At 41.2% G+C, this 122,863-nt stretch overlaps 3 protein-coding genes across 5 annotated transcripts; 2 read left to right on the top strand and 1 right to left on the bottom strand.

Annotated features, from left to right (window-relative positions):
- Positions 1 to 19,639: 19,639 nt before the first annotated feature.
- On the top strand, positions 19,640 to 52,517 carry SLC9A2 (solute carrier family 9 member A2; the record flags this gene model as incomplete). The annotated part of the gene is made up of 12 exons (XM_082334416.1): positions 19,640 to 19,922; positions 25,489 to 25,952; positions 31,464 to 31,714; positions 38,510 to 38,727; positions 39,967 to 40,169; positions 42,973 to 43,062; positions 44,352 to 44,422; positions 45,905 to 46,066; positions 46,656 to 46,752; positions 47,669 to 47,800; positions 49,699 to 49,789; positions 51,916 to 52,517. The coding sequence occupies 12 exons, from the start codon at positions 19,640 to 19,642 to the stop codon at positions 52,284 to 52,286; spliced, it is 2,433 nt and encodes an 810-aa protein (XP_082190542.1). The 3' UTR covers positions 52,287 to 52,517.
- A 6,222-nt stretch (positions 52,518 to 58,739) lies between these two features.
- Positions 58,740 to 68,528, bottom strand: MFSD9 (major facilitator superfamily domain containing 9). 3 transcript variants are annotated; one of them, XM_082303919.1, is made up of 6 exons: positions 68,399 to 68,528; positions 65,988 to 66,075; positions 64,628 to 64,671; positions 63,192 to 63,321; positions 61,709 to 61,918; positions 58,740 to 61,164 (listed from the first exon to the last, which is right to left on the bottom strand). In XM_082303919.1, exons 1-6 carry the CDS (start codon positions 68,498 to 68,500, stop codon positions 60,374 to 60,376), a joined length of 1,365 nt encoding a protein of 454 aa, XP_082160045.1. In that variant the 5' UTR covers positions 68,501 to 68,528; the 3' UTR covers positions 58,740 to 60,373. The 3 variants fall into 3 exon arrangements, with proteins under 3 accessions (XP_082160045.1, XP_082160043.1, XP_082160044.1); XM_082303917.1 differs by lacking the exon at positions 65,988 to 66,075 and having other exon boundaries at positions 68,399 to 68,483; XM_082303918.1 differs by lacking the exons at positions 63,192 to 63,321; positions 65,988 to 66,075 and having other exon boundaries at positions 68,399 to 68,515.
- A 10,388-nt stretch (positions 68,529 to 78,916) lies between these two features.
- On the top strand, positions 78,917 to 101,914 carry TMEM182 (transmembrane protein 182; the record flags this gene model as incomplete). The annotated part of the gene is made up of 5 exons (XM_082337848.1): positions 78,917 to 79,057; positions 79,447 to 79,546; positions 80,933 to 81,031; positions 90,559 to 90,696; positions 100,458 to 101,914. The coding sequence occupies 5 exons, from the start codon at positions 78,917 to 78,919 to the stop codon at positions 100,679 to 100,681; spliced, it is 702 nt and encodes a 233-aa protein (XP_082193974.1). The 3' UTR covers positions 100,682 to 101,914.
- Positions 101,915 to 122,863: the final 20,949 nt, after the last annotated feature.

Genomic DNA, 122,863 nt, shown 5'->3' with positions numbered 1-122,863 from the left:
TTGAAAGGCATGCTTAAAATTGACTCCCAAAATCTTTACTAAACATGATAAAAGTCGTGGAGCATTTATGTAATTACCCATTGTAAGCAGGGAGCAAAGCATTCAATTTCTAATGACCTTCTATATTAGAACTAGAGAAAAATTATTAACGCTTTCTAAAATACAAATAAAACTAGTGCATAGCTGGAGTCAAATCTCCCTCTTTTGGTTCATTCCTAATCTTTCCTCTGACGAAATCAGTGAGCCAGATCATCAGAGAGCGTAAAGCCATAGAGCATCTCAAAGTTAACAGAGCTCTCCAGCTTTTGCAGTCTGGCCCCCAAACTTGTAAAGTCTATATTTAGTTTTCTTTCCTAGCAATTAGAAAATAGGACTGGAAGAAAATTTCCTTCTGTGCCATTAGTTGCTGTTAATGGTTTTGCTGGCCATTAGCCAAGAAGTGATGCTGCAGATGCCAGTATAAAATATGTTCTAATATATGAAGTTGCACTGTGTTTTGTTTTTTTTTTTTTCACGGGTGTTTCATACTTGTGGACAAAAGAGTTCTCCTTAAAGAAGCATATTGCTTATGTTTTAAATAGCAATAACTACAGCAATTTTTCACTACAAGTAACTTACTCTGTGTTTATAGGCTCTCAGGCTTGGTCCGTAAAGAAAACTGAAGTGGTTTAGGGCATGAATTTAAATCCACTGCTGGTGGATTTAAGTCCTCATGTGTGGGGGTTTTCTTAAACTCCTTAACCTGGGTCACATCCAGGAAACTTGTGCTGATAATTTGCAAAGGTACGTCAATTCAAGATCTCCTTTGTTTAGACTGGTACAGTGTTATTTACTAGGGAATTTAAATTGTATTCTGATTTAAGGTGAACTGGCACAGGAAACTCATGCCCAGAAGGTGAAAAATTATTATTCAAAATCCAGAGAGGAAATAGGAACTCAGGGAATTAAGACTATTTCCTTGGGGCAGGAGGATAGTGCAGGACAGGTAAGTTTCAGGAAGGAATAATAATGAATAGCTGGTACCTTCAACAGTAGAGAAAACAGGAGATACACTTGAACAGAACATGCTGACCAATGAGAAAAATAAGACAATAAGAAGAACATTCATAATGGGAAAATATTTTAATAGTAAAAGCAACAATTGTCAAACAGAATATTGCAGAAAAAAGGAAGGTGTTATCAAGGTCAGTAGTACATTGTGAGCAACCGGCAATACTTTCATATGTATTGCATGGTGTGATTAACTGTTAGATCCTGTTGTTCTTGCTGCAGCTGTTACTCTTCGACTAATATCCCAGGCAAGTAGGAACACATAGTAAAAGGAGAATCTCTTCCTCAGAAAGCTTACCATCAAGGACACATCAGCGAGGGGAGCGCCGGCAATCAGGACACGATAGCAGCTAGCGCAGGGAGCGCCCAAGCTGCGACCTCCAGAAATACCGTTTGACAGAGTGCACTGAAAGGAGGCATTGCCATGGTCCCTCTTCCAGGGGGAATGGTGTCCACTGGGAATGTCTGCAACCGTGCAGTCAGGGCTGCCGCTGCTGTCTGCATGGTACCCAGGGAAACAACATGCTGGCTACGTGATAACACCAGCGAGCAGGACTGGGAAGGATGCTATGAAGGACCTAAAAGCAGTTTATGTGTCACACCAGGGGAGGACATCAGCAAAGGAGTGCAGAAGCAGGGGGATAATTCGCCTCATAGCGTGGCTCGAAACTCAAGTGAGTGGACCAGGCGTGTGTCTATCAAAGCCAGAGAGGAGAAGCTGTAACAGTTGGAAAAGAATGAACGCCCTGGCAGGAGCTCTAGATGGATTGATTTACCACTGTGCGTGTGAGCCAAGAAAGTAGGCCAACTTCAAAGACAAAAGTTAGTTCAGATGTGTTTAGAGCAATTAAGGAAGGTTATATGAGATTCAGAAAAGTAGGCCAGGGTTTCAGGCTGGAGAGACTGGTAGAGAAGTAACCATGACCTTCTTCAGCATGAGAAGGATAGCTTAATCCATATTTACGAGCGAGGTAGTCAGAGAAGGAGGACTGGTGATATCTGCAGGGGAAATTATCAAATTACTATGGATGAAAAACTTGACTTTTACATAACAGAAGATGAAAATAATTGTGAAATGATTCTTATTTTCTTGCTGGTATGTTGGTTTTGAGAACTGACACTTTCAAGGTTTTTCCTGCAGCCATTAGACCCTGAAAACTCACATTTTATTCTCATGTATGAATGGAAACTACTATTTAAAAGCCTGTGGGAGAATCTGGAAAATATAACAAATATTTCCAAGCTTCCTTTCTCATAGGTACTTTTTCTAATTTTCTATCTACGTATATGGACAAAACACAAACATTAAGACTGGAAAAACAGATTACCTTATCTTTATATTTTGTTTGCTTTTTAGGTAGGACAATTACGTTTATTGTTTTGCCAAACTGACTGTACTTAAGAACCTTAAAATTAGAGGTGTAAGGTAACATGAGTAATATTCTTAACCAGTTAAGAGGACTGGAAATCTATTGAGCTAAGTTGCCTAATTTGTTTCCTTTTGAGAATCTGTCTCAATGTTAATCACAAGTGAAACTCCTTTTTCTATCCTGCTTTGGTTTCACAGGTGTGAAATTTCAAAAGGTAATATTGGATCTTGTTTATTTCTAGTCCACCCTTCCTCCCGGAAAAATTCAAGTTTCTACTACCTTTCAATTATAAGAAAGGAGACATGGACTGAAGAAAACAATGCCAAGCTCTGATTTTCAGAGTTTTCTTTCTTTGGCAAGGTAGATTGCAGCCACAGACGCCCAAACTGAACATCAAATTTGCCTTCACAGAAGCTTGTACTCAGTGAGAAAATAATATATAAATGAAAGCCACCTATATATGGCCATATATATTCAGCTTCAATATTACATGATGATGGATATTGGTAATACTTGCAGTGGTGCATAGTGTCTTCCAGGTGCTGTGTGCATGCAAGGCACAGACAGTTCAGAGGCAGGGCATCCTGAGAATTATGCCAGTGTTAAAACCCCGTGCGAAAGATGGAGAAAATTGCACAAAGCAAACGTGTGTACACATAACACAGGAACAGTGCCAGGAACTGAACGTGAGACCCTGGTCGCTTGACCCCACGTCTACCTTTACTTCCCTTAGGCTTTCAGGTGACTGAAACCTACAGAAAGGAACAAAAGAACAGGCTGAAACTGCTCCTCTAGCTCTCACCACAAAAAAGGAACAATCTGCACAGAAATTACATTGTTTGTGCACTGCTTCAAGCCACGCATCAGGACCTGCTGTTTACAAACACTCAGTGTCCTAAAAGACATCATAAAATGTTGGCATATTTAAGATATATGTATAAAATATATGTAACGGAAAAAAGATGAAATTCTTCACTCATTTCTCCCTAGTACATTCACTGTTGTTCCTTTCAAAAAACTACGTATGTTCCGCATGTTTTGCATAGTTACAAAAACTTGGTAACATTGCAGGGGCTTGTAAGAAGTGAATATGCTATGGTAAATAGACTTCTTCCTTGGAACCTGCAATGAAAACTGTTGGAATCTGCTTCTCCTCCATTTTGGTCTGGTGAGGAAAGGAGGCTATACGTGTTTGGCACAGGTGTTAGACCTAGAACAAATCTCTTCAGCTTTCTATGCCTCTGTTTTCTCACACGTACAATAGGGATAAAGGCACTGAGGGCTAAGTCATAGTCATGTGACTCAAAGGCACTCAGGGCTAAGTCATAGTCATGGTGCTTCAAGCCATCCGAGTTGCCAGATTTGGCACAGGAGCCACAGGAGCCCTTTGCTCCCTGGATCAGCAGCCAGAGGCCAGGGAAGTCCTGTGGGGCACCTTTACGGCAGCTGGACTGCACCCCTAGGGGTGGAGTCGGTGGAGATCTGCACAAGGCGGCCAATGGCACGAATCAGTTGAACGCATGTGGATTGCAACCTTGCAGTGATCTGACGAACAGTTTGGACTCCACTGACTCCAGCGGGAGCTCAGACACCGGCCCCACATGTACACATCTTCATGGTGAACATCCAAACGCAGCTTAGAGACTGAAGTGGAGTTCCACTGTCCTCATCCTTTAAGTGATTTTGGCACCTGTGAATGAAAAGCATCTTTTCAAAGCTAGGCAGCAGGACTGCTTTAGCTTTGAGATGAATCTTCCTTTCCTCCTCAATAAACTAAGCTATTTCTGCATGTACACATAAAAAGGTAATATATAGATTTTTACCAGTGTCTCACTGTGTACAACTCCTATATTCTGTTTATTTCTAAAGGACTCTGTCTGCAAGCGTATTTGGCTCAATCTGCTGTAATGGGTTTAGCAATAGAAAATTGCAAGGCTTACATTACTGCTGGCTCAAATGGACCCTTTGGCTTGAATTCCTCTTAATAATAAAAATACCAAAATCTTTCCCCATCGTTTTCATAAGTATGCAAATATAGATTCAAATGAAAGTGATGACTGCTGACAAATTGGTTAATCAAGTCTTAGCAATTTGAAGGAGCTCTTTCAGGAGCTTTTTTCTTATTTTTTCCCTAATGCAAAAATGCCTGATACTAATTTACCAAGCACTGCAGAGCAGATATAACAGCTGGTGCCAAGACCAGATTTACAGGTCTTGTTCCTAGGCAATGAAAAGAAAGATAGATGTAGCAACAAAGCTCAAAACATCACTATAAACAAGTTTGCATGAATTAGGTTAAGTTCCAAAGCTCAAAAGAGCTCTCATTATTATTATTATTATTATTATTATTATTATTATTATTATTATTATTAATTGTTTGGTTGGGTTTTTTTTTCCCAGCCTCCCACTATGTGTAAATTTTCCTGTACCAGTCTCTAATGGATAAACTAAAACTCCTTTAGATGAGAGCATTAATTCTGCTTTATCTGCTGGAAAAGGCATACTTTCACCAAAGAGGAAAAGAGCTGCAGTGACCTCTGTTGATGGAATTAAGCAATGTATTTATAGAGCCAAAAAGGAAAGGTGACACATTCAAATCCTCTGCTAGGATTAAACAGGTCCAAAAGAGGGTGCAAAGAGGGAATGGCTTTCAGCATGCATATGAATACGACTATTTCCCAACACACGCTGAAGTAAGATTCCTCATCAGGATAGGTGCCTTTTAAAAATGATTTTTAGAAAATTTGTTCCTTTTTAGTGTAGAATTAAAAACCATTGGCGTGAAGATAGAGGACGTAACACACTAGGGCACATGTGGTTTTTTGAAGTGCTATACTGCATTCCAGGAGTTTATATCACCAAAGGAAAACATCATGCCTGTATGTATTACGTGATCTGAATTTAGTGACCAGTTCCCTGTGCCAGCCTGACACACGGTATTCTCGAAGTTTTGAGGCAAAGAAGCTTTCCAGTTGGCGGGCTGCCTGTGGCAGAGAGAAGTATCTAGGAACTGTCATGCCTTCATGACCAAGAATTTGGAACATGTCTTTGTGGGCTAGTTCTGATCCAGGAAAATAATTAAACACGTAAATACCCACAAGGATCTGGACCTTAATACTTAACTTCAAGGTTGGGAGTAGTTTAAGTAAAGCCAAGCATTTAAGGATTGATCCTCTATGATTAAAGTTATTGAAATCAATAAGAAAACTTCCATTACGAGCTAAGTAGCTTGTGGAAATTGAGGTATTATGTCCTTACTTTTTTCAGACTTGTGCCTTTGCTAAGGACTACTCAGTATTAAACAGAGGCATAAATGAGGGTCAGGGCTTCGTATTGTTAAAGTTATTTTATGTGTCCAAGCTGTTCAGTAAACAACTGGTACCCACACTTTTTGGCTTTTCAAGGAGCCACAGCAATACAGATTGGTATCTTTTTTCTTCTATGTCCAGTGTTACAGCAGGTCTGATCACGATCACAAAGGTGGGAGTTTTCCCAGTTCAGGTATTTTAATTTGTTAATATCTCCACCAGAGCCTGAGAAGTTTTATTTTTAGTATACTTCCGAGAACCACTGCTATCCCTCTGATCCTAAAACATCCTTCTCACAAGAAACAAATGGATAGTGGTAATGACACTTCACTAGTATCCGCTATGGTATCCTCGTTCAGGCTTTGCAGAGAATAATTTCTGCAAGTGTAAGGAGGGAAAAAGCCCAGTTTCATTCTCTTTTTAATAAAAGGTATGAAAACCTGTACATAAAGTAATATCTTATTTTGATATAGATAAAATCAGAAAATGAAATAATAGATCAGTTCACTATTATATCATTAACTGGACATTAGAGGTGTACTTGCTCTGCCAGTTTAAGAACATCAAGATACACAAAATGTAACGGATTAAAATAAATCCTAGTTTGCATATGTTACAGATGCCATAAACGTTATGGCATCTTATAGAAATTTCACAATAAAGCCAAATATTATAGCTACGTATTTGAGAACTTCATGTTGTCAGGCATGAAGGAAGTATTGATGTATCATCCATATATAATTAATGATCCTGGCAAAGATCTTCATTGACTTCTGGGAAATTATGTCTGGTTTTTTTCACTCTGCATGAGTGACAAATTTTTGTGGAGAGTGGTCAGGATGGGAAGTACAGCTGGGTCGTAGGTTGGATCAAAGATTTCTTTGCCTCAATATATTTAGCATCCTACGAAGGCCTCTACATGTTAAAGGATTCCAGTTACCCCCTCACTTTTCTAAAGATACCCCAAGAAAAGGCTCTATTCCTGGAAGAGTTTATACATTAAGTAAATTAATTCTATGTTAGAATAGCACATAGAACCATTCTATATAAGGAATAAGTATTTTCTGCCAAGCTTACCTTGTGATAGGACAATTAGGCTTTTTTTAGGTTGCTTGACACAATTCTAAAATGAACATTCGTAATATTGTATATAGCTACAACTTTTGCACTGAAGGCTGAAATCGCCCATACTCTGACACCTGTGCTAAAGCTGAGCCCCAGTTCCATGTGTGTTAGCTTTGCTGCCTCAGGTATGGTTTAGGAAGCAGGTTGTGACTCAAAAAGGAATCAAAATATCTTATTGTCATTTTTCTACTGTGCATTCTTATTACCCAGCATTCAGGCTTTATAATTTAGTTCTTTTCCAGTTTAATTTTACAGTGCATTTATGAACAACTTCCTGAGTGGTTATTTATGTACGAGTCTTCAGAGGTCAGTTCTTTTGGCTTATCTTATAGAAGAGAAAGGAAAAAGTCAGCAGTCATCTTTTTTTATATCTGGAAAAGTATCTTTTTTCATACAATTATAACTGTTTGACAGGAATTTGCTCAAAGTTAAAGAATATCTTTGGATGAAGATTAAAAATGGAAAATTACATCTTCAGAGATGTACTTTTCTTTAAATTACTAGTATGTGAAAACTGTTTTGGAACTTTAATTGCTGCTACAGACTTACTACAAAATAAACTTTGCAATAAACCCTGGCTGATCCTTATCTATAACCAAAAATCTCCACACTGGCAGAAGTATAATATAGGGTGAAATCATATTTGGATTTGGATTTTTTTGCAACTGAGTTCAGCAAGGCAGGATTTCCTCTTTCAAACAGCCCCAAACTTCCCCTCCTCTGCGTATGTGGAGATTATCTGGATCCTGCAATAATTGCTGGTTGGGTTAACTGCTTGATTTTTTACAGTGAGGAGACTTACATACTTTCTGGTTTTGGCCTCACACAGAAGCATTCGGGCATGATTTCTCAGGGTAAACTGGACAGTCCAAACCCAGAGTTTGAGTGACCTCCTGAGTTAGAAGCCAACTTCTCTGCTCAGTGCCAGCTCTGAACCCTAACAATTATGCCTGTTTCCAAAAACTGCATCTGAACCTGCCATTCTTTCAACCATTATGATTTTGGCAATTTGCATCTCTCTGCTCATCCTGTTTTAGCATGCTGCAGGTGGAACAAACCTGAGGCTCAACCCCACGAGAGAAGGCTTCGTCAAAAGCTCCCAGGCTACCAACCACTGCAAAGCTGATAGGTAAAAACCCTTCTCATCACAGAATCACAGAATGGTTGAGAAGGGACCTCTGGAGGTCGTCTAGTCCAACCCCTCATCCATGGCTCCTTTCCCCTCTAGTGAGTAGTCACTTGGAGAAGACCTGGACAATGCACACAGCTGCAAGTCTTTTAGCAATGGCCAAAGCTCATATTCCATCCCAGCACTGTAAGAAAAAATCATGAAAAGAGGTACATGCAGTGAACAACGAGGGAGGAGGCACCTTGCTCAGCTTGGCCTGTGATTTTAATAGCAGCAGCAGGACAAATAAGGGACTGGAATCCACATCTGGCTTCAGACATGGGTGCCAGCCTGTCAGCCCTGGGCTCCTTTCATACTCAGCTGTAAGAGTCAGGATCTACAGGCAGTGATTGATGGTCCTGTCCTGGGAAGCAACAAGCAGGCCCTTTTGAAGTGCCTGCTGCTTTCCAGGAGCGCTAAATAGAGCCCAGGGTGATAAGCTGGGACATAGATGCTATTGCTAAAGGACAGATGAGCCACACTGAAAATAAAATTATGACTACCTTTTACTGAGGAGTTGAAGGCGTTTCAATAGATTTTGATCTTTCTATGAGCGGCATCTGTACACATTTTATGTGATGCTAGGGCTGAACTTGTGAGCAGTTGTTAAAAGCATACTGATACTTTTTACTGTAGTTCTGTACCCAGATACTTGCATTAGCTCTAAAAAAGCAATTTCCAGAACCAGAACAGCTGTATCAACATCTGTATCATGAGCCCTGTGCCCATGTTCATCTAAGAAACCCAGCTATTTTGCCCTAAGAACGTATCTGCCCACATGTGTATTGTCCTGAGCTAGCCTGGGAATCCCTCTGCCAGGGCTGTACTACATGTAGGAACAAAAATTTGTTAGTCCCCTGCTGCTGGACTTCATGCAGCTTCAAGTTTTAAGGCATTTGACTTCTACAACAGAAAACACAGGTCAGACTGATTTCTCTTTTTTCTCTGAGGTTTTTCAGATAACTAGCTGCTTTGGTTTATTTCAAACACTGTGGGATGGTTTTTGCTGCCATTACAGGACTGGCACCAACATGTTGGTCTAGCTGAGATGGGAACCAAACTGCTTACGGGACAAACTTACTGCGCCACAAGACAAGCAGAGGTTGACTGCACAGGACAGATATGCAGCCTCTGCTCCTCTCCTCCAAACTGGCATTGTTATTTTCCTGGCATTTTCCAAGGTACCTGCAAATGGAGAAGGGGATTTATTTATCTCTGTGTGTCAAGAGATGATAACCCCTTTTGCCAATTCTGTCTGACATTTTGCTAATTCCATTTTTTTGGCAGTACATTCCTTCCTCAGGAGGTATAATAAAGTGTCATGCAGGAGGAGTTAAAAAAAAATACCGGTAGTTAATGACTATGAACATAATTGCTCCACCTTTTTTTTCCGTGATGTAATGTTCCAAGAAAGACGGTTGCACAATAAAGCAGAGGCAGGTTAAAACACAAGGAAATGGATATAATCTTCTCAATAAAGTAATGCTATCCTGACATGGCTTCTGTGAGTAGATTTGTTTGTTGTAGGCACTTTACCATTCCTCCACACTTTCCTGCTATACTTATTAAAATGGTTTTCTTGAGGGTTTTTTTGTTTGTTTGTTGTTTTTTTTCCCTGTGCAGCGTTTTCTCTGATTAAAAGGTATGCTCACATTTTGATCCCCATATGTAATTGTGGGATCAAATCCTACTGCTTTTTTTTATAACTTGCAAATGCTTGGGATTAAGTTGGGAACTCTAACATTTAAGTATCCATGCCTAGCTGAAATGATTTAAAAATACAGGAGCAGATTTCAGTTGCAATATCTGCATTCATGAAGAAAGGGAGAAATAATTTAAAATGTAGGACTGTTGATCAAAGCTAATTACATGGAGGATATATAAAATATAAATAAAATTATACACATGTATGTGTATGTGTGTTTGTGTGTAAATGTATATAGCCAGCCTCTATGTAGAGGCTATACAGCCAGCTCTATAGCCAGCTCTATGCAGCCAGCCTGTATGTAGCCAGCCTTTTTTCCTTTTATATATAGATACAGGATATTTAATATCTATATAAGACAGATAATATCTATACAAGATATTAAGATATATATAGATATAGATATTTAATATCTATGTCTATATATAAAAGGAAAAGAGGCTGGCTGTTAGACCATGCAGAAGCAGTAAATTTGTTCTGTACTGAACTATTAGTATTCCAGTATAATCAAACCCAGAATATAGGTAGATACAGAAGGTATGGGAGTCAAAGTGGTACTGATGATCACCAAAGGATTGTGACCACTGAAAAGGTTCATTGGATCTTTCCAGTGGTATAAGTTACGTGTGTCTTGCATTTAAAAAGTTTATCAAAGGCTGTTAAAGTTAACTGAAGTCATTTCACTGAGACAAAGAAAATTTGCCATCTTCCTTATGATGCCAATGTGTCCAGTTTGTTTCTATAGTAGCCAGCAACCATTAGTTTGTTAACAGAAGTTTCCACTCATCTGGAAGCTTTCCAATGAAGTGGCCACGTTTTCCATTCCTGAAAGCTTCTGTATCCAACTTCCCAACTAAAAATGCCATTAAAAGTCTTCGAAAAGTTTTACAATATTAGTAATTCATCCTATTACTTTCCATTTTTATTTGGAAAACTCTGATAATGAAAATATTGTACATTTTTCTTTACACTCTTTTGGAAGGTTAAATGAGGCATGGGGTTCAACCGTATCATCTCTGAGATCAAGAGAAAGCTCCTTCTGTAAAACAAAGGATTTTAATGCTTGGCTGCTGCTCGCTCTAACCACTGCAACATTGAATATTTTAGGCAGAGACTCCGTTAACCCCACGTACTGGTGCTATTCCACCTAGAACAGAAGGAAGTGCCAAAGACGGGGCTGAAGGTTAGGGAGGGTTTCGTGTGCAGCTGAATGCCGTACCCTTTATCTCCAGAGCGGAGAGGCAGAGTTTAACAGCCGTGGTCCTTTTGACTCTGTGTTTACGGTGCCTACAGGGAACTTCAAACCAAAGGCTTTCTTTTACCTCTCACAGCCTCACTGACCATATTCTCCCTAACACACTTTATCCTTATGCAGCGATGGGGAGGTGGACTTTCCCATGCTATTTCTTCTTGAATGAACGAATGATTTTCATTTATTTCTTACCTGATTGTTCTGTGCTAACTTTCCCAAGGACGGGATTATGTGAAGAGGTGAGGAAGACTTATTTTTACACATGACTTTGGAACAACAATGAACTGGACTAATTTTTATTGAAAATAAGCCATATATAACATTCTGTGCAAAATTTAAAGGCAAACTTCCACCAAGTCAAGTGGAAAACCTATGTTCACACCACCTGTCTACTGTTCATTAAGCCAAGCAGCTGAGATCAACAGTTAAAGATTCATTAACCTTCTGCAATGGAAATATGGTGACATAAGAGATGCAAGCAATGGCTAATTAACTTCAGTGGGTAGGCTGGATAAAGAGACATAAGAAATAAGGAAAATTGGGGAGAGAGAAGCACAACATAAACTCAAGCCACTGAAAAGAAGTAAGAGTTCATCAGCTCCTACAATGTGTACTTCTGAACCCTAATAGAAAGTTGTACATAGTGTATAGAAGATATCACCTACTCTAGGATTCTTCTCTTTCTACATAACATATGCTCACTATTTAACCCCACGTACACAGTGTTAGTATACAGGCAGTTAATTCTTTGGCTGACCGCTGCAGCAATTAACAAACTACCTTTTAGTGCAACTCGAAATGCAAAACGCCTTCTTCGTATTGGGGCTGCTTCTGCTTTGGCTGTCAGGAACACTTCCCTGGCTTCAGTGGGATACGTATAGCATCACCCAAGACAGAAAGTCACCTCTGAGGATCGTGGAGGATCTAAAGTAATTTTTTATGCCATTGCTAAAGGATGGTTCCTCTTGGTTCAGTGATGACCAGTGCTGGTCAGTCCAGACTGAGCAACCACATGGTGCATGTATTCGTATTTTGCAGGTGGGTTCTTGGTGTAAAGGGGAGAGACAAGAGGGTGTCAGAAACAAAGGGTCAGGTGAGAAAGGGGCCATGGGGCGAACAGCTCCCTATACTACCCACATATGCATAGCAATTCCAGCTACTGGTTATAAACTGACCTGCGTCACTGACTGCAGGATGATGTTCTGTAAGGCACCCCAGTAGACATTCTAGATGCCTCCTGATAGAAAAGCCCTTATCAAGGGCCTAAATCTAACCTGCTATGCCTATATAAACCAGCTCGTGTCGGTGAAGGGGGAAGCAGACTTTAGGTTGTGCTTATGAGCTGAGTGCAAGCACAGAGAAGAGTTTTCTTGCTCCTGGGCCAGAGGAACTGGGCACGGCAGGAGAGTCTGAGAATAAGGTGGCAGTTGATTCGATTCAAGACAGAACACACACAGAGCCTGGACACATTTTTTTGCTTGCTTCAGAAGTGCTTGAAAAACATTGTAACATTTATTTTTAAATGAAATTTTCTTCAGGGAAAAAAACCAACCCCTCAGCATTTTTGAAAGCAACATTTGTTCAGCATGCTTGTGCCATTAATCTACTGACAAAGAGCAAGTTGGAAATGTAGGTTAGCAGAAGGCCTCCCAGGACTCTAGGACTGGGTCATCCTTTCCCTTGCCCTTTGCAAACAGAGGTTACGCCTCTATGCTTTAAAGGTTGCCAGAGTTGTAAATATAGGCTATCGCACTAAAGGAATCACTTCAGTCACCAACTCCAACACTTGAACTCATGGGAATGCATTTAAAAATATGTTTATAAACCTACCAAACTCTGCTTTCAAAGGAAAATTCTCGTTGTCGGTTATGATGCAATTGTAAGGCTGAAACTGGAGGCATTCTTTTAGTCATTAACTTTTTCCCCCCAAAAGTTAAACATTTAAATTAGTATTTCTGTATTCATGGCAGTGACAGGTGCTAGGCTTGAGAACAGTGGCTACTTTTGACGGCCAGCGTGGGGACATAGCCTCAGAAATCATTCAATGACTAAGTGTCCTGGTGCAGAATGAGCTAAAGAGGGAATTTACAGTTTAAACATTAAACATGTTGCTTAGGTATTAAGCAATTAGATTGTTCTAATCTTTAAGAGATGGAGACCAGTCTGTCATCTCTGCTTCTGGGTTTCCAGCAAATGTGCCCAACGATGGCATTTTCCAGTGATACCCAGATCACCTGGAACACAAATAATGAAAGAAAGGAAAAACAGCACAAACCCCCTCTGGGCAGGTCCTCTCGATTTTGCCTGTCTTACGAACAGAAGAAGTGCGCTTTGCTTTAAAGTAACGGCAAAAATTAACTTCATGGGTTATTAGCCTTCCTGGGTTATAAGTGTCCCTCTGGAGCTAGAAACATCACTTAGCCCTCCTGCAGTAGCTGATGGTGGGTCCCTTTTGTGTTCTTCGGGATGATATTTAATGCTGATGCCCTGCAGCACTGCAAAAACCTCTCTGTTATTTGGTATGAGCCACAAAATGCTCTCCCAGAGCTTCCTGGCTGAACCTGCTGGAGGTGCTTACTCATGGTGAGCAGAAGTGCCCGTGTACACACCACCCGGCTGGGGAAGGCCTTAGGAGAAGTTTTCAGGAGAGTGTTCACATGGGTGCAATTACTCTGATAGCCAGATTAACTCTGGCTCTGGGGAAGTGGTTGCCCATAATCCGCAGAAGCAGCAGCACGTTGCTCCCTCAGGGCTTCACGCTGGAATAACCGCGACCGGTGCTGCGGTGCAGCAGCCTCTGCGTGCAGCCTCAGGGGACCCCAAAAAAGCAGAGTTTATCACTCCGGATTCAGCGCTGGCCGTCTCCCCTCTGCATCACAGACTCATGCTCAGCTTCACTGCTGCTCAATTCATGGGGCTGCTTTGAAGATTAAAAAAACCAGCTATGCTCCTTCCTTTGTGCTCCGCGCCTGTAGTCGTGTAGGCTGCTACTGCTGCCACTCCTCCATTTCTGGAAAATTAGGCGGGTGCTGGTACCTGTGCCCTTTCTCAACTCTTTCCAATTTAAAAACTGAGTTGTGCAGACACAAGAGTTAACATCCTAAGGGCCTTACAATGGCTTACTGAAGTTCAGACCTGCACAAGTAAATTGCTGCCATTAACGTGCCCATATTAGAAAGGTATAATGCCTCTGGTAGACCTGGTTTATGGGGACAGTTGCTAAGCAGCCCTGGAAAAGGCTGTGGAAAAACACATCCTCAATGTACTATTGATTTCATATAATAAATCATTTGATAGCTGAGATATTCTTTCACTAATTAATGGATTTAGAGACAGAGTTACATGGTCAAAGCCCTGATGACATAGCCCTCATGAAAAGAGTCTAACCCCTAATGGAAGAGAGACTTTGAGAAATGTTTTTTAACATAATGCATGCAGGTGAGCGACCAGCTCCCCTCCCAAAGAAAACAACTCTCAGTCAAGCAAGTTTGTATTTTATAATCCTTAAATCTCCACTGAAGCTATTTCTAAATAAGTAAAAGAGATCTATGTCACCTCTCTGGTGTCTGTTCTACCTTAACTCTTTGAACATCCCGGTGACATGTACCACAGGCACAGGTTTTCCCTGCATTACTGTGATTCCCATGCAGCTGCAAATGTCAAGAAGAACCGCCTTTTTACCTGAGGTAGCCTCAAAACTCCCTTCTTTGTTCTAATGGAAATACCATCATTTTTAACAAATTTATTTCAGTAACACGCTGATGTATTTCAGTAAGATGGTCTGTGTTTAAGTCTCCTGTACTATACTTTTGGGGAAAATTGGAGAAAATCTTTCTGTTTTAGAGCAGTGGCTAGCAAGAAGGGTGAAATTTATACTTTTCTTCTGAACCAGGAATACAGATTTTACAATACCGTGATCTGGACTGTGTCAGGGAAAATTTAAGAAGTACGCAACCTAAAAGCTCCTCTGCACAGAGTTAATTTCCATCCAAATAAAATATCAGCAGTAGACTATAGCATTTTTTTTTATCTGCTGAAAATGTCTGTCAAACTAAAACAGCAATGAAAATTATGGACAGATATTTATTAATATATTTATGATTTTTCCCCCCACCATTTTGATTTTTTGATCACATTTACTAGAGAATACCTATAACATTGCTCATAGGAGATCCAGTTATTGAAATAATCACAGTGACATTTTCCAGAAAAGCTTCCTTGATATCAAAGAGAGGTCAGAAAATTAAGTATGAAAATATGACCCCATGATTTTTAGGGAATCCCTAAAAATTGAGCTAAATTTACAACACAGTGAAAATTCTCAGTTGTTCAAATCAAGCATATTTTTTTTCATTGTGAAAGCAGAGTTTTGATAAGAGCAATAAAGATAGATCTTTTCCTACTATATATATAAAGCTAGATTAATATTAATGGATGACGTACAACCCTGTAACTCAAGGCCGTGCCTACAATGAAAAAGTCCCAATGCCTACTACAGCAAAAGTAAAACTAAAATGTTATAACACCTGTATCAACCACCTGAAGTCTTGCAAATCTGTGTGGTGTGACTACCAATGCCTCTTTCCCAAACAGCACGCTGTGGGTAGCCTGAGCAGTTCCTTGCTCTGGTAGTAATTTCCAGTAGTAATCAATAAATGGATTAAAAGGTAAACAAACTGAATTATATGAGTTACCATCTTGATGTATAAAATAGCATGCACTTTGTCACGTGAAATGCTGTTAGCACTGTATCTGGTAAAACAGACAATGCCTGTGAGCAGAATTAAAGAGATGAAAGTACACCCAGGTGCAGATGGCACGGCACAGCGCGGGCAATGAGGCATTGGCGGGGGCATTGCGGGAAGGTCCTCTATGGATCAGTTGCAATCAGGCAAGTGCGGCGTACGTGCTTTCTGTTTGTGCTATCATTGAAATGGTGCGGAGTGACCCGACAGAAAATTGTTCTGAAGTGGGAGCAGATGCATTGAGCTGTCAGGGGCAGAGCCATGACGAGACACCGCGGCGCCAGGGACACACCTTCACGTCTCCTCTATTGCTCTCCCTGGCTGAGGGGACCCCCCCCCCTCCCCTCCCTGGGCAGCTTTGAGACTCAGCAATATTTTTATCCATATGGCCATGTCCCCGGCCATGCCCTTGGGAGGAGCTGCTTATTGTGCAGATACCAGCAGGGCTGGGCGCAGTGGGAGCGGTGGCGGTAGGGAGTGAAGCTGTTGCTGCTGTCTCATACAGCCTGGCTGAAGCAGAGATAATGGGAGTATCAAACCCCACTCTGCTGTCTCAGGCAAACCTCTGCCTGGATTTCAAGACCTTCCACTGGTGGTGAAGCCCTTCAGCATCTGTGGGACCAGCTGCACAGAGCTGGTGGCAAAGAAAAGCAGCACGTGCTGCAAATACTGAGAGAAACTCCTCAAGACCTTCAGCATCTTATACTGTATTGAGCTTCACTGCATCTATTGCAACAAGATCCAAAATCAAATACGGTCCACTGCTGTATCATGCTATCCTGTAAAGGCAATTCCTATCCAAATGTTGGATATTCTCATCTATGCAATCCATCCATAAAATAGATTATTTTGGTGTAACAATAGACAGTATCAACTCTAGTAATTAATCTCAGCTCCAGTTTTCTTAGCTCTCCCAGTTTTTTGGGGTCTGTGTCAATGTATTCTTTCCATTTTTATTACTGGCATACAAGTTACCAGCCTCAGGATTAATGATGTCTTTCCCTAATTTTTTTTCTTCCCATTTACCAGCTTCTCATTTTCATAATATTATTAAAAAAAAAAATCAGCCTAGTACCCAGACCCACAGCAGTGTCAGAGCTGGAAGGATTTCTGTTGTGTGTGCCCTACTATTTTTGGAGAGAAGCTAAGAAAGAGGACAAATAAAGACAAATATGTGGATGGTGCCCGAAGGAAGGGTCCATATTCCTGTGTCTGGGAGAAAGTTTGTGACTGTAAAGGCATGACCTGGGTGCCCAAGCATCGCTCTGTCTCTGCCAGTCTGCAGCAGGGGGCTGTCATCCCTCACTGCCTGTAAAGAAAAGGGCAGCAATGAAGAACATTTTCCATGAGAAGGCACCTTCCTTCACCTTCTCATGCCTCAGCACTTTCCCACCCAAAGTCTCCCTTCTCCTCTTGTGCCAAACTGAAAATCCTCAGCCAGTCATTCACAATTTCCAAACGCCTGTGGGGCTATCGTACGGTCCGGTTCCCTGCTCTACAGCATATTTCTGCTGTGACTACTGAATATGAATTGCAGCATAGAGGGGGATTATGAGGTGATATTAGAGAAAAGGGTCGATGGGACGGTACTTAAATAACCATGCTTCCAATAGCCTTGGCCAGCTTGCTCTTGCCAATGCTTTTTCATTGACATTACTGAAGATAATTCTCAGTCCAGTGCAATATCCTGAAGGCACAGGTCAGATACCTCGAGAGGCTCAGTAACACTGCTCTTAGGAGAGCAGGTATTGACACTTTCATAACCGTATTTTTCAGAAAGGCTTTCTTCATCTGCAGGAAAGGTCATAAAATGAGACATGCAAGTACAATTACAGACCTTATGATTTTAGACTGAATTAAATTTCTGACTTACAGTCTGATTTGCATGTGAGACAGAATGCTATCTCCTTCACCTGAGAGTTAGACTTCTCTTCTTATGGATGGTCTTCTGACAGGGACCAGGAGATTCAGGAATGATGGAGCATTTTCTTTTTGTTTGTTTGTTTGTTTGTTTGTTTGTTTGTTTGTTTGTTTGTTTTCCCATAAAAAGGAAATGTTCTCAGAAGTGGCAATATTTATGTTTCTTTTATTTCAGAGGATGTAATATAACAAATAAAAGGACCTATGAAAATATCACATGCAGCTAGATGGTTAGATGGTGCATACAGTGGTTTGATATTCAAATGTGTTGTCCTGACTGCCTTGTAGATAGAATAAAGAAAACCCTTTTATTAGTGTCATGTTTTTAAATTTTTCATTAAAACCATAGGCTTAGTGCCTTGTTTTCAGGTTCTGGGGGTAAATGACAGCTACAGATATTCAGCTAATTGATTCTGAGCTTTAACTCCCTACAGAAATGGTAGCCAGTGGTTACTTTTTGCCATTTGGGGAAAAGAAGGAGCACACTTACTACCTGCTTTTGTTTTATTGGAAGTCCAGACAGACATGCTTTGCTATAAAGGCATGCAGAACGGTGCTCTATAAAGATTTTATGAGTTTGAGCTTTGGAATACTGTCTTACTCACAAGTGGTGAAGTCATGAGCACATCGTGGCTGAGATGCCATTCTTTCAGAAATACAGAAAGCCAGTGCTCAGCAGTGTCTGACGGAATTCCGGCCGTGCTGAAGCTCATGGCGAACTCCCAGTCCCTTCAGGAACAGGATTTTGCCAGTCACATGTTCAATAATGGCAACGCACACTCACACACACACGTAAATACATTATTAGCTATATATTTATAGACACATATATGAGAATATATGTATGAACACTCATATATGCTTATACAGTGTGTTCTTTTAACTCTCTGAATTGACAGAATGCAAATCTTTTAATTAACAGGATTGTGCCTATCACATGTTTGATTGGGGGCAACATATAGACAATATGTATTCATATATACTATTTTATATATTAAATGTATTCTATAATATATTACTACATAATTATATATCATGTATTATACAATCTATATTATATAATACCTATTATATCGTACGTATATACAGATATATGATCCTACATACATATATATGTATACAGAGTGTGTTCTTTTAACTCTCTAACTGAACAGAATTTAACTCTTAATTAGCAGGAGCAGAATGTTGTCTTTCATATATTCGGTGGAAGCACCTTTCCTGTATTTGGTAACGACAACATATATATGTACAGATACATATATACATATATATGTACGCACGTGTATAAAAAATATTTTGTTAAAATCTGTATACGTACACACATCCATATGTATATACACACGTTTGGTCTAAATTGCTTTTAGATGCATGTATATAGAGGCTATGCACGGGTACGTATATATAGGCGTGCACATATCCATATAGAGTGCGTTAACTCTCTAGATTAGTTTCTATAAATAGACAAATGTACGTGCACTTCTGTGACTGCCTACAAATCTCCTTTGAGGCAATTCAGAGCCGAAAGCACACGCTCGGGCTACGCCGACACCTTTGCAGGCCCGTTCGTTTCGGGACGCACCGCGGGGCAGGAGCCGGTGCCGGGGCCCGGCCGCCCTCCCTGGCCGGAGCCCCGCGGGCCGGTGGCCGGCTGGCCCGCGCCCAGCCCCAGCACCTGCCGCCGCCGGGATCCGGCCCCCGCCCGGGCGCTCCCGCGGCCTCTGACAGCGGCCGGGCGGCCGCCCGGGCCCGGGGGCGGCGGGGGCGGCGGGGGCCGGCCCGCGGCTTTGCCCCGCGGGGGCGGCCCCGGGGGCGGCCCGGGGGGGAGCGGGGCGCCGCGGCCGGCCGGCGGCGCCGGGCCGGGACTCGCCCAGTCACCGGGGAGGAGGCGGAGCCGGCGGGGCCGCGGCGGCGGCAGGTGCCCGCGGCGGCGGGATGGTGGCGGCGGCCGGCGCGGGGCCGTAGGGCAGCGGCGCGCCGGGCCGGGAGCGGGGACGCCATGGGCAGCCGCGGCGGCCCCCCGCGCCCTGCCGCGCCTCTGCGGCCGGTGCTGGTGCTGGTGCCGGTGCTGGCGGTGCTGGCGGCCGGGGCGGCGGAGGCGCGGGCCACCTCGGAGAGCCAGCCGCCCGGCGCCGCGGCGATGGGCACCGGCACCCCGCCGAGCCCCAGCGGCACCGCCTTCGAGGAGACGCGGCTCCACGTCTTCACCCTGGACTACCCCCACGTGCAAATCCCCTTCGAGATCACCCTCTGGATCCTGCTGGCCTCCCTCGCCAAGATCGGTGAGCGGGGCCGCCGGGCGACCTCCCCCCCTCCCTCCCGCTGCCCTGCCGGGCCGCCCGCCCCCCGGGGCCGCCGGGCCGGGGCCGTCCGCGCCCGGCGGCGGGGGGCGCGGGTGCCGGGGCGGCCGGGGGCTGATGCTGCTCCGCGGGGCGGGATGCCCGGGCGTGATGGGGCTGGCAGGAGATGGGGCTTTCGCGGTTGGGAAAGGTGCGGAGGAGAAAAGAGGTTCCCTCCAGCCCGCTGCAGCAACGCGTAAACCCCGGGCTATGAGCGAGGACTGTGAAACCCAGGGTTCACCCAGTGCGCCACCGACTTTTCCTTGATCGCCCTGCTGTCATTTGAGCACTATCCTCGTCGTCTTAAAATAACGCCGGGTAGAACGACAGTTTCAGAACAGAACAACGGATCGATGGAAAGCAAATATTCATGAGGGTAGAGTAAGCCGCCTCGTTGTACTTTCCCACCATTCACTTATGTCCCGAGAAAGACAAAAAAGAAAGACGGCACTGAATGAGTAAGAAAGGCCACCTCTTCCCTCATGTGGAAAATATTTGTATTGCATTGTTTCACTGTGTTTTGTGCAGCTTATACATAATGTTTTTAATTAGCTTTCTGTGTCTCAAACAGAAAACTGAGTACGCTAATCTAAAGAATGTCAGGTAAAGGAGTACAAGAGAGCTATTTAAAAATCAGTAAATCGCTATAAATTATGAACTTTGTATCTTCTTATGTAGAAGATAATGTAAGGAATAATGCCGTGGGAACAAAAAAAAGGGTTTACTCGTACTCGACTTGTTTGATTCAGAACTCTGATTTTTCTGCGCATTATTTCCATAAAAAAACTATGTTCATACTCATTCTGGTGAAACGCTTTGCTAAAACTTATAACTTTGACTTCTGCTTGTGACATTTAAATAGACTGTGTCACATTCTGGTTAGTGATCAGGTAATTAGGATTCTGCAAAACCAAAAATTTGTACTCACCTCCTGCCACGGCTAGCGTTGTAGTTGGGGGCCTGATCCTCTACCCAAGCAACTTGGTATGGCTTCATTACCTTCTGCAGAAACACTGTATGTTGAATCCGTAAAGGATGCCTGTATCTTGATGCATGTATCTTAACGCGTTAAAGAGACATGCTTCATCTTGAGTATGTATTTAGGTGTTTGCAGAATCAGGACAGAGTTCAAATATGATACACTCAAGTATATAATGAACTGTAATAGCCAGAAAATATGGAGTTTGGTAAAGAACTTAGCTAGTTGAGTATTGCAAAATTGCTCTGGCTTCTGAGTTTAGATACAGCAAGAACTCTTGAATAAGCTAAGACTAGTGAAAAAGGTTCTGTTTTATTAAAGATTACAGGGAAGCCATTTGAAAGATGTAAACACACATACATACACAATAATATATAATTCCTGTAGGACTGTACATTCTGACTATCATGATATTTTACTAGTGCATAGGCATCTAAAAAGTAAAAAAAACAAAAAGTGACTTGACTGATTTTCTAAGCTGACAGGAAACAAGCAAACAGCATAGGTGAGGAAAAATGCATATAATCTGTAAATCCCTTCAGTTATACCCAACGAAAGCTACTGTGGCTAATCTAGGGCATTCCCTCTGCTGTTCTAAGTGTGCGGGCACTACGCAATGAGTGCTGGATCTAGGAGAGGCCCTAGGTGTGGCAATGCTCAGCTTCACCACACCTATCTGCAGGCACCCTGACTCCAGTACTGGAATTAGGAACATCCAGTTCTTGCTCCTGGAGCTCCGTCTGTGCTTCCTTACCCAGTGAGTGCATCAGGTAAACCTTCCCAGGACAGACTCCCATCGCTCCTAAGTCACAATCCCTCAGCATCAATTTTTCACTCGCTTGTGCCTTCTTTTATATTGAAGGTAGCCCAGATGGGCAGAGTTTAACCACAGAGATACAGAAATGTCGGCTCTGCCACATCCTACTGCGGTACTAAGAGTGGGCCATGTGTCTCAGTTCAAAGGGATGGAGAGGGGTTTTCCAGCCCGTCTCACTGCCTGTAGCCCTGACAGCAGTCCTGTGAGAGAGGAGGCTCTGCGGTGCATTCCTCTCCCCAGCATTTCTTTCTGGGCAGCGTAGGCATCTCGCCCATGTCATGCCAGGCAGCATGAAATCCACCTCGAGACTCCTGCACTGCCCAGGAAACTTTGGTGCTTAATCTGGCATCGCAAATTCCTTTCTGGGGCTAGGCACTGAATGCTTACACTTGGCACTGCTGAGTAGCAAATGTCTATGAACGGAGCCCTAAGGTCTTTTCAGCTGCAAGGAGCTCAGAAGATAGGGGCTCTCACAGTCTGTGAAGGATCCCAAAAAAACCCTCTGTTGCAGCACCTGCTTATCACCTGATGAGTCTTTTTGAACAAACGTGTTTTCGCAGAAGTGCAGTTTCACTGGAGCTGAAATGTTCCAGCATTTGCTAATTTTTATAGGGGATTTACCTGAAAGGTTTCTCAGATCCTGGCTGTGATCGTGTCATTGTAGGCTAGGTTTAGAGGGAGCAAGAAAGACAGCATGAGAAAGGAAAACCTGAAGTTGTCAAGCAGAACTTGAACATTACAACAAGGTACATTTTCACAAAGACATTAGAAACATGGTGCTTTTTATTCCAGCATAGAACCAGGGCACATTTTGAAGTCTAAGAAATTGCCTTGAACGGAATTGTTATTTTCTGGCTACCTCTACTTATTTATTATCTTGTGTGGTGATACCACATAGGAGGTACGTTACTCACATGCTGATGGACTGCATGAGTATATTAGGTGGGACCCAGTGCACCCGAAGTATGCTACAGTCTCTAGGCAGTGAGACTTGTCTACTTACCTCCCAGTTTTGCTTAATTCTTATGCTACTAACCCTAGAAAATGTTGCCTAACTGATCCAGATTCCCATTACTTCTACGTTCAATCACAAATGCATGATTAGAAGTGTTTCTTCTGGGAACTGAGCTGATACCCTTCCAACACTTCTCTCCTGAAAAAAGGTTTAAGCTGTTCAGAGGGCCCTTGGAAAACTCATGTATAATCAGAAGTACACATCTCAGTGGCATTTCCAGCATCAGAGTGCACTGGATTTCACCCAAGAAGTAGAAAACCAGGACTCTAAGGACTTTTAGCTTGAAGAATACTGAACTTGCACTTTAGGCGAGTGTCCTAATGCCCAATGGCCTGAGGGTAAACATCTTCTGTGCTATTGAGGTTGGGTCACTGCATAGTCAGGAGCCCAAGAACAGGGTCAGAGAAGGATAAAGTAGCTGTGGTCCTGGGTTCAGGATAAAAGTCCGAGTACTCGTGTACCGCAGGGGATCCGCTCCCAGGGCACTCCTGACCACGTGGCTGTGGAGCCGTCAGAGTGGGGAAGATGTCCCTCATCCTGCAGGGCACCTGTGCCTAACTTGATGTGTACTGGATCCTAAATCCTAGCTCTATGCCCTTAAATGGGGAAGCACAGCCTTTCCCTGATCCCCTTAGAATGCCTTTCATGGAGGTAGGCAGGCTTTTAGGAGTTTTGATGCTGTTTACATGGATAAAAAGCACATTTCTCTTAGTTGGAGTCTTTCCATTACCTCTAAGGATGACGTGGAGTCCCAAAAGCTCCGAGAGGGTATGAAATTTCCAGAGTGGCTTGTAAAGAAGAAAAGAAAAAGATTTTTATTTTTATATTCACAATAGACATTTCATTGCCATTGCATTACAACTGGTTGGGATGGATTTGTTTTCATTAAAAGCTGCATTTACAAAAATTTTCTCCTCTTCATTTTTTATTGAGAATATTATTTAAGATACTTTTGAAGGGCTTACAAAAACCTTTTCTTTTAGCAAAATCTACTTACTCAGGGGAAGCTTCAATCACTGTGTTGGAAATTTTGGCATCCTGCCACCGCAGAAACTAAGACAAACCATAAAATGTTTATGTGGAAGTGGCTGAAAGGTGAAGAGTCAAGTCTTCAACCACAAATTCTTGTGTTTCCAGGGTCATTACCTGTTCTGCCAATATAGGATATTGGCGATTCCAGTTTTCAATAACGACAGTGAATTTGGCCGTCCTTCTAACGAGTCACATAGGCTATGTTTCTGAATATTAAAAAGCAGTCTGTGTTCATCCAGAAAGGAAAAAATGCAGCTTGAGCTGCTTTGTTTAAAAAGTAGCGTTAATAGTTATAGAATATGTAAGTAAAAAATCTGTAGATTAAAACAGCTTTCCCCTTGGTCCTTCTTAACCATTTGTTTTTCCTAATGATGAGTTCAGGCTTTCTTTTACCTGGAAAAAATCTCTAATGAAAGGAGAATTAACAAAATAGGTGGTACAAGATACAGAAGCCTGAAATTGGGAAACTGGATGTGACCTATACCAAACTTGCACTAGTTTAACTGTTTCGACTACAGGTGTGATTTTTACTGGAATAGTTTTACTGAAATAGACGCCCGTTATTACCACACCCAGTGTTTCCATGCAGCTCTCATTTAAAATAATTTAAATGCTTTTTAGTTAGGCAGGAATTGTGGGATCTTGTGGGTGTGGATAGTTTTCTATATAATTACGTGGGCCAAATATAGATAAGGAGGAGCCTGGAAGAGATTGGCATCGCCAGGACCTGGAATGTGACCTTGGTGCATAAGGTTGATCGTTCCATTAGATTGGCCAGAGTAAGTTCCTTCAAAACTTTTCCTATTCGTTACCAAAATCATCCTTAAAACAGTCAACTTATGCAAGTAATGGGAATCTTTTAATCAAAACTGCATGGAGTTTTAGTAGGCTAAGGAACATTCAACCATTAAGTCCTCATTCAGAGCCTTTTTTTATTTGTTTTTTCAGTACTTTGCACAGATCTTTACGGGAGACTCCTGACACTACCGCAATTCATATCATACAGAAGAATGAGCATAATAATACAGGCTACAACTTCCTGTCACTTTATGGAAAACACATTGGTTATTGCAAAATTAATTTGGAGGCTCTGCTAAAATTGAATAATAATGTGTCTGTAAATGCTTCCTCATGGTGGCTGAGGAAGTGACCATGGGTGACTGGGAGCAGGTTACTTGAGCTCGTTCCCCTCCCTACCTTTGAGACTCTAAAAGACTTCTAAAAATGAAATGAATGTACTCCTTAAACTCCTTTGTGAAGCTGTGCATGGAGGAAGGGGTGATTAGTATGATTTTTTTTTCCTCTATCCAGATATAGTTTGCCCTAGAAAAGTGTTTGTATTGTGTTTCTGGAGGATTCCACATTACAAAAGTCCCCACACTTTCACAGACAGAACCCTTGCACACAGTTGCTCCAGCCAGCCTAGCTATTAACTGGAACATCTAGCTATTAAATTGACTCTCCACCAACTTAACTGAATTAACTACCCTAGCTGACAAATTTGCCTTGGCCTGTTGTGGTGATCCAGTTCAGTCTTTGCAAAATGAAATTGCCCTGCAATTGCTGTTTGTTTACTATAGAAACTAAGAGAACAGAATCCAGAATAATCTTTTGGATTCTGTACAAATAACCATTTTACTTTCTTTTGTTTGGATTTCCTTTGAAGGCTTTCATCTCTATCACAAGTTGCCCTCAATAGTACCTGAAAGCTGTCTCCTCATTCTGGTTGGATTGCTTCTTGGTGGGATTATTTTTGGAGCAGAGGAGAAGTCCCCACCTGTAATGAACAGTGATGTTTTTTTCTTGTATCTTTTACCACCCATTGTACTCGACGCTGGATATTTTATGCCAACTCGTCTTTTCTTTGAGAACTTTGGTACCATATTCTGGTATGCCGTGGTGGGCACGCTCTGGAACGCCATCGGCATTGGAATTTCACTTTATGGAATTTGCCAGATCAGTGCATTTGGTTTGACTGATATCACATTGCTGCAGAATTTGCTCTTTGGCAGCCTCATTTCAGCTGTGGATCCTGTGGCGGTGTTAGCCGTTTTTGAAAATATTCATGTCAATGAGCAGCTTTACATCCTGGTGTTTGGAGAGTCTTTGCTGAATGATGCTATAACTGTGGTAAGTTACCTGATAAATGATTAGTTGATAAAAATGATAAGTGGTTGTTTGCATGACACTCCATTATCTCTCTTTGTATCTGGTTATTACAGTTTGCTAGTAGATGGAAATCAAGGAGTGCTAACATGTTTATGTAATACTCTAAACTTTAGATTTAGAAACTACAATAGTCTTACTACACCAGAGTAACGTGTAATGGTAGCATATTTGCTCTAGGGATTTTGCTACCTGATCTCTTTAGTTTCTGTATCTTTGAATTCTGTTACTTCTGTAATCTGAAGCAGGAGATTTTCCTCACCTGCAGAAAAGTCGTTGGACAGGGGAGGAAAAAGGGCCAATGTGGGGTGTCCCAGCGTGTTCCCAGGGAGAATGGGCAAATCATTGAGATGGCACAGGACCCGGTTGATACTCGCCTTTTGCACATGCCCATCCACTTGGAACTGCCCTGAGACCACCGATACATTTCTCCAGAGCTACAGATGAGATAGGACAGCCATCTGGAGGCAGTAATTTCTAATCATTAACTAGCTGAACTGGGTTTGTGGTGCTGACCTGAGGACAGCAATCTGCAAATTCCATTAACACCCCCAGTGCCCTTCGTTTGTACCTGATGACACCATGTCTGGGACATTACTCCCATTTATCCATGCCTTAATTTGAAATCCTGCCCGTGCCGACTATGTCCTGGCATGCTTTCTGTTTTGTGAGACATGAACGTCCAGTTTTTCATATGCCAGAAGCATCAGAAAGATTCATTAATTGGGTCCTCACCTTCCCTGTCTCTGTCAATGGCTTCTTATTCCTGTCCCATTCTATGCACAATTGTCCTTCAGTTTTCCCCTTTTCTAGGACTTTGCCTCACCTGCTTAACACATGTATCTCTCATCATTTCGTCTGAGCCTTCGTACTGATAATTTCTTGTGTGTCCGTGGGAGCACCGGGGTTTTTTTGCTTATGCTTTATGCTTTACCTGATTCTGTTGCTGTCCAGCCAGCTGAATCGCATCATCTCTCTTAAACCTAGCTTTTCTCATTAGCTCACAGGTGAAAGTGCCTGCCGTTAACTACTGGTACCTAAGCCAGTCCTGAAAATAAGTGGGTGTAAATACTGAGTTTCAAAAGGCTTAGCAGTTCAGCCATGGCTGTGTCTGTCTCTATGCACTCTTAATGGCCACTCATGCAGTGGGATTCTTTTCATACAAGTTTTTCTGGGGGAAAAAGGTCTGGGTTTATGTTAATGTAAAGGTTTGGGTTTTTTTTTTTGGTGGATTTTCCCAACCAAAATCACTTTTTCCAGTCACAAAATCAATCACCTTTCCGCTGGAGCGGCAGTTAATCCAGCAAGATTTGTTAGGAAAACACTGCATCCTGATGATGGAAGTATTCATGCGTGCCATTGCCCAGTGGCAAATTACTCTAAAACACCATTTTTATAGGCTCTGGCATGGCAATTTAATAACCGTGATGCATGGCTTTCCTGTAGGCATCGTTATTGCTTTCTTTGGAGGTAGTCCTTTCTCAGGGCATGCCTGCCCATGTGCCCTAACTCAGGGGGAGATACTCTGAGGAGCCTGCAGGGCCAGCCCAGCACACACACTGGCCATACATATATTCATGAGGGAGTGAAAGGAATTTAGAGTACATTTGGTCTTATTTCCCAGCTATCGCTTAAAGGTAGCACTTGGCAGGAGATCAAGTGGTTTCCACAAGCTAAGCGTTGGTCTGCTAATAGTTGCTTTTTATGATTTTGCACACCTGCAGTCGTGTGATTATACTTAAGACGTGACCCAGGCCGTCACACAGATCCCCAGTGGGGTGCCCTTAGAGGACCTCGCCTCTCCTACCCGTAGCAGTGCCGCCGGACCAGTCCTCACTGTGGTGCTGCCAGGGTTACTCAGCTATGCACTCAAAGGAGATGATGTTTTGTAAATACTGTCTCTTCCTCTGCCCTTATTGTGTTACTGGGAGAGCAGATAAAACCAGCTAGCCAGCAGAGCTCAGCCCCTTTCAGCTTTTGCCTGCTGGAGCCCTCGAGTCCCACCTGCCCTGGCAGGTGCCTCCGGTGGGATGTGGGGACGAAGCAGGAGGGGAGCTGAAGGCAGGCTGGCCGTCCACAGAAGCTGCCTAATTCTTACGGCCACTGCAGTTTCAAAAAAGCCGGGGGCTACACAGATGGGCCGTGCAGAACGGCGTGGCTTTAGTAAACATGCTTTCTAAATACTTTAAGCCCTTCTTCCAGCTATCCCACTTACACTGCCTGGCCGCTCCTAATAAAAGCTTTTATTAGGATAGCAGTGTCATTATGCTTTCTCTTTTCAGAAAACATGCTACCACACCTTCATTTTAGATAGAAAGTGAGGTGGGCTTTCTCAGGAATCTCAGCTCTGCTGCATTTCTCAGATAGTCTTTCATGCCTGATGGTTTTAACAATATGCCCATGCATTTGGATGATCTCTTTCCCCCACTGATGGAATTTTGGAGCTTGAATTTGGCTAAGGACAATGTTTGCCACTCAGCTTCTTCTTCAGAGTTGGTCCTTTACCGAAAGACTGGGTCAGTGATAACTAGCACAGTGATATTAAATGGCAAGACCACGGTTGAAGTTGAGTGTTAACAGTTCAAATTCCAATTCTGGGTTTAAAATCACAAAGAAGGAGCCAGTGTCATTGCAATAATATTATTCCCATGTTAGAAAACATTACAGCAGTGCTCCGTATTCCGCCACTACTGAAAACATTACTTTAGAGTGCTTTAAAGTAATTTCAGAATTAAAAACTAATAACTGAGAACTGATGAAAATAAGCAATTAGTGTCTAGGAAGAGCAGAGATACTCTTGAGACAAGATTAAAAAGTGATTGGTGACTAATATTCCCTGGTGTAACCTTCAGTGAGTTCAGCTGAAGGATGCTGAGTAAATGCAAATCTTGAACTTGAAAAAAACCCTGTTCTCATACCAAAAGCATTATAAAATGTGACCAGAGTTGATGATGTTTAACTTACCTGAAAGCTTGGAGAGAGCTGTAAAACTGAACTGCTGTAGAGTAAAAGGGAAGTGAACCGAATTTTGATCTCATTTACAGCAGTGTAAATAAAGAACAGTAGGAACAAGATTAAAATCGTGTTCATGACATTCCATAATCCTAGCTGCTGCTTCTAGCACGGCGGTCTGGTTTTGATCTGAGGTACAAAGGAGAACATTGCTTTTCTTCTTTCAAATAACTTACAGCAACAAGCTTGAGATTTATGGGGGTATCTGTATGTGGAAACAACAGGCTCCATTCTATTTGCAGGGTGACCACTGTGAGGATGAGGTGATTTTATGGAAAGGCTATTGCTTGGGTAGATCAAAATTCTATGCTTCTTTACAAGCAGCTCTCAGTGGCCTTACTTTGGAGACTTGCCTTGTATATATTTATATAGTTACTTTTTGAAATATAAAAAAGGCTACTTAAAAGTCCAATTAAAGAAAATAATCATGTGCCCTAGTACATACCAAGGGAGTATTCTGCCAGGTCGAATTCTGTATGTGTCTTGAAGAATAACACAACCCTGGGGTAGTCCCAAGTTTCAACAAGTGACTCAGGGGAACTCCTCTCTTTGCAGGCAACACAAATCAACAATATTTTTTCTTTAGCCTGTCATTCATGGAGACTCCTGGGAGTCTGTGGACTGAGAGGTCCTTGTAAAGTGACCAACAAAGGGACACCTATTGTCAATAAGCTTAATTCTGGTATACTTGTCTTCATGCACATCCATAAGGTTCACAAATCAAAACAGGATGAAAACCAGTGAAGCCTATGACATTACTTTCCTGTCCTGCACAGGACATAGTAACAAGGAACAGGGCAAAAAAGCTGGGAATCTGCCTCAGAACAACAAGATGAAGGGGTTTGTCCAGGTGAAAAAGGATGCTTCTCCCAGGTGGACTCATCCTGAGGGCATCATTCTTATCAAATAAATAGTTCACGCTCCTGTTCTTGCCCTGTTAGTTGCTTTGTAATGAAAATTGGGAATGACTGGTGACCATGCTAGGTTTGATTTAACCATCTTTTTTCATGCTTGCTCTGGAATATATTTTTTCTTTTCTTTTTCAGTTCTTTCCTTTCACTTAGCCCAAAGGACCCATAATAGGCCATGTCTTTGCATTAGTCTATAGTGAGAACTTTTACCTCCGTAAGACCTATCAAATTTTGGCCAAGGAAACCTGTACAACTTTCTGTCGTGTGAGAGAGAACAAGATTGTGAACATGACAAATCCCTCCCAGTCACTATTCAAACACCTACATTGTTGGCACAATGCAAGTACTGATAAAACGTTGTTCTCTCAAATAGCATTCCTGATAGAGAAGGTTGTTTGGTGTACTAAGGAGTCCAGAAAGAAAGCAGAGGTTTAGCTCCTGCAAACTGTCCAAGATAGTCAGATGTTTATTATGACCAGGGTGGCTTAGCCTGTGAACCCGCTTTACACTTCTGGCTTAGATCCTTTTTGTGATAGGAGTAGGTCCCTATGACCAAGCTTAGATCTGCACAAGGGGACTATGTAGCCATCATGGTATCGCATGGCTGGGAGCATACATGGAGCACCAGGCAATGCTTAAATCTCCCAAGTAAGTCTACAAATGGGGAGACCCTTTAAGGTTTCTTTAAGAATAACTAATTCCATTTGTTGTCTGTTTTGTAGTAACTAAAATACTGGATATTAGAGGAATGTGAAGTTTACATTGTTCTGTTTCCTGTGTAAAACAAAAAGGCTCTCTACCTAAGAAAATGTGATAATCCCATTGACCCAGTTTGTTTTGGAGGATGGTTATAAACTCTTTGAAAATTAAACTGAACAAATACATGGTAACGGGTCTTTTAATGGGAATTAAATCCAAATCTCTAGAAATTATCAACAGTTTGAGACGTCTTTAAACCATTGGATTCTTAATGGTCAATATATCAGAGAAAGAGCACTCCATGGATGCCGTGTTTCCTGTAGTCCTTGAGGTGGTCACTGTCGATCCCCTTTCCCCCTCCACCCCATGCCAGATGGATCTATGGTCTAATTCAGTACTGCAGCTCTCGGTGTCATGTAGATTTTTGAACACATTTGAAAATAACCTGATTTTTCACTGATTATGAAACTGTATTTTTTCCTCCTCCTTTTTTATTTCTTTGATTCTGGGGAAAATCTGAAATGGCCATTTGTGGAAAAATTAGAAGCTCTGCAAATAAATGAATTTAAAGAAAGATTAGATAAATCTATGCTCCTGGCCTGCAGAATGGCGTGTGTTAAGAAACCTTTCCCATTTGCAAAATGGGAATAATGATATTTACCCTTCTTTGTATATCTCCCTGATATTTATGGATGACAAGTAATATGCCAGAGGTAAACAACAGCATATCTCAAAAGTGAGTTCAAGGTAGATAGAGAAAGTCAAAGTTCAACATTGAAGCAGAGGAACATAATGACACAAAGGGAAATTAAGAAGAGTTCAGAAACATAACATGCTTTCTTTTTCCTCATAGGTCCTGTACAATTTGTTCAAGTCTTTCTGCCAGATGCGCACAATTAAGGTTATTGACATATTCGCTGGGATTGCTAACTTCTTTATAGTGGGGATCGGTGGAGTATTGATTGGAATCCTTTTGGGATTTGTAGCAGCCTTTACCACCCGTTTCACCCATAAAATCCGAGTGATTGAGCCACTCTTTGTCTTCCTGTACAGTTACTTGTCATACATTACAGCTGAAATGTTTCATCTCTCGGGCATCATGGCGTAAGTACCCCAAACTTCAGTAATAATAGCACCCAAGTAAGAATGCCAAAGGAAATTGCAGAGAGGACCGGATTTTGCAAACTTTGCCATATGGCATCGTTCCAGCGTGCATGGCAGCGATGCTGGCTTGAGGATTTCCGGCCTCTCCCCTCCCGCTTCCATCCCATTCTCTCAGCTTGCCACCACACCAGCTGTGTCACTAAAACTGTTTGTGGCATCACACCATAAACCATATCTTTGAAATGTTCCAAGTTAAAAATAATCCCTTGTATTTTCAGTGGGGTTATTTTTAACCCAGATCAGTTTGGTGACCTGTGTCCTCATGTGACCCTACAACTAGGCATGAGGGCTGAGGGGTGGCCCACAGTGATGTGGGGGCAGCGGTAGCCGGGAGGGCGTGGGAGTGGTAGCTGGGAACTTCATGAACTGGCTTCACTTCCGATATTGTGAAACTACATCTTACACTTAGTTATGTGAGCAGCCAGTAAGTACCGTTCAGTGAAGACAATGTATATATCATTAAGGCAAACTCCTGCTGGGTTACAAGCACAGTAAGGATTGGGTGAATGTGAAATTTGCAGAATCTAGTCCTATGGTAATATAAGCCTTTATTTTAGTATCTTGATACATGTGCCCGTGTGTTACAATGCTCTCTGTATACATCATTATGTATAAAATAATATTATTCTTCCCACTTCCGTCAGATAAAAATTTCACTCCTGGTTTTTCACTCCTGGGCTTCAGTAAAGAGCGAGCACAGCCTCTCGCTTGATGCTGTTTATGCGGTAACAACCTCAACTTTAGAAAGAGCCTATATGACATTTGATATACTTAAATGGTTTGCACTGGTTCCAAATAATATTTTTAAAGGCCAGCCTTCTTTAATGACTCTGTATTGTTCTAGTGGCAAATATGAGTCATTCAGGCATTAGGAGCATAGCTTTTTATGAAAGCTCAGATGTTACTTCTGAGTATCACTAATACTTGATAATACCTCATCTGATGATTATCTTTTAGGAAAGTGAAGATAGGTTTGATATCATAGTCATGCAGTGTAAGGTTTTCTGGGGCTGGGAAGCAATTTACATGGAAACTTACAGCTGATGATTTCAGTAGCGTAAAAATAGAAATATGCCATGAAACAGGAGGGGTTAGTACTTTAATGTAAGTAAAGAGCTAAAGATTGCATGGGTTTCTTTCTCTGATATGAGCCTAAATAAAGTAACATATGCATCCGCTTTGACCAAGTTCATAAATGTGCCATCTCTTTCCCTAGCTTCTATTCATAGCATTTGTGTGGTTTCTAGTTTCCTCCACTTCTTAAGTCAAATGTCCTTGACATCCTATGATCAAATACTTAAAGGGCTTCTAAATCAAAAACGTGTGGCTAAACTCTACGTGGAAAAAATTGTGTCAGTGTGCTTGAAAATATTGATTTGGATATGCTGCATCCAGGATAGGATGGAAAGGGCACGGCGGGTCTGCTGGTGGGTCCATGGACCCACCGCCTGCTAGTGCCTGCAACCAGCACACCGGTGCTTCCCGTGGCACCAACATCCTATTCCTTTCCATGTGTAACAGCGGCCCCTGAGTGAGTGCAAAACACAAGACGAAACACAAAGTATTTTTTCACTCCAGCAGCACAATAGAAAATAAGTTATATCTTTAAAATGTTCTGTATTTTTTTTTACTCTAAACATATTTTGTAATAGCTAACAGAGCTAGATACATCAGTAACACCCAGGTGGAGCAGGAAGGGCTCTCTGCAGCCGTGTAGCATCTCAGCTGTCATGAGACGTAAAGCGTGCCCCCTCCCAGCAGTGCTGCTGAGGGCCTTAGAGCTCCTGTAATCTCCACATCCCCTTGGAGTAAATCCAATGCTTTTCACGTTTCATTGGGCTTCGAGCTGCAGAGAGTATTTTGCTCTGTGTCACAGTGCAACATGCACTGGTATTGAGTTCCCTGTCGTTTTCTGCAGCGAGTGACTCATGGCAGGATTGCTTGGGTCCGACTTCAAAGTCAGCCCTCCTTTGAGCATGTAGTTGGACCGAATGACCTTGGAATGTCCCTTACAACTGGGATTGTTTATTCATTATATGCTTCTCTGGCCATTTATAGTTCAGCCTATAGGGAATAATTGCCTGATCTCCCTTTTCTGACCCATGTCCATGTGAGTCTGTTATGCTATTGATTCTCAGTTCCTTCATAACCAGGTTTGTAAAGATGCTCAGCGAGACCTTGTGGTTACATGCTGTACCATACTTTAGGTGAAGGACATGAGCAGGAACATGCAGTGTTACCAAATAAATAAGATAGATACGTACACAGAGTGCCTCATTTCTGTGCAAGTATGAATTCACTGGCAGAAGAATAGAGGGGAATGAAAGGTGCATGTCCCTCTTCTGATAACTCTGTGTACTCATTCTGGGGACAAACGATTCTTGAAGCATCCGTGTATAACCCCTGCACCGGGTTACCTGGCTGAGATAGCAGAGGGACTGAACCGTGTCCCTGTGAGCTGCAGAGAGAAAGTCCTTTCCAGAAGGAGAGGAAAGAGCTTCTACTGTAATTAGAGCCGGGCTTGAATCAAGAGCATGGCTGTAAAACATACAGATGTGAATCTGAACTTTATTTGCTTTGTTCCATTTCTAATTATAATGCTGCATTTTCTGCTTACTAATTTCTCATAAAGGCTGTGGAGCAGCAGAACTATTAATATGTGTTTCTTTTTTTTGCAACAGTGAGTTAGCAGGCTGAAGGGAACAAACATTGAAACTACTGTAAATTTAGTAGGTCAAGGAAACTTGAGGATTGAACCCAGTGGCCTAGTTTATTGCAGTCATGACAGAAACCGTGCTGTTTGTACAGGAGGACTTTTCTTCTTCAGAAGCACAGAAAGTTGCAGGTTAATTGCAATTAACTGTTTTTTTTCCTCCCGTTCTTGACCAAGGCAACTACCTCAGGTCACAGAAGTGGAAGCCAGAATCAATGTTTGTGGATAAGAAATGTAAAATAAAACACACCTAAGCTTTTGCTTAGATTATGGTGACAGTAAAAATTTAGTTTGGGAAGAACATATTATAATAATGTACATAAAATCTTGCATATTTAAAGAAATTGATTTTATATTAAATTCTAACACTGTATTGTCATATCATTTTCAAATTAAAGAGACTTCAACAGTTTTTTTTCTAATATAGATAAGTACTCTGAAGAGATATCAGATTCATAAAGTGAGCAGTGATTAGCTGTGGAATATTACTTACCTGAAGAGTAACAAGAAATGTAGAGCACTATTTGTTGTACTGGTGAACCAACTCATCAATTAGTTGACACTAATTGAATGAATGCAAAATGTGACTCAAAATAGTCTTATATATATGTGTGTGTCGTCCCTTTAAATTCTAGTGGTTAAGCATGGTAGGTGTTTTAAGTTACAGCTTGCAAAGATCCTGATTAATCCAGTGACAGATTCTTATCAGACATCTATTTACAGTGTCTCCATTACCTCAGGATCCAAAAACAAACCATGTCCAGAACATGCTTTCCCCACTCCGCAAGCTATAGGGCTTTCCTAAATGACTATAATCATGAAAACTATTTATTTTAAGAGGGTAGTAAATAGTACCAAGTGGGTTTTTGTGTCTTTGATCCAGACCTGACAGTCCTAATGCTTTGGGCAGTAAGCTGCAGCTTTGAGATTCTGAAATGACCACAGGTCTGGAAATGGCTGTTTTGCAGCCTGCCCACTGCGTTCTTGCTATATTGCATTTGTTACCCCTGCACTTGCCCACTCCACTGTATGCAATCGGCTGGAAGTAGCTGGGATGCATCAGGCTTGTTATACTTGTACAGATAAGCTGTGCATGCACAGGAGAGCTGTCACAACCCGTGACATAACCTGAGATAATTGTAGCTCTGTCAGTGCAGCCTGTGGGTTATGAAGAGCTGGCTTTCCACTGAGTATGACAGTTCTGGAGGGTAAAAGACTTCAGTAGATTTGAGACCCTTCTTCACGTATACTTTTGAGGTTGGTCACCAGAACTATGTGTAAACTGAAGAACCTGGGAATGTTTGACAGCTTCCGGGCTTGGGTGTATGTCCTGGCCACGTCATCACTCCTTGTCAGGACAAAATCCATGCATGGCCCAGGTGCTCTCCCACTTTCCTCTTGAGATAGGCAGGCACATATGTTTGTGGGATCTATGGTGGGATCTATGACAAGTCCCCAGTCTGGGCAACTGTAAGATCAGAACAAGGAGGAGAGCTGTGAAGAGCGTTGGCAGTCTGTCAGTATTGGCAAAAATGTAGGACCTCTGTTGTCCCAACCGCATGCTCAAACTAGAAATGTTACCTAAACCACTGAGTGTTGCAGGGGAGAAGCTTGCAGGCTGATGAAATTTGCATCATTTCTTCCATGGTGGATCCCACATAAGCATGATGAGCTCTGCTTCCCAGACAGCATGCTACTCTTGGGCCACAGAGGATCTTTCTGTTCAAGACCATGGTGAAATCAGCTGACAATGAGGAGAGAGCTGACAATTATGTCAGTACTAAATGCAGATGGGGGTCTGGGGTAGTTTTAGTCAAGCTTTCCTTCTTCTTAGTCTTGGAATTTGCTTAGGGTTGGAGCTGGTTTTTGCATGGCAATGGACATTTTATTTTGTGCTGACTAGATCTGCCTCTCTATCACCAAGTGTAGGTGGACGAAAATGCAGGGTGAAGGCCAGGTTAGGTGCACTGTTCTGCTAGCAAACCCTCTCCACCTGTATTTGTAAGCCACTACCTGCCCCATTGAACTGCATCTGCCTCCACATCAGACCCTCTACCCTGGGTTTTATTCATCCTGATGTGCCTGCAGTGCTGTGCTGCTTGACAGAGGTCAGCGAAGTACACTGTGCCATCTCCCAGTGTCCACGTGTCCTCCCAGATTTGTCCCTCAGAAGTAATGCTGCCCAGTCACTTTGGGGATCTGGATGTGTTGGTGGGGTCAGAGATCTACAATTATGTTTCAGATCTTGGCTGTTGTCCTCTTTGCAGGCCATGCTGGCTCCACATAAGAGAAGGAAACTTCTGGACAAAACTGACTTTAATCAATTAGGAGAAACATGTTCAGAGTCTGCCAGCGACTACAGCCTCAGCTGCTGCTATGGATACCCTCTTGCAAAATGCTAAGAAAGTTTACTATGCAAAGGTCCTTTTGAAGTCACTGCTGCTTTTGGGATTCCCCTTTCTGCTTTGCAAAAATATTTTTTAATCCCTTCTTTTAGAAGAAAGAACCTAGACATGTGTGTTCATAATGTCAGGGAGCTTTTTCTGAGCGCTCCCTCAGTCTGCCTTTCCATTTACACTCACATTCAGGGACGTTTGAGTTGTTTAGAGATGGGGCTCTTGGCTTAGAGGCAGGCCATGCTCAGCAGAGGACTTTGTGCAGTGGGATCTCCATGAGACGTGGGAGAGTCCTCTTCAGCTTTTTCCAAAGACATGCTGGCAAACCTACCATCCTCCTCGATGAGAGAGAGCAGTGTAGAGATTTCAGTAGGAAGAGATATCCTCTGTGTTGGCAAATAATTATAAACTGAAAACCTGGTGGAACCCGGATAAATAACCATAGGACAAGTCCTCATGGGCTGTTTTCAGAAAGACAACACAAATACACATTTCTTTCTCTTAGTTTTAGTTTTTAAACTTAGGTTTAGTGTACATGGTTTGACTGGTGTATATAATGGTGTATATAATTGGTGTATATAATGTTTTTAACTGGGAAATCAGAAAAGATGTGTTTTTGCCCTAGATAATAGAACCAGGAGCGATAGCTGTTTCACAATGCATCTTGCCTTAGTTGCCCACTCTGATAATTATGAGGCAATTCACACTGTGCTTCCCTACACTGAGGCACCACCTTGACGTTATCCTCCAGCCAGCTCTGCTAACTATCCTTAAACCTGTAAACTTTGTAGCTGAGTAGTCCTCAGCCATCCCTGCACCATGGGCAACCATACTGAGCAAGTGCTGTACAGCCAGTAATGTCATTCTTCGCTCTTCCTGCTGATTAAGAAACTCTGTTTACTAACACAAGTTCAGAGCATGGACATGTAGGCGTACTTACAGTAAGCTCTGTCTGTTCTCTCATGTATTAGCTGAGATGCCCATTTCATTCATTAGTAGGTGCTTTAAATGTGCAACAGCACCAGTGTGATTTCTGGGGGTGTTTTTCTCCTATTCAGCCCTATGCAGAGGCAAAGCAAGCAGTGGCCTAGAGTGGTAGAGGATGACAAATTGTCTGTAGCCTTATTGCTTACTTTGCCTCGAAAGAGGAGCTGGCTGCTGTCACTGCCATTGAGGAGGGGAATGGCTTGGTGGGACAGCTGCTGGTGGGAGGGTAGGGAAGCCCTGCCCCAAGACATGCAGTTGCCATCCTGCCTGAGGTCCCTCAGCGGCAATAGAAGGAGCAATCCCTGTTTTCCAGGGCTTTCCCTGTCTCTCCTTAGCGCTGCCTCTTTCAAAACACAGAGTTTGAGTGATCCCTGCACAGATGACTTGGATTCAGTATGTGACAAAACTCTCCATATACTGATATCTTCTCAGAAAACTCCCCAGTCTGGAAAAAAAAATCTGGTGCTCAAAACTGTAGGTTCACCAAGACTATAAATTTGAGATTGGTTATGGAATACTTATTCCATATGTTTTGTATTTTAAAGAGGACTATGGAAAAGTGAATAATATTCTGTAGAAATGAGAGATCCTAAAAAAAAAATCAAGCCAATGAAATATAAGCTAATGTTTGCCTTTCAGGATTACAGCTTGTGCCATGACCATGAATAAATACGTTGAAGAAAATGTTTCTCAAAAATCCTATACGACAATAAAGTATTTCATGAAGATGCTGAGCAGTGTCAGTGAGACTTTAATCTTCATCTTCATGGGAGTGTCTACAGTTGGGAAGAACCATGAGTGGAACTGGGCCTTTGTTAGCTTCACCCTCCTTTTCTGTTTAATCTGGAGGGCACTGGGTAAGCAAGTCTCAGGCTACGCATCAGTATTCTTTGCAAGTGAAACTTTTTACTTCTTCCCAAGTAGAAAATGCCAAAATTTAGACAGAGTCCCATCAGCTTGTAGAATGATCTTCTTATTTGTAATGTGTCCTAGATCACAGGGTCAGCTTCCACCTTCCCCCAAAATGGAACCCAAAACCGAGTTTGGTCCTGATCCTGCCCATCTAAAGTCAGAGGCAGTCTGCTTGTTAATCAGAGCACATGTATTTAAGTAAACATTTATTTACAAATAAGCAAATTTTGCTTAAAAGAATTAGCAGTTGTACAACAATTAAACAGCTTGTGGTTCTTTTTTTATTTATGTTTACTACCTTTGGGATTTTCCCAGTCATTGGCATAAATGGCATCAAAACAGGCAATGCTGTAGTTGAAGTGTTGTTCAGGTATATATTGTGAAGAAAGAAATCCTGTAAGAAACTGCTTGATCCATTCTGAGTTTGCAGTACTAGCTATACTCTGATCTGACTCTGCACCCCTACTTGCAGCTCCCAAGTCTCCCTCCAGTGCAGAAATCTGGACTATTTTCCCTCCTGTGCCTGCAACTCTGCCATTAATACCTTATGCGGAAAAACAGCCAAGCAGCCTGACTGCCCCCCAGCTCCTGGGCCCCGTGTTTGCTCCCTTCACCTGCCTTTACACCTTTACTGCAGTCTGCCACATCCCTGGAGCCTTTGCCTTCGGTACACTGGCATGCACTGGTATCTTCTCCCTCCATCCCCAGTCCTGCATCCTTCCCGTCTGTGCAAGTAAAATTAAGTGAGTGAATAGGAGTTTGCAGGATTCAAAGCACAGATTGATGGAGGTGACAAGCCAAAGTGTTCAAAAGCACCTCAAATCCTATTAAAAAAAAATTAGGAGTCTTGGTCTGTACTGACACAGAGTTATTGCTGTTCTAGAGGTGCAGAATCTAGCAGATAGCTGTCTTGTGGAGATGAATTAGCTGATGTAGGTCCTAAATCCAGCTGACCTGAGGTGGTTAGCTCACTGAATATGTTTAAGATGATGCTCCTTAGGCATTTTAGAGTTTTCTTCCATGGTGCTTTCAAGCTGCTAAGTAACATTTTGTTTCTTCAATAATATATAGGTAAGAAGCAAATAAAAGTGTTTTAAAATAAATATTAGCATTGTAGGGGGTTCTGTGTAATTTTAATTACCCTTTTTTCCCTCCTCCATGTATTTCTGTTTTTTTTTCCTCAGGTGTTTTTGTTCTGACTCAAATCATTAATGTGTTCCGGACAATTCCTCTCACTTTTAAGGACCAATTTATTATTGCGTATGGAGGCCTCCGAGGAGCTATTTGCTTTTCACTTGTATTTCTGCTTCCTCCTGCTGTGTTCCCCAGGAAGAAATTGTTCATCACTGCTGTTATCGTGGTGATATTCTTTACTGTTTTCATTCAGGTAATGCCTTTCCTCTTCTGGACTTTCTCAGACAGGTTGTAAATAAGCAGTGGGTAGAAAAACAAATGTTCTGACTTACTGGAAGGAACATACTTGAAGGTACTCTCCATGGTCATAGTTTTGAAAAAAATGCTATGCAGACCGCAGGCAGGTAGCAAAAGTATGCCAGATATTAAGTACTTATGCTAACATATAAGTAGTATTAAGCATTTAAGACCAAGTGAGGTTGGAGAAGAGATAAAAGATAATCTGGGTACAGCCCCAGCACTAATTCCTTGCTAGAATATTTAAAGTTGTGCATTTACTCAGGAGTTCGGTGTTGGATACTGTGCACAGTGAGCAGGGGATGGAAGATACTGAGGGCGCTGAGAGGTGGACTGGAGTGTGTGAGTCTGGGTGTTAGGCAGAGATGCTGCAAACCAACTGGACATCCATCCAAAAGCACCAGGTGTGTAGAAGAACATGAAGAACTTGTCTCTGGTGTCAACCTGGCCACGGAGGCCTGGTCAAGAGTGACCAAGAGAGAGGGAAGTGACTGAAACCAGCAAAAGGCAGAGGAGTCCGAGTCCCTCAAATAAACATGTCAGGCTAGTCATTATCCAGAGCGGTGAGAGAGATGTGAGAGGCTAGTACATGGAATTTCTGGTCTGTGGAAAAGAAAATATTTTTTTAGCCTGCCTTTTACATGGGTAAAGATGCCATGAGAAGTGGCAAGTATCTGTGCTCGTGCTTGGGAAAGGGGAAAAGGTGGCTGGAGCAGCTGGAAGTCAGTTGACCTTAGCATGTGAGCTCTGAAAGCTGATTTTGAAGGATAGAATAATTTAAAATATGGAGGTAAATGGAATATGTTAAGAAATGCAACATGGTTTACCAAAGGGAAACCTGGTATCATTCTTTGATAAGGCAATTTATTTTCTAGAGTAATCTCATCTAACTGGACTATTGTAAAATCTTTGGGGAGGGGGCTACATAGGAGATTGTTAGCTTAACTACTCGTTAAACTGAGGTTTAGATTGACATTAGGATGATTGTAAAGTGAATGAGGAAGGAGCTGACAGTTTCTCCTATAAAGGGAAATAGAAGCATAGGGTCCTTTGAGTCAGAAAGGACCTCTGGGGGTCTCGGGTCCGACCCCATGTCCAAAGCAAGGCCACCTTCAAAGCTAGGTCATGTTGCTCAGGGCCATGTCAAGTTGAGTTCTGAATATGAATGGAGATTCCCCACCTCTCTGGGTACCTGCTCCAGTGTTTAACCACCCTGGTCAGATAATAGGCTGACAAGATGTTATTAATGGAATTCCTCAGGGATGGTTCCTGGGGATGGTTTTGTTTAATACTGTTGTTATTGACCATGGTGCATAAATGGAGGAGTTTTCTGTTGCTGATGCTTCTTGATGACAGGCTTTGGAAGGTGTTCTCAGGGTGACAGCGAGATGGGGTGTCATGTAGAAAGAAGAGAATAACTGAGGGCTAGGGGACAGAAACAGAATGAAATTTAACAGTAATAAGTGCAAACGTGTTCTTGCTAGGACTTTCTTACTAGGGATTTCTTTTATGAAATGGGAACCATTTGTTTTGAAAAAAATAGAAAGGGAAAAAGACACAGGTATACTAGTTGATACCAGGGTGGAGTTTAAGCCACCGATGCAGTGGGGACAGAAGAAAGGCAAATCTGATCTTAAGACATAGTGAGATAAGTATTTTGTGAGAGAATAGTGTCACGTTCTAGAGTGATCATGGGACTAGTAAGCCTGTCATGTGAAAGGAGACCAGGATGCCTTGGCCTTAGCGAAATGAGGGGGAAGAGGGAATATAATTACTGTTTATATGAGGGAGTGAACACCAGAGAAGGAGGAACACTGTTTAAACTAAAAAGACAAATGTTGGCACAAGAACAAAGTGGTACAAAGTGACCATGGTGCAATTAAGAAGCAGCTTTCTAATTATCAAAACAATGAGGTTCAGGATGAGTGTTCCAGTATGAGCAATGGGGCAAAGAAACCTAACTACTTTTAAGATAAAGCTCGATTCACTTACAAAAAGAAATATGTGTCCTGGTTGTCTGGCATAGCAGGGACAGATCTCAACACCATGAGAGATTCATTCCTCTCCCCTGTGCCCGTGCGCCTATACAAATAAACTAATTATGTCAGTTCTTCCACAAATAATTGTTCAATCATGATATCATTCTGGGATAGCCAAAACTTTTTGTTCTTTCTCTGAGAATAGTCAGGCAAGGATACATATTTACAAAAAGTCGTAGTGTCACATATCGTGAATAACATACTCTTGACAGATCTTTGAGTGTGTGTTTTGGAAATAATGACCAAAAAAGAGGACTTTATATGTTTGCTTTGGAATGGCAGGGGGTTTGTTTATTAATTCAGAAAACAAGTGAGGGTTTTTCTAATACACAACAGAACTGAAAAAAAAAAAATAAAAATACTGTGGATGGGGTAATTGACGTATTCCTGATGGGGTTTGTCAGGTTGCCCCTCTTGGACCTCTTAGCTCTAGAGAGACCCTTACTTCCTTCTGTTTTGTTAGTGGAGTCTGTGTGCTGACAAGGACTTCGTAGCCAAGTGCAACACCTGCTCATCACAAGAGTGAATTCACTATTATAATTATTGTGTCTGGCTGGATTTTGGGGTTCAGAAGGTGAAAGGGTATCCAGAGCTAAAGAGGTATCCACAGCCATTTTCAGTGCTCTGACAGATGGAAAAGACTGAAAGGCTTTGTTTTTTCTTTATGTTTATGGAAAAAAACCCAGAAGTATTTGCCTTTTTTTTTTTTTTTTTCCACAGGGAATAACAATTCGCCCACTGGTGGAGTTTCTTGATGTCAAAAGGTCAAATAAAAAGCAGCCTGCTGTCAGTGAAGAAATTTATAACAGGGTATGTTGCAGCTTCAGTGTCATAGATGAAACCCTCATATAGATGAAATTCCTAGTGGCTTTCAGTAAGAAAAGGATTCAGCATACAGTATTAGAGAGACATACGCTCTTTTAAAGATTTCTTTTTGATATAGCCGTTATAAGCACAATAACTGTAAAGCTGATATTTAACCTTTGGAAATCATCAAAAATAGCATTATTTTGGAATCTTCACTTTCTCAGTTGGTCACCTCTTGAGGTAAATTAACTTTCTGTAGTTTGTTTCACATGAGATATGTGTTCTTTTAGAACTTGGCTACATTAGGATAGCTTTGGCAATTTAATTACATTACATTGCATTTGAGTTAGTCTGATTAAACAAATACAAACTCCTCCTAAACACACTCTTAAACTTACTTAACTCTCACATCATCAGCGTCTTTATGGATTTGTATTTGGTATGTGTATGTCTCCAACTATTGCAGTTTATTAGCCATGCATATTCTTGAATGTATTTCTCCTTGCAGCATACCTGTAGCAGGTGGTTTGACATTCTGAAAATGAGGAATAATAAGGGCCACATTCAGCAAAGAAGTCAATTTAGGCACCTAAAAGCCTGTCCTTTTAGAGGTTATCCTTTGGACATATCTACCAGGATTTCCCCCTGAATTTGAGACCCCTACTATGGTGCTTGAATTAAGAGCCTTTGGGGATCAAGTGAGATTTTAGGTGAACTGATTCACCCTTTCGTAATTCATAATGGACTGAGAAGACTGTGTTTCTAGTATTAGGTGCTCAGGATGCTTTGAGGTGAGTCTAGATCTCAGTCCCCTAAAACAGGAGCTCAGGACCTGATGCTGGGTATCTCAGCTCTGTCCTGCGCATCCCGAGAGGACAGTGCTGACGCAGGGAGCTGATGCCCGCTCAGGTTCTCTCCTCCACAGAGTCATACCTGGTTCACTGTCAGGCCTGGGGAAGTCCCTGGAGGAGTCCCAGGCATAGTGGTTAAGGAACTTAAAAGAAATGAAAATATCGGAAAAAATAGTTACCTCCAGATTCAGCCAGGAGCTGAGCAAGACTGACATTGAGGAAATCAGCAGCTAACTTCTGTCCTTTTGGGGCTGTGAGCTAAGGAAACTCCAGGGGAACAAACCAGAGTCTGGCTCTGGTTAGACTGCATTTAGTTAAACAGAAGCATCACCCTGAAGTCTGACTAGACTTTTCTGTTTTGAAGTTAGAAACTAATAATATCTAAGGGCAAGCCAAATGATGTCTATAAGTTTATGTAATGAACCAATGTTTCCCCTTTAGTTCTTTGACCATGTGAAGACTGGAATTGAAGATGTGTGTGGACACTGGGGTCACAACTTTTGGAGAGATAAGTAAGAATGTCATTTAAAACTTTTGTTATACAGGAGGGGCTATACTGGCTCAGTGGCAACAAATGAAGGCTGTTGGGCATCAGATTTCATTTTCAGCATTTTATTCTTGAAAGCGGGTGGTTGTTTTTAGAACGTGTGGGTTACAAAGGAAAAGCAGCAAAACAATGTCTTTTTACTAAACCACAAGCAAGTAGAACAAAATCTCCAGCTGGGAAGAAAGGCAGCTGTCTGATCCCAGGGTAAAGGATTGCACCTTTTGAGGCTGCATGTCCTCTCCCTGTTTCTGACTGTTTCAGAGCATTTCTTGTATGTCTGCTGAGCCTTTTATCCCATCCGTCTTTCCTTCTGCAAATTGTACATCTCTGTGGTGTTAAGTGAGGGGTTAGTTCTCTATTTGATGGGAAACACACAAAAGCTTTGGGACTTTCTCTAGAAAGATCAAGGCACTAGCTGGCATGAAGTGCATGAGAGATCCTAATGGCAGGCAGCTCCCCAGTTCTTGATGGTATTATTTAAGACTTAGTGTCAGTTAAGAAGGTTACCACTGGCAATACCTGAACAATTCATGTTTTCAGTTTAGCTGCTGAATCAGCATCATCATTGGTTTGGATCTAACTCCCTTTTCTCAGAAGCACACTCTTTTACACTCAAATCTGTTAGACATAAAGCATGGGCATTGCTCACCCACCTTCTACTCATTGCTCCCACAAGGATTTAAGTGTTTTCTACAAAGAGGAATAGCACCAGCAGGAAGGGCTGAGAAGAGCCCTCTCCAAATGACTTGAGGGCATGACAGTAAGGACACTCTCCTGACTGCATGACATAGGTACAGCTTTCCTTTACTCAGCCTGGTTCTCCTCCAGTCTGTGTGAGGTCTTTAATTAACAGATTATGGAGCAAAGGAGAGTCCCACCTCTTCATGACCTTCAGAAACATTTTTGACCCAAATTCAAGAATAATTTCAGAATGGCCCGAGGGAAAATATTTTCTGACAAACAAAATCACCCGAGCTGTAATCAATATTTTTTCACTAAGCATCCAAGAGGGTTGCAGTTGCTTTAGAGGAAGGGAGAACTTCCAAAATTTTACAAAAGCAGGCTAAAATTTCAAAGGAAAAGCAGCCGGTGCAAATTTAGATCTTTTATTTGTTATTACAGTAAATATTTAATGTTCTCTTTGTCATGATGAAAATGGAGAATTAAAAATAATATTGTCTAATAACATGGAATACCTAAAAGTTAAAAGTTGCTGCTAGGGACACTGTCCATTAATATATTAACCAAAACACAGGTTAAGTTTGTCTATCTGAAGAAAAGATGAACTTGACCCTTTATTATGTTACTTAGCAGTAGGCTATTAATATGAACAGACACATTCCCAGGGAATAAGCTCCTTCACAATTGCATTAGCTACAGTATATTGGCTTTCCTTAACTATGCACAGTAAAAACTAACTGGTTGGGTTGGTTTGCCTCATGTACAGGTTTAAAAAGTTTGACAATAAATACCTGCGAAGACTTCTAATACGGGAGAACCAGCCCAAATCCAGCATTGTTTCTTTATACAAGAAGCTGGAAATCAAACATGCCATTGAGATGGCAGAGAGCGGAATGATAAGCAAGGTCCCATCGTCGGTGTCGCTCAGGTAAGCAAGCGATGGCAGCGTGGCCAAGCATTTTGGTTGTGTCACATAATTTATTTCACAGCCCAGTCTGTAGGCAGGATAATCACTTTGACTCAGGGCACTTTGTGTCCAAATGTCACCGGAACAGTAGGTGTATACGAAAGAAGAGCATTTTGCTTGCAGCTCACACACGAAGCGCTCGGTGAGCTGTGCTCGTCCGGAGCGTGTAGTTTTACAAGGGCAGCTGCTCACAGGAGCATTGATTTGCCATGTAGAGCAGAGCTGGACTTGAACCAGTGCCTGCACATCTGCTGCAAGTAGCTACAAGGGAAGCCTGAGGGGCATTTTGAAAAGTACCTTAATCAAATTTACAATTTAATGTAATTTATATAAAATTTTGGAGGCTAAATTTTGAGCCTTACCAGTAACTAAAATGAGATCAAGGATTCATTCCTCCATGTTACATTTTTACCTGTTCCTCAGTTGTTTTGAAATGTTGTTTCCAACTCTAACAAAGGAAATATTTCAAATGCAATTCCCAGTCATAAAAATAAAAACATTCTTCCTCTGTCTCTCTCTCCTGTATTTTCCTTTTTTTATTCTGCCACAGTGAATATCATGAAGGAAAAATAAAGCCACTTTCTCCCACTGAAATGGAAAACATGCGAGAAATATTAACAAAGAATCTCTACCAAATACGACATCGAGTAAGGATGAAGTTTTGCATACTTAAATATCCCACTGCTCTTTGAATATACTGATTACCTTCCTAATGTATCTTTGGGCTAGTGCAGCACCTACTGTACCACTGCATAATAATTAATGCTGCTACTTACTTCTGTTGCCTATGAATCCATTTCCTATCACGTGCACAGCAACATATTCATACTCCTTTATGTAAATAGCTTACCTGATCATATACTATGGATAAAGATTAATGTTTTTGTTTTGTTATTATCTGCAATATACTTACATTACTTTAAAAGGATCATAGGTGCAAATTCAATCCAACATTGTCCCACTTATATTAGTGTTTTGTTCACTTCATGATATGGGATTAGATTTCCCATTTGCCTCCAGTCGTCAAGTTGTTTGTATTAAGAGCAGAGGTGATGAGCTGGAAAAATAGTGAAATAAAAGCAAAAGGACATTTCACATTTACCCTCCTGTGGCTAAGTAGTTTGGATGCCTGAGCCCTTGGAAAACATTCAAAAGTAGAGCAAGCTTCAGCTTGCTGGAAGTAAAAATGACTTCCCCCTAGGTGACTCATCTTATCACTTTCAAATGTGCGTCCTCTATTGATGTATTGACTGAGCTAGTACAATGTGGGGGTAAACACTGTATTAAGCCAACTTTTGCCAATTTCTCTTTCATTATGCATATCAGCAGGTTAAAAAAAAAAACAAAAAACAAACCAAACAGGTGCTTGTGAAGCAGATGACTAAAAAAATGCTGGCGTAATTACTGTTCTTGTTCTTAATCATCTGCAATATGATTTTGTTCACAACGATTTATGATGCTTATTAAAACATTCAAGCAAAAAGCCTGTTTTGCACTGTGCATATAGTTCAACACATTTGACATTATACCTTGCAGAATGTGACCACTGCTTTTATATTTCAGACAATGTCATATAACCGACATAGCCTGGCTGCAGATGCAAATGAAAAGCAGGCCAAAGAAATTCTGATCCGTCGCCGGCACAGCCTTAGGGAGAGCCTGAGGAAAACAAACAGCCTGTCAAGAGAAAGACCGGTACTTGCATTTGGGTTGTTTTATAGAAAGCAGGTCTTTGTAGCTAAATGTCATGGAGAAAAAAATCTTCTGAAATGCAGAAAAATTAAATCCTGAATTTGGAAGACGACTGCACATATAATGTCACGCTTACACCTTAAGTTGCACACATGGGCCCCTTAATTTGTGTTGACCCCTTCAGCAAAGGTTCAGTCTTGTAGAATGATATGGGAGTGGGATCTGCTGCCGTAATTTTATCTCAGAGGAGCTGAACAGGCTCCGTACACAGTGTACTTATAAGGGATGGTCAGTAATCTCTATCAGTATTTTGATGAAGCATGGATGATGAAAGTTGAAAATGACTTTGAGGTAGACAAACTACTTACAGTATGCTCCAAAATATGGGAAAGAGAACTTTTAACTGAGTCAGTCAGAGTGAGCTCTTCATTTGAAAAATGTGGGCTCTTTAGTATTCATAAAATGTAGTCAGGACTTCTGGTTTTGACACAGAACAGGAAAACCCCCTCCGCCTACAAGAAATGCTGTGGCATGATAATATGTGGCTCCCTGCGGCAATCCTGCAATACCTTCCCTGTAAACTTCAGACTCTATTTGAATGGAGCACACTGATTCAGCAGGGAAGATGATCCCCTGAATCATCTTCCCATTCTAGGTATCAGGGAAATTAACCATCCTATAGATATGTATTCCCATGTTACAGGAATACTTAGTGATGGTTGTCTTCATTGATACAGTTGTCCTTCAGCAGCTGAGGCTGGAATGATGTCTGCAATAAGTGCTACATCTCATTTGTGATCATTACCCGGGCTACTGTGGTGTTAATTGTGACAATAAGTCTGTTCCTGAATTATTTTTTTCCCTCCCAACCACAGTTACATATGTTGTCTTTGTCATACAAATAAATGATTTACTAGGTGGAAGAGACTCAGTAGGACTGAGATGTTTTTGGGGCAGGGAGAGGAAACAGGGTGCCTGACAGGTTTTTAAAATGCATGGGCTGTAATTTCAAAAATAATTATCCTTGGATAAATCCACCACAGAGGGAAGCACAGTGGTCCTGAGCAGCACAACAATATCCGAAGAGGAAAAATGTCTCACAGAAAATAAATTTCCTTTCAGGTTCCCTTTGAGTGTGCAACAATGAATGGTACAAGCAGGGGAGAGATGATAGACTGTAAAAGTTTTAAAAAATCTCTGTAACAAATGCAAGAAAGGAAGCTCTCGAGAAATTTTTTAATTTAAAAAAAGGCAACCTGTCCTGGAAAGTACCTCTCATGTTCCAGGAAGTATGAGGTGTGCTCTGCACCCAGGGCTTTAGACCTTAGTCCTGGGAAAACAAGGATTTTATGCCCTGAACTGGTAAATGATCACGCTGCTGCCTAACTTCCCCATGAACTTCAGTGTGACTAGTCAACTGTATAAAGTCATTTATATGTATAAAGCGCTTGCAGGATCAGAATACAGATTAGTTCTTGTACCTGAGCTTCAGTCTCAACCTAATTTTTGCAGCTGACTACTAAAATGTTTCAAACTGGAGTTGCATGAAGTGATGCCATGCTTGCAGTGTTTGCCTTCCTTAGGAAAACCTGTGCAGGTAAGGTTGAGGTTAGAAAGCATACATTTATAGGCTTTGATCTCAGAGGGCATATCACTAGGCTTGCCTTTGATTAAGCTGCTTGAGATTATTCAGTCTTTACCTTAGTTAGCACAGACCTCAGCCAGCAATCAGCGTTAACTTGAGTGTGTAGTAAAAGATCACATATTAGCTAATCCCAAACTACTCTCCAGCCCTTTAGCTACATAAACCTGTTCAAGCCTCAACCATGTATCTTAACGTACATTATGCGGGTACTTCAGTCTGCAGTAACTTAACATTTCTTATATTTCTTTGCACGCAGGCTGCTGCAAATACAAAAAGATTCCTTTCACTTCCTAAAAACACTAAACTCCCAGAGAAACTACGAGTGAGAAATAAAACATCTTCCAGAGGTAATGAAAAATTCTCTGCTGTCTCTTACTGTGCTGCCATCATTTTGCCTATGTAGGAGGAAAGTTTTTCCAGGGATGATGTAGAGAAATCAGCATATTAATTTTCAAATAAATATTAAATGTTTTTTTTATGTGCATGTGCTTTCATTCTGGAGTTAATACCTTCATAGCATATTCTAGGTGTTAGATATTTAGCAGTGGTCTTACAGCATTAAAAGCGATGGATCCTAAAGCGTGTGTATTTGAGTGTAGAGAAATGCCCCAGCAAGCAGAGTCTTGTGGAGCTTTCTCAGTTCAAATGCTGTAGTGGCATAGTCCTCCCAGCACATCTCCTCATGTGAGCAAGCAGCAGCCTGAAACACTTCTGCACCAGAAACACTGCCATGGCTCATTCTCCTTGTCTTTATTCCATAATGTCCAGATCTCCCTCTTGGATTATGAGCCTATTTGGTTTCTTTTCTCACTAGGGTCAGGGTAGAGGACACTGCTCTGAGAACCAAACCAGAGAGGAGAAGAAGGACATGAGGCCTGGTTTCTAGTTCTCATGAAGAACTTCTCAAAATGCTGTGGTTTACAACCAAAATGTCAATTTTTTTTTTCTGCCTAAACTCACAAATGTTTTATATTGGAGTTCTTGAATTCTAACCACAACAACAAAAAAAAAAATCTGGGCAAAGACAACCATTTGTTGTGAAAACCTTGCCCAATTCTGTATATTACTTTTGATTACTACCGGTTGCATTACCATGCTTATACCATGCTCAGGAGCATTTCCTTTCATGACAAGCAACCATCAAGATCACTTGCTGGGAAGATTAAATCTCTGTACAATCACTAAAATATCTTGATCCCCGCCCCAACTGGTTTCCCACTCTTCCAAATTAATTTAGCAATATACCATGGCTTTGTTACATGCCTGTTAATAATTACATCTTTGCTCTCCTGAATGTAGAATGCCTTTTATTCTGTAGTTGTGTCTGTAGAGGTCACCTACTGTCACCTAGCATTAAAGAGGAAATGTGCCTCCAGATTATTCAGTTGTCAAAGTATATTATTTGACATATTTCGCAGGGGAGGAAGCCTGGAAACACAGTTTGATGAAGACCTTCCTTGATATATAATTGTCTGGGTGAATGGACAATTATGTGGTGATACATTTTGTTGACCCCTTCCTCACCTTTTTAAAAGAAATAACATGTAGGCTACTAATGGAAGTTGTTCTTATGACAGTTGCACAATACACAATTCTTTGCTTTGATATATTTAAAACCTCAAAGCTGACTTAAGTCTAAAAACAAATCTGAGGCATTCATAAATGATAGTTAAAATGATTATCAAATGACCGAAGCATGCAAGTTTTGATGAAGATGTTAGTTGATTTAAAAGAACTCTTCTGGGGAAAATATATGCAGATATACGCCTCCAGAACATTTCCGGCTTGGTTTACTTGATAGTGATCATTTAAGAATATTCCCTGAATGATTATGCTAACTTTCCCTTGACCATTTTCTACCCTGCTGTGATGGGGTGAAGGAGTCTGCAGCACTTGCAACCTGTGAGATTTGTCATGTAGATTTTCTTTGATATCTTACATTCAGGCATATTAAGGATGGGATGTTTCCTCCCATCTGTACATTGACCTTGGGAGATCCTTTGCTTGGTGGACTATTGACACTCCTTTTCCAAAGTCAAGTTTCTAGAGCCCCTGTACCTGTCATGCTCTGGAAATGCCTCCCAGATTAGATTTCATGGGATGTGAGGGTGAGAAATCTCATTTCTGTATCCTGCTTGGACCCCAAGTAGCTCAGAGACAGGTTTTTCCATGTCCAGAGCCAAAACTGGGGAAATGTCAGCTGAAACAGGGGGGCACTCGGCAATTAAGGAGCAGCTGAGTGAGGGCTTTCTAAAAATCACAGTTTTGAGGGGAGGGATGTTTGTAAGTCAAATCTGTCCTCTGTCCCAGCAGAGATAAGTGTCTGTTACTGGATCTAATCAGAAAGCACTGAATTTAGGAAACACAGGGAAACTTTCTTCTTTGGCTGCTAGTGCTTAGTGTGCGGTTATTTGCATACTTTGAAACAGTAGTATTCTGCACCTAAAATTTTAATTTTGTTTTCAATCAACAGTGGGTGACAGCAGTGACTCTGAGCTGGATGCAGCTACCACAGTGCTCAATCTAAGACCCAGAGCAGGGAAAATCTTGAGAGACCAGAGACTGAGACAGCAGAGGCCACCACCTGAGTTTAGGGTGGAGTGGAAGGACGAAGTTGCTGGGAGCCAGGATGGCCGAGGAGAGCAGCAGGAGCCGAGCGCCTTGCCTCAGCCTTCCATCGGGTTCAGGCAGCCACTGCTGACGAGACCAAGATTTGGCACTTTGAGCAGGGAAGATTTGACTGCAGACCATGGGTCGGCAAGACCTGTGCCACCACCACGGTTAGTTAGGCAGGCATCACAAGGGGAAAGGCAGAGAAATAAGCCTGAGAACCAGCCGTATTGAAAATAGCAAAAAGAGAACTATTGGTAATAAACCATGGACGTATCGAATTAGGATTCTAAACTATCTGAACAGACTATGGGATCCATTAAAAAAAAAAAACAAAAACAAGCCTCAATGTGGATCTAACCACTTCCATTTGGGTAAAGTCAATGCCCTTAACTAAGTGAAAGGAATACTGGAGCAATTGCAAAGCTGAAGACATTAAAAAAATAATCTCTTTTATAAATAACTTATGGCAATGCTTTAATTACATTATTTCCACTATTAAGATAGGATGGAAATGTGCCTTATCACATCATCTCTTGTGGAACCAAGTCATGCAGGTTCAATACCCAGTTATCCATTGAAAATCATTGTTGAAAGTCCGGTGATGAATGGCTTCTTAAAAAAAATTCTGTATCATTTCAGATTTTATTTATAATCAAATAATGCTTGTTTTAACCAGAGCTTTAATATGAGTAACACTGAAAATTGCACAATGCACCTGTCATACAGACTTTGTAAGAAGAGTAAATATATTCCTGAAGCCCAGTTTTTTGAAAGAGCTGTGATTCAGAAAAAGAGGAAGAAGAGAAGGAACAAGCTGTAGGAGCAGAATTGCAAATACCATTTACAGAGAGGAGTTGCAACAGAGACAAGACCTGAATAGCTTGAATTCTTACTTTCTGAATTTTTGGCAGTATGTAACCTTTGAAAGGTACTGAGGATCGCCACGGGAAATCTGAATGACCTTGACTTTCACTAATGTCAACAAGAGCTGAGAGCACCTAGCAGGACACCAGAAGCCCTAAAAAGAGAAAACTTCAAGTGGATAAATGACGATCTTAGTCAAAATTGCTTTTTGCACCTTAGTTTCTCGGTTGCAGCGCAAACACAGCAGTAGAATAGTGGCAGAGCGCTGCACATAGAGAAAGCGAGCCGTCTCCTGTTTGAGTCAGCGACCACTGAGACTCAAGCAAGCTCGTTCACTCATGCTTGTGACCCTGGTCAACTTCTTCTACTTTTTGTTTCCTCATCTGTAAAAGGGGAAAGATAATCTTTTCTTTGTCTGAGCTATGCACTCCAAGGAACAAAAATGTTCCGTCTAATTTGTTTGTACAGAAAAGTAGCACAGCGGGGCCCTGGAATCAATTGAAGTCACTGTGCACCTTAATAACACCCATAAGAAACACAGACTTCTTCATCCTAGTGTAAATGACTGCCATTTGAGTGCATATGGGAAGGGAGGGTGCATTAAAATAAATGATACTTAACTGTAGCTCTCAGGAATTTGCACTTTCTGTCCCACTTAATCTGTCTTAAGTTTTGAGCTTGCTGTAGCACAGATACACATTTCAGCACAATGCAGAAATCATTTTCATTCTACTTGTTACAAGATTGATAACTTTCATTGAAGAATTTACACTGTGAAATCATAACTTTTCTTTTTCAATAGCACATTTCTAAACCTGTGGGCAATAAGATTCATTTTTTTAATTTAAGCTTGTTTTGAAAGAACTATTAAAAAATCGGAATTTCCTTTTCAAATCACAGGGTAGATTTCTTTCAAAGGTTCGCGGGTGGGGTTGATAAATTAGTTTTATAAATGAGGACTTAAGACTTTCCTTCTTCTAACAGCTTTTCCAAAATATTTATTTCACGTATGTATTTGAAATGTCAAGCCTTCCTAAACTCTTTTATTGGCACAGATCTTTTAGTCTTTTTCCTCTGTTCCAGCTGTGGAAGTTTCTGCTGTGTGTCAAATGCAAAGTCTAAGCTGTAGAGCAATGGCTGTATGAACCCTAGAAATCTCAGTCAAATGTTCATGGCTATTCTCAACAAATTATTTTTGTGGAAGGCAATACTTAGCTATCCTTTAATGATCATCTCCTGTTCGGAAATAAAACTGTGTTCAAACAAAGCCAGCAAGCTTTAAAAACAAATCTGAATTTGTCTTTCCATAGGAAAACATGTTTCATCAGTAAAATTGTCAGCGAGTACTCTGTCACTGCACTATTGGGATCATGTCTGAATGAGAAAGAAGCCTTGAGCTTGGATTTCAGTTTTGAAACCACGTCCTTGCAGATCAGACTGTTTAGATCAGGTGTTTTATATTAGGTCCATCTGAAATCTGACAAAATAAATAAATAAATGTGAAATGTTGCACGTCAACAGTTAGTTTACTCCCTGTGGAGCTTTCTCTTCCATGTGCTAGTAATGACCAAGCAATTGGCTTGTATCTGGGGAAAGCTGCCTTTTTTTTTTTATACAAATGGTTGTCATTTTTTTTGGCACAATTTTAAATAATGAATGCCAGTTTCAGGTACCTTACTGCTCCGCTGGTTGTCCATTTGTACAGCATATGCTTAGATCATTGGTACTTAAGCTGGGTGCCCCGTAGTACAAGCACATCAAATTGGAGGTCGTTTTTATGAAATATGGTCTTAAGCTCTTGGTGTTTCAAAACATGCTAGCACATTGTTACCTTTCCAAAGCACTTTGAGATCCACGGCAGACAGACATCTCCAGCACAGTTACACGGTGAAGCAAAATCACAAATCTCCTGGGACTCTCTCTCCTTGCAAGTGCTCTCTCCCTTCCCCACCCCTGCTCCTCCCACCCTTTTCAGGCTCTTTTCCACTACTGCTGGGTCAGACCCTTGTCACCTCTGGGAACTATCCCGGTTGGTCTCCCTTTCAGTAGCCATGACAGCAGCAGCAGGTGGCACAGGCTGTGTCCCAGGTAGCCCTTCTCATTCAACTCTTGCTCTGGTTTGGGTCAGAGCTTTGCCTTTTCCCATTTTTTTTTTTCTTTTCCTGCAAAAGGAAAACGAGTTCAATAGCGCTTTTTGATCTTTCTAAAAGGCCCATCTAACTTCAGCTTGCAGAGGAGACTTCTCCTTCATGTTGTATCAAAGAGAGTTTGTCTCCTGGAGAATGAAATGCCCAATAAATCTGTCCTCGAGCACCATCTGATGGGGAAAGTCATGTATTGACTGGGGACATGTTTTTCACTTTTTCAGGAAACCCCATCTTCAGCAGTGACTGGGAAACTTGCCAAATCCACTTACAAATTTTTTGTTTCCAGATGGACTCCCCAGTACACTCTGTAGTATTGATATTTTACTGCCCTGGTGAGGAAGCACAATGCCCAGTTGTCCAGTTTTAGGGACAGTAGGAAAATATATATGTTACACTCTGAATTAGGGTTTTCTGAGAATTGCTTTCCCTCTTCAGCTGCTGAGAGGCCTATAAATTAAAAGTAGATAGGATAAGAAAGTAGGTGTAGCAAGGGCTTGAGAGTAGATAGACATCCAGTTAAGTTCTGCCAACATCCCCCAGCTCCTGAAGAAAAGATGAAGGACTTTGAAATTGGCTGAAGGAATGGGTTTTGTACTGCGAGAGCTCTGATCCTATAAAAATATGCTTGCGAATACGCTTAAAACATGACATCTGCAACACACAGCCCCAGCCAGGCCAACAATAGATTGGAGGCTCAGCCCAGGAAGCAAAATGCAAGCAGGAGAAAGAGAAACTGCTTTAGGACACAGTAGCGAGAGAAGTCATGGGCTACCTAACTCACCTGATTCAGGGGATGTTTAAATCCGGGAGAGATATGAGGACTAACAGCCTTTTTTAATCTCTCATATTAGCAGATCATGATGTAACTTGTGCTTTCTAGATAAACCTGAAGCTGTGCTTGACACCATCAGTTGTGTGAACGGCCACGAGGGAGCTGTCTTACAACTTCCAAGTCAAAGGGTTTTATCTCCCTCTTGGCCTATTTATTAGAGCTAAATGGGGAGCTACCTGAAAAAAAAAATGCACGGCAGCTTAATTTTCTGAACATTTGAAGGAACATTTGGGAGTTATTCAATTTTGGGGCTGAAAATTGTTCTTCTTGGATATTGTGCTGAGCCACTTGAGAATCTTCTCCACCAGAAGAATTGTTCTTGCAGACGGTAGACAGATCTTCTAATAGGACAACACGATGGGAGATTTGGTTAGCATCATTCCTCTCGCAAGTAGGCAAACACTGATGCGGTTCACGACCAGCCTGACGTGCTTTGGAAGCCTTTTTATCCTGTGAGATTTGACAGAATATGAGGGCCTATGACTGCAGGAAGGAAAGCAATAGTTACACTGGCTGCTCTGGTGAGTCGCACTGTTTCATGATCTGAAATGTGCTCAGGTTTACATTTACGATTTGTGAGTTACAACAGCACCCTAATTGCCACAAGTTTTGTGTCAAAAAGTAGGGTTTTTGCCACAAAAAGGAAAAGGCATTTTAAACACCCCGGTTTACTTAATTTATGTTTCATATCTAATACCTCCTATTTATTACAAGTTTGACAGAAGAGCAGTTCCTATTGCGTAGCACATCTCAAAAATAGTCCTTTGATGCTAATTTAGGATTAAAAATAACTAGAAATTTGGCATTATTTCTTCTTGTAAGTTAACACACAAGTTTTTCAAAACTTCCCTTTAAAAAAAGCTCTACAAACTTTCATTTTTATGAGAAAGAAGTCTGAGCTCCACTCACGATCATTTGGTTCTCAGAGTTCAGGCTACAATACGCTCCCTTACAAGATTCATGATCAGCTCTTTGTGGAGTCTTCAAAATTACAGTAATAACAGCCCAGTCAGATCTTGGGTTTTCAAATCCCGAAGTATCGGGCTATAAAACATTGCTTACCCAGGGGTATTCCACAGCACCCATAACCAAATGGGGGCTGGCAGCACCTGAACGTAGCCACAGAGGTTCCCATCAGCTAGAATGCGATGGCATTACAGAGCGCTTGAAGTAACGAGCGAGCCAGTTGTAAGCAACGCTTGCCCTGTTTGGTTGCTGCATTATCTGCTCAATGATCAACCTGTTCTCAGAAAATGAGAATGGTACTGACCTCTGTGATGGTGCTGTGGTGAGTAACTTCAGAGAAAACAGGACAAGAAACTGAAATCTGCAGAACTGGTATGTTTATAAAGGATCTCTTCAAATGTATGCAGCATACACCAACGTGGGATAAATCTTACATTTGCTTCATCATTGAAAAGCAACAAAATCAGAACTTATCATATGCTACCACCTGTTTTACAGAAATAAATTACTATGTTTATACACAGCCTCTTCAACATCAGCTGATCATAAAGGTCAGAAAAGTAGTCACTGTTTAAAAAGTGAACATTTCAAAAGGTAAAAAGCAAAAAAAAACCCAAAAACCCAACCTGCCTACAAGCCTGAGAAAAACAACCCAAAACTAAAGTAACAACAAGCAAGAGAAAAGTCTTAATTTGCAGTGATTTGCAGGTAGAAACTTTTTTTTCTCTAGTCCATGTTCAGATCTGCTTTGTTACAGTCTTCAAATACCACAATTGGATTAAAGAAACTGCTGAGTAGTTCAGCAAAGCCCACTAGAGTGAAGCCAAAAATAGCTGCAACTGCTCCTCCCTCAGCTTAAAAGGGGGAGTCACATCTCCTCATCTCCAGGGATGTCATTTACTCATCACTCTCTGAACTTGCACGGTTATGGCAACTAAGAGACAACACAGGGGATCCAAACCTGGCCTCCAGCCACTAGGAGCAGTAGCTTTAGGCTCTCCATCTCAAAACTGGTAAGTTCTCTATTTTCTTTTATTTCTTCTTTTTCATTCACTGTCAAGCCACTTCTTGGTTGGATCCTCAGCTCCTGTGCCTTTTATGTGAAAAGCAGGCAGATTCAAATGATCATTCTAAGGAACAGCTTGAAGAAAAAAACCAAAACATCTGCACTTCATATTGACTTGAACACCTCTATTTCGTGCTATAGTTTCAGCAGAGGAAGAAGGGGAATAAAACACAGCAACAAAATGATAGATATGGAATGTCACTTCATTTTATTTCTGTTCCTTAAAAAAAAAAAAATTAGGGCAACTCTTCTGTAACTGAGTCTTTACAAAGAAGAAATGCTTCTGCAGCGCTTCAGAAATCATTTTGGCCTACAAGTAATAAACTTCTCTTCTGTAACTTCAGTTGCAACATGTCCCTGAGACTGCAGCCTTCCACAGGTTTCTCAATTCCATTACTTAATTTCATTTCTATTTATCATATACAGAGAACTATTTTTCAAAATAAAAAATATTTGCTGGTTGTGGAAAGCACATTTTCACTTATGTATCAACAAAAACAGTGAAGTTTTGAAGTTTTATAAGCAGAAAAGCAATACTCAGGCAGCTGTGCATGTTAGCATGTTAGCATAAAATGAATGGTGTTTACAGAATTGAGCTTTAATCAGTGCAGCAACTTAGAAGGGTAAATGTTATCTGTTACCTCATATAACCAACATGTATAGTAGAAACCACTACATTTTCAAATATATTAATTTTTGAGGGTTTTTTCCTAGCCTTTTCCTTCACCCCTTGCTATAGTTGTAAAACAGAAGTCCCTGACTTTTAGGTTTAGGTAAAAAAAAAATGAAAATAATTCTTAAAAGATGGAAAGAAAGAAAATAGGAAATTTAGGATGAGAATGTTTTGGGGCATCTATCAGGCAAGACAAGAGGAGATAAGACATTTGAAAATGCCTCAAGTTCTTAGTGAGAAATGAAAATAAGATTATTACAATAAGGAACTCTGAGGATATGTACTGGAATCACAGCAGTAATAAGACATGCACTCATGATGTCAATATATAAAACAACTCAGAGTTCTATACATATTCCTATGGTGCTGCCACTGGAATCACTGAGGTTTCAACAAGGATTTAAATGATAGCAGGCACTGGAAAAGGTAAAGAAGGAAAAAAAAAAATGCAAAACACCATCTATGATGCTCCTGAAGCAGCAACACTATTAGCATGGATGTGTTCAAGGAGATAACTAAATTGTTCTTAATAAAAAAAAACCCCACCAACAATTATACATAGATGACTTTGTACTTTCATCAAGTAATACTAGGAAAAGCATATGGCATGTTATCAGTGCAAAATACATTTTTTGTCTGTTTCATATGAAATGCAAACAGTGGTGACTGGCAAGTAATATGAGCTTGAACAGTAAATAGCACAGTAGAGTGCTACAACTCTCAGTATAGCTCTGAGAGTAACCTCACATTAGTTAAGCAGTCCAGACAAATGAAGACTAAAATACCACCAAATAAACAGTTTTTCTTGTCACTGAAACGTCACTTATGCCTCCAGAGATGAGAGAGAATGCATTAATCCAGATCCATGAACTACTGCTAGTTGCTCCAGAGTAACTTTACAGTCATTAAAAAGAATTAAGACACAAATTTATTCTTAAAATGAAGGTAGAAAAACTGCACAGGAAATATTAACAAGTAATTTATGACGAAGTTGCTCAGTAGAAGTTATCACTAAACAGAAACCACCAGGTCGAGTTTCAATAAAGCTTACATTCAGTCTCAGTCTGAATGACCCTGTATTATTCTAAAATTGTCCATTTTAGGCCTTCTAATACATGAAGCTAGCATACACCCAATTTTGTTACCTGGGAAAGACCAGGAATCAGCAGGGGTCAGATGGCTACCCTGAGGTGCGTAATCATGCTGTGCAGCAAGTTTTGTAGACAAAGTATGCTTAACAAAATCACATAAGCAAACACTCTGTTAATTAAGCTGTGTCACAGCAGACAAATGGCAGCAGACCACATCATAAGAAATGAAGGCTAACGAGCTATATTGCAAATTCTCCTTCTGATTAAACAATAAAAATTCACCTCTGATTAAATAATAAGAATCAATTTCTGTCTTTTAACAATCTATCAATCTAAACACCATTTCAAATGTGAGCTACAAGCAGGATTTGTGTATTTCATATCCTTCTTTTTTTCCCCTCCCAAAAGGTTAAAAATCCATAAAAAATCCCTGCCAGTACAATACAGCAACACCTGTCCCTCTCACAAGCGTTCTAGTGGTACCAGTTAGAATAACGTCTGTCTAGAGTTAACATCCCCGCAGCAGAAATATTTGTATATACTTGCCTCCACATGAACATAATGTGCCCTCTTAAAAGATCCTGTCACTATTGTACAAGTCTGGCAGGTGTAAGCATCACCTTTGGTTGATTCACTTTGCCTCTCCTGTAAGATAGGTCTACGCAATCCAAATTTACAGCTATTGATTTTTTAACTTAACATTTCCATGGCTACAGTATTTTTGTTTGTTTGCGTTCATTATCAGAATAGCTACTAAAGCTAGTCCAACCCCTAGACTTGGAGGGCCACAAGGACTGAACTCCTGAGCAATTCCAGAAAGGAGCGGAGCAACTATACGTCCCACTGACGTCACAGACTGTCCAACACCCAGGAGGGTCCCGCTGGCCTCATTCCCACCAATGGTCAATTCAAGATCAATGATACAAGTACGACCTATAGTAGTTGAAAAGGCTAAGAATGTGGAAGACAAAATGACCATCCATATGCTCAGTGCTGATGCATACAGGAGAATCAACGTGCAGGTAAGAGTGCTGGAGTGCAACAAAAGTCTGTAAGTGTTGTGCTGATAGAGTCTTGTTATTGGTCCAAGCAGACAACCAGCCAGGACTCCAAGTGCACTGCTATAGCTCATTAGGTATCCAGCGAACAAGGGTTTCACCCCAAATCTCTCCTCCAAGGCCAGACTAAAATTACTATAATACAGCAGTATAGCAACAGACATCAGCAACCGCACTAAAAATATATCCCACAGATCAGAGCACGCAATTCCTTTAATCCTCTTCAGCACTGTTGCAACTTGGATCCACGGAGACCGGAAAAGACTATTGCTTGCCATAGCTCCATTAGTTGCTGATTTCAAGTGCAGGTCATGATCTGCTTTTGCTGAGAAACTGTCTCTTCCTTTCTTTCCTTGTTGATGTTCTCTGTTGCCAGTGCTTTCTTCACTCCAGGGTAACATCCAGACAAGACCTATGCAGATCAAGAAATTAGTTTATTTCATTCAATTGCATTAACTTTAGGTGGAAGACATTAGTCTGATTGTAACAGTTTACTTGGTGTAAAAATTCAAAAAAGGACTTCAGCAATCATTTCACTTTAAAAAATTACAAAGATTAAGTCTAGTGTTATTCACAGTATCAGCTCAATTTTAAATGGGGGGAAAGCAAGGAAGGAAAACACTGAGGTGACACATTAGGAACATATAAACAACTCCAAAGGCTAAAGCCAAAATTCTCATTTCTAGTCTTCATCTTTGGGCACATGAAAAATTCCCATTCCTGTGTCTGAATGTAAAAGTCATATATACAATACAAAGGAGAAGCATCTGGAGGTTAACTGCTTCAAAATTCTTGCCCTTCCACATAGGTTCAAATTTAAAGGGTAGTATCAGTATACAGAACATGTATGCCATAGATGATAAACACACCATGAATTCAAGGTATTACAAATGGCATGAAAACACAAGAGTGAGGAATGAAGGGACACGAGATGCAAAATATGACATACAACTTACCAGCATTCAGAAGGAAGATAGAGGCACAGATGAAAGACGTTTGATAAAAGCCATCTTCCAACTCTGTAAGGTAGCCACCAACGACAGGCCCCAGGATGAAGCCCACACTAGAAGCTGCATTGAAGCGTCCCATTACTAAAGGGCGATCTCTCTCAGAAACCAAGTCAGAAAGCAGGGCTTTAGAGATGGAGAGTGTGTGTTTGAAAATACCTGCAACAAAATATATAACATGTATAAACAAAATAAACATGTATCGATCAGTGCAAAAGATTTAAGATGACAGAAGCGATCTGAAATATCAATGTTCAAAATCTATCTTTAAGATTCCATAACCCACAAATTCTTCAATGCTGGAGTCATGCGGCATGTCGGACCATGACCATCATCCTGGTTGTTCAAGGATTTAGGCTTAGGAATCAAAATTATTCATGCATCTGTGTTGAAGGAGTGCTCCTGCAGCCCTGCTGAAAGAAGAAGTAACTTAGCTGAGTGCTGGAGCACACTAGGAATAAAATAGCCACTAAAATAGGAAATTGTGGGTGGGTAATGGTGGAGTAGGAATGGCTTTGTCTGCTGATGAACATAGCTCTGTACCAACTTTGCTGAGTATGGGGATTTCCAGGATTGCAACATACCAAATTCATATGGGAGACTGGTGGTTGGCAAAAGAAGAGCACAGAAGGGTAAGCATACTGCAGGAATACTAATAATGCAATCTTTTATGCTCCTTCCCTCTGACCAGGGCAATGCTGTCACAGTCACAGCATTAAAAAGTATTACCTCTACTAATTAATCAAATATCAATCAAGTAATTGTCTTTCAATTAAGAAACAATATGAACAGTTCCTAAATCAAGACTATGGGCCATAAAAATGCCCATTAGTAGATGTGTTCACAGTAATAGCAATGCTTATTATATCAGAATATATGTAAAAGCTGTTCAGCTATTATAAGAACTCTGATATGAACCCTGGCGCAAACTCAGCTTCAGTGCTGCAAATGTACATGCTTTTGCACAACATAAATATTCTGCTGAAGCAGTGACCTAAAATTTCAGCCAAATTTTGTAGTATCACTTGAGGTATATTTTCAGCATAAGAAAAAACAATAATGCACATATCATTCCATTCTACATTGCAAATGCAGGCCAAGATTTCCAGCTGGTGTTGATCTGGTGTATTGTGTACCTGTTACGACTAACCTTACAATAGCCTCTTTCAAGGAATTGTTGCACTCTTATTCTCATAAAATTCAGCCACTCAAGGTGTTGTTGTGACAGTTTTTGAGGCTTTGTGTCAAATTATTTTCAGAAAAATGTCACAAGAGTGTTTGATCTGTAGAGATTTTTCCATTACTAGGGTTCAGTTGGTGCTGCTGGATGATGATGCTACGTAGGCATCCACATACCACGATTTCTCTAGTAGTAATTCTCAAGCTGAGGCTACAGGGAATTTAAACTGCAAAATGCCAAGCATTTACTCACCTACAGGGACTCTAGAAATGGCAAACAGGAACACAGTGGTGGATGTTCCAAGAAGGAAGTAGCCCAGTGCACTGAGAAGAATACAAGCGAGCAGGGAATACCGTTTTCCTACTATATCACTCCAGCAGCCCTTTCATAAAGCACAAGATTAAGATTAGCTTTTTATAACATTTAACTATGTACAGTAAACAATCAGTAGTTCTAAATTAAATTGAGAAAAAGAGATCAAAGGACTGTCAATGAAAGCTTATTAAGCTTATTGCACAACATTCCGATGTGCTCAAAATCTGGAAGCGACGAGCAGAGTTCTGCCCTGCCGGCAGTGCACCTGGTGAAACTATCATTCTATTTAATGTTATGCATACAGCTTTTTTAAAAATAATTTCTCTCTTTGAAAAATATAATCCTGCAATAAACACCATGAAATATTATTAGTAGGGGCCCTCTGAAAACATTATCACAACCGACCACAAATATTTCTTTGCAACAATGGTCGCTATATACTAGACACTTGTTGAGCATCCTAAAAGGAATGATCTTAGCTACGAGGAGTTTGTCATCTGAGTGCAGACAAGTAGGAAGTATTTATGAGAAGGGCAAACAGTAAATTTGCGTGTAGCATGCTTATAAATCAGCTTGATTCCAAACAGGAAGTTCTTTAAGAAATTAGGCAACAGTCTTGCAGTTCAAAGAAAATGCCACGAGATTATAGAAGCACATTATCCCAGGTGGCCTGCATAGCAAACGCTGAAACAATTTTTTTCATGAGATGCTCAAAATCTGCTCTCTTGAAAGCTAGGAGGTACCAGGGAAATACTAAAGGTGCTTCTGGCTAAATATAGGGATCTAAGGTATTGACAGCTAAAGCATACATTCAAGAGGTTCAGCCTCGATGTTTAGTCTTTGCACTCTTGCTTACATTAGGCTGTAAAAAAATCAAAAGCTAACAGAAAACAAAACCAAGCAAAGCTCAAAGGCATAATGCATGAATTTAGGCCATATGGCAAATTACAGGGCACTACTCATTAAGCCCGAAAAGCGAGCTCTAGATAACAGGCTTATCAAGAGCTAACTTGTCAGACTGCTTTTTGGATAGGCTACTGCATTGAAGAAAAACTGCTTTACTAGCACTAATGCTGAAGAGAACCCAGCGTGACTGAGATGTGCTCAGTAACGTATGACTGAGCCCTAATATGGATTCTAGTTTTTGTCTAAAGACTGTATTCTGTTTAGTTCTGAAAAATTTGAAAATTCCCTATAAATGAAACAAACATTTTCCACACAAGCTAAAAGCTGGAACCCCCAACCAAAAATGCTTATATGATCACTATAAACATTTTAAAAATTTCAAGAAACACTATTATTAACATCATCCATTTTTCCCCTAAAATCCATAGAAATACCAACGTACTTAGGAATGCACTGTTAAAACTCACCACAAATGTACTGGAAAACAGTTGCATTATACCATAGAGAGATCCTGAAACAAACAAGTAAAAGACCAATGTTAAATATTAAACTGAATTTTTTAAAAAAATGAAAACTGCAAAAAATGTTTCAGTGAGGAAACATGAGAGAAACTCTGGGAATAATTTACTAGAAGAATAGGAAGAGGGAGCAGGACAAACCACGGGTGAAGTTTAGCACACAACCAAGGAAATATTTTCTGCTGAAAACTTCTACCACTGTGCGACGAAGAAGGATATTGCTTTGTATGGTGTATTAAATGAAACAGATCTTGGCATTTATAGCTGCTTTCTCAGAATCAGGAAAGAATTTCATTACTGGGGGGCACTAATTACTTTCCACTTGGCACTTCAACGTGTTACAAGGCACCACAGAAGCCCGGAAGAAACCACAGACCCTACTCTTTCATTTTGGAGGCTGAGTTCAGCAGCAGTTAGTAACAGAAGAGCGGAAGCAAAGAGAAGCAGAGAGAAACATCTGCCAGCCTCTTTCATTTATAAGAATACACCTCAAAATGCAGTTTCTTTTAAAGTTAAAAATCAAAGCAGACTGTTGAAATGAAAACATATTTTTGATGAATTGCTGCTTAAAATAATACTCTGACAACTCAGAGCAGAACCAGAATTATTTCATGAAAAGTGCTTAATTTCATCCAAAATAAAAAAGCAAGGTAATAAAAAACTGAATAACGGAGCCCATGTCAACCCCACGTAGCTATAAAGAATATCATACTTGTATCATTACAAACCATAAACAGTGCCATAAGATATAAATTAGAACTTCAGAACCACGGAACTTCATCTTACCACTTCATTTTTAACATAAAATTCTAAACCTTCAGAATTTACTTGTAAACACTCCTTAAAGACGATAAATATTTTGCCAAAAGACAGCTGCAAGGAATTTAATCAAACTGTGAGCAATCATGGGCTTTGGAAAGCTCAGGAGAACCAGCTGCAGAAGTACTGTTTGCAAAGCCTGTAAATAACAATAAAACTAAAAGCAACACCTCTGGCTCCCAAAGTTGCTGAGCTGTGAATTCTTGGATGCTGGAAAAGCATCTGTACGAGTATTACTGCAAGATTTCTTTGTTCTTTCCAGGAATGCTCTTTCCCAAGCACCTGCTTTTGGCTAATGCCAGTATGCAAGTTTGGACAGGTCTTAGGGTCTAACACAGTATGGCTGCCTTTACAGTTTTACTTGGTAATTGGCCTTTTTGTTATGCTACTAGCAAGGAAGAATTATGTTACAATGTCCAATTTGCAGTAAGGCATAATCCAGTTCACATTATCTTATTCTTTGGTAAATCAGTCAAGCGGTGCAACTCACCTATTATTCCAGCAAGTGTATGACTTGCTCCTAGAGATTTGATATGAAGGTTCATTAAAGGAACAACCATGCTCACACCAAATAAATCCTGAAAAGGGGGCAGGAAAAGTTTTAATAAGTGATCACTTTTACAAAGATGATGGCAACTTGGCTTAATAACAGTCAATATTTAAAAAAAAAATATATATATATTTCCATATCAATACAAGAGTAAAAGAAAATTTTTCATGGCCAGTGTGGTATGTTGTAACCTCTACAATGCATCCAGTATGTACAAAATTACAAAACCACATAAACTGATAAACAATCTGCTTTCCCCCTCCAGATACAATCATTCTGAAGATATATATTTAAACATTAAATATTCCTTTAATATATATTAAACTTTATCTGTTTAACAAGAAAAGTACTTGGTGCCAGTATTTAAAATCAAAGTGGCCTGTAATTTCAATCACCTAAAAATACTTTTTACTTGTGCAAAGACAGTATATTTGGAAAATCTACAGTATTTTAACTCTCAACCACAATGGGGAAGAAGCTATGGTAGATCTAAACCTACATACAGACTGCCTTTGTGTATAATTTAAGAAATGTCGTGAAAAGACAGAAACATTAAAAAAAAAGAAAAAAAGCAAAGCACAAGTCAAAAACGTTTTGTAAGAGGAGGGCAAAGGACACGGCCCATCCTGAACGGTACAAGGATCTCCGACTCATTCCTTTTGATTTTTTATCTTTTGTTAAGCTAACCACATTGACCCAGTAGTTCTTTCACTACTACTATCTGGCACAGCATACAATGTCCTATATCAGAGCAGAACCTTACAGAAGCTCTGTTGGAGCAAGACCACCTTTTATCAGTGACTGCTCCAGCTGAACTAGACTAGCCCTTCACAGTATGCCCAAAGCCTGAATAACTGTAACAATGTGTATCTAAGTAAGATCTAAGTAACTAAGTAAATTCTCACAGTCTGTCATTACGTATCTTTTGATGGTTGAAATTGAGACTTAGAAGGTTAGAGTCATTATTAGATACGTTAGCATGAGCAAACAGAGCACACGACTTACGAAGCTCTTCAATAACACAGTCTTAGATGTCACCTGCAAACCTGAAGAGAGGTTCAATGACCTCATCCAGGTCACTGATAGAGACATTAAAAAGAACAAGCCTCAGAATATACCCTGGCCGTACTGGACTTGTCACAGGCATGCAGGCAGAGCAAGACCCATCAACCACTGTCCTCTGATGGGTAGTTATTTCTCATTGCACCTATAATTTCTTATGTCGAATGATAACTATGCTGTATTTGCTTGGTTACAGGAAGCTTGCGTCACAGGCAACAGCTTTTTATGATGATATGTCACCACACTCTGCACCCTCTAAAAGGACACCCGCTTCTTGGTTGATTTCCGTGTGTACTCCAGCTCTGTGGCAGCAAGGTATTACAGGGTTGGAGAAGCACAGTGTTTTAGAAGTGAGCTAAGAAGCAAAGCTTGTTCTAACACACCTTTTCCTGGAATATTTGCTCCAGGACCCAAATCAGCTAGATGGTTTCTACTGCCCAACCTAAAGGTAGGTAAGAGAACATATCTACATTTCACAGTGCAAATTTGTACTCATTTTGTGTTCATTTTCCAAGTTACCCCTTTTAACTTTAAATTAATTAAATTGCATTTTCCCAAGGCTCATCAGTCACTACAGAATACAAAAATTCTTTAAAGTCTATACACTATGTTCTTTCAGCTTGTTTCAGTTTGTTTTGGTTTGTTGTTTTTTGTTTGTTTGTTTGTTTGGGGTTTTTTTTAGAAAAAGCACAGGTTTTTTGTATGTGTGGGGTTTTTATTTGTTTATTTTTTTAGTTTACGCCACCCACTGGTATTTCAAGGAAGCAAGGAATAGCTCTCTGACAAGCATAAGGCAACACTTAGCCTTAAGGGCGCTGGGCTATCCCATTGCATTCACAGGATAAAAACCATACTTTTTTATCAGACTGCACGACCGTTTCCACGGATAAAACAATACAGCCGCTACAAAAACTTCGCACCCCAAGGAGGCATTTAAAGCCATGTACCTCAAAGCCCAGCAGCCTCATCGAGAGTGCAACGGGGCACCCCGCTACGAGCCGGGCCCGGGGGCCGGTGGGCGCCCCCGGGATCCAGCCCGGCAGCGGCAAAGGACACGGGGTGTGTGGGGGGGGTGGGGGGGCCTGCCCGACCCCGGGCTTTGCAGCATCTCCTGACAACCCTGAGGGGACCGGAGGGCTCCGGAGCCGGCTGCGGGCCGTCCCCCCTCCCCCGCCTGCAGCACGGCCCGCCGCGGGGCCGGGCGGCGGGTCCCGTGGGGCGGCGAGGGGAGGACTTCCCTTCGCAGGCGCGGCCGCCCGTCCCAGGCCGCGCCCCGCCTCCCCGCTTACCAGGAAGCCCACGGCGTAAAGGCACCGCACGAAGCGGCCGGACGCCGCCGCCGGGCTCTCCGCGGCTCCCCGGCCTTCATCCTCCTCCTCCTCCTCCTCCATCCGGCCAGCGGCGGCCGCGGGCCTGCGCCACGTAGCGGCCGGCGGCGCGGCGGCGGCACTGGGCAGGCGCATGTGCATTGGCGGCGGCGCGGCGGGAACATGGCGGCGCGGCAGGAAGCGGAGCAAATCCTGGTGCTCTCTTTGCGTTAACAAGTGTATTCTTCGTGTTTCCTCTTTTTCAGGCGAGGAGGAGGAGGAATAAGAATAAAAGGATCCCTGCAGGTTTCGGAGGCCGTCGGGATCCCTGCCTCCCCTCCACGCCCACCTGTAGGACCGTACCCTTCCTGCCTCTTCCTGCTCAGTGGAGAGTTTTGCAACCCGTCACCGCAGGGCCTGAGGCTCGAAGGAAAGCAGGAAGAGCTAGCTGGGGTGGAGGGGCTTTGGAGGCAGAAATACTCTCCAGAAGCGTGGTACCGGGTCCCCTGCACCCTTCTCTGGCTTGCTGTAGAAAGATGACTTTCGAAGCTGTGCCCCTCCGAGCCTGCCTCCTTCAAAGGGAAAAATGGCTGTGTCCCACCACTACTGCTGTTGCTTGGCCCTCGCACGGGGCTCAGCCCGGTGCCTTCATCAAGTGTTTCTGATGGCGAAGTTACATGGCTGGTGGTTGTGGTACTGAGCCAGGGAAGAAGGGCATCCCTCTTTCTGCTTAGCACCCACAGTGCTGTGCTGCGTTTCCGTTAAAGTCAGGGATAACCAGAATTGTGGACGGCTATTATGTTATAACGTATTTGCATCCAAAGAAGTAAATCATCATTCTTCACTCTCTGAGATGCACAGGTGGAAGTGACTGTCACATGCAAAATACCTTTATGTTAGAGGCAGAGGGGATTTTTTTATATAGCTGCTAGGCCAGGGATCAATGAAAGGGCTGCAGTGTTAAATACTTAAAAAAAAAAAACCAAACATAAACAAAAAGGACTAAGGGAACAGGCCATGCTTCAAATTGTTATTATGAGTAAGAAGAAGCTTGATGATGACTTTTAAATTTTAAACGTTAGAACTAGTTGATAAAGTTTTGAGAGTGATCAATCAGTAACTGGCAATAGGATAACTTCAGTTCTACCTTCATGTTTTCAGAAGAAATAAATATCACAGCATCGAGGGTCTTCAACAGATTTAGGTCACAAAAAAGCAGAAGGGAATGGGGTTTTCCTTATGGTTATGAAGTAAGCTCAGCCCCACCCCCCAAAACTGGAAGGCAAGACATATTCCTAGATATGCAGCTTATTTTTAAGATACCAGGGCAAAGCTTAGCCTAGCATATACATAGGGACAAAGATGTTATCAATCTCCAGAATAACTCAGTTGTTTAATACCCCAGTGGCTGTGATATTTTATAGTTGGCTTAACCAATACATCCTATTAATTTAGCTCTCTGAGGCCACTTTGAATAACAAATCCTCTCAGTGAGATTTTTAAAATTCCAGATGTAACATTAATGGAGATCATAGTTGCATACAGTTCCTCTGAAATGGACAAAATAGTTCAAGATACTGAAATATTAGAGCATCATGGGAATTGACACTACATTGTCTGCTCAATACAGCACTAATTTTACCCTTGGTCATTTTAACTCTGATAGAAGAAATGGAAAAGGTCTGAAGATGTATCAGAGGAAACTATTAAAGAGGTGGATGATGAAAAGATGTTGCAAGGGTATAGGTACTGTTCCTGGGGTATAAGGCAGACTGACTTTCATGCAAACACTGAGACCAAGTGAAATTTTTGAGCTTCTATGTAAATGTCAGTCTCTGCTATAAGTGTCAGAAACCAGAGTTAGCAATTCTGCATTCTTCTCAGATTCTGAAGATCAAAATGATCTAATATAATGGGGACAAAATATTGTAGGCAGGAATATTGAATTCCCTGACAATGAAAACTCTTTCTTAGTTTTGTCCATTATTTCAGGCTATCTCCATTCAGAATTGTTTTTAAGGCAGAGAATAACTGAACTTTTTGATGCTCCAATAACATTAGTGCAAACTGTTCATGGAATAAAAAAAAAAAAATTTAGAAAACATATAGGTGTCTCTTCCTTTAACACATCTCTTACTGCTTTTGTACTGGCAAACTTGATTAGATTATTAAAGAATTGTGCATATTACATGTTTACTTTTGCATAATATATAAGAAAAATGCATTAATATATAGTAACATGGCAAATATGTCTGTTGCCTTTAAACTGAAGGCAGATGGTTCCTGCTACCTTGGAGGTTCCCACTCATGTTCTGTCATTGCAATTACAAAATTTAAGATAAGGGCTCCCAAATAAATCTTAAGATAAAGGTTCCCAAATAAAGTGGTGGTATGACTGATAAGGGAATTGACTAACAATTAAACGAATGAAATACAATGAAGACCATTTATCACAGTCTTAAGGAAAGCAGAACCAGTCTAATATTTTGGGGGGCAGAATTACACACTTGGTTGATTAAAATGATACTATTGATACAGTACACTTAAATTACTTTAAGGTATTTGACTTGTTGCTACTGGAAGGTGTTTGACTTGTTGCTGGATGATTCTTAAAGACAGTAGAGCAATACGTACTCAGAAATGGCAAACAGCATGTGGATGCAGAATTGTTTGATATGTCTCCAGATTGTATTTGTGAATGGATAATCTTCCCTGAAGAAGGGGTATGTCTAAATGGTCCTCTCATTTCTAACCCTTTTTCCATGACCTGGAAGAAGAGATAGAATCAAAATTATTGATTTTATGTATAATGCTAGGACCAGGAAAATTGTGCAGACTACTGACATAGCACAATCTGAGTACTCGGCTTTCATGAGATATAAGTATTGTAAGTGTAAAGGCACAGCTAGAAACACAGCATGATGCACGCTTAGGGGGTGCACCTCTCTGTTGTGGCAGTCGGTGATTATGAGATGAACTTGGTAGTCACAGTAAATAGCCAGTGACCATAAGTTTTTATTGCTATTCTGTGGCCCAAAAAGCAAATTCCATTTTTTGATAAGAAACAGAGGAACCTGAAGTAGAAAAGCAGGAAAACTTCATTACTTTTGTATCAGGTATTTGGTCTGAATACTAATGCAACATTGTGTCTAGTTCTGCTGTCCTGATTGCAGATCAATGTTGAATAAATAGAGAGGGTTAAAAAAAACCTGAGAATTTAATAGCAGAAAAAACGTTTCTTACAGTGTCAGGCTGCTGGAGATCGGACTGTCCTCAGCCTTCCCTAGTTAGCTGTTCTTGCCTCAAATTATGAATGGGAGGAGAACTAGTCTGGGGGAAAATGTCTGAGCTTGGTTGCTCATGAGGAGAAGGGCTGAGGAATCTGCAACCGTGTACTGAAAACATCTACTGTGGCAAATGCTTGGTGTCCCCTGCCAAGCAAGGGGTTGAGGCAGTCTGCAGCTGCCCTTCCTCAGCCAGCTCTGTGGCTGTGTGTGCTCCAGGCCATGACAAAGTGAAAGCATTGATGGAAGTCATCTGAAATCTTAACAAAGTTTTGAAAAAAAGGTCCTTTCATTCCTTCAACAGGGGAGAAAATTTTAAACCTTATAAATTCTTAAATAAAGTTTGTAAAATACTTTTGTAAGACAGGTCTAAGACAACTACAGCAATTTATTGCAGTTAAATGGAACATATTCTTGGATTCCTGTGTTACAAATAGGTAAGGTCAAGACCCCCAAATGTACAATTTGTCATCAAACTTAGTGAATCTAACAATGACTTATTTCATTCTGGTTTACCACTTCAGATCATTAGGGTAACATTCAACAGTCATTTCAACTTTTCATATACAAATTGAGCCCAGTAGAAGAAGTTACAATCCAGTGGTCCAGAACATTTTAAGAGGTACTGCAAATGAACTTGAGTTTGGAAACTGCTGTTAATCTTAAAGACATTTAAAGTGTAATCTCTCTGAAAAAGATCTGCAGATTTAAGGAATGTGGAAAGAAACCTTTTAACCGACTCCACACTCAAAGCTGTAAGTGCTGGTGGGCATGACAGAGTGACTTAGAAAGCATTTCTAAAAATCTTGTTAAAGGAATTATTTCAGGCATTGGGCCTAGTTCTCTCCTTCTGGAGTTTTCCGTGGCAGCATAACTAAGATTGTGTAGCTTTCCATGTTTCTTTCAATTAATGTTTAACAGATGAAATAAATATGCCAGGGATGGTTTAGATACTATTAATCCTGCTCTAGAGCAGAGGATGGCCTGGATGACTCCTGTTGACTCCAGTCCATTCCTTGTCATACTACAGTACCCTTATTTCACACACACACCCCCAGCCTGTGCTTTTGGTTTTTTGTTTTTTTTTTTAACCTCAGGAGCTCTGTAGAAGCTGGAAGTGTACAGAAGGGACTGGAGGCTAGTTCCTTGGGCTTCCTGAATAAAATCCTAAAATATGTACTAAAGTGTCTGTGGAGTAGATGGGAGTAGTTTCTGCCTCAGAGTGAGGTTCGTCATAGCTTCCTGCTGTGAAAGGACACATGTAGAACAGCAATAGCAATGTTGAAGAAGGGTGCAGCTCTTAATTTCCGACTGTTTCTGGCGTGCAGGTGCATTAACTGCTTTCATGGGAAACTGCCTGAAACACCTCCTAAAATTAGGCAACCCGTTGATTTCTGTGCAAATTGCACACAGGGATGAGTCATTCCTTTAAAGCACTGCAGGAAACATTAATGGTATTGGCCTGGCTTTCTTAAGAATTGCAAGAAAAGTTTAGAGCACTAATCAAGGATGTGAGGAACTCGGATGCACCTTCTTGTACCTCTGATGGTTCTAGTTATCTTGCCCTGCTTGCAGGGACATGGATTCATCACAATTTGAATCAGTATCGTGACTCGATTTAAGTATGTTGTACCTTCCCATATTTTTTACCTATTTTATCCAATGTAGATTTAATGTAAAATATTGCAGAATGGAATACATGAAACAGAGTGACCCACTCACAGTCATACAGCTTTCTCTTCCTTTCTGTGATGCTTAGTAGAGCGTCAAAGTCCTGAACACAGACAGGGTATGAGGCAGGGTCCACATGGGATATACACCCTGCAGCTTTGTTCATCTGGGTGGCTGCAAGTCTACCGTGTGTTCCTGCAGATGGGTGTTGCACCAGATTGTGCTAATAGAAACGGGAGGGAGAGGCTGTAGTTTTCATTACCTCCCACACAGTAAATAAGCAGAGTGTATGATATAATCCCTGGATAGGTAAAAATGTGTAGATATAATGGCTCATAAAGAAGATTGTTCTTGTTGGTTTATTAGAGTTCCTATTCAAGCTGTTGCTGGGATATGGGCTGCTTCTGTCCTTAGGTCAGAAGGGTAGTTACCATCACCTGTCTCTTCATGAGCTTACTATAGCTCTTGTGAAATGGCTTACTTAGTGATACCTGTGTTCAGAATGGCTTGATTTCATCCATGTGTAGGGGACTTGTACTCTCTACAATCTCTGCTTGGATTTTACATGAGCCATCAATATGCCCTTGCTGCAAAGAAGGTGAATGGTATCTTGGTCTGCATTAGCCAAAGCGTTGCCAGCAAGTTGAGGGATGTGATCGTTCCTCTCTACTCAGCACTGGTGAGGCCACACTTGGAGCGCTGGGTCCAGCTCTGGGCTCTCCAGTACAAAAGAGACATGAACATACTGAAGAGAGTCCAATGAAGGGCTACTAAGATGATGAAGGGGCTAGAGCATCTCTCCTATGAGGAAAAGCTGAGAGAGTTGGGACTGTTCAGCCTGGAAAAAAGAAGGCTCAGGGGGATCTTTTAAATGTGTATAAATACCTGAAGAGAGGCTATAAAGGGGACAGAGCCAGGCTCTTTTCAGTGGTACCCAATGACAGGACCAGAGGCAATGGACACAATCTGAAACACAGGAGGTTCCCTCTGAACATCAGGAAACACTTTTTTACTGTGAGGGTGACCAAGCACTGGCATGGGTTGCCCAGAAAGGTTCTGGAGTCTCCAGCCTTGAAGATATTCAAAAGCCGCCTGGACATGGTCCTGGGCAACCGGCTCTAGGTGGCCCTGCTTGAGCAGGGGGGTTGGACAAGGTGACCTCCAGAGGTCCCTTCCAACCTCAATCATTCTGTGATTCTGTGATTTCTGGGCTGATTTACTGTAATATTAAGATTAAAGTGCTCGTATCTCAAACGAGTTATTCCAGGCCCCCTTTTAGTCAGTGGAGAAAAAAAAAAAAAGAAAAAAAGTAATTGCGCTTTTAGGGTGTGATTCATTGCACACTGAAGTAGTCATCCAAAAATAGATCAGATGGACTGTGCCATAAAAGTGCCAATATGACTGTAAAGGAAACCTGAGGTGACCAGCTTAATTGGAGACAGCTACCCTGCAGCTGTCTAGCGTTAGATAAGATGAATCCCAGCCAAAGATTTAATGGACAAGGTGTACTATATACTCTGTACGTCTGCCCAGCACGGTGCTGACAATTGATCGTTTAGGTGCAATGGATAACGTCCTGCCCAGCTGGGGAGGCTGGACAGGACGAGGATCTGAACCAGCGGGTGAGGTACTCCATTGCTGTTCAAAATGTTTTTCTTCAGCGGTAAATGGGCAGTGAGGTCTCAGAAGGACTCAGCTCTGAGGCAGCTGCTGAAATTGTTTCTTGGTGTATAGTGAGACATGCAGCCAGTTCTAAAAGGCTGTTTTTAGATCATGGACATATCTGCCAGCACAGATAAGGAGCTGCCTGCCAATTCCAAACATACACACACGACATTTACTCAATCACATACAAACATAAACAAGCAAATAAACAACATCCCCCTCCCATAAACTAATCAAGCTTTTTCTCCTTCAGATCGAAAACGAAGAAAGAAACAGCCTGCTATTGTTTTGGTTTGTTTTTTTCTTCTTTTCTATTTTTAAATACAAGGAGGAGCTCAGATACTATATTGAAGCTGGAGCTATTTAGATACATAAACCAAATATGCAGATTTAGGAGTTAGTTTAGCCCTATCTATCTGGAAGATAAATGGAAATAAACTCATACAACTTTTGCCAGCTTTGTTAAATGGGATTGGAATCCATCCATTATGTGGGGGCCTTCAATCTTCACACTGTGAATCAACAAAATCAATGAATGTTGGGCTTAATTGGCCAAATTGATTGTACATTAAAACTGATTTAATGACTCCATTGTCATTATAGTAGGGATAAATTTGGCTAAGTCACTTTGATTTTAAAATGCCAGTTTTCTATAGAAATTTAGGAGTTTTGGAAGGAGTTTGGGAATGACCTTGTTTAAGATTCAGAATAATTATTGTTTTGGCTTGATAAGCCTGGCCCTGTTTTCCCTGCCTTGAAACTTTCTGTCTTCTGTTGAGCAACCTTCAGAATTTAATTTGATTGAAGAAAAAGTTCTCTGAGACTTACTGTGAGTATTCAAGTAGTGGATAACATGAATTTTTAAGCTGACATAACAAGTCTTAACGTGGCTTCTGATTCATTCCTGACATAGCCAGGCATAATACTGGAGATGTTAGAGTATTTGAAAGATAGCACTGCTGGAGAATGTGCCATAAATATAAAAGAGAATAATTAAATTAGATCCTCTCAGGATGAACATGCTAAACTGAGACCAGAGTGCATGTACAGTATATTAAAAATAAATACTTGTACTGCACAGGCAGTTATTCAGCTGTTGTTTGAATTCAGTAAAACTTTTCATGCAAACTAATTTCAGTGAAGCTACTCATGAGAATAAGTTACTCTCATGCAGAAACGGGTTCACGGAGTCACTGACTTATTTCTGACCTGAAGCCAGGTAGGTGGAATAAGACTGACACCAGCCATTTTATTTCTTTTATTTGTGGTTCATTGGCTGAGTCGGGTGGCTGGAGTTCTCTTTTTACTTCTGATATAGCGTTGAAAAAGCCATTTCACCATTGTGTGCCACACTTTCCTTAGTTACAGGTATGAATAGGAGTGCATAACCATCTTTGAAAAGAGCTTTGAGATTTGTAGACTAAAGCATGAAAGTGAAAAGCATTTTTATTATTTTCACTGTCAGAATTCAACAAACTCAGGTTTTTCCTCTTTTGCAGTACTTATACAAAGCGCCGTCCAAGTGGTATTTTGGAGCTTATACGCACGTATCCTGTAATGCTGAAAAATAACATTATTTAAGATGAGTTAAATGGCATTATGCTCAGCAGCACATCAGAAGTAATTAAATTTTATCTAATTTTATCCCAATGGTTGGAGATGACAGTAAGACAACTGTATCCCTCTGTCCGGGCTTGATTCAGTCACTATCACATAGGCTCTTAGTGCCATTTGAGGTGAAAGAGGGTACCTAAGACGCCTGCGTGGGGCTGGCAGATATGGTTAAAACTGGGAGAGAAGTATGCCCTTCTGGAGTGGCAGCTGAGAGCCAGCAGGATATCCTGGGAACTAGCTAGAGCTAGGTGTCTGCCTGAGTGATTGCTCTCCCAGTCTAATCTGGGTTGTGTTGAACCGCTCTTCAGGCTCCATTGACTGTATTGACTAGATCGCTATTGATTATAATGGAAAAACATCTAGCTCATGTGAAGTTGTCTAAATTTGGGCATGTTAGTCCTGAACTGAATCCTACCTTTTTTTTTTTTTTTTTTTTTTTCGTTCAGTTTTGGACACATTAGAATAGAGTAGAATATTTCAATTAGTAGGGACCTACAACAATCATCTAATCCAACTGCCTGACCGCTTCAGGGCTGATCAAAAGTTAAAGCATTATTCTAACCTGCAAGTAATCCTTTTCTAAAATATACCTCGTTTTCTTTTATAGCGCATTCTACGTGTTTTTCTTTTTCTTGAAGATTTTTTTCCTTTAATAAAGAACAATTAGACATAACTTTCCAAAGTGATGTTTCCAAACATCACTTTCTGCTATAGCAAAGTGAACCACATCAGTGGCTGTCAGGGAAAGCAAATATGGCAAAAAGAATCTGTTTGACTGAAAATTCATTTACTGCTCTGCATACACTGAAACTGTGCAGTGCAAAAAGGCCACAAAATATTAGATGTACTTGTGTATGAAGTTAGTATAGTATCAGGTTTGAATAAAATATGACTTGCAACAAATGCGAATATGGCGCTAGGCAGATAATGCAGTGTTATAAAACCACTCAGGACACATCTGTGGTTCATCTGTCTGGAAATGAGGAGAGGTGGTAGAAACAGTCTTTTCTTTGCTCTCCTTCAGCACTGTCCAAATTGATACTGGGATATTGGAAGTAGGAGTCCCTCTGGAGACCTAAGTCTGTTGCAATAAAATTTTGTGACGAATGTTTTCTGGAGTAAACTGATTTCATCTTTCTCTTGGTCCCAGCACTTCCTAGCATGGAAAGTCAGTGGAATATTTTCTACTCTGGTGCTAGATAATGCCAGTGGAAATTTATTGGGTAAGGACTGCAGGATCTGGTGCATAATGAACTCAACAAATCTCTACAGGAGCATGCCCTGTAATCCACTAGAGGTGTTCAGGAAGGCCTGCTTGGCATGAAAAGAAGTTGTTGGAAAAGCCTTTTTCTTGTGCAGTGGGTCCTTGGAGTTTAAACCTGTTACCTCATCACCTTCCAAAATGGCCAAAGTACACGTATGGGAAAGTGTCGTCTTTTTTTTTTTAAAAGACTGAAGTTTCTTTATCAGGTGCTGTGCTGGGGGGAATTTTTAACTGCATGCATTTGTGATATATGCAAATAAGATGCATCTGAATAAATAAAGCAGTTAAATGCTTAGTTTAGTGTCGTTAAAGCTATTATTTTAAGGGCAAGATGTAGAATTTTATAGCTAACTGGATTTGTAATAGAAGTTAGGATTTTTCAAAGGCATCTCTGCAATTTGGCTACCATGTTTTCAAAGTTACATAAAAAAATCTCAGCCTTTATTTACCAACATGACTTACAGTAACTTCCAAAGTGTTGCCTGTGTTTCCTTCCCTGCTGGCAGCCAAGGAAACATTCACCACCAAGCCTGAACTTTGGAAGTCCGTGCTGCTACTACATGCCCTATAACGCAGTTCACATGGATGGACAGAGCCATTGCATCTCCATCACCATCTCCACTAATGTTGATGCACCAGCTGCAATAATATTTCGAGTCAATCCCTGATTAGTTAGGGGAAGGTCAGCTATTTCTGACTGGCCTTGCCCAGACAGAGAAACAGAATGAAACTCTGCCATCAGTGTCCTAAAATAGAAAGCCCTTTTCATCTGTCAGGCTTGAGTCAGCCACATGGAACACAAATTAGGAGACACAAATCGACTCACGGGGCATTGGGAAACACAGGCAGAAAGTCAAGTGAAGAGAAACTTCTTCGGATATGAGCTATATTCTCCAAACAGCTTTTTAGTCACTTTCCCAAAATTTTTATTTATTTTACTACTTCTTCTTAAGTAATTAAAAAAAGTAGTTCCTTTTTTGTTGTTGTTGAAGATAACTGATAATGAAACTGAGTGTGGGGATATTTTTTGGAGGCTTCTTTGCGGCTCTAGGGGTTTTGCTTTTTTTGGTGGCATTTGGAACTGATTATTGGCTTCTTGCTACAGAAATAGGAAGGTGTTCGAAAGCACCTGAAGATACTGGGGTTAGTATGGACATTTTTGTTTATAATGAGAATTATATATGTAGGTTTTTTGGATGTGTTTATTTTGTAAGAATTTACTTTTGTATGAACATTTGAATATACTCATTTTGACCTTCTGGAGGCTTACAAGCCTGCTTCAAAACCTCTTTTAACCAGTTGTAATCAACTCTAAAATGAATTTGTCTTTTGTTATACTACTTTTGCAATATGACATTTTTTCAAAGGAAGTATAACTGTTTAGATATGCTATAGCTAACCTATATTCAGACAGGCTGTGTTTCGTTATGATGGTAGTGTTTTTTACCTCAACATCTAATTTCAGTTGAACTTGATTCTTTCGGCCATTTAAAAATTGTATGATAATTGCTTCTTTCCCCCCCACCCCACAGGGAGAGAAGGCCACTTTCCATCATGAAGGTTTCTTCTGGAGGTGCTGGTTTAGTGGAAATGTAGGAGAGAATAATGCCAGCATGTGGAATTTCTGGTATAGTAAGTAACTTTTTACTTTTACATTATCTACAGTAGTTTGTTCTCAAAATTTTTGTGGTTTTTTTATTTTTTTTTTTCCATCTTATGAATCACTGGATTTCATATGGCTTTGGTGATCAGGTTCTTCAGCTACCCTAAAATAAATTCTTGACAAACATTTTTGTAATCTGTACTATAGGAAACCCAGAGACAAAATCATACATGTTTATCAACTTACGCTGTGAGTGTTATGGCTGTCCTGTTAACCTGAGTCCATCCTTATCAGGACAGTCTCTTGCCACTTATTGTTAAAAGTAGACTGTTTATTTCTGCAACGTAGGGAAAAAGAGGTTAGTGGTTAGGATGGTCCATGAATTTTTGCTTGGAGAGTTTCTCCAGCTAGTTCTATGAATGGGTTAAGGAGGGTATGGGCAATTCCACTGTGAAAGTGGTGTAGGACACATCATCTCCAGAAGAATCCCTCTACTAAAGTCACAGATGACCCTTTGCTTTCTTTCACTACATGCCAGGATTCTGGAAGATCAGATAGTATTTTACAACCAAAATCTCCCATGAAGAAGAGGTCAAGCAAAAATTCTTTTCCTGTCTTTGACCCTACCTCTGAGGCACAGACCTCCCTCTCCTTACTGCAAGATTTCCACAATCCTTGTGAAAAGCAGATGCCATCATACAAATTTGACTTCAATAACCCATATTTTGCTAAATATGTTGCTTGGTCTTAGGTGGCAAATATAATATTCACGGCAGTTAATTTCCCCTTGTTATTTATCTGGAGTATTCTGCGGTCAGGAATCTGAAATTTAAATGTGGTTTAAGCTATAGTCAGCCCTTCTCTTTCACAAGGAAGAAGGTGATGTTTTTATAAACATTTAATATAAAGAGTGAAATAACCCTTCTCTGGGGATATTGATTCCATAGACTAAACTCATATTTGTTGAGACAGTAAACTTTCTGAAGATGCTTGATATTTTTCATTGCTCTTTCACAAGAGAAAAAGTAATTTCCTGGGGTTTTTTTCATTTTTTTTTGGTGGGACATGCAATAATGAGACAGACATAATTAACTCTCACAAGAGAAAGGTGCATATGCATATAAAAGCATACATATGCACTGCATATAAATTGCAGTGTGCCAGATTCTTGCCTTCAGCAAGGCTGCTTTACTGTTCCCATAGTACAAATCTATGTTGCCCTTTAAGGAATATCCTTGACTGGGTAACAAGGCTGGTATCTCTTACTGAAGCAAAATCCACTGTAAAGCTATTGCCTGGGAAAGGACCTGGAATCTTGACCTACGAAACTCAGTTTGCGCATTTAAACAACAGGCTTAAAATATTTTATTGTTAAGGCAGTAAAATATTAATCTTTAGCTTTCTTTCACTTTTAGCTAACCAGTCACCTTCTAAGAATTGTACACATGCTTACCTGTCCCCATTTCCTCTTATCCGAGATGAACACAATTCAACCTCCTATGACTCTGCAATCAGTAAGTATTTTTTTGGCTGCAAATGGACACAATGCTTGTAGTTTCAAGAAAACAATTTGGATGCTTCAGTATAAAACAGTCTTATCGCTCCACACAGTTTAATTAATAGAGTTTTAGTGTTTCATACTTCTCATAATTTTACAACATGCATATTTAAGCCACTCTCTAGCAAAGCACTTAAATGAATGATTAGGTTTAAGCATGATGGCAGAATGGGAGTAGTTTCTAAAAAAGGAGACATTTGCTTTTTTAGTGCTTTTTTATCCAACATAAAAAGTATCTTGGGCTGAATGCATTAAACAAGTACTTCTTCTCATGTATTCCAATAAAACTGTTTTTTTTTTTTTTGTTAAATAAATAACCACATGTGGAAATATGTTGCATTTTTACTTTAAGAGGAGGGAGGAGAGGGGCCTTGATACTGTCTAAGTTTATTCAGCTAACTCAGTTATACTACACCAACTGGTGGATGTGCCATCTTCTCTCCATTGATACTATAGGGAACTGAGGCACTGAAATTACTCTAAACAGTGTGTGCCATACATGAATAATGTAGCCTAAGACTGTAGCAATGGGTAGTTTTGTTCTGTGAACTAAGCTCTTTTTATATATGTATATATTATCTATAATAGTTCAAAATACTTACTATGTTAAGCTGAAATATTAACACCAAGAAACTCTAGTCCAGTAAGAGACATATTTTTATATATATGGAAGATATAGAGTAATTGAAAAACTTATAACTTGAATAATGCCTGGAAAGCTGTTTTTACAACTCCATTTAAAAATATTGGTCACATTTCATCAGATCAAGGGCTTTATGCAAATGTATTTGAAGTAAATCACTTCTGATACCTATTTCATATGACTTTTCAAATAACCCATTATGTGTTGATGCTGCATGTCTCTGAGCCCAGTGGCTCAGTGACTTAAGTGATCCTGTTCTGTCCTGAAGCTGTAATTATGCCTTTGCTAACTTTGAAGTGTCTTCAGAATCCGATTTTTATGCTGCAGACATGAACAAAAAATAAGTTGGACTGATAATGGTTCTGTTAATCTTTTGAAATCATGAACTGTTTGTCCAGGCAGAATTCAGACCTCAGCATTCAGAGAGATTCTAGTCTGTAACTTCACAGCACATCTAGAACAGTTTATCTTTCCATTTGAAAGTGACAGAGTCACCAGCTCCTAATAATCTAGACAGTTTGTATTCCACCATTCACTCATACCTTCACAAAGGATCCTTAAATTATATTGCGTGATTACACAGAAGTGGACAAACAAAGAATAAGGAAAGGAGAAGGAATATCATCAAAAGTTTAATTAATTTTAGTTAATGTTTGCCAAAAGAACCACTGCTCAAATATAATTTTCCTATCTATATTTCATATTAGGAGATTAAAAATAGACAGAACTGTACTATAGATGCTGGCTCAGGTAGAGTGTATTCAGAGCCATTCCTGCTATATAAATAGATACAGTTGGATTGCTTTTGAGCTCATTAAAACTGAAGAGGATTTTTTTTTTAATGCTTCCAGTTCATTTTCAGCATCCAAGCTGAGTTATTTACTAGAGTAGGTATGCTTGTTCAAGAATCTTTCACAACTTTTTATGAAGAAGCTTATGTCATCATCTCTTCTGTTAGTTCAAAACTTCTTTCTCCTTTAGCCTAGTTTGACAGTCCTGCTGGTGATATTTGGCAATCAGGTTTTTAGAACGTCGCTGCAACTGCAGTTGCTAAATTAAGAAATACTAGAAGGTTATCCTCTTCTTGATTCGCGGTGGAGGAAATGCGTCTCTGTAAAAGCCAGTGGCAAAAGCCCTTGGTTTGATTTCAAGAAGAACAAGATTTCATCAACTATTTGTACATCCAGTTGGCTGAATCTAATACCTTACATCAATTAAACATAGAACAAAAGGCACTACCAAAAATCATAGAATCATAGAATACCAGGTTGGAAGGGACCTCGAGGATCATCTGGTCCAACCTTTCTAGCACAATCTAGACAAGATGGCCCAGCACCATGTCCAGCTGAGTCTTAAATGTGTTCAGCGTAGCGGAGTCAACCACTTCCCTGGGGAGATTATTCCAAGGATTGACTGTTCTCATTGTGAAAAATTTATCTCTCGTGTCCAATTGGAATCTCCCTGGGAGTAACTTGTACCCGTTACCCCTTGTCCTCACCATGTGACTCCTTGTAAAAAGGGAGTCTCCATCTTCTTTGTAGCTCCCCTTTAAGTACCGGTACATGGTGATGAGATCACCTCTAAGCCTCCTTTTCTCAAGGCTGAACAAACCCAGCTTTCTCAGCCTACCCTCATACGGCAGGCTTCCTAGACCCTCGATCATCTTGGTGGCCCTTCTCTGGACCCCCTCCAGCCTGTCCACGTCTTTTTTGTATAACAGGGACCAGAACTGTACACAGTATTCCAGGTGTGGCCTGACAAGCGCTGAGTAGAGTGGGATAATGACTTCTTTATCTCTGCTGGTGATGCCCTTTTTGATGTAACCCAGCATCCTGATGGCCTTCTTGGCCGCAGCAGCACACCGCTCACTCATGTTGAGCTTCCTGTCCACCAGGACCCCCAGGTCCCTTTCCATGGAGCTGCTCTCTAGCCAGGTGGATCTCAGTCTGAGCTGCACTCCTGGATTATATTTTCCCAGGTGCAAGACCTTACACTTGTCTTTGTTAAAAAGATTGAGGTTATTGTCCCTTTTTTTGGTTCTGCTACTGTTTCTTGATACAGTAGTACCATTTTCATGGCTCATAGCTTTCTCAACATATTCACTTTTGGGGATAAAAAGAAGAAATCTCCCACACAGGTTTATGACTGTGTTTTTAGTGAGTCCCTCAAGTCCGATTTTAATTAGGAGTGGATAAGAAATATTCTGTCATCTGAAAAATACTTAGTTTGCTCTTTCATAGAAAAATAAACAGCTGAATAAAAAGCTTTAAACTTCACAGAAAAATCAAACATGTATGTACAACACATTTTTCTAAAAATCTCTAACTTTCTGATACCAGAACTGTTAGTTTCTGAGCAAGCAAGGGCATGTGACTTCTTTTACAGACTGTTTGGCTTAAGAGACTTTGGGACCTTATCAGAGGAATTTGGATTTAAATGCAGCCCCTAGTGGAAACACAAGTGTGGTTTGTTGGTGGAGTGCCATGTTACCATCCAGTTAGAAGGGCTCAGGCAAAGATAAGTTTCCTGAGGAACATAAAACCTCTGATGATTTTTGAGTGCAGTGACTGGACCAAGTTCTCTGTTGATTTAACTCGTTTGGCTTTAGTATCAGTAGGAATTTAGCTCAGAGATTTTCTGGGCCAGAATTCAAAAGAGGCTCAATCTATCCCCTCTTAGCTTATTTACATCTTTTTGTGTGTTGGTTTTGTGGTGTTTGTGTGATAGTTCCCAAAAGACTCAAACACTGAAGACCTTCAAGTTTAGTGTTTTAGTACATTTTGCAAAGCTTTAGACCAAAGGCTTGGTTCATCCTGCTGTGCAAACCTAGACTATGATCTCTTGGTGTCAAGAATTATAACCTTAGATGGAAATGTAGACAGAAGAGCTTATAGTGATGCTTATATTGGGAATCTGAATGCATGTTTTAATGTCTCGGGTTTCTTTTCATCATTACTGTCAGATGCATGATCAGCTTTGAAGGATTAGATAGCAGTGCTTTGAATTGCAGCTTTCTGTATCTCTTAATCACAGTTACAATGCTTTTGTTCATTCACTGGTTTTGTTAAGTATCTTGGTGGAGTGGGGAGGACTTCACCTACCTGCAGTGTAAGGTGCAGTCCACAGCTGTGCTAACCATCATTTATGGTTAATGCACTTGGAATTTGCAGGCCATGTTATTTATCTTAACCTGAAATAGGCATCTAAATGAACTCAGGGGAAGCCTGACTCTAGTGACTTTGTGTGAGGGTACATGGTGTGGTTTATAGTGACAGCTATTATAGTGTGCAGCTAGTAAGTAGACTTAGACAGCACCTCATTGTGTTGCCACCACATTCATTTGTATGATAATTCACAAACATATGTGCAACAAACTACAAGCTAGGAATAAAAAAAAATGAAATTAGCCCATACAATAAAAGTGCCAGAGTAGTGACCTCTACATTCTAAAATAAACATACATTTGTATAATCATAATCAGCTTGGTTATCCTGTCAGGCTATTTTGAAAACATAATAATATAGTACTTAGATAATAATTCATTGCTAGCTAAATTAATGTATGGTATCATGTCATTAGATTACGTAACACTGACATTCAAGGACTATCACGCTTTTATAAAACTCTCTTTTACTACAGGCCAATGCTAGGCCTGTTTTTGAAAAATGTACAAAGTCCTTACTCGTACAAGTAGTCCCGTTGGCTATAGTGAGATTATTCCTACGAAAAAGAAGTGCAAGATCTAGCACTTAGGCAAGTCATTAATTTTATTTTTGCGGGGTTTTTTTTCAACTTGATTTGGAAATAAACAATGGTTCCTTAACTGTTGCAAATTGCCCCAGCGCCTTCTGAAGCTGAATTGGAAGGCATTTAGTGGGGCTGTGCTGACACATTAGTTTAATACTCTGATTTGTAGTTGCTAGTACTTTTTTTTCTGACCATTAGTATCTTATTTTGTCCAGTACTGGGCACATTGCCAGCATTTGAAGTAGTACCTAATATAATGTAGAATACGGAATGTTTATAGGACTGAAGCGAAATTCTCGTTCAGCAGCTGTTACATCTAAAATGGTGTGACCGAATTTATTGGCAGGTTTGTTACTAAGTTTCAACTTAAAGTAATTAACCTAAAGTAATCTAGAAAATATCAGCAATGAAATCTGAAAACAAAAATTCTACAGTGAAATGTTAGCAGTAGCCTATTTCGAGGGCAAAAAAATGCTGTTATGTAATGCAGTCACATAATTGCCCATGAGAGATTGTAATACAGTACATTTACTAAGGGAGAACTCCCCAGCCACCAAGGAGTGATAAAGCAAGGAGTATTTAAAAAAGCAATGTATTCGTACTTTGAATATTGTATTTGTTTTACTGTTAAGGTTATTGGAAAAAAAGGTTATTACTACTAAGGGATAGTAAAGGGTACTGAGTGAAACTGAGAAAAGTTTTGCAAGGTTTATTGTGTTGCCAGGTGTGTCTCCTGTGCTGCTGATGAGATGTGTGATCTCATTTACAGCTGTTTATCTGCAGAGAAGATATTCCTGATTTAGAGCAGTTCAGGCACTTCACCTTTCGTTGTATTTTATATTGTGGGTGGCATTTTGATGCCTATTGTCAAAAGCACTTTGATATCTCCTACATTAAATAGAGAAGTAAAAAAGACATATTCTAATATACAATTCACAGTGAAATCACAGGAAAGGTTCACTTTAGGATGTGAGTCTGTGGGTGAAAATTCAAGGCAACTTTTCCAAATCATTTTTACCTATCCTTAGTAACGTTTATGCAGCACTGTACTCACACATGCTTCAAAAAGTTTTCAGCTTTGTAGTGCTTAATAATTAATGTTTGATATTAATTCAATATTAAGTGGTTGGGGTTTTTTTTGATATGCCATAGAAAATGTATGGGCTGATGGCTGAGATTTTACAACACTTGAAGTCAGCAAGGGCAATAAAATATGTGGTATGGTTTCATGAGGTTGGTGTTAACGTCTCCAGTCATCAATGGGTGTTGCATTGTGTCATTAGCTAACCTGTTCTTGAGTAACCCGTTGCAGAGCTTCTGAGGCGAGCACGGCTACTACACAACAGGTGTGCATTGCAGATGACACAGCTCTGTAACTTTTTCAGATATGTTATTGCTTCTGTTTCATATCATGCACCAGTAACATCTTAAAATATGAATCTGTGGCTTCAGTTTATAATCAATGCTGGGATCTACTGTACTAGAAAAGGGGGCTTTTGATAATTTTCAGCCATTTCTCCAAAAGTCAGTCCCTTTCTCAAACCAGATACTTCTTCCCATTTTCAGATGACACAGAAGTCTCCAGAGGAATCTAAATTAGGATCCTTAGGGAGAAAAGCAAGTAGCAATGGAAAATTACAAGACATGCAATTTTGGAGGAATATACTGCAGCTATAATGTTCCCATAGTATACAGGCTGAACGATGCAGCACTCAAAGACAAGAATACCGTGTGTACTCTTGTTTTCCTCTAAGTCCTATTTTATTTTTAGGCCTGCCTGTCACTGACAAGCCAAATGTTGTACCCCAACGAAGGGGCAGCTTACCAAGGCAAGTTACAGAACCTTCTGTTTAGCACTCTTGCAACACAGAGCAATGGTATCTAAGATTAACACTGTAGATAGATAGGTTTACCTCAGACTCTGTGGTAGTGCTTGTACTTTATTTCTTCTACTGCAGGAAACACTGGGAATAATGCGTGTACTTGAGGTAGCTAACTCAAACATATCTCTGAAGTACCTTGCAGAGGCAAGGGTGCTCCTTGTCATGTGGACCAGAACATGGGCTATGTTATGAACTGCCTCAGTGAGATTTGAAATGGTGCAAATTTCTCTTAACACCTTGTATAGGTACACTGAACCATTATTTCTTGAAACAGGCTGCTTGAATCACAGTGTCATCCCTTTTCATGGGATATAAGGAAGCATAATTGAAAGCAGCATCTTCTGTTGTATTTTATCTGTCGTGGTTCACCTCAGTCTCAGAGCAGCAAAGTCTTTGACTTGAAGAATAAATTCATTCTTAGGTGGTTTTAATTTCAGCCAGCTCTTTTGTGTTCATCTATAGATGCCAGCTCAGCTAAATGACAGCAGTAGGGCTGCATTGTAATTTTGAATGATTAGCCCTGCAGGAACTGATCTTGCCCATCTAGAAGATGGGAAATGTTGTCTGAGCAAAAATGGTCTGAGTATGAAATAAGTGAAGTCGTCTGTGCAGAAAATTGGTTGCTTTTTAATTCCCTTACTAAAGAAAATGTCTAAATACTCTTAGGGTGTTTCCTGAGACCTGTGCCACAAATGACCATAATGACTTACTGTCTTGCAGATTAGAGGGGGTAGTCTTTCACTTGAAAAGTTGCTGATTTGCAAACATTGCAGACTTTTTGCCTGTCAACTCTACTCTATTTTCTAATTGACATTTAATGACAGAGTTAGCTGGCTAAACAAGTATTAGGATCATCAGAATTTATCCATGATCTCTAGAGTAAATAATTATTTCTAGAGAAATAGAATGGAAGCTTATTTCAGATGAAGCTAGGTCAAATCAGTGTTTCACGCATAATGCATAAAATAGTTATGCTGTTGGAGCAGAGAAACAGCTTTTCTCTTGTATAGTTACAGAGAAGCTTAAACAAATTTTCATCAGTTACATTTGTACTCCTTTTGTGTTCAGTTTCCAGGAATAGGTGAACAAATCAAGATTTTCTGGTAAAATTTCACTAAAAGCAGACTTCAAAGCTTCCTGTATGAGGAGTAGATAATGAAAGTGTATACTAATTTTGTAATGCTGGAGAAGCTTGTGTCCTCATCCATTCAGAAAATAGAAACACTGCTGTATGACTTAGGTGACCCACCATAATGATATCGAAGAAAGCTTTTTCAAGGTCCATTTTGGCCAATGTGTCCTATTATGTAGCATGACTTTGAAGTACCTTGGGCCATCCATGTAAAAGAGTTGGGTGGTTATAGACTGATTTAGCGGTATTAGGTTTTAAATGAGGAAGTAATGTCCCATGGACTTGGGGACTGCGATGAAGCTTAGCAAAGTAGCCCCATGAGTAAAATAATATGAAATTGCTTCAGAGACCCAAGACTGAAGGACTTGAGAGATTTACCTTTTCAGGTCTCCATTCACTGCCCATTTGCATTTAGTGAATCATTTAACTATGTGTTTAACTTTAAACAGGTGCCTAAATCCCGTAAGAGGGAGAGTACTTAAAGCAGAACACACACTTAACTGCTTTGCTGAACCACAGCCTTATTTCTTACCTACTGTTTCCATGTTTTTTTGCTTATGTGGCAAGAAGACTTGTATTGGATATGAACCAAAACACAATTTTAACCCTTCTGCCAGCTACTTTCAGAAACATTCATCCTTCCTGTGCCCAAATCTGCTGATCAGTGTGGCGGAAAATTGTGTCTCTGAATGTTTGCCTGGATTAAAAAGGATGTTATTTAAAAAGTGTGGCTAATGTGATGTGGTGAACGTGATCTAGCTAATACATTTACGAGGCTGATAGAAGCAAGATGGTGTATACTTTAACATGAGTTAAGCTGGTCAAGTTAAAAACTATAGATTTTTGGAACACATTAGTAGGAAGCACAAGCTGATAATGTCTAGTGCACCATCAGATTTCAGATGAGAGCAAACCCAAATTATTCCAGAATAGCTGGCTCTAACAAGCTGTATGAATTTGAAACTTTCAGGATATGAACCAGTATAATAGTTGCTTGGTTGTGTTTTGCCATAACAGTAAGTAGGTGCTGTCAAATGATAAGTGGCAGTTTCTTTTGTGGCTCACTTTTCCTGACTTGCCAGCTGGCTTATATGCTTTCCCTCAGTTGGGTGGAAATGTTTTTCACTGACTGAATTGTCAGTGCTTCAAGATTTTCAGATCTGACGATGGAGATCTTTGCAACTCATAATTTTACTAATGGGTTGTGTTAATGTACCAATTTTTAAATTCATGGGAGAAATTTATGTCACTCTTGTAGCATTTGTAAAATGATGACTTTGTTAAATGGATGTGCAATTAACCAGCTAAAAAATAATTGTTAGAAAGACTCTTTTGGCCAGAGTATGTCACAAAACTCTCGGCTCATTTATCACCAGCTGCATCCATTAATTCCACACTGCTTGGCACTGTCTAACAGAGACTTCTGAAACATAACATTTTAAATTTAATAAAATACAAAGAGCTTTAGAGCAGGAATAGGCTGGTTTAAAATACTTAACTGTTTTTTTAGAAACCCATGTTACTTTTTTTTTAGTTTCTCCCCCCTCCTGCTTTAGATTTCCTTCTGCTGAATATGACTATATGTAAGGAGAATTATCCAGTTGTAAATTGTGGAGAACTGACAGATTGCTATTGGTTATATGGTCTGAGCACTAAGAATGCCAAGATGTTCCAGCTCTCTGCTTCTCTCAGACAATTTTGGTAAAACAATTGTATCCTGTCAGTCCAATCATTTATCCCAAAGAATCATTGCTACAGCTTTGGTGTACTATTTTCTAAAGAGCATAAATTTGGTCAAGTTGCTATCTTACAAGTGACTGCTAAATATTAGAGAGATGGATTTCATTCACGGGAACTTACAACTTATTTTCCATGATCATCAGATAAGGACTGGCGTTCAAACCTGATTTGGTCCACATGATATATAACGTATATGCACAATAGAACGAATGTTTCATTTGTTAATAAGGCAAGTGAAAAGAGAAGGGGAAAAGAAAGATCTTTATTAGACAAATATGTCAACTTGTTTAAGTTCTAAAAAGTGTTGTATTCTTTTTTTCCTTCTTCCCTTTCTCCAGTTTATCGAGGTTTCTGGACAGTTCTTATGCTCCTGGGAGTGCTCACTATTGTGATGGCTAGTTTCTTCATCATCTGTGCAGCTCCTTTTGCCAGCCACATTCTGTACAAGGCAGGAGGAGGCTTTTTCATCATTGCTGGTGGGTATACTGTTTGCTCACTCAATTAAAGAATAGAAACGATGAGGTATTTCTTCCATTTTCCTTGACCAGAAATTATATTAATCATGGTTAAAAGAAAGAACAAGCAAATGCTTCTATCCTTTGGCCTGTGGGGTGCCTGCCTTGGAGACAATTCTTTCCTCAGTTATTTAGTCATGAAGCTATTCTATAAGCTACTTTTAGATTAAGATAAAAAAATACAGGGCAAATCATGGAATTACACTGCAATTTCAATCTACTTTTTTAGCAAGAAAAAGAATGGGTATTTAGGGATGCTGCCTTATAGGATTCTCAAGGGCTTTAGCTAACGAGAGGGTTTTTTTAATTAGTGATACAAAAGATGATTATGGTGGGCTCTAAAGAAGTTGGAAGACACAGCACATTCACATGACCAATATAGGAGAAATGTTTGGGATGTGATTGGATTACACAAAATAGTTGTCACATATGAGTAAGTGGGAGCTCTAAACCTCTGTGAATAAAAGAACAAATAACAATTTCCTCCTTCCTCATTACCCACACATACTATGGAGGATGCACCCACCCAGAATTCAGCTGATATGGGCAGCTCTCTGGGATGCTCTTCTGTTAACCTTGTAAAGTCTGGGAAGATGCCACACTGGTGTGTGACGTACAGTTGTGTAGAATGTAAATGATAGTATGTGCTCAATCACTGTTCTCCTTTGTATAAAGCCTGGTGAGAGGCAGTCCTGTGAGAGCAGGATTGTGTTATGGGGCAGAGCCACTCGTGTCAGGGCCAAAAGGCCTGGGCTCTCTTTCTGCTTCTGTTACTGACCTGCTGACCTTGCTTACCCACTTCACCTCGCAGCTCTGCATACGCAGCTAGTCATCATTATTCCCTTTTAAAGGACCCTTAGTGAAGTGTGGGAAGTATTTTATAATATTTTTGCTGAAAAATCTCCTGCGTACTTGCGTTTGATCCCTTGAGAATTACTCCTTCACTCTTTTAAAAGACGTACAAAAAATATTCATAGTCTGAAGGAAATCCTAAGATACTTCAATGTGTTTTGCCACTAGTTTGCAGGGTAAGAGCCCATGTAAGTCCTGCTTTTTTCCTGCATTTGTAATCTGTAAAAAACCTCAGTTGTCACTAGAAAGTAGCAGAGGCTGTTGGAGAGGAAACAGGCACTTGGAAGGCACCAGGAACTGACGGGCAGAGGCCCGAAGCAACGTGTGTGTTCTCCACTCTGGGCCAGTTCATCTGCCCTCATTCAGGCAGGGGAAAGTTAGATCCCCAAGTCTGTGCTAGTCTCCCTTGGCTTCCCTAGGAGGCCTGCAGGAGGCAATAACATTCATTGGCAGTCAAAATGGTAGGCGTGTAAGAAGTTCCCTCAGCTGGGGATTCATTTCTTCCTGAAAGTGGGGTCTAATATGGGTCAGATGAATGTGTTATGGAGGAACCCTAAACCTCTGTTTCCTTTACTGAGGAAATCTAGAGAGACTATGTTTTTAGGTGTGTGAGGTTAAGTGAGCTTTATTATCCCTGTGTGTGACCTTAGGCCTGTCTCTTAAGTTAATATCTTAAATCTGGGATACCTTGGGGGCAGAGCAAGATAAGGTAGAACCTGGTACCGAAGAGGAGGGTTTTAGCCTGCCTCTAGAAGGCAGGGTGGTGTGCTCTACCGTGTTCCCTGCTGCCCTGACCCCTTCCTCTGTCCATCTCCTTCAGGACTAGAGAGCTTGTTCATTTACTGCCTCCCAAAGGAAAACAGGGCATGGAAGGGGAGAGTGATGAGAAGTGGTGTATATTTACGACTCATACCAACGTGTGATCAGGATGCAGCCAGGGTGTGCATCTATTTAAACACAGACCTAACGGGAAAATGAAAAGATGTAATGTGACTTCAGTCATAGGTGAAGTTAGAGTTCTTGTAAAACAGAAACCAGCGTATTGATTTGAAGAAAAAAAGGAATTATGTACATTGTTTTGAAAGGGCCTGGATGCTGTCTTACCACAAAGTTCAAGTAGCCATTATACTGGAGAGAATAGTAAGCTTCTGAGGGAGAAGTTAGACAAGGTGGTTGTTCTGTGGAAGTTTGGAAGACAATAGGAAGATCAGTCATTTACCTACTTACATATATCTTTAAAGAAAAATATTAGACGAAGCAATTTTAATACCTGTTATGGGACTGAAGTATCTGTATCTTTTACAACCTTAACTGACAAATTACGTAGCAGATAAAAGCTCTGCCTCAACTGAAGAGAACAGCTTGTAGAATGGTCTGCTGTGCCATCGTAGGGTTCGGAAAGCAGCTAAAGAAATTATTGGGAATGGGTTTCATGCCAACTATTTAGCTATCCAAAAGCTAAGTGTTTTGTATAACCACAGCTACCCCCATCTATCTACTGTCACCACCAGGTATGGTGGCTAACCCTACCAGTTTTTCCTTATTCATGATTAGCAGGTCCAGCAAAGCACTTCCATTAGTTGGTCTGTTCCACACCTGTTTCAAAAAGTTATCCTTGATGCAGTCCAGCCACCTACCTTCTGGATTGCTTGCTCTCTGCCATGTTGCCCTTCTAGAGGATATTGGAGTGGCCGAGTCCCTGATGAGAACCAGAAATCATAGCTATTTTCCCAGTCCACTTCTTCTTCTTGATTGGGTGGCCTGTAGCAGATGCCCACCATGACCACACCTTTTTTGTCCACCTTGTTGATCTTAACCCATAAGCTCCTGTTACTTAGAAGATCTCTGTCCATTCAAGATATTTCTTTGTGCAGACTGCAGCCATCCCACCCCATCGTAAATGCCTGTTCTTAAAGAACCTGTATCCATCCAGCAAAGCATTCCAATCAAGCAAGCTGTCTCACCATGTCTGCAGCTGCAATGGCATCATCCGTCATCCAGTGACTGCATGAACATGAATTCCTCTTGTGTTATTCCAACAGAGTTCATTTATGTATATGCATTTGAGATGGGCTTTCAGTTGTGCTGCTTTCTCAGTGGAAGTGTATGAGCCTCCCTCATTGCTCTGTCCCATACATATGCTCTCCATTCCCTTCCCCCTGCTTATCTGGACGCTTTGATGTCCATCTGCCAATGGTCCTTGCTTGCATCTCTTCTCACAAGGTTACTGAGCTTGTTGCTCTTTCCCCACCCTGTCTGATGGATCTCGTCTCTCCCCAGCAGTCCTTGTATCTCAAAGAGGGTTCCACAGTCACAGAAGCCAAAGCCCTGTTTGCGATGCTAGCTACAAAGCTAGGAGCTGATGCACAGTGTATGCCAACTTTTGTACAGTTTTCATCCTTTGGGCAGCAGGTTTGAGACCATCATCACCTGGGTGCCCACGCCCTTACCTCTCACCCTCAGAGCCCTGTAATTACCCACTCAAGGACTCAAGGTCTCTCTGCCAGCATCACTGTTGCCCGTGTAGATGAACTGCAAAGGGTCTCCAAGGGCCAAAGGAGCCTCAGAAGCCTCTTTGCAGTGTCACATATCTGGGGCCCAGAATAGCAGCAAACATACCCGCAGAGCAATTCTGATGTCTGATCTGTGGCAGAGTCACACACCTGCCTTTTCTTCACCCTGATCTTTAAGAAAGGCTGCCCACTTCTCTTATTGAGTGGTGCAGCTGAACTACCACAAATGTGGAGGCACACACAATTACTAGTATTTGTGGCAGCTTATTGACTAGCAGCTTTCCCTATTAAGCTTTGTAACCACATCAACTACCTGAGGCTGCAGGGGAAGCTACAGATGCTACACCTGTGGGGAAAAAGTGCATATCAATTCAACAATACTACAGTCAGTGACTCAAACGCTGTCTTTGCAGTCTCACCTTCATGTCTACAGTATCAGAGGATGGACCAAGAGCAGCTACAGTAGTGCAAACTGTAGGAAGCCTTATAGTTGCTTCAAAGGTCATAGGAAAAGAAGGGAAAGCTGCCATAAAATAATCACTTAGAGCAGCCTTCAGTGAAGTCTGTAATTACCCTGGGCCTGTTCCTGCCTGAGTGGTGGTGAAAACTGTCCTCTTGTACTGGTGTCAAACAAGCAAGCCCCCAGGATGTGCACAGAGCATTACAGTATCACACCCTTGTGAAGAACCAAGATTTGAAGTACAAGTATGACTTCTGCTTCCTGCCAAAAGAGTGAAAAAAACTGATATTTTAATTCTAGCTTCTAGATGAGGACAAAAATCTGTCTTCAGAGCTATGTGCCAACTCCCATAACTCTTAAGTGGGATCCTCTGCACGTACTTCAGAGCAGAATGTCAGCCATACTTCTTAAATAAAGATCACAAGGGGCCAACGTAGGTAGTAGAATCTGTAATAAGGACAAGGGCAGAAAAATGCAATTGAAAAAAAAAAATATACTCACACATACAAGTTTTTCTCAAGTGATATAAAGAGTTCTAAACTTCTAGGCACAAGTAAAAAGCTCATATCATTCTTTCCAGCACCTGTTGTCTTCGTGTCTGCATAGTAAAAGATTCATGCCATAAACAGCCATTCACCATTGACAAGTGAAAGGCATTTCTACGTGGGAAGAATAAGTACTAAAGGCCAGCAAACTGCCTCTTGAATTCATAGACATTTCTAAAGGTTCTGTATTCTTTCTCCTCTGCAATATGCACAAGTATTTGTTTGAAAGAAATTCAAAAGAATAAATGCAAAAGACAGAAACGAGTGACCTCAGAGAAGTCCACGTCTTATCACACTGCACAGAGCTGTGTATCAAACATGTGTGTTCTTAAAAAAATGCAAAATGGAAAAAAAGAAAGAAAAAGGAGGGGGAGGGAAGTATTTATTTGTCTTAATCTCTTTCAGACATATTTCATGTTCTAGGAATAATTTCCCCCATCATTCCTGATTCATGCAACTGCTGTTTTATTTTATATTCACTAAAAGGCAAGGGCAAATGGACACCCGCACACTATGCAAAAGGTCTAAATGCCGAAAATGTAGAAATACATCATAGCACACATTGTTCCTAAAAATAATCGCTTCATGAAATTATGGAGGTTTTTTTTCAATGTCAGTAATTTTGCCTTGGAGCTTGGCTATGAGAGTTCATGACATTCACAACAGATAGTCACTGCAAGACTGCAGGAACAGATTTCCCAGAATAAATATATGTTCATTTTAGTATATTCTCCTCCATAATGAACAGGCATTCCTATTACGCTTGTAATGGATGCTTTCTCAACTCTTACTGGCATGACTAATATTCTGAAGGAAAGAGACAAGCTAGTGAGGTGAACTTGTGGATACAGAAGTAGGATGGAATAGCAGTAGTGTAGTTATATAAATAGAGGTATTCTCCCCATTTTCTTCCACAAGCAGCATAAAATTTATCTATCTAAGCAAATACTCTCCAGCAGTTAGAGTCTAATTCTGACCTCTCTTCCGTTTTGCATGGGCTCTGCCGATGGTTTTGAGTTACTAGTATTCCAGTGACTGTACTAGATTCTTCAGAATCAAGTCAAAATCTTGTGATTAGGGGTGATGTAAAGAAATAGGCTAATTTTAAACTTTTTGCAATATATGGTTTTTCTTGAAAAATACCATATTCCCTACATATAAATTGAGGTAGTGAGATTTTGAAGTGGTGGGAGCTAGTTTAAAACACTTAAGCAGACCAAGATAGACAATTGCTTAGTAAGATTTTGTATTGCCTTCAGTCCAATGCCTTTCCTTTTGTTTGAGTACACTCCAGTGAATGGTACTTCACTGACTGCTATAAATAACCAAAGCAGGATGTTGCAGAAATAGTGTAGATGTACGCACAAAGTAGAAGGATGGAGAGGCAGAAGACTTGTATTTATTAGCAACTCTGTTATGGTATGTGTTATGTGTTAAGCAAATATGCCTTGGCTTTGAGGACCAAAACTCCTTTGAAAGCCAGAGTCGAGAGCAAAGCTTGGATACTCAGAACTTCTGAATATCAGATTAGTTGTTTCTGTGCCTCATTTTTCTTTCTACAAAATGGAGATAAACCCAGCTTTTGATCTATATTTTTGTAAACACCATATAAAGTGCTGACTGTTATTTGACACGACTATTGCAGTTCATAATGCATAGACCAAATTTATATCTTGTGGCCTGTAAAAAATACTTCACACGTTATGTGTATCTGTATTTTACATGCTACTCAGCCCACTGAACAAATTGTTTGTACTCTGTTCTTGATACTGCTTTTTCTTCAAGCCTTTCTTGAACCATTAACATTCCACCATTTTGTTGAAATAAGACAATGAAAACAGACATGAAAGCCTATAATCTGAAAAGAAACAGTATTATTTTGGAATCTAACAACGAGATAAATATTTAAGTGCTAGTAACTATTCATTACGCTCATCACTTGCCTTTGACTTGGGTATTTTGATGCAATCACTGTGGATGCCAGGAGGAAAAACCCTTTAAGTCAAAGAGACTTGCACATGTGCTTAAATTTAAGCACAACCTGAAGTGCTTAATGCATAGGAAGGAACTAATGCCTCTGGCCCGAAACATCAAACATTTTAAGTAGATACATTAGTGATAATAGAAATACAAGATCTGCTTCCCTGCTCTCACCACTGCTTCTAATGTACTCTAACATCTTAGGAAACAAGACCAAATGGACAAAACAGAGAGTCTACCTGTTAAGAAATGCTTCTGTTTTCCTTTTTCTCTGTTACCATTTGTAACATACAGGAGCCTCAGTAAACTCCTGTGAAAGTGCTTAACTCCCATGAAATCATAACTCTGTGAAAATTAGACAAAAGGAGCACTAACAAATGAAATGCCGTTGGAGGCAACAGGACACGGGCAGTTTCTACTTAGCCTGATTCTACTGTTCAAGACATTTCTTGAACACACTAAGCAATATACCTACTAATTAGCCTCCATTAGCAGATAGTGAGAACCCTTAAATACTCCTCTAGTGCCTTAATTAACTAAGAGGGTTTACATATTCTCCCTTTCTTTTTCTTTCTTTTAAAGAAGGACATTTATCTCTGCTTGACATACATTTCTTCAGCAAATTTCCATACCCAACAATTTGCCACACACAGGTATTAGCAGCTTGCTGTGAAATCACCGGATGGATTTCAGCTTCCCTGAAGTTGTTTTACCACTGGCAGCACTGGCTTGTTATTTTGCACTTACATGGAGTTGGCTGTAGTTTAACCACCTAGAAGGTGTTGCTTCAGACTGCCTGAAGAACAAGGGGTGCCCATTTCGAGGTTAAGGCACCTCTGAATGAGTTTTGTTTCAATGGCAGATGCTTCTGAGTAACTGGGCTGTGTAGCTTTGTGTCAGCCCAGGGTGCCAGAGGTCAAAAGCATTCCAGATGTGCAAGGCCTGGTAACACTTACCTGCTGTTACAGTAAGGGAATATACATCACTACTTTCTGTAATTATTATTGTTTTGGACTAAGTTTGCCCTGATGTAGAGAATAAATAGAAGACTACAGACATTTGAAAATGCACAGGCACAGCCATCTGAAGAGGTAAATTCCAATGTTCGTATGGATTGTGCCATATTATCAATGTATCTTTCCAAATCTTTGGGCTATAATTTTCTTTTGGTTGAAGTTTTGAAACCTTGGACAAACTCCATGTCTCTAATAACTCCATTTATGAGTTTGGCCCTGAATCTTTTTGCTTTTTACATCAAAAGTTACTGCCTCTGTTTGGTTCTAATTTTCCTGTGTTGCTACATTATCTGTTATCATTAGATGTTCTGTTATAGGAATCATCTGCTCAATTTGACTTGTATTTGGAGAGTCTTCAATTTAATTTCTCATTCTTTATGTCTGGCCCTAAGGTGATCCTTCTCTCCGATTGTTTCACCAGTTGTATGTTTAATACAATTGCAGCACTAAATTCCTTCAGAATTGAGTTTTACTTAGGTAAAATACTTTCAAAATTGAATTTATGCCTTTTAGAGTTGAGTGTTGTTTTTTTTAAACTTTGTTAGTAATTTAAGCCCTAGCAAAAAATGTAATCCTGGAAGTATATTTCATAGACAGGAAATGTGTCTGTCTCCTTCTTTATTTAGTTTTTCTCCTTTCTTTCAGCCTCATAAAAATTGCAGATCCTTTGGGATTTTCAGTCACATTTTGATTATGCCTCAGGTTAACTACTTCAGCTCATTTTTTGGTGGGCTTCAAAAGGTGGTGTTCACAAACATTGAGTTGTGAGCTCTCACCTGTCAGATGTTCAGGATGTCCAGAATGTAAAAGTATTATATTTTGACAATAAAGCACCAACAAGAATGTCACCAGCTCACCAATTTAAACTGCTGCAGCTAACCTGTCTGATTTTGCCTGAAGCAAATGAGGGAGTGATGACAAGAGTTGCTCCCTGGTAAGCAGGTAGGAAGGGCAAGGAAAGGAGGTGGTGAGGCAGCATCTGAGGGTGGGGATGGGAAAAGTTAACCATGAAAGGTTACCAGGACTGGTGGGTCTGGAAGCAAGTGCCTGTCCATGGGTGCTTACAAAGTACATTTGTGGGTTTTGCCACAAGTCTCACATTTGTTCAAGGTTGCATTGCAAGTATTTAGGAGGATGGGGAAGAGACCACAAATACCTTTGACTCATACTCTGCTGCTCTACAGCCTGTAGACTCAAGTTTGGCAATAAGTATTCCCAGGAGTATGCACTGGCTTGTGGTTTTAATGAGGCATCTAAACATCCTGGGATAAAAACATGATGGGGTGGTGTCCCCCAAATATTTTAATGTTGGAATAGATAGTCCTGCTGCTGTAACTGTGCTGTGACAGCTGGAGCTCAAGGAGCAAGTGGGTACAGGCTGGAGCATGCAAAAAATTCAGACTTGTGCCCTCAGTTTTCCAGCAGATCTGCTAGAGCATCTGTGCTGCAGGCTTGCATTTCTCAAGTGTCCACATTCTTCTAAAGTGAAATGAAATATTAGGCTGCAACTGATACTTTGGAAAACACTTTCTTCTTATATCTCCTTCTGGTGCATAGTAACGAAGAGATTAACAAAGTTTGTAAGGACATGTGCTCCTATTACTATCATGTGTAAACAATCCAAAGGCCTTTTGGAGGAGTGGTTGGGAAAAGGCTGTGAATTATGTGGTGGATTAATTCCAGGAAACCGTTGTATCCAATCTGAGGTTATTACTAATAGCCTGCTTCATAGCTATTATTTAATTATTGTTGGGTTTTTTTTTCCTATACCAGAAACTTCTTTTCTAATGTGGAGGATTTTGAATTAAATACATCTGAATTTGTCTGCAAAATATTTGAGTAGAATACTCTGAAAGTAGTCCGTTTCAGACAAAGCCCTTTTCATAAGAAAAAAGAAGCAAAATATAGAGAGGTGAAGATGATATAGAAAGATTTCCCACCCCTTTCCCCTTTTCATATCTCATCCAAAACACTGTGATAGAAACACTGTCAGAGTTTGGGAAGCAAAGGTAGGTATTCTTTTCCAGGTCGTTCTGTCCCGTCCCCCCTCCTTTAGCTCCTGAATTCAAAACGGTAAATACCTGCCTGAATTTTGTCCCTAAACACACCTGTGTTTCGGCCTACCCACCAAAAATCAGATACATCCTTTGTCATGGGAGTATGCCTTTTAGTGCAAATCAGAAGCAAGATGGAGATAGTGCTTGTGAGAGGAAGTCAAAGGCAAAAAATATCCAGTGGGGGCTGACTGTGCCTTGCAGACGAGGCCTCAAGCACTGATGGGTTTCTAGGTATTACAGTAAATGCACCCAGCATTTGTCTCACACTCTGTTGTTAAAACCTGGTGTTTCTTTTTCAGGTGTCTTGTTTTCGCTGGTAGTCATGATGTATGTCATCTGGGTCCAGGCGATGGCTGATCTGGAAAACTACACAAACATGAAAAAAATGGATTGCCCAGACTTTGCTGTTTATGTACGCTATGGCTGGTCTTTTATGCTGGCTCCTATAGGAGTATTTTTTGCTTTATTAGCAGGAATGCTGTTCTTGTTGGTAGGGCGTGCCATTTATTTACACTCAGACTAGTCATACACTGCTGAAGGCAATACAGGAATCCTAGTGAAACTTCATGACAGTTGTAAACTGGAACACAATTTTATACATTATTACCATTATGGCGATCCTAAGTATGCAGGCAGACTTCTGGAAGTTCTTCTGTTACTTGTTTAAGGGTCAAGGACACAAAACTCAAACAGGAAGAAACCACCTTTAGTTCCAACTAGTTGTTTTTATAATTCTTTAGAAAGTACCTACGTGGTTCTCCATATTGTACTATTAGCAGCATTTTTTGCAGTTTTGCAAACAGCGGTAGGCAAAAATTTTCTGCAACCAAAAGCCCAACATGAAGTGGGCCAAATCAACATTTTATACATTTGTCTTTTAACATTTACTTTGTGCTTCTGCTTGTGGAGAATGGTACAAGGTGGAGGAGAAAACCAGCATTCAAACACAGTAATCCAATCTACCTCCTCTCCTGTTTTCCACTACTTGCTTTAGCTTTAGTAAAGCAAACATGTCTGCGCTTTATAAAAATAGAGTGCAGTTGTTCATGCAGCATCCATGGGAAGAGGACGAGAGAGAAGACAATTGCCATGAACAGTGACCTGGTGCTAGTCCGTCCATGTAAAAGCTTAACTCCTTCCGCTACCTGTTTCTCTTCTGTATGCATTCGAAAGCTGTATCCTTCTGTATTCTGAAATCAATGTTTGTTGCATGATTCTATAAGCCAATATGCCACAGTTAAATTACTAGCTGAAGCTATGCCAAAATTGTACGTTGAATTATAGCATTAATATTTTAATCAAGTTTTAAACCTTTTCTTTTTGAATGGAATAATTGGCTCCTCCAACAAACATTTTCCTGGTTGTGTAAAATGACTTTTTTATTAAAAAAGGTTTATTATGAAGACAATATCTAGGACATGAAAATGTGTGTTTTATGTAGCCTTCATTTTCCCAAATATTAAAAATCAGCATTATAGACCAAATCCAACTTGCCTACTAGTCATCCCAGGGAAAGCAATGAGACTAGCTAAGACAGCAGGGGAGATGGATTTGGTTCTATATTGTAGTAGTGGCTGGTTCTCTGTGTGTGTGTGTGCGCGTGCATATGTTTGGAAGATGGGTGAGGATGGGACTGTATGCATGGTATGGAAAAGACGGGTGGAGTTTTAACAATGGGGAAACTTTGTCTGGCATTGGGCCCAAGCTGAAATTAAATCCATCTGAGAGTGTGTTGGTTTTCACTTTGTAACTTAATGCAGAATAGTTTGGGACTGATGGGGAAAAATAAAGACTGCATGTTGGTTTCTTCTTGTTCATAATGCTTAATTCCACAGCTGTTATGAATACTGAAAGCATCACTAAAAGGCAGGAAAGGAGTGCCCACCTAGATGATGTGGTGGGCCAGATTGGATGTTGCTTCCATTTCGGGAGCTTTTGTGATTGGAAGCTTTCCAGCCTTCCCTGCTACTTATTTATTTTTCCATCATCAAGATTAGCTTTAGACATTATAGAACAGGAAAACAACAAGGCGGGGGGTAGGGGAGCTGGGACTATGAGGTTTGGAATAATTACCAAATCACAAAAATATTTTTATTGGCAGCTAACATGGTGTTTTTAATTACCGTGTCAGAGAGTATGATGGGTGAATTTTAACCAAATATTCATAAACATATATGTGAACTCCATATAAATGATAGCCATCCGGAGAACATTAGGGTTACACCATAATGCCCTTGGTTAGTCAGGAAATGCTGAAATTAACCCTGCCCCTTGTGCATATGGTATTATATTCCTGCCCTTAATTACACAATCACATACTGTTTCTCAAATAATACAATCTGTTGGTATTTACCCCCTTTACAGTCTAAGATACTCACTGGTAATTGTGGAGGTAAATTCAATAATCAGGAGTTATTTGACTAGGTACCCCTCCCAAACCCTGTCTGCTTCACTGCAGGGGAGAGTCCTTCTCCACAAGAGCTTAGAGGGGGCAATACGCTTGAGCCACTTTCTTGCAACTTTTAGAAGCTGGAGGAATTGAGAGGTGCCTCAGAGCTGGACTTCTTCCAGCAAGCCTAACCATGTGTGCAGCAGCAACTAATAAACTCTGCAAGGAACGAGCCAAAGGCTCCCGTGGAGCCCTTAATTCAGCCCATGTGCATCTTCAGAACTCTCTCCATTATGCAGCTAAATTAGCTACACTCTTGTGTGTGAGGCAGCCTCTCTTGGAGGCAGCCCTTCGGGTCAGGCTGCGGGCATAATGGCCGTTGAAGATTGAAGGTGTTCCTGGGGCTTTCCTTAGAAACTTCAGGAAGCCTTTCTGGCATCAGTAGAAATTGCTTGAGTACTCATAAATTCTTCACTCAAACTCATGCTTTTGGCAATAGTCTGTAGCTATATCTATTTGCTTTAATTGGATACCACCTTCTTCTCCTAATGGCAGAACTGAGAGTCAGGTTCCTTCTGAAATGGTGTGGACAGGTTGATTGCTCCCTCCAAAACATGCATGTAGCTGAGCATATCTGTAATAAGTAGCTGCTGCAGACCAGGGAATGGTGTTGAGGGTGGTGGGGAGGCATTTCTGTATGGCTATTACCTCAAAGCAAAGCCGAAGTCTTGTTCTTCCGATTTCATTAAAGCACTATGTGCAGGGGAACGGGTTTGTAAGAACTAGGGGAAGACAGGCCAGCTAAGGAGACTCACTCCATGGCATTCTTCCAGATCTGCTTTTGTCTAGAAAATCCTTGGCGGCGATGCAGGGATTTTCATGATTAGAGCTGAGTAAAAGATTGTAAAGGGGATTAAATACTGTAATCAAAATATTCTGTGAAATTTGTCAAAAAGAACTGTGTTCCTCACAAACGTATAGGGTTTTGGGGTTTTTATTTTTAATTGCCTGTCTGGCTTAATAGCCTGTGGTCATATTGGAATAAAAGAGATTTTTTTTTTTAAGTAACATGTTTAGAAAAGTGATGGTAAAAGGAACAGGCAGATAAGAAGCATTTTCTGGTTACTTTCAATCTGACAAACATCTGCTTGTCCAGTGCAAGCATGGTGAGGACCGCGACTGCCCACAAAGGAGGCAGTGAGAAAACGAGGGGATGGAGGTAAGAAAGGAGGGAGAGATAGGAGGGCGAGCGTCCCTCTGCGATGCCCTCTGCCAGCCCGCTGTGCAGCTGTTGTGGATTCCTGGGGGACATGCTGACACAACATGGCAAAGGCAGCTGCGGACAAAAACAGTCAAAAAAGGATTTGCCCCAGGTTTATCCTCATTACTCACTGGAGTGGCTGCTGGAAGTTTCACTGGAGCTGACCTTCATGAAATATGTGGCTGTTTATTGACATTTATGTTAGTGAGGTAAAGCAATGTTATCCTTTGAGGAAATGCAAAATAAAGCCTGCTCTATTTCTCTGGAGGGTGCCTAGCTGCTGCAACGGAGTCTGTACTGTATAGTGTGCTAGTAAACTGCTAGTAGGATGATCGTAAATAGTGTCGGTATTGCTGTGTCCCCGTTCTTGCAAAGGCCTAACTGGCTGCAAAGTATGTTGTGCTTATTATCTTTTAGGAAGTCATACTGTACCTCTTAAATTAACTATTTACCTTCTGATGCAGCAGCCGAGTTTTCCTCTGGCTCTCCTGTTCCTATCTGTACTTTCAGCAATGTGATTTCCAGGCATTGGAGACTAGATAAAGTATGTTCACTTGAAATTCTGTTGTGTTAACATCATAGAATAAATCTGGATTGATGCTGCTGAAGTCGGTGGAGATACTGAAATTGAAAACAGAAGTCGGTCATCTATAATCAAAAGTGACAGAAGGGATGAAGAATCATGAGGATTTACAGTGCCACTTTTCCCTCCATGTCTCTTACTCACGTTAACAGTTTAAACTGGTCTATCTTTCCAGTCCACAGTGTGGCTCATCTACCCAGGAGACATGTTGACAAAGGGGATCAGGAGAGTCATCTGACATGAAGGTAAGGAGGAATGGAGGGCTGGCAGCATCTCCTATGTTAGACACCTCCAAACTCTGCACCTGCTTTTTCCCTACATCCCAAAGAGCCCAGGGGGCCTCACAGAGTGCTGCAAGGCTCTACATTTTACTGTGAGGATAAGAGGAGGGCCTGGAGAAGAAGTCACCCCATGCTATTTGCTGTAGATCTGTTCCTAAAAACTGCCAAGGATGCACTTAGTACAAATTAGGGGGAGCCCCCACACACGAAAGGTGCCTTTCACACAGGGAGGCAGCCACTCTGAACCGGCTTGCTGCAAGGGGATGGTCTCAGTGGTGGTACTTCACATTTGGCACACCGTTCCCCCCCACCCTGTGCCCCGGGTGCCCAAGGAGATATTCTCTGAAATGACCTGCACATGATTCAGGTTTTAAACATTTTAAGAAAAAGATCTTAAATTAATGCATCTTTAAGATGGAAACACATTTAAAACAGAAATGCAGAAAGATAATGAAAAACGTTCCCCCCCCCTTTTCTATACCACATCAGATTGACTTATCCTGTGTTATGTGGCTTTACTTTGAAACAGATCACTCTCATTGCAACACGTTTAATGCTGCCAGCCACCACATGGTTCTTTGGCAGCTATTTAAAGCTCAGATCATATTACTCTGTCGCAGTGCTAGGCACCCATGTTCCAACTGGTATACAACTGATCTAAAGAGAAATCAGCTTCAGGTTTTGTTCTCTGAAATTAAATGTGACGGCATGATCTCTATGATCCTTTTTTTCCCCCTTTTCTCCGTTTTTTTTTTTTTTCATATGCATTATTACTTTTTGGAACAGCATTTTGCTAGCACCACAAGGGAAATTCAATAGGTTGTCAGCCTGATATGGTGTATTATCAGACACGTTAGCTTTTCCTACCTCTTACATTTGCTTAAGAGCTTATAAACCACAGAGAATAAAAAGTGCTAAATAGAATGAAATGACCTGTCAAGGGTAGATATAGTATTTGTGAATGACTTAAAAAAATTCCACCAGCTTCAAGCACTCCAGTCTCACTGACCGTCCGCACTGTCTTGAAATTTGGCCTCTTTCTTTTTTCCCCCAAGTAAAGTGCTTTGATGATCATTGATCTTTGATGATTGTTTCTTGAGAAGGACTAATTTTGTCTTCCCTTATTCAGTCCAGGATGAGATTTTGTAGCAGGAGAGGATGCCATTATGAGATTCGAAATAGATTTGAATTCTGCTCTTAATATAATGAGCCTAATCTTGAATTTTACAAAACATTGAACAAAGTCAAGACAAGCGACTCCCAAGAAGAATTAACCAATAAATACTTCACACAGCAGGGAATTTAATTATTTTATTAATGGAGAATAGGAGAACTTTCCATAGGAAATAAAGTGACTGATCTCATACCCAGGTCATTGTTAACCCTGATAGATGTATTAAAGTGAGGAGCTGGGCTGATCAGCTAGCATTTAACCTCTCTCAGGAAATACGGGAGAGTGCTTACCCAGGAGCTCCAGTGGGTGTTGATTAGGAAACTGAAGTTTTGTATGTAATCCTTCTTTCACTTCTTTTTTCTAAAGTCCTGTCCGTGTCATTTGTCATTGTCTCCCCGTGTCCCCCCCCGGCGCCCAGCACTTACGTCAAAACCTTTTGAGGGTGTAAAGCTTTGCCCTGAACCTTAAATAGCAGCTTGCTAGTCAAAGCAATTTGAACAGCATATTCCTATATGTTCCAGGACTAGTGCGAAGGTTATAATGTAACTTGTTTCTTTGGCATGTACATCACGTAATCCGGTACAAGAGCACCCTTTTCAGCCTTCCACGGGGAGCAGGCTTTAGGGAGGGGAGTGCGAAGGCTGCCTCGGAGCACCGCATGCTTCCAGGCGCTGGCGTGCTGCTGCCATGCACGTAACAGTCCCCAACACGCCTGGTGCTGAGATGAGCCTGCACAGCTATGTGAGCTGCTCCAGGACCCACACCGGAGTCCAGACGTGGGACGATACAGCTTAAAAGGCAGTCTCCAGAGATGTCTATGTAGCAATGTACTGTGGACATACCAACTAGCTCCAAAAAGTTAGCCTGAGTATTGGACTCTGCCAGCTGATGGTGACTGTGCTGTGGTGTGCAAGACAGAGTTGGTCAAAGAGAGAGGAGGAACTATAACCCGGACTATGCTCTCTGCCTTATCCACAGAAATGAGGCCCAGTGTGCCAGTACGGTGTTCCCATCGCTGGAGCTCAACCTTTGCCGATAGCGAATGCTTGGTTTGTTCTTGAAGTTGCACAACACCCCATTAATTTGTGGCTTTTCCAAATATTAGCTGTGTCTGAGGAAATGAGCCTGGTGGGATTCAGAACAGAATGTGGCATGTGTAGGTTGTGACTTTTCAGCTGGATTGATACAGTATTGTATAGAAGCTGTGCAGAGCTTCATATTTCCTTGGAAGACCTTTCTGATAGACTACTAACTCTCTGTTTCTACAAAGAACGCAATCCATAGGAGGTACTTGCTTCTAGTTGCTATCAGAAAAAAAAGCTCTAACCGGATCAAAAAACCCCCAACTCCTATCAGCTTAGTTTTTCTAGCACTAATGAAAACCTAGTAGTGCCTTATTGTATGAACAGTCCCATAGAAATCAGCGTCACAAGGCAATGATGTACATGCTCAAAGACAGGATGGTGGCAGCTGGTTCTAGTACATGACGCCCTCTTATAACTCTAACCTGTGATTCACCCAATAGGAAAATATTTGGGTAATGTTTCTGCAGTAAGAAGCATTACTTCGTAATTCAGATGTATTGGAATATTAAGTAATTATATTCCAATTATTAATTGCTATAAAAAGGCGTGTCCGATGTTTTTTCTCTACCGAAAAGAACCCCAACAAATGCTATGCATGTTTCAATGTCAGTGAAATACCCTTCAGATTGCCCTTGGTAATCTGTGCCCATGTCTTCGCTGCTCCAGTGAAATAAGCACATCCGTTGAAGACTGCATGAATCAGCTATGGGCTCTTTAATTTAATAAGGAGTTTCTGCATTCAGAGAGGGAGGAAATTCATGAACTAGAGAGACCAAAGTAGAAGCCCCAGTTAGAAGCCAATGCTCCTACATCTTGGTATCTGAAACTCTTTGATCAGTCGTATGCTTGGGTTATTTGGTCAGATCCTTATTCCAGCACAAACACTCTGCCTGTTCAGTTATCACCTGTATGTCCAGACATAGGGATACCTTTAGATGCAAGTGTCTAAAAACTGCTCAATAATAGAAAAAGATGGGACCCTGAGAGAGCAATTTAACAAAAGGCATTTGGCCCATGCCAGCTCTTCAGTGCACCCGGATTCTGCTGATGAAGAACGCTGAAGGTGTAGCTTTGAGTTTGGAAAGAGGACTTGTACAGCATGAGATTCTGAACTACCTGTTCTTCCAGCGTAAGACAAACAGTTGGCAAAACCAAACTCGCACCGCATGAGACAAGGATGCCTGCCAACTGCTTTCTCTGTAAAAGAACTGCAACCTGCATCACATTTGTAGGGATTTGTATTTGCTGTTTAGCTTAAGAGGGAACGCAGGTGATATCCACGTCACCCCTGTGCAAGCCATAACCCATATGTTGTACACAGGTTGGAAATCCCATCAGCTGATGCCTACATCTGTCAGCCCGCCGCTGTTTACTCTCACTCAGCGACTCGTAAAAGTGGGCTGGAGGAAGATGAGGAAGAAATTTTTGGAGAGGGGGTGCGTGGCCCGGGGGGTGTGTTGCTGTGGCGAGGTCTACCCCACGTCAAGGGACAGATCGGGCTGCGGCACAACCGCGGGGCTTCCAGCAGAGCCGTGGGGCAGCGGGGCCGAAGCGGAGGAGCCCGGGAGCGGTGCGGAGCGGTGCGGGCGCGGTGCGGGCGCGGTGCGGAGCGGTGCGGAGCGGTGCGGGCCGGGCCGGGCTGCGGGCGGGGGCTGCAAGGCGGCCGGCGGCCACCGGGTGGCTTCATTTCACCTCGAAAGGAGCTGAGCCGGGAGCTGCTTCCAGAGAAATCGGCTTGTTAGCGCTAATGAGAGCCTGGCTTTTCTCCTCCCGTCGCGGAGCATTTGCTGTCAGCTCAGGTTTTATCCATTTAAAAGTATCTCGGCCTCCCTGTTTATTCTGGGGGCTTCAAGTCTGGCAGCCTTCACAGAGTTGAGGCTAATACGCTTAAGCACGTTTTACCCTTCACAGGAGTCTTGTGTTACCTTAAGAACAACAAAGGCCATTTCTGGGGCAGGACAGCCCCAAATGTTGTGCTAAAAGCTCTTTACAGCCTACCAGACTCCTGTTCCCGCAGTGCTGCTTTACTTTTTGCTATAAACGGGTGCTTCAATAATTTCTTGCTTAAATAATTAGCCGTGAGAGTAATACATATTAATAACTATAATACATGGGGTTTTTTTGAACACTTATATTCATTCATAAGATCTCAAAGTGCTTTTTAAATGAGGTCAGCGCAATTAACCCTATCGAACCGCTGCTGCGAAGAATTTCCAGACGTGCTCGTAACTGCTGCTGTCACTGTGCATCAGCCGGGCAAACGGTCCCGTTTCTAACACCTTTAAGCCAAGGCTGGAACCAAAACCAAAACAGCGGGAAGCCTCCATATTAGACAAGGTTTTTGGTCACAGAAGCTGCTGCTGCCTTGAAGGGAGGAAGAAAACAGCCTGGAAGCATTTGGAAACTGCCCTGCTGTGGTTAAAATGGTTGGGGATCACTGAAGAGCTGAAATGACGAGAAGCAGCAGTTGGCAAAACCTGGAAGAGGTAGCAGTGAGGAGGAGAGCGAAGTTTCTTAAGTGACATGTAGCTTAGAGAGCTGTCACAGTTTTTGAGATAGGCTCCTGCCCTTCCTCGGAGAAAAACCTTCCCAGTGATCTGGAAGAGTGAGGGGGCTAAAGCCCTAAAAGGAGGCCTCCAATTTTAGAAATGTCTCTCCTCTACATAATCCCTCCACTTTTATAACATTTTCTAGGTATGACATACAAACTGTGTACCTGACAAATCCTCCGTTTGCGTTAGATTTAAGTGGCTTCCCTCCCATCACACCTCACCGTTAAAAATACATTACAGAAATTACTATCCTGCTTAGGAAAGAGTATGACGACTCTGGTGTCTGTCATTTATTTCTAAAACATTTTGGCACTTTTCCTGCCAGGTTGTCTTTTCCTTTCAGCTTTGACGGGGGGAAGGGAAAGTGCAGGGTTAGGGCAAGATTTTTCAGTTTCCCTGGTTATTGCATGCATGCATTGCAGCCCACATGCCAGGCATGATGGGATCTAAATGCTGAGCAGGAGCAGGGAAATCCTCAGGAGGAAAGGTGAATAGAAAGCACAGAGAAGCCACAGTTTGGGCTGCCATAAGAATGGCCGTATCGAATCAGACCAAAGGTATTGGCCCAGGATCCTGTCTTCCTACGGTGGCCAGTGTTTACAGAAAGACTGTCAGCAAACAGCAAGTGTAACATGAACTTTCCTCTCGAGTGACCCTTCTGCAAAGGGGACAAATTCACTCCTGCTTTCACCTCCTTGCCACATGGGCTAAATTTGGCCCTCAGCATCCAAACAAGCCTTCAGTCTCCTTCGCTCCTTTCTCCTGCAGGCCTCCGACTGATGCTCCAGTGCTGCTTCTGAGGGGCTGCTCATGCGGGGCGTTTCTGAGCATTAATCACGCTGCAGAGATCCGTTTTCCCTCTGATAAGAGCCTGGCTCAATCTGCAAGGAAAGGAGGAGAATCAATCTGCCTGATTGCCGTAGACCCTTCATTTTGCATTCCGCAGCCCCTTGCCAAGCGGAGCAGCGGGGGAGTCTCCGCTCGGTTGCACCCAGCAGGTGTCACTATGGAATGGGAAAATGCAGTTCCAGGGCCGGGAAAGGAGCCTGGCTGCAGGCAGAGCATCCTCTGACACTGCCGCCAAGGTAGCACGCCGCTACGTCCGGGAAACTTTCATAATTAGATCTGAAACAGATATGCTGTTGCCCTCTGGTTCCCCCTTTTTTCCCCTCCATCGCAGCAACCCTAATAGAGGCTTGGAGGAGTTTTCTGATTTTTTAAAACATTGCTTAGCAATGAATGAAGAGACACCCGTCTTCATGGATCACTACCCTGTGTACTAACACAGCACAATAACGTGTAAAGTTTCCAGAACTGTTGGTAATTACTGATAAGCCCAGTTCAGCTCTCAGTTACATACAAAGCTGGGTAAACAATGGGAGGAAAAAATTAATTAGAGCCCGTGTTTGCTAAAGCTGGCTAGCGATTCCATCTGATCACGTTTCTGCTCCTTTTATTCCCTTTGCACAAACATTTGGGTGGTCAGGTTTTGCTGGCACCTAGGTGTGGAGGAGGAGCTTTTGTCTGTGCAAATAGTACATCTCTCCCAGGGCATGGGCCCTTCTGGTGAGTGCTCGGCCGTGCTCTGCCCTTGTGTTTGCAGCTGGGAAGGTGTTTGGAGGCCTGGGGAGGTGGAGGTTAAATGGTCACCTCTCCCAAGCAATACCGGGAGTCTCCACATCAACAAGAGCAACAAGGGAAGAGGGAAGAGAGGAAAACCAGGAACAGGAGACAGCGGGAAGGACACTCATGTGGAGACATTTTGCATGTGTTTTGACCCCAGAGTACTCCTGCACGGTATGCCTTCTGTGACAGTAAGCACAGCCTACGTAAAGAGGCAGAGGGGAATTCAGCATCTCACAGAAAGCTTCTCTTAGGCATGCTCTGGACACACTGGTGACACAAATGTTGGGCTTGGCGTGGATTGCCTCACTTTCTGAGGAAACTGGGGTGGGCTCAGTACTTAGAGGTTTGTCCCAGCCAAATGGTAAGGCTTGATGAGCGCTACATGGCAGCCTGAACACTGGATGGGCCGCTTGTCCCTCCCTGGTTCTTCATCAGGGACTCGGGCAACTTCTGTCTGTTCCAGGGGACTGAGGGTGTCAGATGGTGTTTCCAGGGCTCTAAAAAGCATGTTCTTCTTCATGACTGACTGAACACTCTCACTACAGAGGGTCTGATTTACTAATGTCAAAGCTAGCCCAGTCTTAAGAAGGTGGTCAGACCAGATGACCTCCAAATGTCCCTTCCAACTAAAATAACTCCATAATTGTATGAATGTAGCATCACATTTACTTATCCCTGTCCTTGAGCAGAGCCCTTATGTTTTCTGCATGCCATTTACCACTTTTATGCAGTGGCAATGCCTGTTCTTCTGCACTGCCATTCTCAGAGATCAGGAAGGCTGAATGTGACGTCTCCTTGACTGGTTATAAATCTGGTGTACATCTTTCCCTCTCCTTCATCCTGGGAGGAACTCAGATAAGATGAGGACCATGATTGGTCAAGGGTGAACAAGGAAAGGACTTCAGAGCCCTCAGCATCATCTCCTGCCATGCTCCATGCCCTGAAGTCCTCCCTCAGCATCAGGGCCTCAGTGATTTCTTCAGATTCAGCTCCCAAGTGTAGAAACCAGGTCAGGCAATCATGGGGATGGCTTGATGCTTTGCTGACAATGAACAGTTTGGTGAGACCTGGCATCTGCTTAGACTCATGATGTGTTTCTCCTCTTGTGAAGAAATGCTTGGCAGATGGATCCATAAAATCCTGCCCTTAAGTGCACCCCTTTTATTGGTGTTGTTCGTGCCCTGGTGTGCAAATCTGTGTTTTATGGGGTGCTGGGAAAGGCTCAGATCAAAGCTAATGTGATTTACCCATGATACTTTCAGCAAGAAGAGGAGTTCAAAAGGTAGGAAATCATCTATGAAGACAATCAGGCTTCACATATCCTTTCCTGTACTTTATGCAGAGTTGGGACCACAAAAAGAAGGGTTCTGGGCAGAGGTCTAATATTGGTCCCTCCCTTTTCCAACTAGCATGTTGGACAACATGCACCCCATCTAACTTAGCCTGTGGGGTCTCCCGTTGGCCTCCAACCACAAGCATCTGCCCTGGCAGTGTGCTTCTAAAACAAGCTTGGACTGTGTGGGTGTAATTAAATTCTCCCCTCTCCCTATTTGAGGTACCGTTAGGAAAAAAATCATCCCTATGCTCTAATTTTTGTTTATTCTGAACACAGTTGCTGGATGTAAGCCATTCTACTTAAACTGCAAACTTCTTTTGTAGAGAGCTCAGATGTTGCTGAAATCGATGTCAAGCATTACACAAGTCTGTATCATTTGCACCGATCTTTCTAAACTCTGCTGGCATCAAGAAGGAGTAGCAAAAAAAACCAATCCCAAAAACCAAAACCAAGCCCCCAGATCTATTTACTGTTCCAGTTCATCTGTCCCTGGGGTCTCCATGGAATTTACAAAACCAGGAGCAGAACATGACGCAGGGTGTCAGCTGGCAAATGTGGGTGGTACTCGGGTGTCAGATAAAAATTAATTTAGAAATGCAGCCCAGGAGAAGAAAGCCTCTTTCCATACCCAGCACAACCCTTGCAAATCAGGGCTCAAATTTGGTATCATGCAGTGAGCACGTGCTCTGCAAGTTGTTCCCCACGCGTAGGTTACAGAGTTGATGCTGCTTTAACCTACATAGTTGCACCGGGTGTCCAACAGAAGCCCCTGAGACGCTTTGCTAGTGGTGCAGGAGGGTCTGGGACACGAGCCAGCCACGCTGCATACGCTTGCTCATACTCGATTAGCAGGTTCAGGCTGTGTATGTAATCCACACTGCCTACAGTGCCAAGCTGCCAGTTGCCCTCAGCAGCTAATAATATAGAACTGAAAAGTACAGTTAATTAAGTAGGTACAATTTATTCCGTAGTATGTTTCCTACATACAAAATGGTGTGTAGTTTTCTGCTAGCGATGTAGGATGTTGCTCCCAGAGTTGTCCCTCGTGGTCCTGGTTTCAGCTGCTGATTCCTTCTCACATGCTCTGTGCGGGGCTGTGGCCTGCACCTGGGGTTGGGGAGGCCATGCCTGGCACCAAAAATGTTAAGTCTTCTTTTGGACTAAAGTCTTACTAGTCTGGGGTCTGGACTCGCGATGGTCTGTCTTTGGCTACCTTTGCCATTGCTTGCATTCTAAGCTAGGATCCCAAAGAAGATCTACAACTGTAGTTCTTTGCTCTTGCAAAGTAACAGTGTGGAGGGCAGTGGACAGGATGAGAAAGGTCACATTTCCAGGCTAACATCAGGATTTCTGTGGAAGCTTCATGCCAATCACTCATGGTCTTCTCCACCAGCGTTCATTCAATGCACTGAAACACCACGTAGTAGTCTAATGCAGGGATTCTGCATCAGCTTTGGTCGTGCACAGAGGCAGAGAGGTATGACTTGTAGGTACAGAGGATGTATGGGAAATGCTTCGCAGATAGAAAGCGGCTTGTTTTATAAGCTGCCAGTGAGTCCCCTTTCAGAGAGAAACATGTTTTTCAGGCTGCGTATCATGTCGTTTGAAGGCAGATTTATGACAACTGTGTTGTTAGTTATGGGGTTAAGATGGATGCAGTGAAAATTTGTAAGGACGCTAAAAATCATTAAAGAAGAACCAAAACCAAAACTACACCGGAGTTATTTGTGAATGATTGAGAGTAATCTGGAGGCTATTGTATGAATGAAACCTTGCTTTCTCCTCTGTCCCTGCTTGCTACAGTGAGATTTTGGCAGAATCTGCCATTTGTCTGGGTTAAGGTGAAATATCCATTTGGTTTTGAGGAGGAATCAAACATTTTTACAGCACATCTCATCTTACTTTAAGCATTATTCTTGGGATGCAAAGAAAGCTTTGCTACCACAATGTAAGTGAGGTGTAAGTCCACTGAAATAGACTCAGACCAGTCTAAGGAGAGACCAGAAAACAGTACCACATGCTTCTTTTAAAAAAGAAAGAAAGAAAAAAACAACAAACAAACCAAACAACAAAAAAGCTGGAAGAGAGAGTGAAAGATAAAGATGTATTTGAATGATCTGGTAATTATATGTACACCAAGAGCCATTCATTTATTTATCTATTCTTCCTTTGCCAACATTGGCGAGCAGGCAGAAACGAGACTCTTCCAACCTTCTCTGTCATTTGCTGCTTCTTTCATCTGCTTTCCAGTTTCAAAATCAAACACTTAGCTCTCCCTCTGCTCTGGAGATTTGTAAGGTTTCTGTTGTGTTTCCTTCCTTGAGTTGGCTTCCAGTGCACACGACAGTGGATGGGCCCAATACAAAATGTTAAACGATTAATCCATAAGACTGAATTATTACTTTCAGGAAAAAATAGAAGGTCCTGAGTCCTGCATGCTGGGAATGTCACTTGCAGTGATGAGGAAGGCATTTAGGTGTTAGGGAGGGCTGATGGACATATAATGGACACAGCAATGTGCCACTTCTCTACCACTGGTATAGGGATAATTGCCCTAGACACACATTTCAGACGTACGGGAAGGCAACGTGTCTGCCCCTAACAGTCTATGGTTTGACTTAGAACAGAATACAAAAATAATTAGGAGGGGAAAGTGCGAGACTTAGGAGAGTAGCAATAAGATCACACAGTAAATAACTGCCTACATGCACAATTAGACAGTTCCTAGCCATTTTAAAGTGGAGTTGTGTGAATAATTGATTTTTCAGTTCACTGGTCAAACTGAAGAAAAAAAAACTTTTATTTTGAATTGACCTGAAACTAAAATTTTATAGGCTTTCTTGGCAAAATGAAAAAAAGTTTAAAAAATTGGTTTGAGGTTGAAGACAAAGTTAATGGTTCATTTAGCTGTGGGAATTGAAATGCTTGTTACGTGCATTTTAAATTTAGAAATAATAACTTTTGAACAAAAGGTTGAAATATTGTGAAAATATGGAAATAATTTCTCTTTTTTGAAATTATCTCATTTTCAGTCAAAGCTCAAGCCAAAGTCAGGAACAATTTTGACCTGATCTGTTTGCCTAGTACCTAATGACACTGGTTCCCTCTGTCCTTTCCCCTTGCTTTCACAGGATAGTGCGTTTGTTGGAAGAACAGTTGCAAACAACTTCTAAGGGAAATGATGATTTGATTTTTAAATGCGGATTTTTAACTCACTTCTCTTGGAGACGAAGGACATAATTCTAAACCCGTTCCTCTGTTATAAAGCTAAGATTACAGAGACAATATTCAAGTGAAGGGATTCTGTAGGGTTTTTTTAAGGTAATATGTAAATAAGGCTTGACAAATGAAGAAAGTAGTTATTCTTAAGCAGTCTATCCAAACCGCTACTGGTAAAATTGCTAATTACCAGTGCTGAGAAATAAACCAGAATAAAATAATGTGTCGTGTCAGAGTATTCAGATAAGTGTCATGGACTTGCAATGGAGTTACAAAGTCATCATTCCTACAGCAAACTTGTGGCGACCATGGGTACAGAGGGCCACTCGGGGGTCCCATGTGGAGCAGAAGGCAGGGGAGATTGGTGTCTGGTTATGCTGGCTGCCTGCATGTCAGCTCCCCGGGCTGAATCGCTTGTATTCACTCAGTAGGGAAAAGTTGGCCTGCCTCCTGTGGGCTGAGCTCTCAAGGTCGCTCTTCTTCCTGCAACAGTTCAAAGATCAAAGAAGGAGCAGAGGCTATTTCCCAGGATCCTGAAAGGCGCCCATCACACGGGCCCTGTGGGAGATGCCTGGCAAAGGAACAGCATTTAGTGATCATTTTGGTTAGTAGCAGGTTGCTTCCTCCCAATCCCTTAATTTTCCTTATAGTGAAAGTATTTTCTCTCTTATAAATACCATCCATTCTTTATCGGTCCTTCTCTCTCTCAAAAGTGTGCTTTATTTTTGCACGTCATACTTCATATGCACTTTAAAATTACTGAATGGGCTACTTCTGCTTGCATTAGCTGAGTAGCTTCGAGCAAGAAAAGCAAATAAATTGTCTAACATGACCACCCTTCCCACATCCATCTCTCAGCATCACCGACCTGGTGTGTTTGGTGCACGGGGCCTCTGCCTGGGTCGGGGAGGAGAGATCTTCGCTTTGAGGGGACTGTATTGACCTCTCCTCACGTGGGCTCAGCACAAGAGTACAGGCAGTTATTTATGGCTCTGAAGCCTAAGCAGCTATTAGAAATGAAGACACCTTGATCCAGTTAGGTTACAGAAAATAATGGGCGCTATACTTGCACTTTGATACGTTTGCTTTTCTTTTGATTTGGCTGAAAGCCTCTCGCTCTCTGTCTTCCCTCTCCCTACTGTCATTTCTCTTTTTTCTCTTTCCATCCCTATTTAAAACCTGACTTAAAGAGTTTATGAAGGAGAACCAGGCCCCAGCACAGCCATTGATCTTAAGGCGAGCAGGTTTCTGCCCGTATGAGTCTGTCCTTTGGATGCTGCTGAAGCAGTCATACAATTTATTTATTTTATATTAAAACTTTATTAGGGAAAACCAATCTTTTTTTTTCTTTATGTGTTTCTGTATTTTCTTCTCCAGAAAAATGGAAAGAAACAGTCACACCAAGATGTATTCACAGAGCAATTAATAATGATAAAAATAACATCATCACTGTCGTTAATGACCATACTCTGATACTCTTTTTCAGGTGATAGATCACCTTATCATGACTTCTGTGGGTCTCTGTGCAAAAGAAAAAAAAAAGCTTCTCATGGTGTATAAAGAAATTGAAACCTGTTTATTTATGACTGGATAAGAATGAGCTGCCTCATTAATGTGGTATAAAATGGGTATAATTCAGCATTCCATACAATCCTCTGTGACGTGTTGACAGGTGCTGTCATGCACTATCACTTTTAGGTTATTGCACTCTAATAGACTACAATTATAGCTCATTTAATATGATATGACAGTGGGAAAGCACGTGTGAGGTTACAAGCAGTTACACTTACAAAACAAGCTGGTGGCAATGGGTACAGCTGCAGGTAAATATTGCAGGGGCAAATCCCCTTTCCACCATCCCAGGGCCCAAACCTCTGCAGCTACAAGTCTTACACATACAGTTCTTGCAATGCAACATTTGTGTCTAGCCACTTCCTCACATTTTCTCTTATTTTCCCCACAAAAGCCAATATTACTGCTTTCAGTTGTGCCTCCTAATATTTCTCCAACAGTCGAAACCACAGCAGGGGGTGGAGTAGGCTTGAAGAAAAGCTGAAGCTGTAAGTAGCACAAGATTTATAACGGTTGGCAGCCCAACATCTCATCTCATGCAAACAACTCGGTTTCCTTTTGGCGGCCTGCTGTGCCACTAACAAGGCAGGCTACAAAATTCACCCACTGGGTGACAGGGCAAGCCAGCGCGAAGCACACGCCAGCATCATTTTCGTATCGTAGGAGAGTGGCAGAAAAGTCGGACCCCACATTTTGGTTTCACTCATTAAAGGGAAAAACTGCAGAACTGATGCTGGATAGAAATATTTTTAACTGGTTAAAAAAAAAGTCCCCTCGGGGAGGTTAAAGATTTCTGAACAACATTTGCAACCGGAGCATTGCAGGGTTTTGTCAGGGCAAGATTCACACTGCGGCCATGTATGTGGTATTATAAGCCAAAAAGATGCCAACTAGTCTGTATTTTTGTCCAAGCCGTATACCAAAGTGAGTGGCTTTGCTACTTTCTTGCTTAAAATGTGTTATTTCAGATATTGTTTTAAATGCTGAGGTCGTAGCTGTGCTTGCACACTGAGCAACTGTAGGATATACTCCTTCTGGGAGCTGCCACGCACTTAAATTCAAGGGTTTAAACATGAAAGCCTAGAAGCTGACTCTGTGCGATGTTTTCAGAAAACCAGCTTTCAGGCCCATGCAGCCGTGGTGCCTCGACAGCTGGGTCACGCCATATGGGTCAGGATGCCGCCTCTCCGTTTCACGCATCCACGGAGCCGGAGTAACGCTCCTCAACCGGTCTGTAATGAAACATCTCCTTTGCATTACAAAGAACGCGCTTGTTCGCTGAAACTTTTTCCCCATCAGCAGCAATCATACGCTTGGCATACCTACTGGAAGAGTACACACAGAGCCTCCCCTGCTCCTCCTCAGCAGCACAGAAGGCTCAGCCTGGTGAGCCGTCGCCTTCCTCCCTCCCTTCCTGAGCAGCCGCTCTCTCCTTCATAGTTCAGTTTTCCCTGCCACTCATCACACCTTTCTGAACCTCCAGGTCCCACCATGTCCTCCATGTGCCTGCTCTGGCTCCTGCCACAGGCTCAGTGAAAGGGAAGGGAGGTAACTTTCAGGTCAGGTCCATGACAGGGCTGCTGCTCTTCTGCCAGGGGGAAACGATTTTCAGCCAGCCCCATGTGCCCGACAAACCGGGGTATTCTGACCACAGCTAATTTTCAGGGGAGACGCCTATGCACACTTCAGCTTGATAATCCCAACTGGTTGCTATGTCTGGTGGACTTGCCCAAAGGATGCTTACTGGAGCCATCGTCACATACAAACCCTGTTAAACTGACTGTGCCCTCTGGTTCTTAAGGAGATTGCAGTGCTATAGAAAACATCACAAATAAGCCCCCCTGCTAAAAATGGTAGCATGCTATTTTGCATTTTTTTGTGCTACATTATGCCACCATCCCAAGGGAAGAATTGAATTAATATAGCATACTGGGGTGCTGGAGAGAAAATACGAGAAGTGCTGATATAATCATGCAACACTTGCCTTTAATATTATTGCTAATTTGGGGCAGGACTCTGAAAAGCTCCTGCTGCTCTTTGGGGAAGATCTTCCTCTGCAGAGCAGTGACGCTTGGGATCCCAATCCCTTGGTTCCTTCTGACAATCTGCCATTTAATGTCGCCGTTGTTTTTAAATTCTCCTACAATAAAGACAAAATTGTGAATATTAAGGTAAACAGGAGTACTTTGTTTAGTAGCTCTTTGGCATTTGGAAATTAATTAAACCAAATAGTATCTAAGTATTTAGACTACATTCATTAGTAATGGATGCTTTTTTAAAAAAGTTGATCTTATGTCACAGCTATCAGCCCTTTTCTTCATTGTTGTGACGAATCTCAAATCTGGTAGACTTTTTTTATTGATAAAAGTAATAAAATTTAAAAGCTTGCCTTAGTATACCCGTAATGTCACATAGTTAAGGTCTACTCAGAAAGTGTGAGTGCTAACGTTGTCACAACAGAGTAAACTCTGCTATCCTGCAGGCTGAATGCTACAAACAGTAGCATCTATATGGCTTCAACAGGCCTTGCTCCTAACACAATGTATTGGATTCTATTCGAGCTCGAAGGTGACTTCTACAACAGCACCAAGCAATACCTATTCCTTCAGAAAAAAATCCCCAAACCAAAAGGAAACCTCCACTTCTGAACTTTCTAGTTTTTTCCTGTTTGGCATGAAAAGCTGTCTCTGTAAACTGAAGGACAGTTGGACCCAAAGCTTCTGCCCCTGATCAGTGTTTGATTGGCAGGAACTGTTCTCCTTGGGTTTCGTTGTTATTTTTTTTTGTCCATACCTGAATAAAGACTTTGTTGCTGAGTGGGGAGGTTAGGAAGGGGAATGAGAGTTGATGCTGCTTGAAATAAAAATCCAAGTGAATTTCTGTGAGGATCTTCTGGGGGCTCCCTAGGGATGCCACAGATGGCATGTGGGCCTCCTGCTTTGGACTGCACCCAGCAGGCACCTGTAGATGGGTCTGGGGGGCAAAAGAAGCAGTGCCAGGGAGAGCACTGGACACAGAGGTTTTCTTTTCCTGCAAACTGGCTGTGAAACAGCACCAGTAACAGAGTAAAACCTTCCCTGTTACAAACTTTGGTGATTTTATCACACGTCTTTTAATACTTCATGCTTCTAAGAAGCTGCCTTCATCCCTCTTCTCATCCCCACTTCCATAGTCCTGGGAAAGCAACTTATTTAGTCCCCTTTGCTATGTACGGAAACTTCAGTTGTGGCTGTGTGATTTTAGTCAAGTTTTCAGAAGCTAATGTGTTTCACCCTGCTACTATAGAGTGATTAACACATTTCATAAATTTCATTCTGAAAGAAAATGTCAACTAGAGAATTCAAAGTCCTCTTTTTAGTGCCTTCATGAACTGCTCACAGTGGATAATGCCATAACTTCTACTGATAACATGGAGTATTATTAAAGCCAGGCATCTGCAAATCAGCAGGGAGGTAGAGACCTGAAAATCTTTTTGTTTTGTTTTTAGTTTTAAATAAAGATGGTCAGATCTTTGCAGGTATCTCTTGATTTTAGGCTCTGTACGGGTTTTGGCTTCACTAAAACCATGCTGAAGTGGTGAGCATTGTCTTTTCCCTCTTTGTTCCCAAGAGTTGTGCCCTGTAGGTTTTTTTATGAATCAAATATTCAGACCTATGTATGTGTGAAAAAAACCAAGAAAGTCTGGTACAGTATTGTTTTTTTAAAACTACAGGCAACCATTCTTCTATTTTGCCCTCATATAAGGAATACTTTGGTGGTAACAAAGTAATGAATAGAGGCATTGCTTTTTTTAAAAAGAATTTAAGATTATTGAAGAGTTTTGAAATCAGATTCCCTGTGAAATAAATATTTGCATTTTTATTCCCTCACACTGAAAAAATTTCTCCTTTCTCTTTCTCTCTCTCTCATTCTTTCAATGTATCTTTCTTTCTTTCCCCCTCTGACCTTCCTTCCTTCCTTCCTTCCTTCCTTCCTTCCTTCCTTCCTTCCTTCCTTCCTTCCTTCCTTCCTTCCTTCCTTCCTTCCTTCCTTCCTTCCTTCCTTCTTTCCTTCTTTCCTTCTTTCTTCCATCTTTTCTCTCTCTCTCCTCCCTTTCCCTTTCCCTTTCCCTTTCCCTTTCCCTTTCCCTTTCCCTTTCCCTTTCCCTTTCCCTTTCCCTTTCCCTTTCCCTTTCCCTTTCCCTTTCCCTTTCCCTTTCCCTTTCCCTTTCCCTTTCCCTTTCCCCTTCCCCTTCTCCTTCCCCTCTCCCTCTCCCTCTCCCTCTCCCTCTCCCTCTCCTTCTCCTTCTCCTTCTCCTTCTCCTTCTCCTTCTCCTTCTCCTTCTCCTTCTCCTTCTCTCTCCTTCAGCTATTTTCAAGATAAATCCTACCCTTGCAAATTCAGAACTGACAGGACTGACAACTAGAATATTTACTGGAAAAACAAGAATGCACAGCAAGACTTCATGATTCTCTCTCTCATATGTATTTCTTTATAGGGTGCATTCTGCAGTATTTGGTGCATGTGTCAGTGGAGATGAAAAGATACTTTACAGGGAAACTGAAATCTATTTCCAATGACATTACTATAGCACAAAATGGAATACTATGAATGACAGTCACTCAGATTTCCATAAATGTGGCTCCTCTATAAGCAAAATTGTGAAGTGATTTTTATTTCTAATGTCACCCTTGGAGGCTCTGCAATGTCATCCTCATTTTCGTCAGAATAATTGTATTTAATTTGGGGGTTTGGTCTATCAGAGGTCTACAAATTTATTTCATCAGTTAACACTACTCGTTTGTCAAAAACAGACAAGAAGCAATGATTTCCCTGTTTCACTTTTATACTGTATGGGCATTCTTTAATGTTTAAAATGTTATCAGTAGGGCAGGAAAAGAGAAAACATATTTTATGGGTCTTTCCCAGTGAACACAACAGTCTTTGTCTGCCTAGTGCAGTAGGCCAGTTGAACCTTGCATTGCGTGAGAATGTGAATACCTCCCAGTCAAAAAGGAGCATCTTCCCTAGTGAGAGCACAGTAGTCTTGTAAGTTTGAAGTGTGTGTGTGTGAAGCTAGATTTAGGGAGTTTTCTTTAGCAGCAAGTTATGGAGAGTTTCAAAAAGGAATCAGTGAAGTCAAATCAACCTTCCAAGTCCATTTCAGGCTTTCTTTTTTATTATTTTTTCTCTTTGGACATAAAACACTTCAAATAAAAGTTCTATTAATAAAGCTCTAACCACAGATTAAATATTTCTGCTGACATTATTTGACTGATAATATCAATTTCAAAGTTCAAATTTTAATAAGGTATTACAAAGCATAGGAAGAAACAAGCTAATCAAGCCAAGTTTCATATTTCCCCTCTTTGTATAAAATGATAAGTGAATTTAAAGCTATGCTTTGTGTCTTTAATATCTGCTAAATATGGATGAATTACTGAATATATATTTATTCTTAGCCTCATTTGAAGGCAAATATTTACAAGGCTTTTCACTTGTAATCTGATTTTAATATCTCAACTGAAAATGATTCATAACATGTGGCTTCAAATACCCTGTAGTTAAAGAGGCCAAAAATTAATTAGCTGATTCTAGCAAGGGTTTCTTGGAACTGACCTTGAAAGAAAAAAAAAAAAGCAGTACTG

Source organism: Platalea leucorodia (genome assembly GCF_965183815.1).
Source record: "Platalea leucorodia genome assembly, chromosome: 2".
NCBI classification, from domain to species: Eukaryota; Metazoa; Chordata; class Aves; order Pelecaniformes; family Threskiornithidae; genus Platalea; species Platalea leucorodia.
The sequence above is the reverse complement of the archived record's forward strand: the minus strand, read 5'-3'. Positions and strand labels throughout refer to the sequence as shown.

Coding starts and splice junctions, on each gene's coding strand:
- MFSD9 (XM_082303919.1), bottom strand. CDS start 68,500: ATGGAGGAGGAGGAGGAGGAGGATGAAGGCCGGGGAGCCGCGGAGAGC. Junction 64,672..65,987: donor TACACTTGCTGGAATAATAG/GTGAGTTGCACC, acceptor TGTTTGTTTCAG/GATCTCTCTATGGTATAATG. Junction 61,165..61,708: donor TATCTTCCTTCTGAATGCTG/GTAAGTTGTATG, acceptor TGATCTGCATAG/GTCTTGTCTGGATGTTACCC.